Here is a 144179-nt window from a genome sequence, read left to right as displayed (position 1 = left end):
CTTTTATTGCTGCAAAGGGCGGGCCAACTCCATATTAAACCATATGGATTAAGAATGAGATGTCATTAAAGTTCATATCCATGTAAAGGCAGATGTCCCAAAACTTTTGACAAAATAGTGTATCTTCTGTGGAAGTCTCAGGACCAAAAAATGTTCGTCCAATCATTGCACTGGTCCGAATGCAATGATAGGATGTCCTACCTGCCTATCAACATATGTATTCCATTCCTCCACGCACCTGCTCGCGCAGATATCACACATCATCAGCTATGCAGAGATAGACAGACGTCAGTCACAGAGCAAACAAACAGCAGCCACCTTTCATAGTTCCTCCTGAACCAAAACAACAAGCTTGTATCCTAACTTGTATCTGCAGCATTCAGGTGGTACAAGTCAGAGCTCTGCAAGTTTTTACGTTCATTATTATTGTAATGTCAAGTGCTTTAAGACATAAGGACATATAATGCTGTCTCCTGTGACACTTTCCAGCAGAGTTTGGAAAAGATAAAATAACAGTACAGTACACAAGTTATTTTATCTATGGGTGGCTACGTTTCTTACAGATTTCTGCTCATTCGAAATCAGATACAGATAAAGTAGCACTGTAAGATTACATTTGTTTGAATGCATTAGTGAGAGAGCGATTGCGTGTGTGAATAAGTGCTACCTGTTTAAAATGTGCTTTCATCCGATCATATTCAGTAGCATATCTAGAAAGTACAAACAAATTCCTTGAACTATAACCTCCCTCTCATGTCCATCGCCGTCATCATAACCTTCACATTCTTTCTGATTTGAGAGATCAATCTGTATCAAACTAGCTAAATGTATTTAACGTGTGAATTCTTGCCAAAAATGCAGTTATATTATGGGCCATTAGCATGAATTGCACTCGTGATGGAGCGATAGAGGAACTCTCTCGGAGCGGGTGAAAACCATGACGCTCCGACTTTTAAAAAATCTGCTGCCCACTCCATTCAAAATCACTGAAAGAAGGGTGGGATCATATGCTTTCAAAGCTAGCTTGCTATTGCTAGCTACCCTACCTTTAAGGAAATTAAATTGCTTGCTAAAGTCATTTCATGTTGACTTTATCTGTGCATCTGTGCCATGAAATCTCAGAGATCGTTTGTGAAATAAAAGGAATGACAAAAGGTCATCAAATAAATGACATAAGTCTGGTAGCCCAAATTGGATTTTTAGTGCTACTTGCGCTGCTTCAAAGACATGTAAAGGGTAACACAATCATTCTGTTCCTACAAGACATATTATAAACTGACACAGCACCATGGGTATTTCTTATCCCTGTTGTAAAAGTGACATTTGTATTCACAAACTTACTTCCATAATCTTGCAATAACACAAGAGACACACGAGAATGGCCTAGAATGACAATTAAACGATTACTCCTTGTACACTAAACACATCCTGAATATATTTAGTGCTCACTAGCAGATGACAGCAGTCTGATGTTAACTAGCTTTAGAGTGAATGCTTCCATACGTTAATAGGACATGTTTGTAAAAAAAAACTATTTGCATACTTTTTGTTGTTAATTTCTCTTAGACCATGCAAAATATTCAGCCTTTTGCTTAATTGTGACGTGATATAATAAAACTAGTATGATTTACATCTAGAAATTGTTTAAATAAATTGCCCAATATTAAGACTTAAAATGTACTGCAAAGTAGGGATGACCTGTTTGTTTCAAGAATTTATAGTCTTTGGTTGGCAGGCCAGATCCTTTTTACAGTAAATAACCTAAAGTACCTGATAGGAGAAAATCCTATTATCTCTTATTGAAGCTTATTAATTCTTATCTGTGTTTATGGCAGAAATAAATCTGAGTGTGGAAGTGTATATACTCGCTCTTGTTTGAAGTCAATGTATGTGTGTGTGTGTGTGTGTGTGTGTGTGTGTGTGTGTGTGTGTGTGTGTGTGTGTGTGTGTGTTTGTGTGTGTGTCTGTGCATATGTTTATGTGCCAGCCTGTGACACCTGCAGATCACAAATTTGTTTTTCCTATTAACTGTGTATATAATCTCTTCCATGTGTCTGCCTGTCTTCAGACGTCTGCTCTTGTCTGGAATACCAAGGAGCTCAGGACAGATGTTCCGAGGGAAGGTCCCAGCTGATTAACAATTCCATTCCACCTATTATTTCAAAGGTCTGCATTGGGGTGTGATTTACAAAAATAGATTTGTTCAACACTACAAGTGCAATTAAAATTTTACTGAATATGCACTGGTAGTGTACTTTAAATCTAAAAAAGTATAAATATATTATTATTTAAATGTAACCCCTTTGAATTGTATGAATGAATGAATGAATGAATGAATGAATGAATGATTTTATTTGGTCACAGACCCACAAGTCATATCAACAAATAAAAAAAAACACAATTTACACAATGTATTTTGTGACCAAAAAGGCATAGGCTGAAGCCAAAGGCTTATTTTTTTGCCTATCCTAAATCAAAAAAATAAATAAAAAATCTTCCATTACCATAGAGATCCTTACACCTATACTCACATTTTCAATCGAGTCAATATACATCCTAGCACAGCGAGAGAACAAAACAAAAACCAAAAAACATAAAACACATATGGAAAGAGAAATACTACATGAAACATTCAACGTCTAGAAGATAGCTGAATAATAAAGTGCATAACTAAATTAATAAAAAAATAAATAAACAAAATTAAATAATAAAATTAAGTATACCTTAAATAAATATTAAATAAGCACTTCAACCACATTATATCTCATGAACAAAATATCTTTAAACATTTTTTTAAATTGTACCAATTGTGATGATTCCTTAATAAACCTCGGTAGACTGTTCCACAGTTTTACACCACATACAGAGACACAATAACTTTTCCGTTTAGTTCGTGTACAAGCAGGTCTGAATTCAAGTTTCTGTCTTAAACTGTACACATCTTCTTTTATATTAAACAGCTGTTGTATGTTTCTTGGAAGTAATTTGTTTTTCGCTTTAAATAATATTTGTGCGGTCTGAAAATCAATCAGCTCTTTGTGTTTCATTATTTTAGATCTACAGAAAAGTGTGTTTGTGTGCTCCCTATACCCTACTTTATGAATTATTCGTATTGCCCTCTTTTGTAATAGGTATAGTGAATGTATTGAACTTTTATAATTATTTCCCCATATCTCAGAGCAATAACTTAAATATGGCAAAACCAGTGCAAAATATAAAATTTTCATTGAATCATGATCTACTAAATGTTTTGCCTTGCTCAATACACCCACACTTCTTGATACTTTAGAGTGTACATGTCTTATGTGAGGCTTCCAGTTAAGTTTGTCGTCTATAATTACCCCTAAAAACTTGTTTTCTCCCACCCGTTCAATGACAACCCCCTGGACTTCTAGCTGTATATGTTCATTATCCCCACGGCACCCAAATAACATTAATTTTGTTTTACTTAAGTTCAAGGATAATTTGTTTTCATTAAACCAAGTTACTAATTTATTTATTTCAAGTTTCATCATAGATAATAGTATTTCTATGTTATCCCCCGAAGAAAATAGGCTAGTATCGTCAGCAAAAAGGACCGGTTTGAGCACTGTCGATACATCACATATATCATTAATATATAAAATAAATAATTTCGGGCCCCAACACTGACCCTTGAGGCACCCCGCAATTTATGTCCATATAAGAGGAAGAGTACTTATCCAGTTGCACAAACTGTTTCCTATTTCTCAAATAGTCCTCAACCCACTCCAGTGCCTTCCCCCATATTCCATAGTGCTCTAATTTCCAAAATAAAATTTAATGATCGACAGTATCAAAGGCTTTTTTTAAGATCTATAAATAATCCTGCCGCTATTTTCTTTTGCTCTATTGAATCTGTGACTTCTTCAATGGAATCCAGTAAGGCCATTGCCGTGGATCTATTTTTTCTAAATCCATATTGGTTTTCACTTAATATTTTATGTTTGTCAATTAATTTTTCTAATCTTAAATGAAACAGTTTTTCCAGAATTTTTGAAAATTGTGATAATAAAGAGAGTCTATAATTGGTGTACTGGTGTTTACTTCCAGATTTAAACAAAGGGATTACTTTCGCTATCTTCATTTTATTTGGAACTATGCCAGTTTGAAATGATAAATTAAATATATGAGTTAGTGGTTTTGCAATCTCTCTAATTATTTTCTTAACCAAAATCATGTCTATTTTGTTGCAGTCTGTTGATGTTTTATTCTTACATTTCATTGCTATATTGATCACCTCTGTCTCATTGACTGGGTACAGAAACATTGTGTGTGCATTTGTTTTTTTTTGCCATCACTGCATGAGTTCCCCTTGTCGTGGTGGCTGGAATCTTACTAGCTAAGGTAGGCCCAACATTTACAAAGAAGTGATTAAAGCCATTGGCTACCACTTCCATGTTGTATTCTTCCTTGTCATCTTTGATGAAATAATTTGGGTAGTCCATTTTCCTTCGCCCATTACTTATCACATCATTCAGAATATTCCACACTTCTTTCATATTATATTTATTTGACTCCAATACATTTCTGTAATGTTTTTTCTTACAATCTCTCATTATGGTTGTTAATTTATTTTTGTAGATTTTATATTTAGCTTCTGCTACTGAAGTTTTTTCCTTAAGAAATTTCTTATACAGCAGGTTTTTCTTCTTGCAAGCTCTCTGCAACCCTTTTGTTATCCATGGAGTGGTGGTGTGACTCTCATACCTATAATACTGTTTAACTGGACAGTGTTTATCATAGAGATGAGAAAATATATTTAAGAAGTCATTGTAGGCCATTTCTGCATTTTCTGTCTGATAGATAGCCTGCCAGTCTTGCACTTGTAGCTCTTCCTTAAATGCATTAATGGCCTCATCTGATCGAAATCTTTTATAACAATATGTTTTAATACGCTGTTTCATTTTTGGATTCACGTCATATACAGCAAAGATAGGCAAGTGATCACTAATATCATTAAACAACAGTCCCCCTACAATTCTATTATTTACATCATTCGTGAATATATTGTCTATGAGGGTGGCTGACTGTGTAGTGATTCTTGAAGGCTTAGTTATAATTGGAAAAAAATTCATGCTTTACATAGAATTGATAAATTCTTCCGTCCCTTTATGTTCATTTGGGTTTAATAAATTAATGTTAATGTCTCCACAAATAAATACTGCCTTATGGCTTTTTTTCGAATATGCTTCCTCAACCCAATCTCTGAAACAATCTACATTTGAGTCTGGCGCTCTGTATATACAGCTTATAAAAATAGTCTTGTTTTTTTGCATTCTCCAAACTTATTTCAATTGTTATACATTCCATTACATTATCAACAGCAGTAGTCAACAATTCAATCCTTTCATACTTCACATCTCTATGTACATACAACGCCACACCTCCCCCTCCTTTGTTTTGTCTATTCATATAGTTCAACTCATATCCTGGCAATTCAAAGTCTACTCCTTTATCGTCCTTAATCCATGTTTCTGTGATGGCAATAACAGTAAATGACTGTGAAAACTGATTTAAATATTCTTTGATTTGTTCAAAATGTGCATACAGGCTTCTACTATTGAAATGGATAATAGAAAGTCTGTCATTAATTGTAATACTTTTTTGAAAATTCTCATCCGTATAGTATTCACAGCTCATGTCAATAGTGGAATAGAAATTATTGAATTGAATTGAATTGTACATTCATTTTTTTTTTTTTTTTTTTTTAGTCAAGTCAAGTTTATTTATATAGCGCTTTTCACAATACAGATTGTATCAAAGCAGCTTCACATTATTAAATTAAAATAATACATCAATGTTTGTTTCTAGTGGAAAACGTCCACGTTTGGTAATGCTGATCAATAGTATTGTTGATTGATTAATTAAATTAAATATCCCCAAATATCCCCAACTGAGCAAGCCAAAGGCAACAGTGGCAAGGAATCGAAAAACTCCATCAGGTGACATAATGGAGAAAAAAAAACCTTGGGAGAACCCAGGCTCAGTCGGGGGCCAGTTCTCCTCTGGCGTTTATGAACTAGAGGTTGGATTTAACTGTAAGATTAAAAGTATTATATGAATGCCTGGCTGAAGAGATGCGTCTTTAATCTAGTTTTAAACTGGGAGAGCGAGTCTGAGCAACGAACAGTATCAGGAAGACTATTCCAGAGTTTTGGAGCTAAATGTGAAAATGCTCTCCCTCCTTTGGTGGACCTAGATATCCTAGGTATGACCAAAAGCCTCGAATTTAGTGATCTTAAAGAGCGCGATGGATTATAGGGCGATAGAAGATCCGTTAAATAGACTGGAGCTAAGCCATTTAGGGCTTTATAAATCAGCAGCAATACCTTGTAATTAATACGGAACTTTATAGGTAACCAATGTAGTGATGATAAAATTGGTGTTATATGATCATATTTTATTGATCTAGTTAGAACTCTAGTGGCGGCATTTTGGACTAACTGTAGCTTGTTTATTGAGGATGCAAGACAACCGGCTAATAAAGCATTACAGTAATCTAGTCTCGAGGTCATGAATGCATGAACTAACTTTTCTGCATCAGAAACTGATAGCATGTTACGTAGCTTAGCAATGTTTCTAAGGTGGAAAAAGGCTGTTCTTGTAACATATGAAATATGATTTTCAAAAGACAGGTTGCAGTCTAATATAACACCCAGGTCTTTTACCGTAGAGGATAAAGTAACAGGACATCCTACTATGTTAAAGTTGTATTGTGAGAGGTTTTGTGGACGGTTTTTTGAACCGATGATTAGTACCTCTGTCTTGTCTGGATTTAATAAAAGAAAATTGCGCATCATCCAATCTTTTATATCTTTAACGCACTCTGTCAATTTGGATAATTTAGCGTTTTCATCTGGCCGTGATGAAATATAGATTTGAGTGTCATCAGGATAACAATGGAAACTAATTCCATGTTTCCTTATAATATTTCCAAGTGGCAGCATATATATTGAGAATAACAGAGGGCCTAACACAGATCCCTGCGGCACTCCATAGTTTACTGGAGTTATGATCGATTTTTCTCCATTTAAATAGACAAAATGGTAGCGGTCAGATAAGTATGATCTGAACCAGCTTAATGCTTGTCCTTGAACACCAGTATAATTTTGTAGTCGATCTAAGAGTATTGTGTGATCTATAGTATCGAACGCAGCACTAAGATCAAGTAAAACTAGTATTGAGATACAGCCTTGGTCAGAAGCTAAAAGTAAATCATTTGTGATTTTAACGAGCGCAGTTTCAGTGCTATGATGCGGTCTGAATCCAAACTGAAACTTTTCATAGATGTCATTTTCTTGCAAGAAAGAGCCCAGTTGGGCGGACACAACTTTTTCTAGTATTTTAGACATAAAAGGTAGATTTGAAATGGGTCTATAATTTGCTAGATTATGTGGGTCTAATTGTGGTTTCTTAATGAGTGGTTTTATAACTGCCAGTTTAAATGTTCCTGGAACATGACCTAAAGATAAAGATGAGTTAATAATATTGAGGAGAGGCTCTTCCACTATAGGTAACACTTCTTTCAGTAGTTTAGTTGGTATAGGATCTAATAAACATGTTGTTGTTTTAGATGAAGTGATAGGTTTATTTAACTCTTTTTGTTCTATAGTTGTAAAGCACTGTAATTGTTCTTGCGGGGTGATAATTGAGGCTGAATTATAAGGCGCGATTGAGGATTGAACGTTTACAATTGTGGTTCTGATGTTTTCTATTTTCTCAGTGAAGAACTTCATGAAATCATTACTACTAAACTGTAACGAAATATTTTGTGCAGGTGACATCTGTTTATTTGTTAGTCTAGCCACGGTGTTAAATAAAAACCTAGGATTGTTTTGGTTGTTTTCTATTAGTTTGCGGAGGTGCTCAGCCCTGGCCTCTTTTAGGGCCTTTTTATAACGTGACATACTGTCTTTCCATGCGATTCTAAAGACCTCTAAATTAGTTTGTTTCCATTTACACTCTAAATTAGGGGTTTCTCTCTTTAGAACATGCGTAGTATTGTTGTACCATGGTGCTTTACTTTTCTCTCTGACCTTTTTTAATCTAATGGGTGCAACAATATCCAATTTTCCAGAGAGAATGGTGCTCATAGTGCTAGTTAATTCCTCTAGTTCATCTGTTTGTTTGGGTTCACTGAGCAGCTGAGACAGATCAGATAAGCAATTTGAAAAATGATCTATGGTGGATGGAAGGATTGTTCTGCCTGATCGATAACGCGGCGCAGCATGATATATTACAGGAGTACGTAATATGCAAGTTACCATGTAATGGTCAGTGACATCATCACTTTGTGGAATGATATCTATATCGGTTAGATCGGTTCCATGTGATATAATTAAATCGAGTGTATGATTAAAACGATGAGTTGGTCCGGTAACGTTTTGCTTGACCCCAAAGGAGTTTAATAAATCTGTAAACGCAGCCCCTAACGCATCATTTGGATTATCTACGTGTTAAAATCTCTATGTTAAAATCTCCAACAATTAATGCTTTATCGACATTGACTAATAGGTCTGAGAGAAAATCTGCAAACTCTTTTAGGAAATCGGCGTAAGGCCCAGGCGGTCTATATACGGTAGCCAAGGCTAGAGATAATAGGGATTTTTTTTCTAACGTCTAAGAGCGTAACATTTAGTACAAGTACTTCAAATGAAATAAACTTATAGCCCGTTTTCTGAGTAACATTGAGAATATCTCTATAGATTGTTGCAACACCGCCGCCACGACCAATCAGATGGGGCTCATGCTTATAGGAGTATCCTGCTGGAGTAGACTCATTTAGACCGAAATAATCATTTGGTTTAAGCCAGGTTTCAGTAAGGCAAAGTACATCGAAGCTATTATCTGTGACTATTTCATTTACAATAACTGCCTTAGGTGTGAGTGATCTAATGTTTAGAAGACCTAGCTTTAGAAATAGTTTTTGTTTACTAATAGCAACATTTTCTGTTTTAATAACAATTAGATTTTTCCTAGATCCTGCAGTAGGTTTATTATTTGATCTCACTAAACGAGGAATAGACACAGTTTCTATGCAATGTTCAACACTAGTATTTATATCAGTTAAATTGGTGCAGCAGAGACTATAATTTGGACTTTTGGTTACTATTCAAAAGGTATTTAACATTTTGGAGATGTTATCCGACAGAAGATCCGCTCCGAATCTGCTTGGGTGTAAGCCATCAGCACGGAAAAGCCTAGGACGCTCCCAAAACAGATTCCAATTATTTACAAAGAGCAGTTTCTGCTCATTGCACCATGACATTAACCATTCATTTAGCGCTAATAATCTACTAAACTTTTCATGTCCTAGTCGGTACGTGGGAAGCGGTCCTGACACTATGATCGTTGTTTCAGGCGATGTGCTGCGTACCATATCGATCAGATTCCTGAAGTCTTTCTTCAGAACCTCCGTCTGGCGCAGCCTGATGCCGTTCACTCGCGCGAGCAGCGATTTCAGAAACACGAGCAGCAGGAAAGCAGTGACTGTGCACCTTACTTTTACCTAACGTAGCGTGTACGTGCCGAACGATGGAATCGCCGATGATCACAGCATCGCGTTCTGTTTCGCGAAGAGGGGAGAAGCGGTTTTGGGTGGATATCTCGGTCTTCTTGGTCTAGACCTGACTCGCGTCTTCCGCTGCGGAACCATCCAGGCTTCGTGGTGGCGTGTTGGAGCCGGAGTGAACGAGACCATGGCTGATCGCGACCTCGGCGCTCGGGACCGATGCTGAGAAACGTACGGAGTAGACGAGGTCGGAGTCAGCGGGTTAGTAACGTTAATAACTGATTTGTGTGCATTGGCGCGTGATGTTTCAAGAGCTAAACGCCGGTCTATCAGCTCGGCTTGTCTCACTAAAAGGTCGTGGATCTGTTTCTCAACAGCTTCCAGCTCAGACTGCAGTGCGTGAAGCTCAAAAGTGTCCTCACCTGCACCAAAAGGTAGACTACTTACATCTGATATATTCACCATTTTAACAGATGGACAGTAACGTTAAGTTAGCAACGACGCTACCAGTGATGCTATCAATATTAATACTAATTTATGACTGAAGTCTTGGATATAATCCGTCTTTTTAGTGGTACGGGTGTAGAGTAGACGCACGATAGGCGAAAAAATGTTTGTTTGTAAGTGAGTGTGGAGAAGACGCGTTCAGCCGTGATCCACAGGAGTAACCTATAAGAGTATCCGATGTTGGATCACTAATAGGCTTGAGACGCTTCTGCTCAACAGTCCACGTTGTAACTATGAGGTTTGAGCAGCAGTGCTTCTCAGTGAGGAAAGGTAGAAAATGTTCGTTGTAAGTGAGTTTAAAGAGAAAATCAAGAATTATAAATCAAATCGATGGAGCTCCAAAGACAACAACGCGTTCAGACGCGACGCATGCGCATTCGTTACTTTAGTCCTAAAGTAAATTTATTTGTAACTACTTTTGATTTGTATACCACAAAGAAACTCCTGTATCTTTGGTGCAGTACTATGATTAAACACTAGAGGGCGGTTAACTCTGCGGTATGTTGAGTGAGTCGATTTATATCGAATTCAGACGAAGAAGCCAGCTGAACATGCACGCACGAGGTTAGCATGAGATCGCATAAACGATTACATTTTTGATATGTTTCTATGGGTATATTCTTTTATAAAGAATGTTACTAATCGTTCAGGTTGCCAATTCATCCTGTTACTGAGGGAAAAGGAAAAGTCAATACTTTTGAGTACTGGTTTTCTTTTACGAGAACTCTGGTGAGTTTTGCTTGTTTATGCATTACTTTGACATTCATCTTTCTCTATATATGTCCTAAAAACCAATCAGAGTTATATATGATGTTTAAGAATGTATTTTTGTATGTTTAGAAGGTCAAATTTGTATAGAGTTAATTAATTTGTGTATGACGCTAGTTTAACTGTTTTGGTTGAATGATTGCATCATCTATGAGTATGCTAATGCTAACAAATGAAAAAAAGATGTTTTACAACAAGATATGATGCATATTTAAACACTATTATGTGTTTAAGCATGCTTATGTGCACTTGTGTTGTCACATGTTGTATTAACATTTGTACTCACGGACATTTTGTGCAGCTGATCGGTGTAGAAATGATTGACATTCAGAAATGTTTAATGTGACTGCATTGTTTTGTGCAGATTGTTTTTTTGTTTTTTTATGCTGATTCTGTTTGAGTGATCCACCTTTGAACAGCGAGCCAGACCCTGATCTACGATTCAAAAGAATCATCGTGATTCTACACGGATTCGAACTGAGAGCTAAGCACATACACACTACCCGGGTAGAAAACACAAAAAGGCCTTTACACACATTGACATTTGAGTATCATACACACACACAAGGGATCCAGAAGGACTAATGAGACTTTGTTTTATTTGATTTGATTACTGGACTTCACATTCAACTTTGGACTCCATACGAACCATTTTTTTTTTTTTTTTTTGTTGGTTCATGATTTTGAGTGGAAACCAGACAATTGTGTATTCATGTAGGCTACATTGTGAAAAATTGTTCACTTAAAGTTTTTGAGTTTTTGTAATAAAATTGCCGGCTGTTACTTGCTTGAATTTAATTTGGCCCAAATCTTATACTTTAAAATCCTCCTAGAGCTGAACCTTAGTTAACCTCTGTTGGGTAAATTAAACTTAATACTTATTCTGTTGTCCCCGTTACATAAATAAAAGGCTGCATAAGTGTATTTAAAGAAAACACACTTTCATGTTTCGAAGCACAGTTAAATAAACTATACACAAGTTTAACTTTAAAGTGTATTTTAAATCATTATGTTTTAATAATCTTTTGGATTACAAAAATCATAACTCGCTGAGTTAGACATGCGAGCCAGAAATATTAGAAGGTTGTGATCTGTGTACACTAAAATGCAATCACCAGAGCTTAGATACACCTCAAAGTGTTGGATGGCCAGCAGTAACGCCAGAGCTTCTTTCTCTATAGTGCTATACTTTTCTGACATCTGGTAATTTTTTTAATAAGTAGATCACTGGATGTAAAATACCAACGTTATCTGCTTGCATCAGCACCGCACCGGCACCATAAAAACACGCATCCACCTGCAGACTGAAAGGTAGAGCAAAATTCAGGGCAGAAATTACTGGAGCATTACACAGTAAATCTTTAGCGGAACAAAAGGTGGATTCACATACTTTGTTCCACACAGATTTTCACTTGGTACGTACGAGGGCAGTGAGGGGTGCAACCACTGTGGCAAAGAATCCTCTGTAGTATTCAGCCATTCCCAGGAAACGCCGCAACTTGCGTTTATTAGTGGGTGAAATTTAGCAACGGCTTCAACTTTAGCCCTCACAGGCTTAACCTGACCCTGCCCGACTAGTTTACCGAGGTAAGTCACTACTGCCCTGGCAAATTCATACTTGCCGTGTTGAGTGTTAAAGATGCTTCAGCCAAGCGTTTTATGACTGAACTGAGGGTGTGTATCTAGATAGGCTTCACAGTTGTGTACCTCTGATAACACAATCTGCATTAATTGTTGTAATTGTGGCAGATGTGTTGCGCATCCCGAAAGCCATTACCGTATATTGCATGAATGCATCGGGCGTGACAAAAGCGGAGATTTCAGAAGTGCGCTGTGTCAATGGCACCTGCCAGTATCCCTTTAAGAGATCGAGTTTGGTCACATATCGTGAAGAACCTAGTGCAGAATCGAAAAGAGCCCTCAGACTTGGGCACAAGTATGCAAGGCAAGCTCCATGGACTCTGACTGGCTAAACCAGATATTCAACTTCGGCTTTCATTGCTTGACATTTGTGCAGGTTAACCCGATATGGATGCTGCTTAGTTGCCGTGCTTTGACCCACCTCAATGTCATGCAGTAACATATTTGTCTGGGAAGGAACATCACTAAACAATTCAGCAATATCATAACGCTGATTCTCAGACAGATAAGAGAGGTGAGATGACAAGGTGGCGAGAATAGCAGAGTTTGAAAGCCTCCCACAATAGGCTTGAGCATCCTTGCCAAATGAACCATCTGTCTCTGACATAACTGGAAGGCAAATCAATAACATTTACAGCAGACACAGTTTCAACAACAGAGTTAACATCAGGCACATCTCTGGAAACATTTGCTTTGGGCATATTTACGAGGCAGACTCTGCTGCTTATGTGTCGTCGATCAGGAGTTAGAACTGTGTAGTTAGTATCACTCAGTTTTTTCTCTATTTTAAATGGGCCAGAAAACCAAGCATGCATGGGATAATTGCATACAGGCAAAAGCACAAGCACAGAGTCACCTGGTTGAAAATTGCGAACAACACTTGTTTTGTCATGTCTGCACTTCATCTTAGATTGGGACTCAACAAGATGCTGTTTGGCAAACTCCCAAGCATTATGGAGTTGTTAACTAAATGGGCTCACATACAGTTACCTCCTGGAGAGTGTCCTTCACTTGGCTGGATGTTGTGAATGGGTTTTTCTTTACCATGGAGAGGTAAGTTGCTGAGTTCACCAATGCATACTTTTTCATGCTTTATTCTCAAGAGATGTAATTCCTAAACCCTTCCTCCAATTTGGATGTAAATACCCTCAAATTTATCCTGAGAGTGTGTACTTTCAGCCCATATCCATATGTTTTGGTAAATACCTGAAAAAATAAAATATTGTGCCTGTGTCCAAATATATATGAACCTAACTGTACTCTAAGATTGGTACACAGGGAGGATCTTTGGAAATAAACTGTTCACTTATCAATTTCAGGGGTCCTCAGAATGTGTGTCTGAACACAAGTTCGGCTGGACTGAACCCTAAGGGCTCTTGCACTGTGCTCCTTATGGCCATTAAAATTAATAACGGTAGTCCATCCACCCAGTCTTTACCTGTTTCAACACAATAAGTGTGGAGCGTGAGGTAAAGTTTGTTCCCTGATTTGTTAGAATTACTTTAGGTAACCTGAACACAGAGCATAACTTGCTCTTTAACTACGGCTTTTGTTTGGATGGAGCGCAATGGCACAGCTTCCGTGTAGCGAGTGGCTGCGCACATTATAGTAAGGATGTACTGGTGACCGGACTTGGCTTAGGCAATGGACCAACACTGTCAAGGATAAGTCTTGCAAAAGCCTCTCCTATGACAGGAATCTATTTCAAGCTTGGCCAAAAGAAATGTCTAGAAATTCGGTCATATGTTTTTGTAACACCAAGGTATCCTGAACATATATGTTTGTGAGCCAGCTTCATAATTTGATAATGATACCTGGTAGGAAAATCTGATAAACACTATCACTTTCAGAGTTTAACAGCTTCCACCAGCACCTCAACTCATCCTCGTCCCAAAAATAACCTACCGAAACATTTGACACCTGCATTTTATCTACAGCCACACTGATGCATTTGCTAAATCAGATTTTTGCACAGCGATTAACCGTTCCCTACCCACTTTTAAGGGAATTTCATTTGCGCTCGAATACTCATCACTCGGGAGTGGTTGTGGTTTAACAAGCAATTTACATTCTGCACTCTCTGGCGATGCAACTAGAAATGAAGTTGAAAGATCCACTACATCTTTACATTAATTTTTCTGTGCGCATGTTACAGTACATGCTGGAAAAGCATTGGGGAACTGTGACAAGGCATCTACTTGGTTGCTAACATTAGGCTTAGCAGATACAATCGGGTACGGAGATAAGGTCAGATTGCAACAGCACAGGAGTACAGCCCATTTCAATGCCACAAATTAGCACATCATTGCCTGTATACGACTTCAACGAAAACGGCAGAGCACTATCCAATATTAATGATTGCGTGGCTCCTGTATTTCGTAGAATTACTATAGACCAGTGGTCGCCAACCCGTCAATCGTGGTCTTTATATTTAAATAGATCTTTATCGCTGTCCCTGTAGCTCCCGAAAACCCCCCTGAAAAATAAGTACAAAAAACACATTATCAAGGCTCGAAATTTTTGGTCGTATATGCTCCCCAAATTTAATCTGTGCAACACAGTTAAAATTTATTTGGGAGCATCTGTGAGAGTACAAATAATTGTTGTGGTGCGACCTTTTTTCTAGAGATGCACCGGTCGACTGGCCATAAATTGTAAACGGCCGGTTTGTGCTCCAGACACACGATTTGCAACTGAACAGTTTTTAGTCAGAGTGAATTTGCATTTCCAGTCAGTCCGTCTGTTTTTGTTTTATGCAGGTGTGTCTTAGGTAATAATTTTACAAAGCTAAATTCAGACCATTCTGTATTTGATCTAAGTCTTGAAATTATGCAATGTAATCTAATTTAAATCAAGAACAATTGATATTTGCATATCAATAGCATATTTGTTTAGATTGTGATTCAAATGCAGTGGTTGACTCTAATTTCAAATGGCTAGAGATTTTTTAAGACCAGATGGACTGGTTGTAGCAAATTAACAACAACAAAAATTGCAAAGAAGAAGAATTGCAAAGAAGAAGAAGAAGAATTGCGAAGAAGAAGAATTGCGAAGAAGAAGAATTGCGAAAAATTGCGAAGAATTGCGAAGAATTGCGAAGAAGAAGGATTGTGAAGATGAATTGCGAAGAAGAAGAAGAACTGCGAAGAAGAAGAATTGCGAAGAAGAAGAATTGCGAAGAAGAAGAATTGCGAAGAAGAAGAATTGCGAAGAAGAAGAAGAATTGCGAAGAAGAAGAATTGTGAAGAAGAATTGCGAAGAATTGCGAAGAAGAAGAATTGCGAAGAATTGCGAAGAATTGCGAAGAATTGCGAAGAAGAAGAATTGCAAAGAAGAAGAAGAATTGCAAAGAAGAAGAAGAATTGCGAAGAAGAATTGAGAAGAAGAATTGCGAAGAATTGCGAAGAAGAATTGCAAAGAAGAAGAAGAAGAATTGCGAAGAAGAAGAATTGCGAAGAAGAAGAATTGCGAAGAAGAATTGCGAAGAAGAAGAATTGCGAAGAAGAAGAATTGCGAAGAAGAAGAATTGCGAAGAAGAAGAATTGCAAAGAAGAATTGCGAAGAATTGCGAAGAAGAAGAATTGCGAAGAATTGCGAAGAAGAAGAATTGCGAAGAAGAAGAATTGCGAAGAAGAAGAAGAATTGCGAAGAAGAAGAATTGTGAAGAAGAAGAATTGCAAAGAAGAATTGCGAAGAATTGCGAAGAAGAAGAATTGCGAAGAATTGCGAAGAAGAAGAATTGCGAAGAATTGCGAAGAAGAAGAATTGCGAAGAAGAAGAATTGCGAAGAAGAAGAATTGCGAAGAAGAAGAATTGCGAAGAAGAAGAATTGTGAAGAAGAAGAATTGCAAAGAAGAATTGCGAAGAATTGCGAAGAAGAAGAATTGCGAAGAATTGCGAAGAAGAAGAATTGCGAAGAATTGCGAAGAAGAAGAATTGCGAAGAAGAAGAAGAATTGCGAAGAAGAAGAATTGTGAAGAAGAAGAATTGCGAAGAAGAAGAATTGCGAAGAAGAAGAAGAATTGCGAAGAATTGCAAAGAATTGTGAAGAAGAAGAAGAAGAAGAAGAATTGCGAAGAAGAAGAAGAAGAAGAAGAAGAAGAAGAAGAATTGTGAAGAAGAAGAAGTGCGAAGAAGTGCGAAGAAGAAGAAGAAGAAGAAATGGCAGCTGGTATCAAAATTGGCCAATTCTTTTATATTTATTTCTGAAGCCGTGGGGAGGAGGTTGTCATTTTCTTTATGAATCTTTGTTTTCTCCTGTTTATTGGTCAGTAAGGGAGTAAGGGGAGGCTCTTGGATTTCATTTGGGTTTTTGTCTGTTCTGTAAATTAAATTGAATCCCCCTTTAGTTAGATTCACTTTTGTTTATTATGTTTGGCATTAACCCCTCCTGAAGATTCACGCTTCCTGTTATTTATTTCTTTGTGAATAAAAAGCTTCTTTTTATTGTGAATTTACTCTCGCTCTGTGATGTTTGTCTGTGAGCTGGGAAAGGAGAGGGGACATAGTCGTTAAAAATAGTACCTATTGATGTATCTGATTTTTATTTTAAAATAAAAAAATAAATCAAATAAATCAAAAATAAACTGCAAGGATAAAATGGTGTTTTCATCCCTCAAAAACACAGCCTTGGTTGTTCAGTGGGTCTGTTTTGGGATTCTTTGCTTCGTTCACATGTCTGAATTAAAACATTATTGACATCTGGTGTCTGAAGGGCAAAGAGAACAGAAATGAAACCAAAAATGAAATAAAATCAAAGTGAATTTAAGAACTGCAGATGTTCATACAGTTTTTCAAAGATGGAAATGAAGGTCAAACATGAAATTAAAGAGTAAGTTTGGATTGACTGATTTATTTATTCTTACAAAACCGGTAGATGCCCAAACTCTTATATAATCACTTCGTTGCAACAGCTTTATAGATAAAGAACAGTATAGACTAAAACTGCTTGCGTACATTAAGACAGGAATCATTATATATTGAAGGGAGATTTTACCCATAAGGTTGAATTGTGTTCTAAGAAGAGTATTTTCATATTTATTTTTAAGGTCAGGACATGCTGTGAAGCGTCGCATGATGGCCACGTTACCACTTCGGGTGTGCATTATTTTTTAATAATTCTTTTAGTAAGTCTTTTAATAAGTCTTCTCCACTCACCGGTCATCGTCTCATCCAAAGCTACCTGGTAAAAGGAAAGCACTTTGTTATTATCCATTGTCAGTCATCTATATTTCTGACTTCTCTATCACACATCTGTTCAATAAATACCTGTTTGGGTTTGAAGATGATATTGTCTCTGAGTCTGATATTCCTTTACACATATAGGGCCCTATTTTAACGATCTGAAACGCAAGTGTCAAAGCGCAAAGCGCAAGTAACTTTGTGGGCGGGTCTTGGCGCTGTTGCTATTTTCCCAGCGGGATAAATGACTCTTGCGCCAGGCGCAAATCTAAAATGGGTTGGTCTGAAGTAGCTTCATTATTCATAGGTGTGGTTTGGGCGTAACGTGAAATAAACCAATCAGAGCGTCATCTCACATTCCCTTTAAGAGCAGACGCGCTTTGTTCTAAAGCGGATTCCTATTATAACGGCGGATTTGCCAGACGCGCGCCAGGAGCGGTTCACAGCCAAGGAGAGCAACGCTCTCGTCAGGGACGTTGGGGATGGAGAAACACACCCAAATTAACTTCGGTTAAAAAGGCGTATGATAATTTGGGTAAATGTGTAAGCTAGATGTATGCTTTAATAATAAATTGTCTATCTATCTATCTATCTATCTATCTATCTATCTATCTATCTATCTATCTATCTATCATAATAATGTATGATTTGCAAAAATGAAAACTGCTGCTTCTGTGTAGATGAGAGAATCAAAGTGTATGCGCGTTGTGCACACGCTACATTGATTATGGCCAAGCATGCGCCCTTAAAATAGCATATGAATAACATGCGCAACGCGCCACTGACTTTAAACTATTTTTTCCTGGTTAGTGGCGCAATTGTTTTCTAAACCTGCAAAATAGCATGAAGGAACGTTTGCGCCGGAACACGCCTCCTTTTTTGCGCTGAACCGCCCAGGGAGCGCAAGTTCATTCCCTAGTTTAGCGACGTGCTTCTGTGGAGGGAAAAGCGCGCTTTACGCGGGTGCAAAATAGGAATGATACATGCGTCAGTGTACAAAGTCAATTGCGCTGGGTGCAAGATAGGGCCCATAGTGTGTCAACATGCTCCCTTGGATGTCCCTGGATAGTAACAGTGGATATATTCAGTAGCTGTTCTGTAGCCAATACTTAAAGGGTTAGTTCACCTATAAACTAAAATTCGGTCATTTACTCACCTTCAAGTTGTTCCAAACCTGGAACCTTCTTTCTTCTATTGAACACAAGCTCTACAAATAAACTATATATGAAAAACAAATGTTTTTCAAGTAGTTTCATCCTATGATGCAAGTCTATTGCATGATAAAATTACAGAAGAACATTGTGTGTCTCTGGTAGAAATTCAAAGATCAGTACTCTGACCTTTTATTCTTTTATTAAACACCCTTTTCTGAATTTTTTATTTATTTTTTTTGCATGTGATATTCAAATGACAATATTCTGACTTCATTTAAATAAGCATATTGTTCATAATTTTGATAAATTAGCATGTCAAACTGACGGAAGACAGCTGAGTTGTTTTTAAATGTGGTTGAGTGTATTGTGAGGATCTGGCGTGACGTGTGAAAGACATATCAGTGTTGTTTTGTGGATATGCTTCTTTGACTCGAGCACAGCTGTTTTGTTATGCAGAGAACTCACTTGTTCCCAGAAGACCTCCATTTCTTGTTACTCTGTCTAAAATGACAGAAACTTCGTCAAAGGACCAAGAGCCTTGTTGTTTGCCTTGGGGAGACATCTTAGTGAGGAGAAAGACTCTGTCAAGTCCATGGAAAGTAGAGAGAGTTCATTGGATATGCTCTGGCAATTACTGGGTGAGACCCACTGTCCTCATGATCCCAATGTTCTCATGAACTGCTGTTGGTTTTCAACTTGCAACTAAGTTCAATTCAGTTTGATTCAGCTCGACTGGTTTCCCGCTTAAAAGAATGATTCATTCAAGAATCAAACATCACTAATGTTGAGCTAGGCTGCATTTCCCAAAAACATTGTAAGCCTAAATTGGTCGTAGATACCAATTGTTCTACGATCAACTTAGGCTTACGATGCTTTTGGGAAACGCAGCCCTAGTCGGTCGCTCTGCCTTGGTTTGGGAAGGAGGATGGAGGAAAAGTGGAGAGGATGTAATTGCCAGCATTCTTTATTTTACATGCTAAAGATAATCAAAGACTTAGAGAAAACAATCCAATAGGAACATCAAAACAGCTTTACAAATGCACGAAAAGACAACAACCAACAAATAATTAAAGAAACTTAAAGAAAAGTAGCAGCAATATGATAAAAGCAGTTTGGTAAAAGGGGTTTTAGGTGCTCTTCTTTGCGCCATGCCCAAGCACACCCCTTGACCACCAAAATAATGAGCCACCTTTTGAAATGAAAACATCTCTGAGAGAACTACTTGTTAGAAAGATTACAATGGGACTCAAGAGGGCTATTGTCTTGGAAAAACACATAGCATACACAATTTTAACACTGTCAATATAAAGCAAAATTATAGCAGCAATGTTGAATTTCTAGGCGATTTGAGGCAACGTGGACCAGTGGTCAACCTGAACAATACGGTGCAGTCTACAATCATCACAGTATGTTGCCAGGGATTGGATTTCCATACATCCCTTAATAACACACTCTACCCATTATCACATAAAACAAGAGGTTTAATCCATCATCTAACTCTACTATTTTGGCATGTTAGTGCATTAGTGTTTGAGAAGCTACTTTTACACTGTAATTTGCCACACTTTAAGCTACTCATAATTTGAAGATGTTAACCCTAAGGCCTGCTGCCACATAATTCCTGTATGTTTGTTCCAGAGACTTTTATTTTGATGTTAGTTTCATTATGTTTCATCTGCCTTTTTGTTCCCTGTGTTTGATTCTTGTTGTCCTTGGTTGCCATAGTGTTTGATTTAAGTTCACCTTAAGTTGCTCATTATCTCTGTATGTACAGTCCTCAGTTTCTTTAGTTCTCTGTTGGTTTTTGTCTTTACGTGCATTTCTAAAACAGTTCTGCTATTATAATTTTCCTATTGGATTGTTTTCTCTATGTTTTAATCTTCATCATGTGAAATGAAGACTGCTTGCAAAATAGATCCTTTCCATTTTTCCTTCAGCCTCCTTCCCAAACCGGGGCAGAACGACCAGCCAGCTCAACATTAGTGATATTCGATTCTTGAACAAATCATTCTTTTAAGCAGGTAACCGGTCAAGCCGAATCAAGCTAAACTGAACTTTAGTTCCAAGTTGATGATGCAAGACACGCATCCGAAGTAGCATGTACACTCCTTGAGCAGCACCAAATGAGCCTATAAGCATGTCCCGAATCCCGGCGGATTTATTAAATCAAAGAATTGGCTCGAAATGAATGAATCAAAACTTACAGGCAGAGTTGAAAGTCAGCTTTTCGGTCATGTCCGACTCAAAAAGAACCAGCTGCATCAGAAAACTTAGCCAGCTGACTCGTTGCCTCACTGCTCTATCAGGCAGTGTCTCTGTAGGCAGCGTTTGCGCTCGAAGGCACCTCATGAAACTGATTTCAAACAGACTTCTGAGCAGTGTAACGGTTAATGGTCTACGGCAAAATATAGCGAGCTTTGGTGATAACTGAGTGAATATTTAATTATTACAGTTGCAATTTCTCACTAGAAATAACATAAAAAGTGGAAAACGGTCTAAACTGTATATTTACAAAAACACTGACCAACATCCGCAACTTTCAGATGCAATCTTTATTTTTTAGCTCATCTGTCACGGAATGGAACACACAGGATTGTGGGATATCAAAGGCAGCAAAGGATACATCTATGCTTCCTTCACAAATCGATCAGATGAAGGTCTCAGAAGACAGGAAGTGCATTATTTTTAACTTACTTCCTAATATTAAGGTTCTTTTTGAGTCGGACATGATCAAAAAGATGATTTTCAACTCTACCTGGTGGTTTAATTTGTTCTTTAATTCAGTAACCCTTCTGGACATGCTCATTGGCTCATTTGGTGCTGCACAAGGAGCATGCATGCTACTTTGGTTATGCATCTGCTTGAACTAAAATTTGATAATGTAAACTGGCTCGAACGCTTACTGGCTTAAAATAATTATTCATTTAAGAATTAAATATCACTACTCAACATGAACTCAGCAGAAATCTTCTCAACAACGGGTCACCCTCTAGACAGTTTTGTGGAGGATGAAGAGGACCTTTTTGTCCTTGGGGGGATCGTCCTTTGGAGGATTTTGTGGAGATTTTGGAGCCCTGCCATCAGGTCTACTGGAATGAGGTCATGATGTAGACATGTTTCTGGAATGGGTTGGGCGACCTCTTCAGTTGATGCCCGCGGTTATGACCAGATGTAAAAAGCGTTCACGTGCTCGTAGAGCCCGTAATTACGGTTTGCAAGATGGGAATTGTCTTAGAGCTCCTACTTATACCACCTGACCTCTGTAATGACTGACCGCTGCAGATTCATTTAGACATTGATAGTTTTGCCATAGAAATGCATAATTCCCAGTCCAAGCATGTGAACAGCTCCGAATAATACGTCACGTGCATTGTCATTTTGAGACTACGGTAATTACGACACGGCATGAAAGCAGCAAATTATGTCATTTGTAATTAAACCAGAGCTGGTAAATGTACACCAAATAAAACTTACATTTACATTTATTCAATTAGCAGATGATTTTAACCAAAGTGACTTACTAATGAGGATGAATCACTTACATATAAATTAGCTTTGAATATTTTAGAAATTAGCATAATTTCAGGGCAGCAGAGATTAGAAAATCACTGTGGCTTGTCTGTGTAATTGTTTGATCAAACGACCGGCAACGTGTTTTCAGGCATACCTTTTGACTTTTGACATCATCCAGAGAGAAATCTGTCTGCAAATGAGAAGTTCATGTGTTTAAACTCTTTGAGAATTCACATTCTCCCATCAATTTCCAGTTCAAAGTACGACCTGAGCAGACCTTTTTCCATGTCAAGAATCAGATGTCAATCTCCGAAAAAGATAAGATAAATAAATAATATACCTTCAAACAGAACAAACCTGGCAAGATGAATTAACCAAATCTGATCTCTGTGAAAACGGATGAAAGTCATACGAACCAGCTGGCCTTGAAGTGGGCTTAATAAATAATTAAATGTATATTAATCTGCTTTCATTCACATCATTGCTGGGCCATTTTGAAAAAGACACACTGAATCCACAGTGTCTGTTATTATGTTAAGAGAAATTAACATATTTTGTGTGCATTTCTAAAAAGACCTCAAAAAGTACCATCTCATCAGCTAGAAGTCATTCTGTAAATTTTCTTATGAAAAGTGTTTAAAAAAGATGAACAGTTAAAGAAATGACCTTGGAGAAAGTGAAAATAAACACAGATGAGAAAAGGTTGTTTGACGCCACAGGGAATGAAAAGGTATCAAGACAAGAAACAGAAGGCTTTCGATACACTAATAAAACATAGACATTATATGAGCACGGTGTAGCACCTGTGCCTGGTCTGCTTAATGTCATGAACTCAAATAATTACTATTTCATTCAGATCGTATCTTCTGTAATGAACCTGCTGAAATGACATTTAAAAACATAGATTGTTTTTACCTGAAGCATCAAATGGCATGTAAAAATGAATGCGGCTTCTCGGCTTCTCGTCTTATCTATATAAACATTACAATTTATGAGCATTTAAGATTGTATTATTAGTAAATAACAGCATATTACATTCACTACCACTCAATAGTTTGGGGTCAGCAAGATTTTTTTCAAAGAAATGAATACTTATTTTCCACAAGGATGCATTGAATTAATCAGAACTGAGGATAAAGACCTTTATATTGACATTACATTGCTTTTACACTTTTATTTCATCAAAGAATAAAAGTATTACACTGAAAGATCATGTGGCACTGAAGACTGGAGTAATGATGCTAAAAATTATTATGCTTTGATCACATGAATAAATTACAGTTTAAAATATATGCACATAGAACACGTGAATATTACTGTATATTTGATCATATAAATGCAGTTGTGGTTAGCAAAATACACACACACACACACACAAAAAAAAAAAAAAATCCCATTCAACCCCAAACATTTGAATGATATAGATCATCTTTGATAAGAAAATGCATCTTGGTTTGCTCAAGGCCACATTTGCTCTAATATATCTAATCACACAGATATAATTACTTACTTCTACATTTTTTTATGCATTTTCCCCAGATAAAAGGTAAAAGAACCAACAACATCAAATATGAGTCAAAACACTTTTAGTGTGTATAAGTGAGAATTACTTCAACCCTAGATGTGCCAGGCCTGTTAGCCAATCTTTCAAGTATACCCAGACAGATGCCTGATCAATACCTGTACATTTACTTGGCTAGGCTTTTATTTCTTGTAGAGCTGTAGCGCAGCGTATTTTCCTTTTTTTCTAGTTTGGATGAGATTTCCAGAACAGCGTTGATATAAGTGTGATTCGTATCACGTTTTTGCAGTTTGACAGAAGATGAAATGAACAGTACTGAACAGTATTGGATTTTGCACACGAAAATTCTTGACAATGTGACCGCTTCTTAAATCTTAAAAACCAGAAGGAGTGGATCACAGTTGTTTAAGCACAAGGTAACGTCAGCATTTAAATGAAAACAGCATAATGTTACCAAGAAAAATGACGAAACCCACAAACAGGTATAGGACTCGATCTACTCCGTCTTTCATCTTTTTTTGATCATTATTCTGAATCTGATCGGACATAATCTTTGACAAAAAGCAATTTATGTTATTTTTTTCATGAAACCTGCCCACATTCAGGGGTGCGTTTCCCGTACAGCTATATAGCTCGCTGCTTCACTACCATAGTACGATGCATCGTTGGAGAAATCAACTAGCTAGTCACGACTGTTTCCCGAAACCGTATGTTGCAAAGTATTGTTCAACCACGTTGGTTTATGACGTCTCGCACGTGGTGGACTAATAACTTATTTTAATTAATCAGTTTGAGATCGAATTAACGCTAGATTTTGTCATATAAGTTACAGACATGGCATCTGAAGACCATTTCTAATTTTGCTTTATTACCAGACTCAATATTTGGCTCGTTCTTACATAGTACAACACGTTCGCACATGCGCAGTCTTCAAAAACGGTGCTTTAAATCTCTTGACAAACTAAAAGACGTAAATTACATTTGTATGTATTCTAAATAAATAACACGGGTTGTACTTAATGTAAGCTTGCTTATTTTGCTAAAGATAAGGATTTATTAAGTCTACATCTCATGTAAACTAGAAACTATGCTTCTAACGACAGCTCGAGAGCTGTCGTTCCAACCACACAAGTTTGCGATGCTGTTTGCGAACGTTCGTTGGAACGATGGTTTCGGGAAACACCAAATCGTTGAACTATGCTGATAACGACGGAACTTGCGACCATAGTTGGCTAACGATGCTTTCGGGAAACGCACCCCAGGCTAGACTTTTTTGTAATGAAGGCACTGTTTCTTTCTTTTGATATATTGACAACTTAAAAGTAAAATGCAGATGACGAAAGAGTTCATTAATATTGTCACAAACTAGCTAAAAATATTCAAAATGATTAACATAACAGACTCTTTTCATTGGAAAAATGCAACACAATCTCATGGCAATTCGTAACTATTTGACATGTTGGCAAATTATAGGCTAATGTGTACAATCTCATTTTGATAACACCTCATTGAAGGTAATGTTTAGGTTTGTGTTTCGGTGAAGCCAGGCAAGGAAGAGGAAATGAGGATCTAAATGCTGCATTTTTACTTTACTTAACTAAATTAACAAACATTATATCAAGCGAAATAAAGGAAACCACGAAAAACCAAGCACAATAAGAAATTAAACACAATAAGAGCTAAACACAGGAAACAAAAAATACAAAGTAAGAGTCCCATAACAGAAACCATATGAGAACGTGACAGTGTGAGGTTCAGGGTGGACCTTCAAGCTTGCTATTTTTAGAAAAAATGTTTTCATACAGATCTCATCAAATGAATTCATTCAGAATCTCTACCCTGTTAAAAAGTTGTTTTTTTCCATGAGATCAGGTCGAAAAAAATTCTAAATTCAAACCATTTTTTTCATCAACCGTTTCATGGGTCTGCGACCCACTAGTTTATAACCCATGCTATAGTGTATAAACAGGTCACAGTGGTATTTTCTCATGACCTACATTAGGCGTCGGCACAGCATTGAAGATGATGATGCAACCAGTCATGCTTGGTGCTTGGGTCCCTCTCATAATTAAGTCTGATAGGAGGGGAATGAGAACATGAGATTTATTGCTGCGGCTTGTCAATGAAGGGTCAAGGAGTCACCGTTGAAATCCCATCTCTCTCATGATGCAGATCTACACTCTGAGTTCAATTCCCTCTACATGGTAGATTTCCCGCTAGGGCAATTACTGGGATGTCGTTCATTCATTCCACACTTGTTTTTGAATCAAAAATAGTTTATGATTTGTAGAAATCATCCTGTGTTTAGTTGTATTTAATTGCCATTTATCTGAATGACAAGTTGTATGATTTAGACTGGAAATTTGGAATTTCATTAACAAAAAAACATCAAATAAAGGAGATGATCTGTGTCCATGAGGTTGGAAAAGCCTTTGATCAGAGCTGGATTATAGACCAGATGAGCAGGAACTGCCAGAGGCCTCCAAAGCCTCAGGCTGCAAAGACTGTTAAAGGAAGCTGAACACCAAAGTGTCACGTTAGGTAACTAATGAAGTGCTCGAAGACAAGGAGTGGACAGAAACAATCTTTAATAAAAACAAAGCGGACAATGTATGAGAATCACTAGAATAACACAACCACATTAACTCATACGACATGGAACAATGAACCGCAGAAACTACAGGTTTAAATACACATCCTGCATCCCAGTTCAGAGGCTGCATCCTTCGAAGGTCACATTCAACTGCAGATTGCGTCACGATGAAGGCTGTCCCAATTCGGAGGCTCCTTCAAACGCGGCCTCGAAATGTGGCCTTTGTTTCCCGTGAAATGAAGGATCCTTCGCAGCCTTGCCTACCCCAGAATTCATTACGCGCCAGTGACAACAGGATTGTTTGAGAGAATTCCTGAATTGCACTTTTTAAACATAAGTATTGGGTTTCAACTTATTTCAATATGTAATGACACAAATGTAAAAATAAAAAACTTTAAAGTGGTTCAAATGTTAACATCTTACCAAGATGCGATTATATATAGTTTATATTCTTTACCGATCGGTTACATCAAGCCGCAGCCGATGTCGAATACACCTTGTGTATTTAAGTTCATCCTTGTGCTCCATTCAGTTGTCGGTATTGTCATTCCTACACGCTGTTATTTTGCCTCCTTTTGAACTTTGAACCTTTTGAACTCATCACTGCTCAGCCCATTAATTTCTCCTCATGTGTTTATTTATTCGAAATGCCAGAGGAAGACGTTATATGAACATATCATTACAGAGCCACGTTATTTAATTTTTTTTTGCACCTGTGTTGTTATAGATTACCTGCACCTGATTATCATTGGCTCTGCTTGTTTGCTACCCTGAGCTAATTTGCGCTGCTCATTATGACTTTAGTTTGCACATTGTCAGTAGATCATCCACATAACTTTCCACTCCATACTGCACTTTTATAGGATTGCAGTACCACGCTAATTTGCCCTGTTCAGTAAATCTGGCCCTATAACTGTAAAAGATGAATGTATGCTATAGCCATTCGGTGTGGCTCTTTATTCTAAAATAAAACACTTTGAAGTAAAAACAGAACGTCCAAAATCTTAGTTCAAACAGTGACGGCTCGAGGGAAGCACAGCCTACCCAAAATTTTGAGGTGGAAAATGGGAGAGGGCTGATTTGATGTTAATAAAATTCCCAGTTCATTCATTTCATTTCATGTCTCAGAATGTGAACTTCTTGTCTGTAATTTCACCATTGTAACACCATAAAATATTACTGAAGTCGTAATCACAGCTGCTCCTCCCCGAACGCAGAGATGTAAATTACGTGATATTAGTTTGAACTGCTACCGCTGATAATATAGCAACCACCTTAACTACAGAGGGCAGAGATATTGAATATTTGATCACCAACAAATTTACCAAGCTACCGTTCTAACAGCAGCTACAAATTAAAAATGAATTAAGACTCCATGCCTAAGTCATGGCTTCAGCAATCAGCTTCGCTAAATGACCGAATGTGCTCTTTTAACTCTTTTTACATTTTATGTCATAAAGTGACCAACAAAGCCATTTTAAAACAGTTAAAACAAAATCATCAGGAGAGGATCCCCAGATCGCTACAATTAGGTTGCGTTGGTGCCTTCTCCATTTTAAAATCCACAAGCTGCCACCGAGTTCAAATATTTAAATGAGGTTTCATGTAAGGTATTTTTAGTCAACAAATGTTGTCTTACCAAAACATGTGTCCTATTTATTTATTTCGGCATGAGATGAACATTGTGATCAACTCCTCTATTGCGATGTCTATCAGAGTGAAACAGATTCTCAAATTATTAAAAATGTAGGGCGGGATTTGATTGTGTCCATCAGAATTGATAGCAACATTGTTATTTGCTATTTCTATGATCAGAGAAGAGATGTTATTGCAGGGGAATGGAGAAGTTAATGTTTGCAAGGACACATAGACTTAAAAAAATATTGATGTGCATGGATAAATCATTTATAATAAACACTGCAGTGTTCCATAAATTCCATAAATCCCATGATGACTTTAACATACTATATGATAAGGGTTTAACACAAGGATTGTTGGCAGCGGTTAAAGGACTTTTCCAGGACCCTCAAAGGACTGTGATCCAGTCCTGCATGTGAAACTGATCAAATGGGCATAGTGTCCTTGTCATGTAGGGGAGGAGAAGGTCAGATCATGCAGGAAAGAAAGACTATAGGTCCAGATATTCAAAGCTACAGGGTGATCTCATAGCTATTCATATACAGTATTTTTACGGTTTGTTTTAACAGACCAGTGGTGCGTTACTCATACAACGACTTAACTCACTGCTTCACCACCACAATAGCTTGTCCCGCTAATCACGTCTGTTTCCCGAAACCATAACATGGTCACACCTCTGTCATTTGAACCACGTTGGTTTAACAGTAGAACTGTCATTAATAGCGTCACGTACAGGTTGTGGAGTAATAACTTCTGCTGATTAATAGATTCGAGATCACAATTAATGTCATATTATTACAGCTAAATTACGCAAACAACAGAAAGCTGTTCATTTTTTTTAATCAAGTTAACATGCAGTATGTAATTGGTGTACACTTTCCTCTCGTAAGCCTGTGGTTTGTTCAGACAGCAGCGTCTTCTCAACATTATTTAGTTAGCCATCTTGAAGGACGTCTCAGTTCTCTAACTGCACCACAAGGAGGCGAGGAACTAGGAGTGAGACTTCCAGAGGAGCGATTAGCGAGGAGGCACAGGTATGCGTAAACTTTCTTGTCGAAAAACGTGACGCACGTAAAAAATTCCTCCCCCTTCACGTCTGTCACAATAATTTTAATTCTGTCTTGACAACTCTCAGAAAGTGTGGCATGGTAATGATGAGTATGACAATGTTAATGTGTTTGGTCTTGGTGGAACAGATGCCACGCTGCTGCTGCTGCAGAGCAAGTACGTAATTTTAACTGCCAATACACACACGGCATGTTGCTAAAGATATGCTCTGCTGCAAAAACACACATGAATCACCCCCGTAGCAGATCTAGACAGGTGGAGCTGGGGAGAGTGTGGGGTTTCTGAAAGCATGCTGCAAACTGCCACAGCAAACAATAGGCAAGAATCTGAATGTTGAGCAGCGAGCTCATTGGCTACTGATACAGCAGGAACCAATCAGCTGTGCCCTAAAGATAATGACGTGATTGTAGGCAGATTGAGTTAAGAACTTATGAGTCTGCGCCATCTAGAGTTTCATGACAGAACTTTGTATTTATGTTTGTACCTTTGCAGTTTAAATAAACCATAAATCTCACATATTTCCACAGGGCATATTGCTTTATTATTATTTATTATGAATTTCTTAAATAACCAAATTCAACAACATTAGGGCAAATCCCTTCAGCACAGCTGGTGATGCTTTGAAGCGACGCTTGAGTGATAAAGAATATTCCAATATACAAATAAGCTTTCCTTCTATTCCCCCATGCTCATTTTCTTTCCTTGCATTCTTTCCATGCATCCTAGTGAGGGTGGAGTTAGGAAGAAAGGAAAGGAAGAGAGTAAAGGAAAAAAGGACAAATAAGAGATGAGAAGCACCCTAAGTGTGACAGCCAGGGCCACTTTCTCTCTGTTTCTCTCTCTCTTAGGAGACTTCGCTCTAATTGGACGTATGAAGGCTCAACTGCTGATTCGTCACCTGAAGAATGCCATCCTTTGAAATAACCCACGGATGCTGGAGAGGGTGTGGGAGAATAGATTTGGCATTGTTGTGTTTCTCCACCACAGAGGATAGGGAACGGGTGCCATTTATTTTCGATTGTAAATACTTTTTCTACTGTGTAGTTAACCTAGGAAGTCCGCTGTTATTTATTTTCAAGTAGGTTATCTAGTGGTTGTGGGTTTAGTTGGCACCATCTTTTGTAAATTATTTTGGTTTTGCCCAATCCTGAAGAGATTGCCTTTAATCTGAGTGGTGTCAAGAAAAAATAATAAAGATACAAGCACACGATAACGGCTGGTAAAGACTTATTTGTTCATGTTTCCTCCCTGACCCTAGGTCGTGACATTGTTATTATTGTATGCATCAGTGTGTATCAAAATCTGAAGAAGAAAGCATGTCTAAGCGATGACATTCATGGACCTGGCAACCGATGCACTGGCAGCACAGTCTCAGCAGAGGAACAGTGTGTGTGAGATTTATGGCAGTGGTGACTGATGAGGTACAACAGCCATCAGATTTTTCTTGTTCACCACTCACGACAGCAGTGCTCTTGTGTCACGCCCCTCCTCTTATCCAACCTCTCCTGCCGTAAGTCAGGACTGTGCAGTGATAGGACGACACGGCTGCTGATGATTCAAGGGAGAGGCAGAGGTTATACTTCCTAACCAATAAGAATCATTTTTATCAGATTCAACAGATCAACAGCTAGCGACTGAGCATTGGAGATGCTACAAATTTTCCATTCATCTGAATGTATCAGCATGAGCATAAACAACTTTCCTTGCCACATCGTCACATTTAACTTGCTCACTGGTGCGACAATCTTTTAAATCTACTTTAGATGTTCATTTTATTTATTTTTTGTATTTGTGAGAGGTACTATACAGACAAAATCAAATTGGAATGGATGTGTTCTATTTGTTTACCTGTTTGATTTACCTTTTTTGAGAAAATGTGTGTGCATGTATATAGGGTTAGCAATCATTCATTTAATTTCTGTTTATGCGTATATCATGTGCAAATATTAGATGGAAATTTGCATAAACGCTAATGACCCCTGACCCATATTTAAGGTTAAAAAATAATAATAATATAAATCCATCAACTATGCTATACATAATCTATGATTGATGTCTGTCCATAGCAGCAGAGGCGTGAGTGCAGCAGTGAACGGGTTAAACGCACAGCACAGCCAGTACAATAATCTGAACTATTCCAGCGCCGTTCTGGGAGTTTATCGGAACAATTTCACTGCGCTGCACTGCGTTTAAACTGTAATGTAAGCCATTCAAACGCTCGTTTCTGTTTTGGAATAGTTTGCGTGTAATTTCTGTAGATCCGTCACGATTTTTCGTGATCAAAAACAGGATGGAATAAAGGTTTGCATACAAAAATAAAGAGAAATTATTTCTTTTATATTCTTGGACATTCCTTAAATTGACTTGGAGAACAAAAGCGTTTTGGTGGTTTTACAGTCACTTTGCATTTTAGTTAGCTGCCTTTTCGCCTGTTTTTTGGAGAGCGCGTGAAAACAACACCCTCTTGATTATTTCACAACGGGAATATTTCGCCCTTAAACGCTTTTGAGATGAGCAACGGGTGTTTTGAGCCGCGTTGGACATGTGCACTGCTGGCGATCCCTCAGAAGCCTGTTGGAGAGGAGCGTAACTTTGCTGCGTCTAGGAGATTCACCGGTGATCCATCATCTATCCAGCGCTGTGCAGGAACCACCGGGCGCGCAGGTGGACGAGGATCCCGTCGTTTCCAGACCTTAAGCGAGCCTTGTTTGGAGTAATGCCGGGCTCTTGGATTTGGGGTGCGCTGGGCAGGTTGGTGTGGCTCTCCTTACTTGCGCCGAGCGCATTGATAATGATCCTTGTTCCTCCAGCATCTATGGCGCATCCACAACCATGTCAGATTCTGAAGAGGATCGGACACACTGTGAGAGTCGGAGCTTTGCACCTGCATCCTCGAGTATTCAGGCAGGATCATCTCAGCGGGAGAGATGCGGACTGGGATGCAGACAGGGAAACGCGGGAAGAGTGGGACATGGTCATCCAAAGTGTGCACGAACAAACCTGGAGGGGTATTAGGACTAAAAGCTCAGCGAATAACCCCCAAAAGGCCTCAAAAAGTAAAACCGCACTCAAACAAGTGGGTACGGATGCTGTGTTTCTACCTCGAGACTCTGTTCTACTCGCTACAGAGACTCTCAATCGACTGGTGGGGCTTTTACCCTACAACCTCACCCTTGAGATAGTCATGGCTGTGGAAGCAGGACTTGGAGAACTCCCTGCTTTCTCCTTTTCCTCGTCGTCTACATCTGCCAGTGGTGATCCTGTGTCGTTCCTGCAAAGTGTTTGCCACACTGTCATCGTGCAAGGAGTTTCTGCCATCATCGCGTTTCCACAAAACAGGGACGAACTGGTGAAGTTGGAATTTATTTCCTTAACGCTACAGATTCCAGTCATCAGCGTCGTCCAGAAGGTATTCAGACGCCAGAGTCAGGTGTGTTTATGTTCATAATAAATGTTTATACTGTCTATTCAGGAAATGCTACTGCAAATGTATTCACCACCATTAAAAAAAAAAAAAAAAAAAAAAAATCATGTAGAAATGTAAATAAATGCTGCAATGTTGGTGAACTGCATTAGTGGAATTAGAGGAAACATGTTGATATGTTTGGAATTGAGGAATGGGATTGTTGGATTCGTTGGAAGCATTAATGAATACACTTTTAGTAGGGTTTGGGGTTTATGCAACACGGACAGTAGCCTATAAATGCGTGATGACACTCATTGATTACACTCTGCTTCTCAAAAAATGTATTTTCCCTTGGATTACTTAATACATATCAGATACAAAAATAACGTGTACAATAGCCTAATTATTACAAATAGTAATGATTCAATTAATAAGGAACTGAAAATATTGAATAATTTTAAACCATAATCACCATCATCAGACAGAAAATGTATATTACAATTTTAAATAACACAGCTGTAAAATATTTTCTTTTTTAAATTAGCATATTCCTCCTGTCATTTTAATTAAATATATAATTTTAAGTAAATACATTTTCATATGTCTGTTTTCATATGTTCTCAAATTTAATATTTTAGACTTATATTTGTAAGTTGCAGTCTGATGACAGAGGTGGTGTTTGGTGGTGTGAGTGAAATTGTAATGTAACTTTTAAAAACTAAACAATAAATGTAATTTGTCAAAACAAATGCCAGGGTAAATTTTTATGCATCTTTCACATTTAGTGCATAAATATCTCCAGTGCTATTTATAAGTGCAGCTGATTTTTTAAGGGTTATTATCAAATGTTCACTATACATTTGCCTATATCTGGATCTCTAACTAGCACTGATGGTGTTTGAGGTCAGTTGGGGTTGGATATATTTTATTAAATTAATATGTTAACCAAGTGAATCACAAAACAGCAATTTAGATACCTGTGGCACATGGTGTTTGTAAAAATGCATTTTGCTAAATGCCCTGAGGGCTGAGCTGTTTTATATCTGATCTTTTGAAGTTAGCACCATCTTCTGGTCAGGTCTTTGTTTACATGGAGATTTATCCTGTCAGATTTCTCTTTGTTTGGAGAAATTTTCGTTGAAGGAGCAAAAACAGACAATATGTGTCTAAAATGTAACTTAATATTAACTTATATATCAATATCACATTTGCAATATGCTTTTTAGGGGGAAACAGCACTCTTGCTCGTGTGATAGCTTATTGCTTAACTATATTGTTATAAATATAATAATCAGGGACTCATACCGGGGCATTTTTTTCCGCATAACTTCATTTTTGAGGGAATGTTTGTTTATTTTGATGGCATTTTTGCCACGAGCTTCCAATAATTTCAGTCCCTGTTGAGTGTCAATCAAGATCCTAGAATAAGGAAATAATAGACTAATCCCATTTTGAGAAAGTAAACGATGTAAGATTAACACCGTTTAAAAGGTTTGTAGCCCACTTACAATTTACAGTTAAATTCCTTCCTGAAGGTTTACTGATTTAAAATGTATTGATTTCTTCATAAAAAGTATGTTGTGTTTATAAACCTGTTATAAACAAGCAAACACGCCTATATCAGACCATGATAACAACTATATTATTTTACACCATTTGATTGATTTATCATTTGTCATTCTGAATACCTTTCAGAATAATTTGAAGGATTCAAGGTTGAAAAGACAAGCTATTCTCCACTGGCCCGAAGAACTGGGGTTTATCAGATCAGCCATTTTTAACAATTCATCTTCAAAACTGCTTGAAACGCACATAATTGTATCACCCTCCAGTGCTTTTTTATGACACAGTGCTAATATCTGGCTGTATCCCAGCTTGCAAATCACGGGCTCCTTCAAGATAAAACATATTCCGGATGATGTAGCCACTCAAAACCTCTTAGGGCCCTATCATACACCCGGTGCAATGCAGCGTCAGGTGCGATGCAAGCGTTTTGCTAGTTTCAGCCCGACGCAATTATCATTTTCACGTCCTGCATCACGTTGTTTAAATAGCAAATGCATTTGCGCCCATTTGTGCGCCCATGGGCTGCTGGTCTGAAAACCTGGTGTTCAGGCGCATTGTTGGTGCGTTGCTATTTTGAGGCAACTGAAATAGACTGCGCCATTGACCAACTGAAACCTGGTCTAAAGTCAATGTATTTTTATTAGTCGCAGTATTTTTATTTATTTTTTTGTTATTTAAAGGGCGTATTAGTAATATGAGCCTATAGGCGGGTCCACAACGCACGTACACTCTGCTTATTACACACACAGGGACGCGCAGCAGCACACAAACATGCCACATATTAACAATAAAAGGAATACAATGTAAAGATTAATATTGTGTACATAAAGATATGGTGGAATTGTCCCGTAGATGGTCTGCTCACGCGTTTTAACCTCGCGCACGAGTAGATCTGTTTACTCGCTAGAGAAGCGGTCAGTTTTTCCGCTTGCAAATTCCGCCATGTAAATAACGAATCCGCCATGGCGCGAGCGCAACTGGCTTTTAAAGGGAATGGGAAATTACCCAAATTAATTCACTTTTTTTTGCACGTTACGCCCAAAACACACCCATTTACTCAAGAGAATAGGGACAACCATTTTAGACCATGCGCTGGGTGCGCCGACCATTTTTCCCGTCGTTAAACTAGCAAAAGTGGACTTGCGCTGTGCGCTTTAGACCATGTGCTTAGATCGTTAAAATAGGGCCCTAAGTGTCTCTTCTTAACTTGTTAGTGGTACTTATTGCTCTCCCACTGGTTAAGTCATTGAGATCTCATGACAACTCCTACAGAAAATAAGTCTGACTTCGTTAAGACATCTTGAAATAAATCCCTGGACAGCTTTTCCTTAATCAATTCTGATTAGCCTGTTTTCTGCCATCTCATAATTGCAGCCCCAGGGGAAATTAAATGGCTCCACTAAGCATTTCATCTGCCAGGGTTTTTTAAGGTCTTGATTTCCTTTGCAGGACAATGTCATGTTATTAATGGCTATTATATAATTAAAACAATGAGATTCCAGATTTCATGTAATAAATGTTGCTGAATCTCCACTGTACTTAGTGGGAAAACGTTTAGAAGTTCTCTTCACATCTGATATACACCGATCAGGCATAACATTATGACCACTGACAGGTGAAGTGAATAACACTGATGATCTCTTCATCACGGTACCTGTTGGTGGGTGGGATATATTAGGCAGCAAGTGAACATTTTGGGCCCTATTTTAACGATCTGAAACGCAAGTGTCAAAGCGCAAAGCGCAAGTAACTTTGTGGGCGGGTCTTGGCGCTGTTGCTATTTTCCCAGCGGGATAAATGACTCTTGCGCCAGGCGCAAATCTAAAATGGGTTGGTCTGAAGTAGCTTCATTATTCATAGGTGTGGTTTGGGCGTAACGTGAAATAAACCAATCAGAGCGTCATCTCACATTCCCTTTAAGAGCAGACGCGCTTTGTTCTAAAGCGGATTCCTATTATAACGGCGGATTTGCCAGACGCGCGCCAGGAGCGGTTCACAGCCAAGGAGACCAACGCTCTCGTCAGGGACGTTGGGGATGGAGAAACCCACCCAAATTAACTTCGGTTAAAAAGGTGTATGATAATTTGGGTAAATGTGTAAGCTAGATGTATGCTTTTATAATAAATTGTCTATCTATCTATCTATCTATCTATCTATCTATCTATCTATCTATCATAATAATGTATGATTTGCAAAAATGAAAACTGCTGCTTCTGTGTAGATGAGAGAATCAAAGTGTATGCGCGTTGTGCACACGCTACATTGATTATGGCCAAGCATGGGCCCTTAAAATAGCATATGAATAACATGCGCAACGCGCCACTGACTTTAAACTATTTTTTCCTGGTTAGTGGCGCAATTGTTTTCTAAACCTGCAAAATAGCATGAAGGAACGTTTGCGCCGGAACACGCCTCCTTTTTTGCGCTGAACCGCCCAGGGAGCGCAAGTTCATTCCCTAGTTTAGCGACGTGCTTCTGTGGAGGGAAAAGCGCGCTTTGCGCGGGTGCAAAATAGGAATGATACATGCGTCAGTGTACAAAGTCAATTGCGCTGGGTGCAAGATAGGGCCCTTTGTCCTCAAAGTTGATGTGTTGGAAGCAGGAAAAATGGGTGAGCGTAAGGATTTGAGCGAGTTTGACAAGGGCCAGTGGTCAGTATCTATCAAAACTGGTCCAAGGAAGTGGTGAACTGATGACAGGGTAATGGGCGGTCAAGGTTCATTGATTCATGTGGGGAGCGAAGGCTGGCCCATGTGGTCCGATCCAACAGACGGGCTACTGTAGCTCAAATTGCTCAAGGCATTAATGCTGGTTCTGATAGAAATGTGTAAGAATACACAGTGCATCACAGTTTGTTGCATATGGGGCTGCATAGCCGCAGACCAGTTAGGGTGCCCATGCTGCTATAATCGCCCTGCCACAAAGCAAAACTGGTACAGGAATGTTGAGGAGCACAACAACAAGTTTGAGGTCCTCCAAATTCCCCAGAACTCAATCCAATTGAGCATCTGTGGGATGTGCTGAACAAACAAGTCCGATCCATGGAGCCCCACCTCACAACTTACAGTACTTAAAAGATTTGCTGCTAACATCTTGGTGCCAGATACCATAGCACACCTTCAGGGGTCTAGTGGAGTCCATGCCTCTAACGGGTCAGGGCTGTTTTGGCAGCAAAAAGGGGACCAACTCAATGTTAGCAAGGTGGTCATAATGGTATGCCTGATCGGTGTTACTATACATCCATATTTTGATGGGTATGATTGATTTCCATGGGAATGACCTGAAAGAGTCAATAAAGCACATTTTTGACCACTGGTCATGCCAATGGACATTAAGTAACAGGAAAACCCAACAATTAAATAAATTTTGGTCCCATGAAATGAGCAACATTTCTGAAATCAAAATCAAATATTTTAGGCTGTATACATTTCCCCCCGTTTTACAGACAAGGCTTAAGCCTAGTCCCAGACTAAAATGCATGTTTAAGCAGTTTTAACTGAGATATTTTAAAATATGTAAAAATAATAATAATAAATATATATATATATATATATATATATATATATATATATATATATATATATATATATATATACAGTGAGGAAAATATGTATTTGAACACCCTGCTATTTTGCAAGTTCTCCCACTTGGAAATCATGGAGGGGTCTGAAATTGTCATCGTAGGTGCATGTCCACTGTGAGAGACATAATCTAAAAAAAAAAATCCAGAAATCACAATATATGATTTTTTTAACTATTTATTTGTATGATACAGCTGCAAATAAATATTTGAACACCTGTCTATCAGCTAGAATTCTGACCCTCAAAGACCTGTTAGTCTGCCTTTAAAATGTCCACCTCCACTCCATTTATTATCCTAAATTAGATGCACCTGTTTGAGGTCGTTAGCTGCATAAAGACACCTGTCCACCCCATACAATCAGTAAGAATCCAACTACTAACATGGCCAAGACCAAAGAGCTGTCCAAAGACACTAGAGACAAAATTGTACACCTCCACAAGGCTGGAAAGGGCTACGGGGAAATTGCCAAGCAGCTTGGTGAAAAAAGGTCCACTGTTGGAGCAATCATTAGAAAATGGAAGAAGCTAAACATGACTGTCAATCTCCCTCGGACTGGGGCTCCATGCAAGATCTCACCTCGTGGGGTCTCAATGATCCTAAGAAAGGTGAGAAATCAGCCCAGAACTACACGGGAGGAGCTGGTCAATGACCTGAAAAGAGCTGGGACCACCGTTTCCAAGGTTACTGTTGGTAATACACTAAGACGTCATGGTTTGAAATCATGCATGGCACGGAAGGTTCCCCTGCTTAAACCAGCACGTCAAGGCCCGTCTTAAGTTTGCCAATGACCATTTGGATGATCCAGAGGAGTCATGGGAAAAGTCATGTGGTCAGATGAGACCAAAATAGAACTTTTTGGTCATAATTCCACTAAACGTGTTTGGAGGAAGAAGAATGATGAGTACCATCCCAAGAACACCATCCCTACTGTGAAGCATGGGGGTGGTAGCATCATGCTTTGGGGTGTTTTTCTGCACATGGGACAGGGCGACTGCACTGTATTAAGGAGAGGATGACCGGGGCCATGTATTGCGAGATTTTGGGGAACAACCTCCTTCCCTCAGTTAGAGCATTGAAGATGGGTCGAGGCTGGGTCTTCCAACATGACAATGACCCGAAGCACACAGCCAGGATAACCAAGGAGTGGCTCTGTAAGAAGCATATCAAGGTTCTGGCGTGGCCTAGCCAGTCTCCAGACCTAAACCCAATAGAGAATCTTTGGAGGGAGCTCAAACTCCGTGTTTCTCAGCGACAGCCCAGAAACCTGACTGATCTAGAGAAGATCTGTGTGGAGGAGTGGGCCAAAATCCCTCCTGCAGTGTGTGCAAACCTGGTGAAAAACTACAGGAAAAGTTTGACCTCTGTAATTGCAAACAAAGGCTACTGTACCAAATATTAACATTGATTTTCTCAGGTGTTCAAATACTTATTTGCAGCTGTATCATACAAATAAATAGTTAAAAAATCATACATTGTGATTTCTGGATTTTTTTTTTTTAGATTATGTCTCTCACAGTGGACATGCACCTACGATGACAATTTCAGACCCCTCCATGATTTCTAAGTGGGAGAACTTGCAAAATAGCAGGGTGTTCAAATACTTATTTTCCTCACTGTATATATATATATATATATATATATATATATATATATATATATGAAGAGTTCAGATGCAAAAGCCTCTAAGTGCCATCTGAAATTTTCTTCTAGAATGATCATTTTTATCAAGCTTGTATATTTAAGTTAAGTAATGTCACTTAAATGACAATTAATAGGTAATTTGCACTGCCATTTAAAGGCAGGGTAGGTAGGACTTTATAAAAATAAAAGATCCAAATTTGTTAAAACTTTCTATATATATCAATACATAATTAAAATGTAAGTACTCTGAAAAAAAGAGTATAAAAATCAAGTGACTCTAGACCGTTTAATCTGTATTAAACACAGCTCATTATTTCGATTCGGGACGAATCAAAGGATTGGCTTAGGCGACTGTCACTCTCTCTCGCAACCATGGCAACCACCCTTTTGCCACGGGATCTGCCCACTTGCGCGCGCACGTTTGATTTGAGGAATTCGAGAGGCACAGAACCTAGGAATAGCAAAACAATGGCAGAGAAAGAGCCATCAAAATTCACATTACCGGCATGCAGTTAGTGAAGGCAAACAAGGCAAAAAAAGAAGACAGTACAAGAAAAGGTAATGAACAAAAAGTCTTTGGATAAACAAAGAAATAAAACGCGTGTCAATATCGGCGTAGCTTTCCAACGACCACCCCGTCCTCGGCCTCTACTTCCTCGGACCCTAGTTGCACGCCACGGCCTCTTGCACGACCTCCTCTGCTTCGCCCTAAAATTATTTTTATTTTACAAAAGGACATTTTACAAACCTACATTTTGCGCATGTGCTCCTGCATGCACTTTTCCAGTCACAACACAGCAATCAAAGGAGGACGCGCTGAAAACTGAAATGCTGTTCTCTTTCTTCATAACTCGTGAGAAGGTTTGAGTTGCAAAGGAATTTGTGACTGTTTCACCTGTTCAACCACATCAAAGTTTCGTAATTAGTAAGTCCGTGCTTTTTCTCTTTTTGTTCTTATGTGCTGAAGGGCTGCTGTGCCTTGGTGAAACGGTGTTTGTACGTGAAGAGCTCTTTTCCAAAACGCCATAAACCTAAAAAGCTGCCTCAAAGAACCAGCAAAAGTAATGATTATGAATGTGTAAAATATTGCAATAAGACATTTTAATTGTTTATTAATTTCTGTGTCGGCTGCAAAGATGAAGTTGACGATATTTGACTCGCGATCTTCGCAGTAGGCTAGTGAACGCATGCACCGGAGAAATGCACATTTATTAGGCTACATAGTTTTATTTTGTTTTGGATGGTTTTGTTTAGAACCAGATTTCTGTAAATATATTCCACATTTTTTAGGCCTGTGAGGCGAGGCTACGGTTCGGTTCACGATGATATAATCTCCAGTTCAAGCACCTTATGTTGTGATTGATAGCCTATATTTACTTTATGTATTTAATCCAGGAATGAAAATATTAATGAATTAATGGAAAAAAAAATATTAAAATTAAGATACAATTAATCCAAAACGAAATTCGTTTTAAAGAAAGGCTTTGTGCTTTCTGTTTTGAGATCTCTGTTAAAGTTTGAAAGTCTTAGTGCAGCTTTCAGAGCGCTCGCGTCCATAATGGAGAACTGTCAAGTAATATTGTTTTTTCCTCATAAATGCAAACACGAAAAATAAAAGACAAAAACTTTTTTAAAAAGACAAACCATAAATTTAGAAAAAAAAGAAAAAAAAGATGGATTTATAGCGTTTTGGGGAAAAAAATTAATGGATTTATACCGTTTTGAAAATGTTTTTTTTTTTTTACTTTGAATTGATCATCAACAATATTGATGTTTGATTTAATAATCACTGTTGCAAGAAGTGCCTAGTTAAGTTTTGTAAGTGGAAAAAGTAGGGGCTGCCACAGATTCTGTTTAGTTAGCTCCTTTATTGTTTTTTTCTATAGCCTAGAATAATATAGGTCAAATGCAGCAAGTCAAAAGACCAACTGGACCTTCTTTGCCAGTTTGCTCACATTTCTTTGAAGGATGGCAAAAATATCGCCTGAATATCGATATCTAGATATTGGAAAAAAATATCGAGATATTCATTTTTGTCAATATCTCCCACCCCTACATGCAGAACACCATATATGTTATGAATCTTACACGAAATTCATCTTCATCACAATGTAACTGATGGTAATGTAAAAAAGTGTATCAATGCAACCTGTTTTTAGCTTATATAACTAGCTCGTTAGCGAATCAAAAAATATATATTTTAAATTTACCAATATCAATATGCTAGCTTGATAGTGAGTACTAAAATACATCTTATTTGTTTATATTCATAAGCAATTAGCATTAGATTTTTTTATTACATGTGATTCTGACATGATGTCACTACATGCACTGTGCTCCTTCCTCTCTGCTTGTCTCAGGTAAATAATGCTCTTCAGCTCAGCGGTTGGAGTCGCGCGTTCATGTGTTTTGGGGGCGTGGCTTTGGAAGGAGCCCAGAAGGGAGGGGGTGGAGTGAATGGAAATAATGAACTGTCTTTAAAACAGTCGTGAGAGGTCTACAGACACTCGATTTTTATACTTTCTTTTTCAGAGTACTTACATTTTAATTATGTATTGATATGTACATAAAGTTTAAACAAATTTGAAAAATAAGTTTTTTAGACCATTCCTACCTACCCTGCCTTTAAGTGAAATTATTGAACTTAAATATACAAGCTTGATAAAAATGATCATTCTAGAAGAAAATTTCAGATGGCACTTAGAGGCTTTTGCATCTGAACTCTTCATATATATATATATAAGGCATGTTTATGAAAGCTACTTAAATATCCTAATTGAACCTAATCCTGGCTTAATCTAAGCCTTTTTGTGAAACCTGGCCTTTGTCTTTAAAGCAGCATGATGCAGTTAAATATGGCATGGAGATGCTAAACAAAAATTAAACAAAAATCAGACCCGGATAAGGACTTATCAAGTTTCAAATGCTTTAAACTAGTTTTGAAGTTCTTGCCCCTCTAGATACAATTCTATTTCAATGCATCACAAATTGAAAAAGAGCAGAGACCGCTTAAAGTAATTGTTTTCAGGGACAGAGAATTGCACAATTGGACATCATGTTGAAAATCAAAATATTTGTTTGCCCCAGAGGAGAATCTGCTTCAGAAACTCAATCTGCAAACAGACGGAGACAGTCCATCAAATCATGCATTACGATAAATATCTGTTGGACCTAAAACTCATGCCTTCCCTTTGTTTGGCAGACAGGAAAAGATGTGCAAAACCCAAATATTATTGGTCAGGAAATGAGCAAAAGTTAAGAAAATGCATTAAAACATCTTAGACAGAATGTTTTTGGCTAGAATATAGATATTTGTGTGTGTGTAGTGATGAATCACAATAAAACACGAGTTGCATGGTGATGTTCCAGTGGTGTCTTCAAAAATCTGGTGAGAAATACACTGCCTTGACCAAAAACAAAAAAAGTCGCTTTTTAGATTTAAATCGGCAAATGCTTAAGAGTCTATGACTGGATCATTATTGGAGTGATTATTATGTTTGCCATTATTAAAACTGTTGCCAAACATATAACATGCTAGAAACATAATAATCATAGCAATAATGATCCAATCATTGACTCTTAAACATCCGCTTATTTAAATCCAAACAGCAACTTTGTTTTGGCTGGGAAGTGTATAATAATAAATGCTTCTCTATCACAGTGAAGCATGGAGGAAGAGTGTCATTGTGTGGAGAGCCTTTTTAGCTGCTGGTATGGGTGAGCAAATTCACTTTGTAAATTCATTTAATGCTTTAGAGTACAGGAGATTATTGCAAAATGGCTTGCTTCTCACAAATGAAAAGTTTTTATCTAAAGAGGAATGATCAGATGTTATTTTTCAACAAGACAAATTGCAAAGGCAACCAAGAAGCGGCTTGAGAACATGTTTTGGCCTGGTCAGAGTACAGATTTGAACCATATAGTGAATATTTGGTCTCACGTTAAACTCAAACTAACTGGGAGACATTTTTCAGTTACTCATGAACTGTTTGATATGAATGCTTGTTGTGAGATATAAACTCGCAATTGCAAGAAATAAAGTCAGAATTGTGAGATAAAAAGTCACAAGTATTTTTTTTATTTTTTATACTGTGGCGGAAACAAGCTTCCATTGTTTGAAGCCATCAACATCGAGTGGAACAGCACGGACTCTTCTTCCAGTAAAAAGCTGTCTGCAGTTTGGAGAAATATATTCTGTGCTGCTACTTTTTATCTACAGTCTGCTAATCTCCTGGCCAGTGATTTGTGATTAAAATGGTTAAGACCATTAAAAGACCACTAAATATTTTGACAGTTTTGGCTTGGCCCATTTTTTTAATGGGGAATTGCCTGAATGAGTAGTAGACCAATCTGTTTAAAATATATATAATTACACAAGTATAATTATCAGGCTAGGTTTTAGATTCATCTGACTCCTAAATACAACCCGTCTGCATGTTAAAAGTCCCACATGTCTTTCTTGCCTTGACATATTTTCTATTGAAACTGGGTGGTTTGGGTGGGACTTGGGAATTGAATTTATGATTTGATGCAGCACAGTCATGAACCATTGTTGTGTCCCAAATGATACACTATATACACAATGTACTTAAACTACGCACTATGTACTCTACTGTCTAGTATGACATGTAGATGGCATGTTTGTCATCCAGCATCTGAGTCTGATGGCTGCAACAGTTGTCCAAATGTGTCCGACATTCCATCCTTTGTTTTTCCAGTTAAATAAGTGCACTTCTTAATGTTGGAATGTTGAGTGCATACACACTACCCAAACTATTTATACTACAAAACGGCATAAATATTCCAATTGTTATGCACCTCATGATTTCATTCTTGCTTGTCAGCGGCAGATGTTAGGTGCAGGGGCATTCTCAATTAGTGTAGTGCAAGATAAGTCATCAATATTTCTGGTTGATTTTCCCAAAAGTAAGGGATTGTAAATTTAAAAATGAATGTCTGCTAAAGGTTAGTTTCAACAACTTTTAGAATCCCAGTATCACATAGATGACCTCAAAGCTAACATGTATAAATTACTTAAAATAACGACCACAAAACTCCATATAACAGCTAAAGCATACCACACAATTATCATGCTAGTTTTAGCACTGCTGCTAAATATAAAAACAAATAAAGTCTAGATGAATTAGTCAACGTCACTTATTGACCAATTGATGATGGATTGTTGACCAATGTGATCCATCCTTACACAAATTTCTTTGTAATGATATCCTTGTTTGTTTCTTCCCAACAGAACCCACTCCATTTCCAGATGGCCATGCAAAATCCTCAAACCCCTCAAGCAGATCTCATCTTCTCCCTGCTGTCCATGAATAACTGGTATGATGTCAGTCTGGTGATGTGTCAACAGATGAACATTTCAGACTTTGTCTTCTTGCTCCATAACAGCTCCAAATTTCATCTGGGCACAGTTCTCAAAATATCCACCAACAGCAGCTCCAAAAGTGACTTTCAAACATCCCTTCAAGGTCAACTGGAGTCCATCAAAGACTCAACATCTACTATAGTGACCTTTGGATGTGACATCAGGGATATACGGAGAATCTTTACCACCATTGCAAAGTTTGGACTGATCCTTCCTGATTACCGCTGGATTATAGGAGACTCTCAAAACGTGGAGGAATTACGGACAGAGGGGCTACCCTTGGGTCTTCTTGCACATGGTCGTATGGGTGAGCCCTCACTGGATCATTATGTCCAGGATGCTTTGGAGCTGGTGGCGCGGGCAGTGGGATCAGCTGCCACTGTGTCTCCAGAGCTGGCATTGATTCCTGGCATCACAAACTGTATGGCAAGACTTGAGACTAAAAATCTCACATCAGGAACCTTTCTGTCCAGGTATTTTATTTGGCACACTGTCTGATGTTGTAATTGTAATATTTGTGTTATTTAAATAGCATGACTGGCATGCTCCGAATGCGAGGGCTGCACTCTTAACAAAAAAAGTAATTTTTTGCCTCTATGGTTCCATGCAGAACCTTTAACTGCCATGGGATCTTTCCATTGCACTAAAGGTTACCTATAGTGGAAAAAGGCTCTTTAGATTATTAAATTCTTCTTTTAAGAACTGAACAAAATAGATATTTTCTTTGGGTAACCAAGAACTGTTCTTTGGGGAACCAAAAGTTGCTCTTGTAGGCATCACTGTAAAAAAACCCTTTTGGAAGAAAAAAAAAATTAAAAGTGTACATTCTTTCGGCCAAATTCTTAGAGAACATCACATTTTTATGCTTATAAGAGTGTCACATCATTAGCTTAGCAACATGCTAATACCAAACTCCATTGGAAGTAAAGTTTCCTGCACTTAAGGAGTGCTATATGTACGAGACATATAATTGCTGAGGAAGTAGTAATCCATAATTCCAAATCAGTCACTTGTGAGGTTCCATTTCATTTTGAATGCTGTCTTAGAAGGCAGCAGAGAAAGCAGGAACATAGATACCCTCTCACTTTCCACCAACCTTTCAGAAAGGTTAGTTTTTACATGATGTAAAATTTGACCATTTTTGACAGACCAAATGAACCATGTCAGAATTCTGATAATCTGTGACTAGTGACTATACAGCACGTCTGCATATTCTATAAGGATTATCCTCTTCATCCACAGCCGAGGAGAGCTTTTTAAGACAGCATATCAAGAGTGTTTTCTCCAACACTGCACTGTCAGGAAACAACTTCACCAACTTCTAACCAAACTGCCTCAGGGCTTAAATTTCACATGCTCAGCACTCCTATCATTACTGATTTAACAGGGTTACCGTTAGGTACACCGTTGCAGAAAAAAAAGAAAAAAAACCAACTCTAAATCGAAGAGAGAAAAATACAAGACACAACAATACCTTTTCCCTAAATTGGAAGGTCAGTCAAGAAGGCTAAATAGTACAGTTTACTAATCTTACTGAATTTACTGAAGTTGCTAATCATTTGAGATGGTCAATCTACAGATAAATGATAATTTTAAAAATTCTATTTTGAAGAAAAGTAGTAAGCCATGCTGTAATGCTATATGTTAAGAAAACGCAGCTAACTACATAGGAGCCATTTAAGGGGAAGTATCTTATTTATTTATTTATTCCAGATGATATAGTCCATTTTATATTTTGCAATTAGAGCAGTATTTATATGGCCCAAAATAAGGATCTCATTAAAACAAAAATGTGACAAAAACACCAATGCATCAGGAAAGTGAAGTGAATGAAAGTCAGTAATGCCATTTTATATTTACTGCCCAAACTATAGATAATATAGGGTGGGACTTAAATTGTATCTATTAGGATTTAATTTGATTATAAAATATTGGGCTTCATTATTAGAAAGCAGCTATTTACTCTAAGGCCAGGTTTCACACTGGACTCGTTTGCTGCGGTCTGAGCTCGAGCGCGATTGTTCCCAGCGCCCCCCACAGCGTTGGTCTGGTTTCACACTCAACTTGATTCTATGGAACCCTGGTGCATTTGCGTGCATCTTACGTCATCGCAGACGTGCACGGCGCATGATAGAAAACAGAACGTGAGTCAATATATTGTGTTTTTTTATTAATTTGGTGCTATTATGTACAGCTGAGTGAACAACACAGGTTTACAGTGTGTTTGACACATAAGGTGGTTTCCTGCTGCTTGCAAACAAACTCTTTTGAGGAGACAGTGGATTTGCATTAATTTGTTGTCCTGATTCCACACGCTATGCGCGAATAGACTGAAGGCTCACTCTTGCTCGTATCCAGAGTAAATCATCAACACTATCATCCCTTACATGCGTTTTATTTAACTAAATACATCATAATCAGCCAAAACGCATGCGCAGGCACCCGAGTCCGTGTTGCTTTCACATTTATGCGAACCGTGACACGGTTCGAGTGCAACCGAACTCAGACCACCTCCTCCAGGTAGTCTCGGGATCGGTTCCACATGACAGTGTTCACATTAGCAATTTTTCATGCGATCTGTGCCCCGTTCCCAACTAAACTGCCAGTGTGAAAGCACCCTGAGCCAAGACTAGGCCTTGGTTCATTTAGGATATTTCAGTAGCTTTTATAAACATGCCTTAGAAAAATACATTACTGGTGTGCATCTTGAGACAAAACAATGGCACTGACATATTTTAAGATAGTTTTTAAGATCAGTGCAAGTTTGCTTAGGTCTTGTGTTTTGTGGTATTTTAAGTGTTTTTGTGGTGTTGTGGTAATTGTTCTGGATAATTACACTAAGTATCTTTCTTGGATGTATCATGCAAAATAAAGGCAACTACAGTACATACCTGTATGTACACACCAACACACCACACCACACCAACGCATGACAATGTTCTGCTTGTTGTAAGCACACACTGCTATTTCGTCTGCTGCTTTAAATCCTCGAGCTATTTAAAGTTAAGAGGCTTTCGCACCGGAGGATCCTTTTCATAGTTCCTAGAACTGCTGGTGGAAGTACCAGGATTTTTGGCGTGTTCGCACCACAGGAACTAGGAACGATTTTAGTTCTAGAAACTCCTTTTGGAGGAACTAATTTACCTCCTACTTCAGAGTCGGTCTAAACCAGCACTATAGGAACTACCAGTGACGTTAGTGTACACTGATTGGCCGAACACCTGCGAAACACCAACACACGTCATTTTTAAAAAAGCTGTGTAAACACAGATTATATAGCTGTATATTTTTACTCCAGAAACTAACTCTTTTTTATATATATGTATATATATATAGTTTAGGACCCAAGGACCAGATGTTTGAAAGAAGACCCGGAGTCAGAATTATAAAAAATTGAAGAAAAGTTTTACTGAAGTTAGTTTGCAGTTTCATCAGCAGAAGACTCACACAGGAGTTCGTAGGCCGCCCCACTTACAGTTACAAAGATCACAGCAGTTATACCCTACACCAAGGTCTAAGCTATGTCCTTGCTTCAGGTTGCAGTTTCTGATTGGCTAAGAAAAAGATAAACATAGTAATTTTCCACACATAAACAGATACACTGAAGCATATCTCCATTGATTAGGCAGCTGACACTCAGACCTTCCAGGTCAGATTTGAGTCGCTGGGCGCCAGCATGTCCAGAACAACAACTCAGTCAATCTCCAATAATGCCAGTGGTTCCTTAACCTGTAACCAAGAAGATTAACACACACACCAACACACAGCTTTTCCAAGGTTGGATTTGGCCAGGCTCTAACTATAAACAGGAGAGTCCTCTCAAAACATCAAGATAATGCGTTCTTTCTCTCAAGGAGAGCTACACTTTAGTCTAACTGGAAAGTAAGGCTTTAACAAAGAAATGGTCCCTTAAACTATTGGCTTCAGTGACCCCTATATGTTTTAACATGTTGAAGACCTTTCTGAAACACAAAACAAGTCCCTATTTCATTTCTGGAAGCCGGGATAAATAAGCAAGCACTGTTACTGCATTCAGATATCAAATACAGACATTAAGGAATACATGAAAAGAACATTTCAGTAATCACACTGGTAACTTCTATAACAAAGTAAAATCTCCAGAGAAGTCATTCAACTCATTTGATATTTAGAAGGAAAAATATTGATTAATACCTTGATTATAATATACATTGAAGCAGCAGTGGATTCCAATCCACCCCCTTCAATATATATATATATATATATATATATATATATATATATATATATATATATATATATATATATATATATATATATATATTAGTGGTGTAACGATTCCCTCATGTCACGATTCGATACATATCACGATACAATATTATTGTGATACTCCAAGACATATGATAAAAGGTTAACAAAAGATTTACTGTTGATTAAAATGCTAAATTTGATATTACATTGTGTGTGTAAATGAATAGGATGGACTTGGTGTTGAAACCCAATGCACAATAGAGACAGCAGAATAACAATATTCATGATTCTGAAGCTGAAAATACAGAATTATTTTAGACTAATATTCTTGCACTCTTTCACTGACTAGATATATTTAAAATAATGTATAATGTCGGCCACTTTTTACTGGTAACATCAGACATTTGGCCTATCAGGACCCACAAATATTCCCCCATTGTATTATTATAAATTATATTCAATATTATATATAGTAGTTTAATGTAGTACTGACACTAAAACTTCCTAACTATCCACAATATATATTATCACCATCCACGATACATATTGTTGCATTATTGTATTGCGATATATTGTGACACGATATATTGTTACACCCCTAATAAATATATATATATATATATATATATATATACAGTACTGTGCAAAAGTCTTAGGCATGTTAATTTTTTCTGTTTCTTCATGTAATCACAGACGGACTCGATGATGGTGAGATCAGATCATACCAGATCATATATATATAATTTACTCCAGAAACTAACTCTACGAACATGGAAAACAGTGATAGATGGGCCTCTTAACCTTTAAGCTAAGGAGAAAATTCAACACAACTTTGAGGGGACCAAGCAAAACATGATTATGTATTTCAGCTCAGCTAGCAACGCTGGACACACGGCAAACGCTAATCCTTTTCATATACTGTCTACTTACTATGTATAACAGTTATATCTAATAACGTATTAAGCCGCGTTTCCACCGCAGGAACTTTCCCCAGGATCTAGGAACTTTGGGGTGGTACTCTGTGTGTTTACACCGCAAGAACCAAGGTCTAAATGAAGTTCCGGGTAAATATTTACCCATCCGAAAGTCCCTGCTCGCGAGGTAGTACTTTTTCAAAGTGCAGGAGCTTTCAGGGGTGGGACTTGGGCACTGAACATGCTGATTGGTTGAGTTCATGACACATTTTGATTGGTTGACTCCACGCAGCATTTTATTCAACCACCATCTGTTGCGGTGCGTGCAGTAACAGTATTATTCGAAGTAACAGTAACTATTCGAATCAATAATGGAGTTTAAAAAATACAACCGATGGACCGACGACGAGGTTCAGGCTTTATTAATCTTAAATTCAGAGGATGAAATTCAGTGGGAACTGTAAAGTCGCTCACAGTCCTACGTCACCGGACTATTTGCGTAATCTTCACGGTACTTGACGCGGCTAGCAACCAGGTCTAGGGGGAAAAAAGTAAAAAAGTTCCTGGTAAAAAAGTTCCTGGGACAGATTGTTCCGGGTAATATCGGTGGAAACGCAGCTTTAGACAGTACTGTTAGACAGATCGTAAACTAATGAACACGGAGAATGGGAGCGCTGTCAAAATAAAGGTCTGCCGTGCCGTCAAAATAAAAGTTACAACAACAAGCTTGACTTAAGTCACTTAAGAGTTCCTGCTGATGGTACTACAAATGCAACCAGGTTCCTAAGGGAACCATTAGTTCTCGGGGAACCACCCTGCTGGCTACTTCTAAGAACTAAGTTCCTAGAACTACCCGATGCTACCCGAAAGCCCCTTTAGATGGATTCTGATTTTGCTGTCAAAGCTTTTATCGTTCCTCAACTGGGAAAAATTATTCTGGAAATGAACAATATAATTTATCTGTGTTGTTATAGTTGTGGTGTGGACTCTGCTATTCTCATATAGAATGATTATTAAAACTATACAGATATAGTTATAGTCCTTGGTGTGAACAGGCCTTTGGATCAGAGGTGTTTTGTTATAAAATTAGGTGTAAATTGGTTTGACGCTGTATTTCCTTTAGAATTAGACTGGATTGGATAAAATCTATTTTCTCTTGATTCTCAGATACATGGCCAACACGTTGTTTGATGGCCTGAGCGGCTACATCAGTGTTCAAGAGGAATCTACCATCATCTCTGAAAGCCATCACTTCATATGGAATCTTCAGCATGACCCAATAGGCAAGCCCATGTGGACGCGTCTCGGCAACTGGAAGCAAGGCAAAGTGGTAATGGATTACGGTGTTTGGCCTAATAAGAGACAGTCTCTGCCAGGGGGAGACTGGCGGCATTCATCACGTCTGCACTTGCGAGTCGTCACCCTGGTAGAACACCCGTTTGTCTTCACCCGAGATGTTGATGAAGAAGGTTTGTGCCCGGCTGGCCAGCTGTGCCTTGACCCCCAAACAAACGACACAGCCTTGCTGGAAAGTCTTTTTCAGGGTTTGCAAAGTGCCAATGACACCGTGCCCATGGAGTTTAAAAAATGTTGCTATGGCTATTGCATTGATCTTTTAGAGAAGCTGGCAGAGGACATGGGGTTTAAGTTTGACCTCTACATAGTGGGAGATGGGAAATACGGAGCTTACAAGAGCGGTCGCTGGTCAGGGCTGGTCGGGGACCTCATGAGCGGGGCTGCGCATCTGGCTGTCACTTCCTTCAGCATCAACTCAGCACGCAGTCAGGTCATTGACTTCACCAGCCCGTTCTTCTCCACCAGCCTGGGAATCCTTGTCAGGACTATGGATACTGCTGCACCCATTGGTGCCTTCATGTGGCCTCTGCACTGGAGTATGTGGCTCGGAATATTTGTGTCTTTACATCTGACGGCCGTGTTCCTGACCTTGTACGAGTGGAAAAGCCCTTTCGGGATGACCCCAAGGGGGAGGAACAGGGAGCGTGTCTTTTCTTTCTCCTCTGCGCTAAACGTTTGCTACTCAATCTTATTCGGCAGGACTGCCGCCATTAAGCCGCCAAAGTGTTGGACTGGCAGATTCCTCATGAACCTCTGGGCCATTTTCTGTTTGTTCTGCCTATCAACGTACACAGCTAATCTCGCTGCTGTAATGGTTGGTGAGAAAACCTACGAGCAACTCTCAGGTATACATGATCCCAAGGTAAGAGTAACTTGCGCATTTCAAATGGTTAAGAGGTTAAAAATATACTTGCTGGTTGCTGAATATGGTCCTCTTGCTTTTCAAGCTCCACCATCCATCACAAGGTTTCCGCTTTGGAACTGTTCGGGAGAGCAGCGCTGAGGACTATGTGAAAAAAAGCTTTCCAGAGATGCATGAATACATGAGACGATACAATGTCCCTACAACCCCTGATGGAATAGATCATCTTAAGTAAGTCGTAATCGTTATTGCAAAGTGGCATCGACCACTGAAGCAGCACTAATTCACTGGATGCCCTCTACCATGTCCTTCTTTAGATGGCTTTCCCTTCTTGCTATGTTGTACAAATCCATGTGGTTTCCCCGGACAAGACTAGGAATGAATAGACTTGTTTGACTGATGTTTGAACTGTGAGAAAACGCATATTCCTACTCGTATTCCTGGCTGACTGCAAAGCATACATTCTACATGGCATGCAGAACACATACTGTATGTCTACTTGTTAAATTATCTAACTCATTGCAAAGCATACATTTTAAGGTGCAAAACACAAATTCCTTCTCATTCAATGATCTGACTCACATGCATTACTGGACTTATAATATATACGATCAAACACTAAATAATTATATGTAATAGTGAATATATAAATGAAAATCTGATTATATAGGTACAAATCTTAATATTTGTTTATAAGCCTGAATATATACATTTAAATCCGAATGTATAAGTCTGAATATATAGTTACAAATCTGAATATATATATAATCTGAATATATAGTTATAAGTCTGAATATATAAGTATAAATATGAACATATAGTTATAACTCTGAATATACAAATGTAAATCCTGAATATATAGTTGTAAGTTTAAGATATAGTTTAAGTCAGATATAAGTCAGAATGTATAATTTATAAATCCTAAATATATAAATGCATATGTCTACTTATGGCCTGAATTTTAGCACAGGATTGTAAATATTGCTCATACTTTTACTCATTCCAACAAGTTCCAAGCTTATAATGTGCTAAATTTCTTATTAGCATGCAGGTTAAATGAGTAAAGTAATTCATCCAGATGAACAGATTGAATCAAGAATTGAAAAATATTGCTGTCAGACTGTAACTCCACAAACAGCATGAATGAATGCACCTGAGTGCAAATGCGTCTTCCCTCTCTTTCATGCGCAATAAGCTGTGTGAAAAGCATGTTCTCGCATATTTGGGTGCTTAAGAAAAAGGATCTACCACCCACAGATTTTGCTATCCTAGGTATTAATCTCTCTGTTTGTCTGTCTGGCTATCTATCTATCTGTCTGTCTGTCTGTCTGTCTGTCTTTCTATCTTTCTATCTATCTATCCGTCCGTCCATCATCTATCTATCTATCTATCTATCTATCTATCTATCTATCTATCTATCTCTCCGTCTGTCTGTCCGTCCATCCATCCATCCATCCATCCATCCATCCATCCATCCATCCATCCATCCATCCATCCATCCATCCGTTATAGCTATATATTCAAAGAAAACTTGTTTTATTTGTTGATGCTTTCTCTATACATACACAATCTTATTTTGTTGTTATTGTTTTTTAGAAGTTCTGGCCAACAATTTGTACAACTGGGATTTTTAATATAAGTATTTAATTGTAGGAATGACCAAAGCAAACAAGTCAATGGCAAGAGTTTTCAGACGTCACGTAAGTGTTCGACAGGCCACACTTAACTAAATTTTAAAGAAGTTTTCCTCCTTTCATATCCTCTGTTGCAAGTCTGAAACTTCTCTTTTGAGTTTCCACAACCTTCAGGATATGATTTGATGCAGCCCTCAAATCAGACCACATACTCCAAAATATTGCCACAGTGTATAATTCCTTCAAGCAGGGCAGAATGAATAGATTTCAGGAGAAGTAGATGAAATTTGCAACATTTCCCTAAGAAGGTTAGCAAGGTCTCTCCTTTTCAATCAATCCAACACGTGTTTTTGCAAGATAACATTTTGAATTCCTTAGGATAAACAAGGATGCAACTGCTAGTAGTAAAGTCAGGTTATGGACTTTCTATGTTCCCTTCTATGAGTATGAATAGGTAGTTGGTTCAAGTAGTTTTAATTCATTGTGAGGACTTCAGGACTAATGGACTGATCCAACGATCAAAAGTTCATATTGTGACTACATGACATTGTACATCCAAAAAAACAAAAAAAACACTGACTGCAGCAAATATTGTCTGTGTGTCACTGTGTAATAGCAAACTGTTTGATACTATTCCAGGGATGATCCCCAAAAGCTGGATGCTTTTATAATGGACAAAGCTCTTTTAGACTATGAAGTGTCTATTGATGCAGACTGCAAAATGCTGACAGTGGGAAAGCCATTTGCAATTGAAGGCAAGTAAATGAACATTTCTTACTCGCTTGGTATTTGTTTATGGGTTACAGAGTGAATGAACTATAGTGCACATGCTGCTCTAATAGCTAAAATAATAATAATAATAAAAATAAACATTGTCCTTCTGTTCACAGGCTATGGCATTGGGCTCAAACAGAACTCTCCTCTGACTTCAAATATCTCTGAGTTGGTCAGTCAGTACAAATCTGATGGATTTATGGACACGCTACATGATAAGTGGTACAAGGTGGTACCCTGTGGTAAAAGAAGCTTTGCAGTCACAGAGGTAAGTCATGATACAAACTGAAAATCAGAAATGCGTTCAGTTTGATGTTCACTCGATAAAGCTGTTAAAATATTGATACTTTGCAGTCACGTGATATCTGGCGGGCAACAAACGCGGTTAGTGCATCCAATCGCACAACAACTATCTGACATGTCGTGTACACCTCAAAACACCAACTTTTGTATATTTAAACTGGCAACGTCCTGGCAAGATCCTTGATTAGTTTACTGGTTTTCGTTGCTAGAGAATGACGTTCTTGCCCGCCAGCCAGTACAACTGACGTCACGTGCAAAGTATCAATATGATTGATATAGTTAGGCTATGCACAATTCATGGCTAGAACTTATGGAAGGGCATGTCTTTTTTAGGACTGCAACTAAAAAACCTAAATCAACTAAATCATTTTTCTGACATTTGTGTATGAGTGCGTGTGCGTGTGTTAGTGTTTGAGAGAAGTGTCTGGCTACTTAAATTGTGCAGATGATCTCCTTTTGTGTTTTGCTAAATAATAAGGGGTTCTTTGTGAGGGTGACTAAATGCTTAAGTTTATTCATGGGTGAACTATTCCTCTTTTCTAACCTTGACTTTCCGTTGTCATTCCCAGACTTTACAGATGGGGATAAAGCACTTCTCAGGGTTATTTGTCATGCTATGCATTGGAGTGGCCCTGTCTCTCCTCACCACACTGGGTGAACACATCGTCCATCGCTGGCTGATACCCAGAATACCGGAGTCGTCACATTATAAGTACTGGCTCCACACCAGTCAAGTATGTGCATTTGTAGAGTTATAGGCTGGTTTTATTAAACATAATTACATGTAAATTTGGTAACATGTTGTAGTAGTAAGGGAATGATTTTCCTCATTTATTCACTTTGAAATTCTCAGCACTTCTTCCCTGAATAATACTTAATTTAATTGTTTTTCAGAGATTACATCGAGCAATTAACCCGACTTTCAAAGAAGACAAATTACAGACTGTTGCAAAACCGGAGAAAAGGTAAATTGTTTTAAATACTGTCTAGCATTCAAGCAACATTGAATTCAAGTCCTGAAGTAGTGTCATTCTCGGATAATTGTGCTTCTTTCAATTTAAGTGTACATATTCTATTCAGCTTTATTTATGTTAACAAACAAGGTTTTAAAAGGTTTAATTTAACTCTGCAATTGATATGACAATCTTTCTTCCAGGACACAAAGAGAAATTTTGAAGAATGTCCTTGTTCGTCTTTTTCTTGTAATTACAATAAATAGGAGCTTTCGCACTTCTAAAAATGACATAAAGCACCATTAAGTATCATACAATTAGTCACATGACTTGTGTGCTACAATATTAGTATAAGTCTTTTGAAGGCATTATTTGTTGTTCTGATTTTTATTAGACCAATTTTGTGAAACAGATCAGGCAGTTCATTAAAAGATTTGACCCACAAGAACAATTCATTCATGATTTCTGCATTTCTCATGAACACGACAAGGAAAGCCAGGTTAGATTTGAAGATTTTCATTGACAGTTTCTCACCCAAAGATATAATATGCCTTCAGAACACTTAAAATAGCACACAAGTAAAAAAATAAATTAGTTTTGTTTCATATGCATGGAAAAGTGCAACCCTTCTTTCAAAAATTCTCTTTTTGTGTTGTACAGAAGAAAGTCATATGGATTTGGAATGACATAAGTTTGAGTAAATGATCACAACTATTACTTTGCATAACATGCTTCCTAAAATGTGTATTTATATACTGATATTGTGATATCATTCTTGTCCTGACTAAGCTGCAATGTTGGAAACAACCAACAAATGCCATGGAACTCTTTGGGAACTTCCAACAGCAACAGGCAAAAACTGTCCAATCAAGAGGGACAACAAAATGACCTGGAATGTTCGCATTGTAAAGAACTGCTGTCCCCACAGGAGAAGAGACAGCTTCCATTACAGGCCACATCTAACGGAAGAACCGACTTGCTGGGCCTTGCCCAGAACCCAATAGTACAGGAATTGACAGATCTGGAAACACAAATCCAGCTTATCAAAAAGCAACTGCAGCTTGCCATGAAGAAGAAAAAAGATCTGGAGCAGTATCAGAAGACAGAGATTTCGACCGAGTCCTAGACTTGTGGGAAATATGGCTGGAGTTTTATAGGTTACATTGTTCAAAGGCTTGGACCTACTGGGTGATTATTTCAATTGCAGCTCCTAAGGGGAGCAAGACTTTCTCAACACATTCTCTGAAGTCTTTTTTTATTTAGTTTTTTTATTTTTATTTTTATTCCTCATTGAACCGAACCTGAAAAAGGGACAGAGGGAGTCAAATTGGATATAAGCAGTGTGTATTTCTGTATTCCCAGAAGTTAAATTCTGAGGATACCTTGTTTTTATGTGGGGACGAGAAAAAAACTGCCTAAAGGGAAGACATTCATGTGTCAAAATGACATTTATTTTAGGTGTCAAACTGTGATGTATGATAGCGTCTCCTGCATATTGATTCTAAGAAGAAAGCCACGCCGTTGTCTCTGGAGTTGTAACAAGAAAGAGTTAACCTTGAACACACGCTGTTAACCTTGAATGGTTATGTTTCTATAAATTAAAATGTCTTTGAGATATGTTTGTGTGAGATTTATTGCTTTCAAATCTTCAAAAATTAGTTTCAAGTGTCTTTTTCAATATAATGAATTAATTTGGATGAGATCTGGTGTGACCATGATAGGAATCATAAGGGAATTAATGGTTCTGGTTTCCAATTCTGATTCCAACTAACATTTCCAGTTCATTTTTTTTTTTTAAGTGAAGGACGAGAGAGGACCAGGCCTGGGACATTTATGTTGTTGTTTTGTTTTTGTTTAGCGAAGGGCGATGGGGTGTATGTGATGAGCAGGGCGGGGCCGAGAGCCATGGGAGCGGAGCAAAGCCAGTAGAGCGATTGTTAATGTGTCACACCGGTCTCGAGTCCCACGGAGGAGCTCCAGGATAAAAAGAGAAGAGATGACAATGAAGGACGAGAGAGGACTAGGTCTGGGATATTTATGTTGTTGTTTAGGTGGCAGTTGTCCATGAGGGGCTGCCGCTTTTGTTTTGTTTTTGTTTTTGTTTTGTAATTAAAGTTACGTTGAACATTCAGCCATCCCGCCACCTTCTTCCCTGAACTTTGCTACACTGGTGCCGAAACACGGGAGGAAGGAGGAATGCGCTGTCAAAGAGCCCTTGTCGCTGTGGGAAATCTGTGGTGCCATCGAGGAGTGACTTGCCGAGAGGGACGGATGAAATCATTGCTTTCTGCTTGAGCATGAGAGGGACGGCTGCCATCGGAAGGAGCCAGAGGAGTCGCCACAGTTTGATGGGGTCTGCTCCTGTCCACCGTATGGGGAAGATCAGGCAGAATGGAGCGGGACTCGCTGCCGGATACCAAAATGGAAGGAGCGGTCGCCTCCAGTCAGAAGACGGTGGAGTTAAGGGCCGTCCACAGTGCCACCACCATTGCAGAGGATTTCACCCAGCTGGTGGAGGACTGGATTGAAGTACGTTTTGTGAACAGGACCAAGATTTGTTTTCTTCTTTTTCTTTCCTCTGTCTCTCTGTATCCTTCTTTCTCCTTTTCTCTCTCTTCGTCTATACTTACCCCCAGGTACTGCGGCCACCATGAAGGCCATGAAGCGCAGTCTGCAAAGGGCGATGGGGTATATGTGACGAGCAGGGAGCCGTGGGAGCAAAGCGAGGCCAGAAGAGCGTGGAGCGACACCTGCGAGTCACACCGGTCTTGAAATCCACGGAGGAGCTCCAGAAGGATAAAAGGAGGAGTGATGACAGTGAAGGATGAGAGAGGACAAGGCCTGGGACATTTATGTTGCTGCTTTGTTTCTGTTTATGCAGCAGTTATCCATGAGGGGCTGCCGCCTTACTTTCGTTTTGTGATTTCTTTATTTTGTCATTAAAGTTATGTTGACCGTTCGCCGGTTCCCGCCTCCTCCTCCCCTGAACTTTACAGTAATATTTACCACTAAACAACAAAACTTTGAATCCCCCCCCGCAAAAATTTATACAGGGACATACCAAAACAGCTAAGAAAATTATATATATATTTGTTTGGAAAGAATTACAAAGATATTTCTAATGTTCTTGGACTCTATAAGCCTTCACTTCTAAATGGAAAAGACTTCGAGGTTACTGGCGCACCTCATCTGGAAAGTTTCAAAACATTCCAGAAAAGCTTTAACAGAACTACAAGCATCTCAAGCACCAGCTAAGGTATTCATAATTCAACAATAAGAAAGAGTGTGCAAAAACCGCAGTGTTGGCAGAGTGAATCTATGGAGATGTCTGTGTCTGTCTAGCCAGTTATTAGTTTTACAAATATTCATTTACTTTTTCACAGGGTTAATTATAGGGAGCCTATGTTAACTATTTTAATTTAAATGTTTTCATTTGTGCAACATTTCATTTTGAAAATGACCAACCATTTTGTTCTCCAAATATAAATCAAAAGAGAATTTCAAATATCAAAAACCTTTTCGTGCCACTGTATGTATGATAATTCATACAAATCTTATTCTGTAAAACTTTATGGTGCTTCAAAGACCGTAAGAACACAAGCAGGCAAGATATGATTTTCAGCAGATGTTAATTATCACATAGACTGAAGGCAAAGATGGCTCCTCTGTGGCATAGTTAAACCACCCTATTCCTAACCCGTCTACAGCTCACTGCTGCTTCAGAGTCCTCGCGCATGAACTGTCTGCATCTAAACCCCTCGAGATATTTATTAGAGATTTAAGTCAACTTTTCATTCTCTTTGTATAATAATGACTTGAGGCTAAAGATACTGAAATCAGGCTCTAAGTAACATGAATGTGTTTCTCTGACAGAAAAAAAAAACAAAAAAAACACTGCTACAGTACTTTAGAATAATTTCAAACGATAGTTCACCTCAAAATGAAAAGTTTGTCAATTCCTTGTTTAAACCTCTGTTAATGCCTTTGCTTGGCATTGTCAGATTGGATAACTTTTGTTTTAGATCACAGATCTACTGACATTGTGATTCATTGGTCCGTTAATGACTGCAAGTCATTCAAACCCTGAAGCAGAAAACAATTCTCTCAAACTCAACGCACAGCTGGCATGAGGATTTGGTGCTGGTGGGCAATGATTTGTTTACTCCAAACGTATTGCTATGTATTCAACTTTTTGTTTTTTATTCGCCCATATAACTGGAGAATAAAACTTTTTTACAGACTGTTCTGCTGAAATGTATTTTATTTGGCATATAGATCTATTGTGAAGAGGGCAGGTGAAACCTGCATTCACTGGGAAGTCAACTTTCAAAGAGTTCAAGATCCGATGAGTTGTTTCTCATCAATAGATTGAGTAAACCATGTGCTCAATGTTGTTCATTAAAGTGTGGTGTTCATTAAAAGCACATCATTAATGTTACTTGATGAAGATGTGGTCATGTTTTAGTAGCTGTTCAACTGGATAATTCCAGTTTAAAAGAAAAACTTTCTGGAAAATTTACATTTGACGGCTGTTCAGAGCACTGGTGTATCAAGAAGAGAGTTATTCAAGCAAAAGCTTAATACCTTCTATAATGCTGGAACATTTTTCATAATAATCCTATTATTGCTTGGAGGAAAAACGACAGACAAAGGTGGTGGTGGTGATAGATATGAAAAGAGCAGTTGCTGGATTTAAGACTGCAATGCTGAAAGTTATTTATCCAGAAAAGCATAAAGTAAACGCTATAAAGTTTATAAAACAATTCATTAATTTCATTTTCATCATAACTAATATGAAAATTACATTTAATCTTGTTTGCTAAGTAGCATTTTGTTTCTTTCCGATAACATATAGCAGGTATGCAGATTCCAAAGTTCCTGGGTTCCACAGTTTTCTAAGAAACTTTTTGAAAACTTTGTATCTCATGACAGTAATTTTTTCAGGAGTGTGGAATGGATTTTCCAACCTCACACATTTATTTTAGGCACATGGGTCTTGCACAGAGAACCACACAGTACAAGACCAATTTTTATTGAAGCTTTATGAAGCTTCTTAAGGTACTAGGCAGATTGGTTTGCAATAAAAGATATAATTTGAATATAGCATTTAAATTAACTTGGGTTTATTAAAGCTACATAATGTACAGTTTTGTTCGAAATTAACACAATTTAAAGCTGCAGTCCGTAGCTTTTGGGGGTTAAAAATTATCCAAAATAAATTTGTGAGCAAATACATAACCAGCCAGTGTTCAAAACTATCTGCTTGCCTTAGCTCGATTCAAAATGGTAAGCTTGTAATAATGTTTTTAATTCCAGTGGTACTGGTGGATTTCCACGGGAAATTTGAGCATGTCTTTGTGTCATTACGTCACATCTGTATATAGAAGGTGTCTATATACACATCATATAAAGAAGGTGTCTCGGCTAGTAGGCTATATTGCGTGTGAGGATGTTGGAGGTGGAGATTTATAGCCTTTTCTCACAGCACTTGATATAATTAAACTTATCAATTCGATGGCGGATCCAGAAAGGTTCAAACGACAATCACCAGGAGATTCACCTGCTGTAAAACGCGAAAGACTTCGGAGAAAAAAAAAGAGACTGCAACCGGGCACATGTGAAAACAAGGATAAATATCGGAAGGGCATTAAATGTACTCACGCAATGCTGATGTTGTTAACATTAACAATTTGAGAACAAAGTATAATTTGCTTGGTTTGACGTGATATAATAAGCGATCGTTAGATTTAATCGGCGCGATTTACTGCAATGCTTTTTTCCCCTTAGTTGGTCAGAACAAAACTGGATGATACTTACTTGTTCAGACTATATTTTCTGGTGAAAATTCTTATGTTGGTCATACTTCCAAAAAGTAGAATCTGTGATTGCGAATGACAGCATCCACACCGGCGCGGCGACTGACAGCCACATTCTCATCAAAACAATGGATTCATCCGCGCTGTGCCATGCCGAGGCACAACGCACGTAAAGTTGATAATTCCGCGAATAACTGCAATTGCAGATTTCGAACAGAGATGGCGACAAAAAGGAAATTTAAATAAATTTAAATAATGAGCAAAAGGGGAAAGCAAAACTGTCTGTGATAAAAACAAATCAACATTGTCTTGCCTTTTCAGAAATTAGCTTGCATATCAGATTTGATGTTTCACAAAACAATGTCAATCTCTACTTTGGTCTATTTGCCTATAAAATGGCCAAGTTATAGGTTAATTGTGTCAGTCAGACATAATGATTGCTAATTGCAATCATTATGTCTAATGTCAGCATTTTCAAACTTTCGTAATGTTATTTTAAAACACTTGTTTTTAACAAATCAAAACACTTACCTGCTCATACGAGATATTTATTTTAAGATATCCGTTTTATTTATTGAGTCTTGATGTCGTTGGTGAGATTAGCATGTAACCATGATCAAGCCCTCAGATTCAGAGTCGAACTACTCACGTAATGACCAAAACAATGTTCGTCCGCGCAGGAGTCGAACTACTCACGTAATGACCAAAACAATGTTCATCCGCAAGAAACTTGTAGTTTAATGCTTCAACCGCTAGAGGGCCAAAATTATTGTAGCTGATCTGCAAAACAAGTACAGTATATGTATATCAGTTCATATTTTATGCTTTTTTTTTGTCTTCTTGAGATGTATGTATGTACTAGAAAATAATACATCATTCTTGAGGAGCGTTGTGCTTTGTAACTTTGCAGACATCATGCTCAAACAGCAGCAGAAGTATTAAATATATATACATATATTTGTACAAAAAAATGCGTAAAAGGATGAAAACACTTGGATGAAAAAAAGTGTTTTTAACTAAAGTGGTAGTAATACGATTAAAAGCATTCTTGTCATCACAAAAATATGGCACAAACTATATTAACATTCTTGAAAATAAAGCCAACTCAAGTTATTGGACTCAGCTACAGACTATTTATTTGACAGACTACTCAGGAAAATATATTTAGCATTTCAAATGAAATGCCAACTTTAAAGAAAAAACAAAACACAAGTCGAGAATAACAGGTTATTCAAACAGTGTTGTGTATTACATGCTGAGTACATGGCCATTCAAAGATGCCCGAGGAGAATCCGATACAACGACGTGTAACAATTCAACATGTTTTCTTTCAAACTCACACCAAAAAAATAGGTATACCAAAAACATTCCTGGAAAATCAGCAGGCAAAGTTGATCAAAATGATTTATACAGATAACAAAAAGAATACAAAATGATCTTTGTCCAAAAATGTACAGGAAAAAAAAAATCTAAATAAAATCATTCTTTGTACAAATACCACATAACAACATCGATATTTGAATTACATTATATATATAGACTGTATATATTTACTTTGTGATGTAAATCATGACAAAGAAGGCAGAAATCTGGACATGAATTGAGCAGTGTTGACATTATGAGGGAAAGCTACAGCACTCTCTTATACAAAATGTACAAAACAGCTGCTTCTAGGTACAACTAGTTACAACATAATACTGTCTTTTTTCTTTCTTTCTTTCTTTTTTTTTTTTTTTTACAGTATGCCACAGTACAAAAAACTTTTTGTGCCTAGAAGTGTTGAGGTGAAGCGAAAGTGACTCTGTGCTGCCCCCTTAGTCATGTGACTTCAGTCATGGACGCCGAATGGTTCTGAAAGACAAACAAAATTGGATTCAGAGTCGTGCTGTGCCGCTGCAGACGGTAATACACATTTGGCTTGTCACTTAAATGCTTATTACCCATCAGGCGCATTTAACTGAAACACCAGAGAGACACGTGTAATTTCTCAATGCCAATTCCTTCAATTATTGTACTTGTCCAGATCGTGACTGAACACATGATTTTCCTTGTTTCCCAAACACAGTGACTTGCATAGCCAGCTCTAACGTGCTCTAGGGTGTTAAGCGGGAGTCCAAAGCAAAGGAGGATTACTCTGACCCACATCTGTTGCTCAGGCGCTCCAGGTTTTTCACTGGCTGGCTGTCAATAGAATCGTCTGACAAGACATTCCCTGCTGAAAACAGTGTCGGAATGAAGCAGCATTGGAACTCCCTGCTGTATAATGTGACAAAATGCATCTTTTTGGAGAATAAATGGACAAACTGCAAAATCAAAGCCATTTGGGGTTTTTATTTAGGAGCCAAATAATGGAACTACTGCAGGGGGGGCCTAAAATTTCAGTCGGGTTTACAAAACGAAAGGCAAATTCCAGCCAGATTGAAACTTATGTTGGGAATACTGCTGGAGGTGAATACTGGAAATACATATTTCATGATTACAAATTTACAAAATAAATGTATCACTAATTATTGTGTAATATCCTGACGCTATCAGATCCCTCTCAATTTATACATCATTATTTAGTCTCGGAACCAAGGATATTATAGTTAACTTAAACTAAAACCAAACTAACTAACTGATAAAAATATATTTTTTTAAATATGTGTATTAGAAAATTGTGTAAGAAATTTCATAAAAACATGCAGGTTATTGGGTTCTATAGAGTTTTGAAAAGTTTAAATTTCACACATGGCTCATGGCGTAAGACACTGAAAAAACAGCTTGGCATGACAGAATGGCTAAAAATGTCAGTCTGCATATTTATATATACCAACAATTACAACAACAAAAAATATAATATAGAATAAATAATATATAAATAAAGCAATTGCAGACAAAACAGAACTTGTCATGTGTGAACAACTAACTCAACCAAAGCATCTCGATAGCAAAATGCATTGCGGTGGACTGAAAGTCAGTGATAATGGATATGGAGTTACTAGTATGCCATAATGATGTAGTCATTAATAATAATAATTTAGCTTAATTTGCTGGCTTTTCTCAGCAAATATTCATATACGCGACATGTTAGCGAAGTGAAAATAACTAAACCACATTGTGCCTGCAACGTAAGTTACCCTACATTAAATGATTGTTTATATAACTGTAACATCACATTCATGCCGTTGTACTGAATATCAACATGATCTCATTCTAACGATGCCGACAACACTCTTGGTTTTGTGATATTCCTTAAAGAAATTACTTATTAATGCAAGTTATTCTAAAAAGTAATTCAGGGGACCTGTTACCAAAACTTAAATAAATGAATGGTTGCAAGTTAAAAATTCTAATTTATTGTTTTAATTAATCCTTTTAAGTTTATCGAGTTCTGTTGACATAATAATGGTGATCATTACATCAACTTAATATAGTCTGTAATTTAAACTCAAATTTATTTATTTTTACGCCTTTTTTTTATTAGGTTGTAGTAACGTAATGAAATTGTATTGATAACTTTGGAAATTAGGCAGTGGATTTCTAGTTCCCAGCATGCTTTGCATAGGACTGGATAAGGATAATAGATGTTGGAATGAAGTGTTCATTTACTTGTTTTTAGTGAAGGGAAAGACCTGTTAGATTTTAATTCTGTAATGTAGAAGTTTGTGTGGTTAACATTGTTGCTGAAGAGTAGATACATGAAGGTAAACACTACATTGACTCTATAAGCAAAGACTGCACAAATGCCAGTGATAAGTAATATCTAACTTGTTCATTAAATATACACGTTAAATAAGTGATGTTAGCATGTGCTATGATAGCTGTTGATTTGAACTGAAATAGATGCAGTTTTCTGCTGGTTCCAGGGCTACAACTCTGGTAGTTGAAACGACTTAATTTTTTTGAGTAATCAACTTAAAAATCTGTTTATGCTACAAATTATTAAGTTCCTCTAACTCAATGTAGCTTGTTGGTTGAACATAAATTCACTCAAAGTTTTGAGTCATAACTCAAAAACATTGATGCAAACTGTTGCGTTAATTTTTTTTGTTGAGCCAACACATTATTTTTAGAGAGTGTGTAAAATAGCAAGTGCTGAGCTGAGACCTGTGCGCTGAGAGTCTCCAGAGGGCTTTCCACACGAGGGAATGTCATCAAGGGAAGACCGCGGTAATCCTCCTGCTTCTGTTTGGTAGGAGTGGAGAGGGTCCCTTTGAAGTTGTTCACTACACAGATTCCCTACAATAAGAAAGGAACTTTTTAAAGATTGGGATGGTTATCATACCGACTAAAGCAAAGTAATGAAAAAACTTTATTTCTCAATATAAATTAGCAAAAAACAACAACAAAAAACAAATTATCATCCAAAAAATATAATTTGTGGAAATAAACAATAAAGTGGAATGTAAGGATTTTGAAAACTACAGTGGAAGGGAAGATTTTCAGTAATACTTCAGTCAAAAAATATGGCGAACAGAAAAGCTAAGTTAGCATTGGTCGGTAATGTGGTGGAGCTTAACAATTATTATTAATAATACTAAATATGAAAGAAGCTGCATTATTGCACTGTTTAAAAAATACAGTAAAATCTGTAATATTGCGAAATACAATTTAAAATAATTGGTTTCTACTTTAATATATTTTGAAATACATTTTATTCCTGTTATGCCAAACTGAATTCTCAGCAGCCGAGAATCATGTGACAGCTATTACGGTCTTCAGTGTCACATGATCCTTAAGAAATCATTCTAATATGATGATTTGCTGCTTAAAAAAACCATTTCTGATTATTATTATTAGTTGAAAACAGTTGTGCTGCTTCTTATACAGTGTATACAGTATGTATTCAGGATTCTTTGATGAACAAAAAGTTTAAAGGAAATGTTCAAAAAATATTCATCCAAATACTTGCATATCAAAATATTTTATCATGAAAATAAGCATCATGACAACCAAAATAATATTTTTTTTTTCCCAATAAGCTTTTATGATGCATCGTGTTATTTACTAAAGATATCACTTTCATATACAAGTAAACCGCTACAGAGCACAATATTGTATTTTGTATATCAATACAGGGGAGAATTAAAAAACTATCAGAGACAATAAAATACATATTTAAAAATGAGAAAATATAGATTTTTTTTAAATTATTTGAGTTAAACAATGATAGCAAACTATTTCACCCACCAGAAAAAGAGCTACGGAGCTTCCTAATATGAAGCCAGCAATAACGTCAGAGCAGTGATTGCGGTATTCTGATACCCGGTTCAGGCCGCTGAGGAAAGCAGCGCACATGATTCCCAGACAAAGCACAGGCTTGGCCAAACGACTGCTTTTCGTCTTGATGGTGCTTGTGATGTACATCTGAAACAGGCAAACGCACACACGCACACACACACACACACACACACGTTAAGGAGTCGATTAATTCACTGGATTTGTTGTGCAGCAGCAGGTGACTGTGAGGAGATTCAGCTTAAGTAAATACACAGCGCTTGCTCCACCTCAGGGAAATTATTGCCAATTATAAGGAACAGAATCTGAGTAAATAACCTCTTATACCCATGAAAGAGAGATAAAGAAAAAAACACAAACCCTGGCAATTCAACATCACTAATCAAACAATGAAACGCATTAAAGGCAGGAATCAGTGAGAGAGTGAGAAATAAAATAAATTGACAAAATGTGTAGTTATACTAATTGCCTTTGTAAGGTAATGTAGGTGATATCTTAGTAAATACATTATGTAAATGTTTTATTTATTTTTTCAATAAAAATCAATCATTTACTTAAGTAGTTTAGGTATTTTACATTTGTACTTTGTTGTTTTTGTATTTGTATTGCATTTGCATTTTACTTACTAAATGTTTACTTAAATAATTCTGTTATTTATTAAATAATTCTATATTAAAACATCAAGCACCATACTACATTTGTATCTTCTATTATTGTTTTACTTCTAATTTGTTCCTTTGTTCTTTATTTTTTATGACCTTACATAATTGAGAAATATTTGAAGGATGCATGCCATTGTTTAATTTATGTTGAGAACATTTATACAGTAATGTGAGTATTAATAGTTTATTTACATATTAGTTTATACATCTACATTTCTATTGAGAATTTCTCTATTATAGATATCAACTTTGAACAAGAATAAACAGTCACACTTTATATTAGGCATCTTTAACTACTATAGACTTTTTTTTATAAAATAATGATTAAGTTCAATGTACTTATTGTGTTTATGTTGTGCTGTTAGATGTAATCACAGAAATCAATTACAGCTGTAATTACATTCAAATAATATTAAATATAAGTACAATGTAAATTCATGTATGTACACTAAGTGCATTGTATCAAATGGTTAATTTAAATGTCATAACATAGTAGTATATAATAAAGTGGGACCTAATAAATTATTTATTAGTCTTTACATTTAAAAAGCATTTAAAATGTTTCAAGTTTCCAGTGACAGGCATTTCAAGACTAATCGCTTGCCACTTTATTTCACTGGACATGGTTTTGTAAAGCAAATTTCTTTTCAAAGTTAACAACTCATGAAATATGGGCCAGTTGAAATCAAGTCAACACATAAAAGTCAAATGAAACTACGCAACCACAGTCTATTTAGGATGCACACTAGTGTCTTACAGTAACATAGACGGCAGAGTAGACACTGAGTGAAGCATCTTTGGATGGGAAAGACCTCCTGGCTCTTTCCACGACCACCTGGTTCCCAGTGCAGATGTTTCCATTGGCGATGAACTGGTGGCTGAAGCGACAATCCAACCCAGTGTAATTTGGCTTGCAGACGCTCAGGAAATATGGCGCCAGATTGCCAGTCACGATCTGGCCGGCGTTGACAAAGATGTCGGTGGCGAACAGGCCAAACGCGAAGACACCTGCGGTAAAAAAAAAGAAAGAAAATAAAAAAAAGAGGCAAAAATATATTCAGCTTGTTACTCCCAATCAAAGCTCTGAAAATATAAGCAAATCAGACAAGGGTTTGGAGGACGCCCATGAATACCAATGCAGTCTTGATGGAACAATGTTATTTTTATCTTCATCCAGAAGTAATTACAAATGCCCACTAGAGCAAAAGCTACATTTGCATACACCATTTGGCACAAACAAAACTACTCTACTAAGCTTAACATCTTATGCATGTAATTATGATGTCCTCTAGTTATGTGAACTCTCTCAGTCTGACTTTTTCCAGATGATTTTGTGACCTTGCAAGGAATAAAATGTTAACCAACATGTTGTCATGTCTGTCTAGATTTTGGTTCTTGTTTCATGTTTTCAATTTATGTTTATCATGTCATGTCTTTTACTGGGATTCATGTGATTCCCTGTTTCCCTCATGTGAGCTTGTCTAGGGTTGGGTATCGTTTGAATTTTAACAATTCCAATTCTGATTCTGCTTATCAATTCCGATTCTGATCGATTCCTAATTTTGATTACTTAGATATCATTCACATTAGTTCAAAGTCTTTTCATTGTAGCTGAATACCATGAACAAACTTCCACGGCTAAAGAACACTTAAACAAGGAACTTTTGCCTATGGTTTTAAAATACCATAGCAAAAACAACCAGCCTAACTAGATTTCAAGCATTATTAAATACAAGTAAACATCAAATTAAGAACAAATTAACAAATTAGCAATCCCACAAATAAATACAACTGAACAGATATATACGATTGAAATGAACTGCTATTGTCTAAACTAAAAGTTTTTCAGGTATTCAGGTACAGAAACTGTAATAACAAGTAAAATAATACTGAACTTTATAAATAAAATATATATTACAAATATAGTCACAAAAGTTATTCAGTCAAGAAGAGTGAGTGAATTCTCTCTTTGTCTTTTGTTGATTGATTAACATGGAGAAGGCAGCAGTAATATTAGGCTGCTGTCACTTTAATAAGAGCTGCATGGATGCACTGTTACACGCATTTTCTTTGTCAACTGTTTATGTTCACTTAAGACATAACCGACTGTGTTTACGGGGATATTTTGACAGATTTTTGTGTGTATTTGTCCGTTTAAGTACAAAAAGACTTGGAAGTGAACTCAGTTCAGTATCGTTCACTATAGAGCAGGGGTGTCAAACTCAGTTCCTGGAGGGCCACTGTCCTGCAGAGTTTAGCTCCAATCAGCTCCAAAAACACCTGCCTGGAAGTTTCTAGTAACTAGATTCTAGTTTCTACCTTGATTAGCTGGATCAGGTGTGTTTAATTAGGGTTGGAGCTAAACTCTGCAGGGTTGTGGCCCTCCAGGAACTGAGTTTGACACCCCTGCTATAGAGGGTATGCGTTGACGTCACTTTCCCACCGGAACACACCTGGACTGAGTGGCAAAAGAGCTGCTGCGTGACTGGATTTAATAGGGGAAACTGTGAAAACGTCAGTAAAACGAACAATGACCAGTTTAAACTAAAGGTTGGACTCGATATAGTGTTCCTTACAGCTTACCAAAGATCCAGTGATCCATGAATATTGACATGCAGCCAGGAATTGTTTTTCCTGACATTTAAATGTGCCTGATTTTGACACTGGGGAAATACATAATACAAAATTGCCTGTGAACGCTTTTTACAAATACAATATAGGTAGGTCTAAATCCGGATGATCACTTATATCTATGTCTATCATCATATCGTCCAGCCCTAAAACTTGTAGTTTGTTGTCAGTGTTTATTTAAAAACATCCAATTATGCATAATATACAACGATAAATATTTAATTGATGAGTTGTCAATACAATATATAACAATACAATATATAGGGTATGATTTTACCCTTAACCCCCTGAGGTCGGCTATCGCGCCGGCGCGATAGGCTCGTTTTTTTCCTTATCAGTGCAAAAAAGAATCAAAATACTAATATTAATTTTTATCTTATATGCTTGTGTTATACATCAATCGATCCTGTTAAATGTGTATTTTTTTGTGTATACTCATAATAAAAACAAAGTGTTGTGCTTTTTGCTAAATAAAGAAAAATAAACACGAAGCGAGTTCTGCCTTCTCTCTGTCAGTTAAGTCCATTCTGAAACACGTCCGAAAATGAACCATAACTCAGCGAATACTCAGTCAAACAGGCATACAGACACACAGGCATGAAGCTTGAATTCTCTTCTTTTAAATGAAGTAATTTTTATAAAAAACGAATATTCTCAGTTTATGCAATCTGTATGAAAAGAGCGAGATGTCAGTTGTTCTCATCTCAGCTAATTATTTTTAATGTGACCCCGCCCACGGAGAGCGCGCTCTATTCAAACGCAAATGACTGAGGCAATCCACACAAACCTGTGAACGCCCCCACATCAGCTTGAGAAAACACATCAAGCTTATTCAGATCATTGTACTTGTTTACACAGTCTCGCAGCGCTGTGAGGAATAATACTATAATGGAAAATGTACCTCAGAAGTTCTGGTATTTCGAGGACAACGGATCCTGAGCTATGGAATACTGTAGTAAGGTTTTTTTTTCATTCTCAAGTGAATCGCGTTTCTCTGTGTGAATGAATGAACGGCAGAGATGCGCGCTGTTTACCACAACTGGCAAAAGACGGTTTAAATTTGAATCGCGTTTCTGTGTGTGAATGAATGTTTCGCTTTTAGCAAACTGTATTGCTATACGGAGTAAAAATCGACTGAAATATGTTGAAATAAAATGTATTTGTATAAGCAACGTATTAAACTGCAAATTAACATTTATATTTCTTATAATAAAAACGAAAGACCTATGTTACAGACATATGAAAGACAACATTTCGTTGATTAGTTTTGGATAGATTATACATTTATACTGTAAAATATCTCAAATAAGCTTTTGTTTGCCAATTTTTGCTCATATGTTAAATATAGTATGTTTTGTCAAAAATAAAGTAATCAAATAATATGTTATAGTGTTTATTCCAATGTAGGCTAGGCTATATTCAAGTAATGAATCCTTAACTTTGAAATATGTATGATAAAATGTATACTTTAGTTTTTACAAAGAAAGATTACACTTGAATTGTTGTTGTAATTGTAACCTTTTTAATAATAAAAAAAATTATATTTACAAGGTAGATGTAAACAAACTATTAAAAGGTAAATATAAGCCTTTTCTTTAAATAATTTTTAATGTGTTTTATTAGTGACAAATTTGGGGAGAGGATAAATATTCCAAAACTGAAAATACAGTATGAGAATTAACTGCACAATTACTAGACATGTTTTCCTTGGATATTATAGGCCAATTTGCAAGCACAATTTGTGGAAAAATAAAAAAAAATTGAGATGCTTCCAACTGTTGCTCTTGCATTCTTTCTTGTGACACACCTGAATGAATGGCTCATTAAGTAGGCCCCATTGTCTCCTCAGGTGCGAACCACGAAATATGCATGATGGTGTTGGATCGTTGACGCCCACTCCGCATATTGCCTTTCCAAACAGAAAGTGTTTTGCAAAATATTTGCACATATTTAGTATGTGTTTTGTGGCCTTATTTCAGAAACTTTAGTTTTTAGTTTTTTCAATAACCATGCATAAACATTATTCTCTCAAAAATGCAAACATGTACATTCATGTTGCTCACATATTATGGTATCCCTGTTTGTGCTAAATAGTGTGTAATTACACCTTTGCCATTAATATGTTTATAAGCAACTGAAAAAAGCACAAATGTCAGGGCATGTCAGAACATCTCAAGGACCCCAAAAACACCTTAGACCCCAGAGGGTTAAATTCAGCAAATTGACAACATGATAACTGCAAGTCCACCTTTTGCTGCCTGGAGCCCAGTTGTTTCTGTGAATTGCAGCGATCCATTTGCTTCCGCAGTCTGTAAAAATATACCTCAGATTTCTTGTCAAATCTAGTTGTACAGTCAATCGCAAAGCTCTTTCCCGTTTTAGATGTTTTGTGGGTTTTTTGCGGCATTCACGCTGAAAACAAATGCTGCAGCTCAGGCTTTTTGCCACGCAGTGGGCGTAACCGCAGTCACTCTGGCCGAAGGTGATGTCACACGCTACAGGGTTCCAGCCACTGGGCTATAATAATATTCATAGATCTACTATGTGACATGGTTGTGTATATGACTTGGCAAAATAGTGGACAGCCTATACACTGGTGAAAATCAGGCCGACTCCCTCACACAATGCGAGTCGCGACCATACAAGCATCAACGATTTCCACACAATTTCTCCCGAGAGAAATTTTTTTTTTGTCCGTGTATGCCCAGCTTAAAGCTCCAATATGTAACAATTTTGTAATAAAATTTCCGAAAATAACCTGCACAGTGTGATATATTTCCTCCAGTTGTGTACTTACAATATCTCAAAAGTCTCCAAAGATTTTTTTATTTCAGAGAAATTCCGATTTTAAATAACTGACCGCCCCGGAAAAGAAATGTCGCCTCTCAGCGACGCAATGTCCGCACTATCCTTTTTTTCCCGGTGTGGACCATGTGATATTCCACCACACCGGAATATCACATGGTCAAATGCGGAAGTGGTGGTTATAGCATTATAGTCATAGACTGTATGGTTATAGCTGTTATGGAACACGATTACTCTATTGAAGTACCAACAAAACGAAAGCGTCCATATTCGGATACACGCAGACTGTGTGACAAACGGAGGAATAAAACCCGGATAAATATCGGCCAGGCGTTTTCGAGATGGAGAGAGCTGCGTGACAATCTTGGACTTGACAGAGACTCTGCTCTCGCGAGTGTATTGATAGACAGGTAAGCAAATCAAATTTTTTTTTTATTGTACAAGTAACGTAATAGTTACAGTAAAGATGATTTTAATAGATATGAATTAATGACAAATAGCTGTAAGTTGTAACGGGATAATATAGCATAACGTTTCACGTTCCTTGCAGTTCATTAATTATGATGACAAAATAATACAATCAGACATACAAGTAATACAAAACGAATAAATTACCTCATCCGTGATCATGATTCATTAATTCCATTTAGATACATCGCTAGATGGTGAAAATGCATTAAAAATGACATCTCCCATCGTCACCTCCTTCATAGCGTCATCAAGCTTCGCCTTTATTGTTGGAAACTGCGCCCTCTTGTGGTCAAAAATTTTTACATATTGGAGCTTTAAGTCAAGTGAAGTCAAGTCAAGTCTGTGTTTATTTTGATTTTGTTTTCATTCAATTAAAGGGATAGTTCACCCAAATATGACAGTTACCCCAGACGAATACAATCAGAGTTATATTAAAAACTGTCCTGGCTCTTCCAAGCTTTATAATGGCAGTGAATATTTTTGTTGTGTTTTCACTTCAGAACGCCTTTATTTATTTTTGGGTGAACTATCTTTAACTGCACTTGGGTTTGTTAAACTCACCGACAGTGGACTTTACCGTGGCACTTGTTTCACTGTGAAATTGTGTGTCTTGGAGTGAACTAGATACATGGAGTGACAATACATGGTGCCTCAAAGTATGAAGGGTTCCTATATGACCAAAAAGTTGAGCTACTGAAAACAAGACCACCGCTGGAGTGAAAAAGAAGAAAAGAGTGCTGGGATTCTGTCCAGCCACAATTGCTCAATATTGTAAAAAGGCTGCAATATGATGGTCCATATCACTGCAGTCCCAAGCCTCCGAGGACACCATTACCAGAATCTCCACTACATTATGCATCACATCCATTAAATCAAGTTCTCCCCATGCTTTTACTTTCATTTTACATCAAGCACTTGGTTGGGAACATGGAAATGTGTACTAAAATAAATATGACTGCATAAAAGAGTGGACGTTTTCATAGAAAGTTTTGTTGATTGTGTCTCTCATTATGTCTGTAGAAAACATTTAAAATTGATGTGTTTTGGAGGTGGAGTTGTTCCCAATCAATAAAACAGCCACAGCACTGCGGTTTTACTTTAAAATCTCCAGGTAAATCATACCACCTAACAAAGTCAAAGATTTATTGAATGTGTCTTGCACTTTTATTTCTGAGAGCTCACTAAAGTATTACTAGTGGTGTTTGCCTAGGATTTTTTTAGTATCATAAGCCAAGTTGACTAATCAGCCATTAAGAAATAATCTGCATTTGCCAAAATGTCAAATACATATCCTGTGACAGCTACAGTGAGGAAAATAAGTATTTGAACACCCTGCTATTTTGCAAGTTCTCCCACTTGGAAATCATGGAGGGGTCTGAAATTGTCATCGTAGGTGCATGTCCACTGTGAGAGACATAATCTAAAAAAAAAAAAAATCCAGAAATCACAATATATGATTTTTTAACTATTTATTTGTATGATACAGCTGCAAAAAAGTATTTGAACACCTGTCTATCAGCTAGAATTCTGACCCTCAAAGACCTGTTAGTCTGCCTTTAAAATGTCCACCTCCACTCCATTTATTATCCTAAATTAGATGCACCTGTTTGAGGTCGTTAGCTGCATAAAGACACCTGTCCACACCATACAATCAGTAAGAATCCAACTACTAACATGGCCAAGACCAAAGAGCTGTCCAAAGACACTAGAGACAAAATTGTACACCTCCACAAGGCTGGAAAGGGCTACGGGGAAATTGCCAAGCAGCTTGGTGACAAAAGGTCCACTGTTGGAGCAATCATTAGAAAATGGAAGAAGCTAAACATGACTGTCACTCTCCCTCGGACTGGGGCTCCATGCAAGATCTCACCTCGTGGGGTCTCAATGATCCTAAGAAAGGTGAGAAATCAGCCCAGAACTACACGGGAGGAGCTGGTCAATGACCTGAAAAGAGCTGGGACCACCGTTTCCAAGGTTGCTGTTGGTAATACACTAAGACGTCATGGTTTGAAATAATGCATGGCACGGAAGGTTCCCCTGCTTAAACCAGCACATGTCAAGGCCCGTCTTAAGTTTGCCAATGACCATTTGGATGATCCAGAAGAGTCATGGGAGAAAGTCATGTGGTCAGATGAGACCAAAATAGAACTTTTTGGTCATAATTCCACTAAACGTGTTTGGAGGAAGAAGAATGATGAGTACCATCCCAAGAACACCATCCCTACTGTGAAGCATGGGGGTGGTAGCATTATGCTTTGGGGGTGTTTTTCTGCACATGGGACAGGGCGACTGCACTGTATTAAGGAGAGGATGCTTTGGGGGTGTATACCGGGGCCATGTATTGCGAGATTTTGGGGAACAACCTCCTTCCCTCAGTTAGAGCATTGAAGATGGGTCGAGGCTGGGTCTTCCAACATGACAATGACCCGAAGCACACAGCCAGGATAACCAAGGAGTGGCTCTGTAAGAAGCATATCAAGGTTCTGGCGTGGCCTAGCCAGTCTCCAGACCTAAACCCAATAGAGAATCTTTGGAGGGAGCTCAAACTCCGTGTTTCTCAGCGACAGCCCAGAAACCTGACTGATCTAGAGAAGATCTGTGTGGAGGAGTGGGCCAAAATCCCTCCTGCAGTGTGTGCAAACCTGGTGAAAAACTACAGGAAACGTTTGACCTCTGTAATTGCAAACAAAGGCTACTGTACCAAATATTAACATTGATTTTCTCAGGTGTTCAAATACTTATTTGCAGCTGTATCATACAAATAAATAGTTAAAAAATCATACATTGTGATTTCTGGATTTTTTTTTTTTGATTATGTCTCTCACAGTGGACATGCACCTACGATGACAATTTCAGACCCCTCCATGATTTCTAAGTGGGAGAACTTGCAAAATAGCAGGGTGTTCAAATACTTATTTTCCTCACTGTATAATGTAATGCACAAATAAGCGCACAACCATTCGCATTTGTACTCTGCGATGCATTGAAAATGTATAACTTTTTAGGCTTATTTTGTGGCATTTTTATAAGCTGTAAAGACCGGTTACTCTCACAGTGTGGATGAATCGTGTTTGTGTCGAAGACTCAGGATCTACTGAAGAGAATTTATGTGATGCAGAAACTTACAAAGTAAAATTTTTGCTCCATTAATGCATCTCTTACTTACTGTATGCAATCTCACTGTTCTGTATGCAATCTCAAGCGTCTGTCAAATATCATATTTCATATGTTACAAGAACAGCCTTTTTCCACCTTAGAAACATTGCTAAGCTATGTAACATGCTATCTGTTTCTGATGCAGAAAAGTTAGTTCATGCATTCATGACCTCGAGACTAGATTACTGTAATGCTTTATTAGCCGGTTGTCCTGCATCCTCAATAAACAAGCTACAGTTAGTCCAAAATGCAGCTGCTAGAGTTCTTACTAGGTCAAGGAAATATGATCATATAACACCAATTCTATCATCTCTACACTGGTTACCTATTAAGTTCCGTATCAATTACAAAGTATTACTACTGACCTATAAAGCCCTAAATGGTTTAGCTCCTGGGTATTTAACGGAAATTCTATCGCCCTACAATCCATTACGCTCTTTAAGATCACTAAATTCGAGGCTTCTGGTCATTCCTAGGATATCTAAGTCCACTAAAGGAGGGAGGGCATTTTCACATTTAGCTCCTAAACTCTGGAATGGCCTTCCTGATATTGTTCGAGGCTCAGACTTGCTGTCCCAGTTTAAAACTAGATTAAAGACGCATCTCTTTAGCCAAGCGTTCGCATAATACTACCTTTTATACTACAGTTGAATCAGATTGAATGCATTAATATTATGAACAGCAGCTATGCTAATTATTTCCCATCTGCTTTTCTGTCGTTATCTCGGGACGCTAGTCCCAAGGTAAATAGAGTTCGTCAGTTCCAGTTTGTATCCAGCCTCACATGGAACCTTCAGATGCCCCAACACCCGTGAAGAGACGACTCGACGCCTGTGAAGAGACGACTCGACGCTGGCGATATGTTATGCCCTAAATTAATACATGATTAACTAACTGTATTTTTCTATGTACATTTCTGAAATGCACTTTCTGTAAAGCTGCTTTGAGACAATATGTATTGTGAAAAGCGCTATACAAATAAATCTGAATTGAATTGAATTTGAATTGTCAAAGGAAATCAACGCGTGTTGTCATGAATAATTAAGCGAGGCATCTTCTCATAAGATAAGCACAAGCAGTCTCATTTTTAATTATGAGACACAATGTTGAGTCTAGTGGTGTCACAATATTGGAATTTCCAACTTCGATCAGATACCTTGAAAAACATTGATATTTGATACCATAATATACTGCCATACAGATATGTTTATTATTATCTCATAATTATAGAGCTTACACATAGCACAGGGGGGTTTTATTTGAAATTCTGAACTAAATTTGCAGAAAAAAAGACAAGTAAAAAGTTAGTAATACAATAAGAACAAATTAACAAATTGCAAATGATAGCACAAATAAATACAATAGAATAAAGAGAAATGAAAACAGTTTTTCAGGGGGGTCTAACTGTATTCAGGTAAGAAATACTATTAAAGTAATAAAATGTAAAATAACACTGGGTAGTCTTCATTGTAAATTTAAATACAGATTCATGTTTCCAGTTAAAGCTACAAAAGTGATTCAGTCAAGACTAGTGAGTGATTTTCTCTATCGCAGCAGATTTATTAGGCTGCTGTCACTTTAAGAGCTTATGCATGGATCCAATATACCGTTACACAACAAGCGTTATTTTTCTCAACTATTTAAGTTCCAAAACTGACTGTGTTTAACTGAATACTCGCCAAGACGGTCATACACCCATCATTTTGTGTGTATTTGACCATTTAAGCGCAGTAAGCCACTCAATTTGAGAGGCGGCTTCAGTGGTGCGCACGCTTTTGGTGTGAGCGCGAAACCTGTGGTAATGCAAGGTATGTGTCAATTCGCCGTCAGAGAGAGAGAGAGAGAGAGAGCAAGACAGAGCAGCTGGTCTCGGTGTATCGATACTGCAGAAAAGGAGTATTGTAACCATTATAGATATTTCAGTAACAATACATGTTGAAATATTGACATTTTTGACAACACTAGTTGAGTCATCGATCCTGTGATGTTGACACAAAGACAAATTTGAACCCGGAAGATGAAAATAACGCAAAAAAGCTTAAAATTTACTAGTTTTCTCATATTATTAAAACTAAAGGAAGGCATGATGTTCAACACACATAACTGTTAAAATTACAGAAAAATTAAGTTTAGGGTTTTATCACCCTTTCAAATTGTAATCATAAATATGTTTACACAGTGTTCCCAAAGTCTATTTTAAATGATATTTGTTTAACAGCATATTTTTACTAAGTACTATCAATGCCAACACCAATAAAAAATTTTTTTTCAAATGTTAAGAATAAAATTACTTCAACATATTTGAATAATTTTTAACATTCAATAAGCAAACTGCAGACTAATGTTTTTGTTTATCATTAACTTGCTTATCATTTATAATACATGATCAATATATATATATTTTTTTAAATGTCAAGAAATTTACAGCAATCATACCTTAAACCCATTATAATAAACGTTGCATTTTGTTTTGCCTTTATTTATGAGAAATCACTGTCATTGCATTAGCAAAAATCCCAACTATGCATTATCTCACCATGGTGCCACCAGTTGTGACAACTGGAAAATCCATACTGGACCCACACAATACTGAGCTGAAATGTTTAACACTAATGAAAACAGAAGACTCACCAATGAACCGAATGATTCTGCGGATGAGAGGGTTTAGGTAGCAGCACTCTCCAGTCACAATGGTTTTCTCCTGGGCTATTAGGGCTTCTCTAGTGGACTTCATGATATACATGGAGATCTCCCCAACAAATATCTACAGACAGAAAAAAAAAACTGATTTAAGCAGTTAATGCATAATGCGAGATTCATGTCTATTATATTTTTGGGGATTTTGCTCATTACTTGAATTGGAGGAACTATATTCTTAAGTCATTATGTTATTCAAGTTGTCTTGCACACTTTGGTGTAAATGGTCACTTTCCCAATGTCGGGCTGAACAGTTCCCAGAACAGTAAGGAACGGTTCCAGATTTATCCACTTGAGCTTGATTAAGCACGGCACGATTACAAACCATTCCCGGTCCAGAATTTTCATCACGGTTGGCTAACCATGCTGAACTGTGCTGTTTGAATGCGTGCGTAGTGACGCATGGGATCTGTGTTGTACTTTTACTTCTGAGAGCTCACTAAAGAATTACTCGTGGTGTTTGCTTAGATTTTTATTCTATATAATGTATAATTAGTATTAACAGGCCAAGTTGATTAATCAGCCATTAAGAAATAATCTGCAGTGGCTTAAGTGTCAAAATAGATTTGTCAGTGGATAAGATAAGTACACGCACTAAATGAAAACCACCCCAAAAATGAACACACAGTTTGAACGTGTGTAGTGATGTCACATCGCCACTCCGGATTAGTCACTTTTCTGTTGCCTGGCTGCCAGTTTCTCTATAGTTGGCCAAGCTTCCTATTTCAGAAAAGTAAACAAGTTTAAAACGGAAATATCTGATCATCCTCCATAACGCAGTCACTATTTAAATCTCATACCATCTGTAAACTTTTTCGCTACAAAGGGAACATTTGGATTACATTCCAAAGATCTCTGTTATCAGCTCCACAGTGGAAAATCAAACCATATCCGCATCGCCTAGGTTAAGCAAACAAGAATGGTTTAAAAGCAGCTATTGACATCAATGTTTCAAAATTTAAATCTAAAGACAGTTTAGTCATCATTTAGTTTTTGCTAATGTACTTTTAAAGGGGTCATGAATTTAGAAATTGAATTTCCCTTGATCGTTTGGCATGTAGGAGGTCATTGTACTATAGAAACATCCTCTAAGTTTCAAAACTCAGTCCAAAAACAGCTTTTATTGAAACCAGGCTTCGAAGACGACTAGTTTCGGATTTCGTCACATTATGACGTAATAGTGCAACGAAAAACCACCTCTGGGGAATCAGATCAACGCCTACACCTACATCACATCTTTGGCCCCACCCACTGACACGTTAGTGAGATGAGAGAAGAAGAGATACAGGATCACTGGACAAAAATGTCATTACCTTCCAAAGGATCCTAATGCTTGGGAAGTGCTTATTTATGTGAACGTCTCAGTACTAGCATTATTTGTTTGTTTGGTACATTTCACTGTGGATTATATGGTAAATCAGTCGCAATTTTGGCGCAGGCTTTCCGAACAGACTTTCACAGTAAAGATATGGACCTGACAGTAATGCCACAACATGTATGTGGCAAGCAGGGCGGGGCCGAGAGCCTTGGGAACAGAGCGAGGCCGGTGGCGCGAGTGCTAATGAGTGTCTCCTGCGTGCTACGTGGCCTTAAGTCTCATGGGAGGAGATCCGGAAGGATAAAAGGAGGAGTGATGACAGTGCAAGACGAGAGAGGACCAGGCCTGGACTTTATGATGGTGTTTATATGAGAGGCAGACGTCTGTGAGGTCCTGTTTTCACATGTGAAAACATGTGAACTTGTTTAACTTGTGTTTTCACATGTGAAAACAGGAGCGGTTCAAAACTTTGTATATCAGGACGGGTCGCTGAACTGCCACAAAGGCATACAATGTATAAATGTGGGCAGTCACATCGTGATATCATAACCGTGATGATTTCTTGGAAGTTTCAAGGTAATGTTCTGGGACATTGTGAATGTTAGAATGACATATTTAGAAATTCTTTGTTGAAAGAGTTTGTACTAAGAGTTTCTATCTCCATTTTACGAGCAAAATCAGGTTTTAGAAGTCCTTTGTGCCGTGAAATTGAGTGAACCTCTAATGATCAGTTCACTTCGCCCTTGTATTATTTTTATTAAGCCAACTGTGACTAAACATGGTGTTTCGCACTAATGGTAATAATAATGACGATGTACAAACCAAATTCATACTTTGTCACCTGGCACAGATTTCATTTGTTGAAAAGTAGCAATATTCAAGGCATAAACATCAAATATTATAAACACATTTAAGCAATTAATATTGTCATAATTGACTCACCCTCACGTTGTTCCAAACCCGTATGCTGTTCTTTTATTTGTGGCACACAATAGTAGCATTTCAAAGAATCTTTACACAGCTCTTTTTTCTCTCCATACTTTCCTTCCATCAAATCTCTAAAATCTCATCCTTAATTATGCATAATCAAAATAGCAGATTGTGTTGGCTACAACATACAGAACATCATTCAGAACCAAATGCCTGTAACGAATGGACTTAATCCAAGTGCTCTAGACATCATAAAACCTTCCCCCTCTCCTCTGTTGTCATCAGCCCTCAAACCAGTTCTCTTCAAAGACCGTTATCACCTCTGCTCTCCTGAACGATCTCAGCAAGAGACTGTCTGCAACCCTCAAAGACAGCATAGCCGACCAGACGGCACAAGCCATTTGGTCAAAGACTATAGAGATAAACTTCCAATACACAAGGAAATTTACTCCACTCTTACCCACAAACTTTCCCAAAGGTTTATAGTATTTCTCCTGTGTTTTATGCATGTGTCTATGTTTTATTAGCCTAGTTATGATTCTTTAGTTATGTTAGAGTAACTTCAAATGTTGATATCCAAAGATGGTTCTCTCTCTTCTTCACTTTTCTTCACTTTCTTGATTCTGTATACAATCTTTGCTTAGTTTAGTTGTGGGTGCAGCCTACCGTAGTTTCATTTATTAAACCAATATATCCACGCTTTATTGTCTCTGTGTTTGCCACTCACAAAAATATCGAAGTCACTTGAACATCTTGGTAACACTTTACAATAAGGTTCCTTTATTAAACATTAGTTAATGTATTAACTAGCATGAACTAACAATGAGCAATACATTTACTACTGTTTTTGTTAATCTTTGTTAAATGTTAGTTAATGAAAATAAAGCTGTTCATTGTTTGTTCATGTTAGTTCACAGTGCATTACCTAATGTTAACAAGATTTTAATAAAGTATTAGTAAATGTTGAAATTAACATTAACAAAGATGAACAAATGCTGTATAAGTGCAGTTCATTATTAGTTAATGTTAACTAATGTAGTTAACTAATGAACCTTATTGTAAAGTGTTACCAACATCTTGATCTAGTGATACCTATGCTATTACCCTGCTACTACTTTATTTACTTTAGTTGGAAAAGGTTATTCTTTACTGGCCAGGAAGATCATTTATTTCCTAGAATTAATAATTGATTATGCTTTCTGTTCATTGGATGAACTGATTAAATAATTGTACTATTAATTCTGCTACAGTCAATTCTAAAAATAATTCAAATATTTATAATTAATTATAATCCGTTAAAATTAATTATATATATATATATAATTATATATATATATGTGTGTGTGTGTGTGTCAGGTTATCCCTGTATATTTTTCTGTTGATATGAAAAATCGGGTACATTTAGCAATATAGCGGGTGAATTATGTATATGATGTTATGATGAACTATATGTCTTTCTCCACTGAAGTTCTGAGTTCTTCAAAGCGTTTCTGATGATTGTTAGAAGGCAGCAGTCTGACTCTGAGATGATGAACGGAAACATAGTAAACATAACATACACTCAAAAAAATGAAACCTTGACTTTAATTATTTTTTTCTTGTCAACAGGTTCCACTTAATTTAATTATGAAAGTTGAAAACAAATAATTAAGTTTATCTAACTTAATGTGGTTGTTTTAGGGATAAATAATATTTTGGACTCAAGCCAACTATTATCAATCATTTTTGCTCAACAAGAGACATTTGAGTTTAACTAACTAAAGTCAGTTAAGTTATATGTACTAACAAAATTTGTGAATCCAACTTATTTAATATTCCATTCATTTAAGTGACACATAATTAAATTGATAGACTATAGATAGCTATCAGCTAGCAGTAACACATATTAGCATCTTAAATGGTAAGATTTACATGTTCCTTTAACCAAAGCATTTGAAAGTATTTGAATCAGTCCACAGCCAAACAAAATGCTCCACTCTTCTCCACAATGGTAACCCACTGAAATTTAAATGGATCTAATAATTCCAATGTAATTGAACATTAAACACAATTACACACAATCAAGTCTTCCCCTTTTCTCATTTTCTCAAAAACACATAAAATAACACTTAATTTTAACATTTATTCTCTCTTAATTCAAACATATGCAAAGCATGCTGGGAACTAACAAGCACTGCCAAGTTTCAGTTAATGCAACACAAATCATTCAAGTAATGACAAAACAAACGGATTAAGTAAACTTACATTTTTCATATAAAAGCAGATTGAACACAATCAAATTAAGTTAGGGCAAAATGGCAGTTGGCGTCGCACTATACTGCCACCATCTGGATGTAAGAATTATTTACTTAACATAAATGGTTTGTGTTTAGACAACGCATTAGGATTTTGTACTGTTAAGTTGAGACATAATTACGTGGACCTTAATAGAAAAAAAAACATTTCAAGTCAACAAACACAATTATTATAAGTAAACTAAATATAAATATATTATGTAAAGTGCACAACCTTCCTAGTTCATTTTTTTGAGTGTAGTCAAGCAACGAGGTCCAAGTCCGACGTTGTAGAGAGCGATACATTAAAATGCATTACCATTCTGATACATCAACTTGTATACAAGCCTGTATAATTAACTTTTCCTCTTCTTCTGAATCAGTTTCTGGTTCAAACATACATGGCTGAATTAAACCAATATTTCCACTTGCCATATGCAGCATTTACCCAAAGACTATAGATATAGAAAGGGACTTTGTTTTACCTCAGATTTTCTGTTCCTCACAACAAAAATGTGTTTTATTTATTCATCTATGCTGGGAACGTCAATGATAAAATTGCATGTACATTTTCTTCACCCAAAGGTTTCAAAGGAATTATACAAGTTTCATATCCATTGACATACATCATTAGAAAATCAATATAAATAGTGTAGACTCTTTTCGAAACTTAAAAACATCTCAATTTGACAGTTTAATAAAGTAGATTTGCTAAATTGGATGCATGTTTCCCACAGCATCAGTCACGTTGCACATGTGTACGTCTCTATACAAACGGCAAAACATAAAACATAATAGCAAAGTTAAAAGACGGAATTTACTAAGAAAAACCTGTTGATGGAATAAATTTGCATAGAAAGGAAGTGTGTTTGAGCTGAAAAGAATGATAATGACAAAAGTGGAGCCTTTTGGGGAATTTTCACCTAAAAGATACAGCATTTCACAGGCCACTTTGAAGTCGGATATTACTCAGCCACTGACCAATTCTCAAGTTACCAAATGCAAGAGGTTTTCTATTTTCTGCCATAGAGGAGAAATAAAGTTTGTGTCACAAGGAGGGAAAAAATTCAAGACCAGATGCAGCTGCTGCAGTTCTTTTTATCTCCAGAGTAAAACTCTGGCTTGTTTAAAGCTGTTTTCTGTGCTGGGAATGATGGAATTGGACTGCAGTGTTCATCTCTTAGAATAGTACAGTACAGATGAAACTCCAGTCCGTTGCTTGAGATATAGGCAGGGTTATAAAGATTAATAACTACACTAGGAATTTCCAAAACTGTTTGAAAAAGGTACAAGAAACCTACAGGTTGGATTTAGATTTATACATGTTCAGCCTGAATGTCATCAAAGCTATCATGAGCCATATGCCATATAATAAATCAATTGTTATATAAACTTAAGCAAAAATAAATATATATTTTTTACTTACAGTATGCATATCTACGGAAAATTGTTTCCGCCACAGAATAAATAAAAAAAGCTAATTTAAAAAAACAACTTTTTATCTCACAATTCTGACTTTTTTTCCCCCCTCGCAATTCCCAGCTTATATCTCGCAGTGCTGATTTTTCTCGCAATTCGATTGCAGGGTTATTTCTCTATATTATTGACTTTACATATCATAATTGTGAAAAAAAAATATGAACTGTGAGCTGTAAACTCAGAATAAACTCAGTAACTTTATTTCTTGCAATTTCACGCTGACTTTTTCCTCAGAATTGTGAGGTATAATCTTTTTTCTCACATTATTCCCACCATAAACAAGCTTCCATAAATATTCCCAATTCATATTACCACAATTAAAAAACAACACAAATAATAATAATAATAAAATGTTTATAAAGTATGGTAGTAGTATTTGTTGTACTGCTTTAATTTATGTACTAAGGAGATCATGAGGCTTGTGGAGAGGTGTGTTACTTATTTAGACCATCAGATTTTTGCCTGGACAACAATAAAACGAGCAATAAACCTCATATGAATATCACAGACTTGGCAGTGGGTTTTTGAGCCAGTAACCGCCCACCCAAAACACCCGAGCTTCAGGTTCTGGAAACACACTTCACATTTTCTTCTGCAGTGATAATAACCTCAGAATGGAAAATAAATCATAACAGTCTAAAAATAAAAGCTTAATTTCCTTCATTTTGTTTGGAGACTGATTGACCAAACCAAAGTCAGAATCATGACAAGGATCTACACTAAATATATTCATTTCAACCTACAGCACGTCAAGAATAACGACTTAAATTACAGCCGTGGACTGTAGTTATTCTTGATAAAATGTACAATTAAATTATTATACACATCCTCATGGTCTGTCTAATCTGTATAACTCCTAACAGCTTCATAGCACATTTGGCCCAAACAAAGGCTGTGAAACTGAGATCATAATTTTCAGCAAAAATTAAATATATTCACTCTAATTTTCTTTAGTGGGTTGATGTTTTATGGCCCATGTGCCTATTAAAAGGATATGGGAGACTGCACAGAAACCCCACTCTGGAGATTACATTTAATTTCCCATTTATGTTTTACACTATAACACAAAAAAAGCATGTATGTAGTATTTTGTGTGTGTTGGTATTGCAGTGCCCTCTGGTGTTCATGTCCAACACATACAAGAAAACATACACTTTATTGAAGAAAAAAAAAAACACTTTACAATAACGTTTAATTTGTTAATATTAGTTAACTTGATCTTTACCTCATTACCTTGTAAAATGACTTACTTAAACTAAAAACCAAAATGTACGGGGAAAAAAAATTCAAAAAAAGTAGACCTCAGTAATTAGCTAGTCAGTTAACTAGTTTGGAGCCATGTCTACTCACAATGGCAGTGGGCGCCGCTGCCACCACACAGTAGAGGATGAGAGGAGGGATGAAGCTGCTCTCCTCCGGCCCGGGGTACGGCTTCATCAGGTCAGCATCATTACAGAAGAAGCCCTGCACATGGATCCCAAACGTGTCTGTGCATTCAAAGTAGTACGCCAGCAGCACCGTCCCGGCCATGATGACCAACTGGAAAGACAACAAAAAGAAACAAACTTAACAGAAGTATCTGTCAAGATCTTTCACCATTTCACCGACACTTCTCAAAGATGCGTCTCATCTCCGCTCGGAAAACCTCTTGTAAGCAGCTGTGTCCATCTGTTTTTCTGTTTGAATTAGCTCTACTTGGAAGTCATATTTGTATCCTCTTTCATTTCCAGCAGGGTTACATAAAGGGCCTTTCATGAAATATTTGAGACAGCATTGCAGAGAGTCCAGCTGAAGGCACAGTTTAGCCATGTTGCCACCAAAATTACCCGGAACAATTTGTTCAAGGAACTTTTTTCCCCCAGATCTGTTGCTTTCTGCGTTCCCACCACAGTCTAAAGATTAGGCAAATTAGTCCGGTGACGTAGGACTGCACACACCGCAAAATATTTTTTAAAATGGTGGATGAAATTAAATGCTGCGTGGAGTCAACCAATCAGCATGTTCAGCGTCAAGCCCCACCCCCGAGAGTTCCTGAACTTTGAAAAAGTACTACCTCGCAAGCAGGGACTTTCTGAGGGGGACATTTTTAAACGGAACCTAATTTAGACCCCGCTTCCTGCGGTCGAAACACACGGAGTACCACCCCAAAGTTCATAGTTCCTGAGTAAAGTTCCTGTGGTGGAAACACGGCTTTGAATGACTTCCATAGTATGAAAAAAATGGTTACACCTTTTTTTACGGTGAAGAGTAATATTTAACTACATACAGCCTACTTACTATATAATTACAAATAGGGTTAGAGTTTAGTTTAGGGTTAGGTACTTGTAATTATGCATAATTTACTGTTAATACTATAGTAAGTACATGTAGTATTGTGTAACTACGTTACCTTAAAATAAAGTTACCAAAAAAATACTATGGAAGTCAATTGGCATTCTTCAAAATATCTTCTTTTGTGCTCAACAGAACAAAGAAATTCAGGTTTAGAACAACCTGGATGAGTAAATGTTGACAATTTTTATTTTTGGGTGAACTATCCCTTTAAGGTAGTCTGGCTATCACCAGACCAAGCTCAATCTTTAAGACTGAACATTGGTCTGGGGAGTCTGCTCTGTATTTTTTACTGCACAAGAGGCGTGATCAACGGACATAGATCAAATGACTCTGTACGCAATTGGATAGTCCTTCAACCAATCAGACCAACGATCCGGGTGACGTACTTTGCAGAGCGACGTGAAAACTCCAGGCAGGAAATGTGTAACCAAACGTGTTGATCAGCGGTTTGCAGAAGCAGTGATGGAATCCAGCAATTTTTGCAGGTTATGCAAAAAAAAAAAAAAAAAACATGAAAGTTAGTGGTATTTACACCCACTCAAGCGCTAAAAAGAAGCCATTGAGCATCGTCGAGAGGTTAAAAGAAATTGGACAGAGCCATAATGGTTTTGGAATTGGATTGGATTAAACCCACCAATAGCGGCAGGTGGATAAGCCAGTTTGTGATTGGTTCCCACAAATTTGTAAAGGAAGCAGCAGAGATGAATGTACAGGTTTCCAGCCTGAGCTGCAGGGTGAAATCAAATCGCCGGTAGATCAGGCTGTAGCTCTACCAGTCTACCTTTAAGGTATTGTAAAACACTTTTGCTGTTATTGAAGTTTAAGGGTGGATTAAGGTGAAAGGGAAGTCTCAAAAGTGTAATTATAGATGTAATTTTTTCACAGTTTAGAAAAAAAAGTAATTCCTGGGATTTAAGAATCGATATCGGTTCATCAAAATGAGAATCAATTAAAATCGAAAAATCATTATTTTCAACCCAACCTTAATTTTTAAAACTGGCTCGTTTGGAGCGTTTGTTTTCGAAACCTGACACTTTTTCTTCTTTAGTTTGTTTAATTTTATTTCCTTCAAGTCCCTGTTTCAGAACAAAGATCAACAAGTCTGAAAACGGTCTAAGATGAACAATGGGATTTAAGTACACAATTCTTTACTGCAATTAGTGTACAAATTCTGTTTCAACATTACTCTTACTCATATGCTGCCTCATAGTCCTCCCCAGCAAGTGCATGACATCGTTTTAACCACTAGGCAACGACATCAACCTCTAAATCAAATCATAGGCCACACCACCACATCAGAAGTCATATGAGGACAGAAGAAGAGCATATCAAAGCAGGTTGAATATTGTCTTACTGCACTTCTCAATACTCTGCTGCAGGGTTGAGTTTGTGTTGTTTCAGACTCAATGTACTGAGTCAGCACCTCATTAGTATTTCATGAGCGACGTAGTATGATTCCTCATGCTTGCCTTAAGCGATAACATAAGGGCATCATACAGTGCCGAAAGGGAAGCATGTCTAACCCAATTACAGTCGCTATTCACTGACATGGCACTTTTCTTTTAGTAGGTGAATTCAGAAAATCAGCCTCAAACTATACAGGTGGAACATAAGGGTTATTCAGGGTAAGTAAAAAATTAATACTTCACTGGAATAGACAGCCTTACAAAAAAGCACTTGAGGTAATATTAGGTAGCAATCCTATGCTACATTGCTTTGATACATACCATGGTACTGAATGATTACCGCAGTCATCTAGCGACATTTAGTGTGGCTTTAGCTACATTACTTTGAAAGGATTTCGGAACAGTGCTGCAATGTGAGTTGGAGGGAAGTAGTATTAGCTTGTTAGTTAGATACAGGATTCAATGTTATCTAGCTTGCCAGTGTTGTTAGCAAGTTATTTTAACAGCTAGCGCTAGCAAACATTTTTGTTACATAGCCAGCTGGCCAGTGTAATTATTCAAGGCTTTTCCACCATTGTGGCATGCACACCAATTTGAGTGTTTGTTTACCATCTCCATTTCTTGAGCTTCGTGCTTTGCTCTTGACTTCCATTCGGCCTGAACGGGTACAAATCAGTGTTTAAGTCAGGTAATGAAGTGTAGTCCTTTACAGTTGAGCAGCAATGTTGTAAATTGGTGCATTTTAAAATGATCTCATGTGAAGAAAGAAACTATTTTATGGAGTGGCAATTTTGTATGCATGATTTATATGTAACTGTAAAAGTGTACATGAGGTTCCACCCCTAAGAATAATCATCAATGGGGTGTACAAATGAGATCACAACATTATACAAATTAGCCAAAAATTCACAAAACATCAAATAGTTACGGATTGCCATGAGTGTTGTGCATTTTCAAAGTATTCAACTTATATGCAGTTACTGGCTGTATATTGGCTACTTTACAATGGCTTTAAATGTGGCTAATCCAGATCAAAACAATCCATTTTTATATCAGTTTGATTGCAGGGATCCAGACTGTGACCTTTTTTTCTTCCTGGTGCGAGTAAATTTTGCTGGTGGTTGCACTGGTGCCGCCACTTTACAGTATCAGCAGAACCTTCTGAGTTTCAATGTGAAAAAGTGCTTTCTACACTTAGTCGAAGGGGGATGTTGTAGCTTTGAATACAAGTTTTGCTTTTCTGAATATATTGAAATTAAAAGTAAGATTGACAATTTAAAATGTTATCTATTCTCAGAGAAGAGTTTTTTTTTTTTTTTCTGTGCGGTTTATGGAAGTACAGGAATAAACACAATGTTGTTTTGAACAATTTTATATTTAAGAATTGTATAGCCTACAATTTTTGTGAAGACTTTCAAAGAAATTAATAAAATGAGATTACATCAAATCAGTCACAAGTGAATTAAAAGAACTCATGTATGATAAGTTGGGGTTACTCATTTTTTTTCAATGCAACAAGTTTCCTCAATTTGAGTAGACAGAACTCAAAAAAACGTGTTAGTTTTAAGTAGATTGAAATTAAGTAATTGCAATTTAATTAGATTAAGTTAGTCCAACTTAAAATAACTAGTTGTAGTTGTAGTCGCAACACATTTTATTTTGTTTCAACTTTTACTTGCCATATTTTTTAAAATATCAAAATCCACAATTTTTTCAATTGTATTTACTTAATCATTTTAAGGCAGCGGGTTTCCTCTGAAAAAAACTGATCAACTGATCACTTTTTACAGTGTAACTGATAAGAGCTGCCATTTTTGTTGCATAAGAAAAACATCAAACGGTAAAGGAAACAAAAGCGCACTTGCACTTGTCCACAGCGTGGACAGTTTATCAGCTTGGAGCAATAATAGAGAGTGCAGCTCGAGCTCAGAACAGGTTTACTCGCGGGCCGTGACACCGTGTTGGAGATCCCGTGAGAAAGCGCTTCAATTCTCAGCAGTATTAATAACATTGCAGCGAGATCTAGTGGGAAGCATTCAAATTCAGTGCAGAATTATCTGTTATAAACCATATCAGATCAAACAGAGCTGATGTGGAAACCAGGAGAAAAATTGTGCCATGAACAAACAAGTTATAGAAGGCTTTTCAATCCATAAATCACCAACAATCACCATGGATTAATGTAGTAACGCTAACTGTAACCATGGTATTGTGGCAGAAATAGTTAATGTTTTTACATGATTACTGTAGTTTCAGGGTTCATACAACCTTTTGAAAGTGAAATTCAAGGACTTCAAAGTGCTTGATGCTTTTTCCAGCACTTTCAAAGCTCTAAATATTATCCAATTTAAATGTTATTTTTAATGTGATGACCAAAAATAAGCAATAACAAATTAAATTGTAGAACTTAGTGGCACCGGTTGTACTGCTCTCAAATGTTAGTCTGGAGCCCTGTACTGTATTTTATTATTTATTTATTTTTAACTGTCTTTTGTTTTTAACCCACTGATCCAGCATGATGCATTGTTATATTACATTTTAATGCTTTCTATTTAATAATTAGCTAGACACATTATTTGTTCCAAATATATGTTGAACTATTGCCCTGTGAATGCACAGAATGTCAAACTACAGTGTACATGTGGGTAATAAAGTATTTCCAAGAACATGAAAGTGTTTTTCTTATAAACCCTAAGGACTGAACACAGTACACTTAATAGCGCTTTACAACAAAGAGCTCTGAGCAAATCCCATGAAGATGAAAATCCAGAAAAACACTGCACTACAAACACCAAGATCTCTCCCTAGAGCTTATTAAACAGGCTTTTATATGACGGAAGGAAAGGCCGCCCTACAAATAAGTAATATCCGTCACTCTCATGGACTGAGCTTTAACATATCCGACATGGTCTAATTTTAGGGCCCGAGCAACTGAGGACCCTATTGAAACTGCTCAGTTTATTGTCCAGTATATTTCTTTTCATTCCATTTGTGTATTATGTCAATTTGATATTGTCATGATAAAGCCAATATTAACATATTTAGTAATTAAAAAATGACAATTCATATGAAAGACTAAGCAATAACCTTGCAAAAATAATAATAAAAAAAATAAAATAATAATAATAATAATAATAATAATAATAATTATAATTACTTATGGGAATAAAATACCTGAAAAGAATATACTTAAATGCAAAATAAATGTAATGTTTTCAGACAACTGCATGCAATTAAATTAAAATGTATTATAGTTTACATTTATATTAAATGAATAGCTGAACTTTAGACTGCTTTTTTGACCCATTAAGTAGGACATTTGTACATCTGTATATGTATTTTCATAATTATCACTTCTGTTATCTTTGAAATATGGTTAAAGTTACTGTACTGACAAGCATTTATGGTAAACTAAAATATAACATTATGCCTATTGAACTTTGGATGTCATGTACCGGTATTTCAATTTATTTGCAATTAAACATTTATAAAGATGAAGTTTCAATTTAGTCATTTTTAAATATAGTATCTTTTACCTTTTAATGTAATATCAAATAACACACAAGCTAAAAAAGTACTTTACATGTGCTTTAGTATGTTAGTCAACACAAAAGAAAAGTACGACAAAAGATTAAAACATGATTAAAAATGTATTTTAAAATTAAACTTTAAACTACAATATGCATTTAAAAGTGCATTTTTAAAAATAAAATAAAACAGTCATGAAAGTGGCCTTGTATTTCATTAATATTATATTATCTGCTAATACAGTTTTTTAAATGTACTTTTAAGATATAAAGTACACATTCAACACAACTAAGTGCACTTCTTTTTCAAGAGTAATGAAACAAAAACAAAGCTTTGTTCGTTTATACAGTTAATATACATTGTTAATAAAGATTTGCACAATACCAATTGTAAAATTTAGTACAATTTTGGCCAACAACTAAATGTTCTTTCTCATGTCTTTGATACAATAGAGTCATTAGTATCTCATGCCAACACACTCATCACATCTTTAATGCGTAAAGGGGGGATGATTAAGACCAAATCTGTTAAGACCAAAACTGCAATAATCAGCATGATACGAAACAAGCCCGACGCCACACACTGCCTCAGCTCTCCTACAGAGGGCAGTGCGCGACTACAAACATGAGGACAAGACCGACAGAATGTGTGTATAGAGAGAGAGATGCTTGCTTACTACATACTGATCTGAAATCACTGTATGTCTACTAAGCAGTAGGCATTACAAACAGTACTATGCTACAATTTTGACAAAACCTTGTCTGTGAGTGACATCTGGTCATTATCTTACATTTTTATTTAATCCAATAAAGAAAGACATATTAAAATGTGTAATTACTTACAGCTCACTGGCCATAGTTTATGGAGGACATTGCATTATGGGATACAGTACAGTTTTATGGAGCATGTACATTTATTCTGCACATTTTGTAGCAGGTCATCCGGGTATTGCATGCATATTTGCATATTTTGCATAGTATACATCCTGCGGAAATCGTAAAAGTAGCATGTAATTATTGGCATATGGAAAAGAAAAAAAGAGAACAAATGAGACAAACAGATGGAATTCCTTAATATTTAGAATCCAACTTGCATCTCTTGTGTTAGGGCTGCATGATTAATAAAAATAAAACCAGAATTGAGATACAGCTGCCTTTTGAAAGGATGCCTTTTGATTAAATAAATATATGTGCTGCGTGTTTCAGAGTGAAGCGCGATACTGTGTTCATTTACCCGTGAGCAGCTCATGATGGTGTTTCCAGTGTACTTTTATTTAGTAATTTTTAGATTTTTATTCAGTAATGATAATAAATATTTTTTTATTAATACATTATTATATATAAATCACAACATTTGACAAATTGTGCAGCCCTATAAACAATTACAGCAAAAAAATGGTTTGTTTTTATCGCAATGTTACCAAGAATAAATCTTTTCCCCAAATAAGCCCTACTTTGTGACATCAGCCCTTAAAACTGCCACCACACAGCATCTGAATGTCACCCTCGACAATAGCCAAATCAAAATGGATGCCAAGCTGCTTTAAAGGAATTGTTCATCTAAAAAGAAAATTATTTGGGGGGAAAAAAAATATTCACAGATAACCACCACAGACCATAAAATCCTCAGTTAAGCTTCATAGGTTTAGGTTTTGTCCTGCACTGTATTTTTTGTGCTGATGGTGCAAATCGTGGGGGTTGTTAAGGACTGATGATATTACTTTTCTAAGCAGTCGGACTTGTGATTTGCCATGTGGATAATATAACAGTCCAACTGATAAAAAAAATCCCCTTTACTTTACAGTAAATGAAGGACCAGAGCTATACTGTAGCTCACTCAAAAATGAAAATTCAGTCATCATTTACTTACTTGTTGTTCTAGGGATGCACGATATATCGGCCTCCATATCGGTATCGGACGATATATGTTCATTTTTCGACATCGTTATCGACTCGATAAGAAAATTAGCCAATATATTAAAGTCAATAAATAATGGATTATTTCCTTCGGCTGAGACACTTCTGATTCGCACTGTTCGACATGATGCTTTTGAATTGCTTGAAATGTGATTGGAATCCACAAAAAAGGAATCCATCCATTTAATAATTGTAAAAAATATAATCATTTACACTGTTATTACTGAATACGTTTTATGTCCAACAACACTGAGGTGCAAACAGTATCTTCCACTATTTATAAGTATAAATATCATCTAACTACTATCTATACAGTCTATTGGAAAGAAAATGCTGCTATTTACATACTGTAAATATAATCGATCGCTATTTTCACTCAGTAAACAGCCGCTGCCATTTATTTATTCTGAGGACCACAAAAGATATTTAGAAGATATTGGGATCAAACAACACTGAATCCCATTGATTTTTATTGTATAGACGGGATGGGGGGTGGGAACTATGTTCTTTTGGGTTAGGAACAACATAAGGGTGGGTAAATAATGATAGAATTTACAATTTTGAGTGAATCTCTTTAATAGACAAACAAAAAAAATCACTGAGACTGGATAGGCTTTCGACTGGACCAGCAATAAGCAACCTAACAACTACCCAGACGACCCTAGCAACCGTCTCGCAACACACTAACAAGCACTCAGAACAGCCAAGCACAGTGGACAAGCACCACTCACATATCCTCAGAAAGATGCCAAAAATCCAGTCCACACCAAGCCGACGGTCAGCCATAGGGCCGTTTTTGAGTTTTTTGTGCTAGTTGACAGTCACCTTTAGTCATTTTGGTGTTCAAGCGCAGCTTTTTGACCGAGACCCAGCCGACGGGAGGCGACAACACAGTCAGCTTTCGTCGCCACTAGTTCTTTGACATCCGCTTGGTGTATCCCGGGTTTTATAGATACGAAAGCACATCCCATCAGCTTCACTTCCAGCCAGAGCAGATCAAATCTAAAACCAAACACTACTGCTGTTCCAGACAACCAGAATCAATCATAACAGGCTGTATGCATCATAAACACGACCAGTCAGCCAACTTACAACACCAGCGGTTCAGTGGGACACGGCCCTAAAACACACATGATGGACGACTTCAGAGAACCATGATTCATCATTCTTTTCACCGCTGCATCAAAACAATTACATGAGGAGATGATTCACTCTATTTTCGTAATGTGTGCTGTAAAAATAGTTTACAGTGTGGCAGTGTGCTTGACACTGCGTGATCAAACAAGGCCTATTTTTGAAGATTAGGCAGATATTATAATAACTGATCATCTTTTTTTTCCTATGAATTTTAAGATTGAATCAATTTAAAATGCAAAATTGCAAAAATACTGTTTTCTTACTAATGACACAATGGAGGCAGAAGTTCAACTTTGACATCAACTTACTCATATTTTCTGTTAATTGGGTAGTTCATTGAAATAGCTCTTGCTGGTTACAAATTAAAGCAAACAAAAATAAAAAAATAATTTGCATAATGATCATTTTTGCTAAAATAAACATCAAAAGAAGCTCACAAACAATTAAATATTCAAAGAGACATGACCTACTAACTAACTAATGTGACCAGACTTCAGAAGATAAGAAAGATCACATGCTTAGAGGAATAATTCACAAGGAAATGTAAATTATGTTATTGTTTATTTATATTGTTTCAAACTTTAATGCGGTTTCTATAAAACACACAAAAAGAAAAGAATATTCACACTCTTCTTTTCCACATATAATGACAGTTCAATGTGACCAACAAACTTTTTGTGAATACTTTTGAGCAGTGATAGTAAAGACATTTGTTATTAGCACTTTGTGATAAGTTACGACATGCAATAACCATAATGAGTCATAAGTAATTATTCATTGAATTTTTCAAAATCATTTTTGAATCTGAATGAGATTTCAGAGGTTTAGTGGAGGAGCAGACTAGTTGGGTGTAAAAAAAAAAAAAAAAAAAAAAAAAAAAAATTTGATTACCTTACCTTCATCTTATGAAAAAAAAAAAAAAGTTGGAGATTCATCCAAAATTCTCCTTTTGTATAAATAACAGCATCAAAGTTCAGAATTACATGAAATAGAGTATCAAAAATGTCATTTTCCATTTCTGGGTTAAAGATTCTGGGCTTAATGTGTGCTTGTGGAAAAAGAGAGAGCCGTTTACTCAGCTCATTTATTTTAATGGTTTAATTACGTCTCCTCAAAAATGTTCACCAGTAGGCCTGTCCTAAACTCTCGTACAAATAATTAGACAGGCAGCACTTAAAGCATTTGCTGTTTTTAGTATTCAGATTTGTTGTCAAGGCCGCCAACATTTTCTAGAGCAGGTGTCAATCATGTCTATACGCCTGGATTTGAGCAGCTTCACTACGTTCTTCCATGAACATAACAAATAAACTGAGACAGTTTGACAGTATATCTCTGACTCTCTGTGGGATTTAAAAGAACAGAAATCCTCTTATCATTCTTGCATCTTCTGACGCAATGCATTTGAAATCATACGCAATTGAGTATCAACTGACAGCACAATACATGCAGTTCATGTTGAAACCAGTCTACAATAGTGTGGATAAAGCAGACTATTTGTTGATGTTGGAAGGTTCACTGTAATAAATGCTTTTTAGGGGTTCAAGCACGTAGCGCTGAAACCCTATTGTAATCGATTGAATTTCCAAGGATCAGCATTCACCCCTAAAAGTGATCGACCAGACCATACCGTTAATCGTAGAGACTTGAAACTTTGAGGGATGACAGTACCCACCGTATCTACAACAACCCCAATCGGCCTGAAGGGAGCGCTACAGCGACAGCAAAAAACTGTTGCTGTAGGCTCAAGTGTCTTATATCGTTGGAATCCTTGGCCCAACAACAAAACACACGTCTTGGATTCGAACGTGACTCTCGTGAAATTTTCGGGTATATTTTGGAATCCTAATCGGAACCAATCCAGTGCATAAAGATTATCTGGAATCTGATTGTCAATAATTATCAAAAAAGTCGAAATTCCAATTGGCACCCGTGACGGGACGCCAAAATGTTCAAAGTAGCCTTAGATGCCTGTGATAAATTCGAAAGAAATTGGCCACTGGGGGCGCCTTTTCGTGTGCATAAATGATTGTAAATCGTGTGATTTTTCGCACATGCCCTCGACATTCATAACACATGGTAGAACTCCTCATTCTGAGCAACTTTGCCTCTAGGACCGCCGCTGTCAATCAAATCGTTTGCTAAATATCGGAGATTATTTCAAAAACGTACTTTCACAAACTAGTCCTTTCGCGGACTTTTTGGCTCAACCTCGATAACTATCAAAAAGTTTTAAAACATATTTCCTTATTAAATTGTCTGTTTTGGCTGTAAATTGTCTTTTCCATCTAGGCAGTTACATCCTAGCTAAATAAAACAATACCTTTTACGCATGTGCTTAAAGGCCTTAAAACACTTAAACCCCGGTAATTGCTGCTTGCAGCTATATTTCTGAGAAGTTTTTTTAACAAGAAAATACCATTTCAGTTTTTCTACTTTAAAACTTCGTTTAATTTAATGTGTTACTGGCAATTTTTTGGTAATTGTTTGTGAGATTTACTAGCAATTTCTGAGTGACAATTGTTTCTACACCATTGTTTTTCAGTGTACAGTGTGTTCATTGGGGGGAATCATTTAAGTCAGGATGCAGTTTCCTACTGACTTCAACAGTTTGCAGGATAGTCCATATTCTACCTTGAGCCCTATAATAGCCGCTTCTCCACCGCCGGGCCGAACGGTTCCAAGAACGGTAAGGAAAGGTTCCATTTATATTTCCACTTGAGCTTGATTAAGCTCGGCATGTTTACAAAGCGTTCGCGGCCCAGAGTTCCCATCACGGTTGGCTAACTGCTGGTAGAATGCGTGTAGTGACATCGGCACTCAGGATTGGTCACTTGTCTGTTGCCTGGCTACCAATTTCTTTTTAGCTGGCAGAGCGCGCTATTTGAGCAAAGTAAACAAGTTAAGAACAATACCTGACCATTCTCCTTAACAGGGTTGTTATTTACATCTCATACAGTCTGTAAGCGCTTGACTCGCCAAGGCAACGACTGACGCATTTGTATTACATTGGAAAGAGCTCTGTCATCAGCCCCACAGTGGAAAACGAAACCGATTAAGCAATGAAATGGTTTGGCTTGACAGTGGAAAAGTGGCTAATGTTAACCATTCAAACATTGTTTAGGTTCTCAGTTTAGTTTCAGTCAGATTAATTTTCAGATAAAAAAAAATCAGCTTTAAAAAATGTCAACTATTCTTGCAGACAGACAGAGAGAAACAAAACTACAGTTCAAAGCTGTAGTGGAAGGCTGGAGAGCACAGCACTTTGTGGCTGGACTTTTAGGATGAATAATTAATTGTGTCTGATTTTATAGGAGAATAGGTGGTTTCTTAACAGGGAGCAGACCTCGAGAAGTGCCGTCTCTAAGGCAGGGTCCAAAATTTGTGAGCCAAAATTAGTTTGAATATTTTGCATTGTTATATAATACATAAATTCACAAAAATACACAAAAGATCAAATTATCGTCTATTTTTCCACATGTAGTTGCAGCACATGACTTTGATTTTGTGAACAAAAGTTTTATTATTTTTTTTCCCCCTAAGAAATAAGGTTTCTTTTCAGAAATGTCTTCATGGTATCAGGACTTTTGTATCATGTGGAGATTTTTACTTCATGCCCTCAAAAAAATATGAAAATTAATATAAGCAAAAAAGAATTTGTACGTCATGTCATTGACCTATTGGCTGAAAAAATTAAAAAACCCAAACAAGATGTGATTAACAGTCTTGATGGTTTGAGTATTGATTTTCTAAAAGTTTTTGTAATTTCACTAGTCTCATACTCTCAGCAGCCAATAATTCACTGCACAAAACCATTTATTTTACTCGTAAAATACGCACAAACAAATCGTTATTTGCCTTTTATTTCCTACTGAACATAGAACTTTACAAAATGGTGAGCAAATTTAATTTCAATTATCTACTTGCAGTGTTACTTGTACATTGTACTCCCACAATGCCCAAGTGAATTATATTGATCGCACTGGTCAATCAATCAATACATTTTTGATCATTTTCACAAAACTGTCATGGCCCCCAGAATATTTTGTTGTATGAATAGACCTTATGTAGCCCTGGCCCTTTTCAGCGCTGCGCTCGTTGTCTTCTGTCTTACGGTTTGTATTTCCACAGTATGATGGATTTATGAATGAACCACTAGTTTTAAAATCTTCCGTCTCCTGGCATTTGTTATGACATCCGCATCAAACACTACAATGCTCATGATAACTTTCATTAACTCTACAATAAGTAAATCCACTTGACCAGATAATTACTTTTCAACAGTGATGCCATAGAAATATACAGAGCTACCGCAATAACAGAAGTTCAAACACAAAATGCTAAAGATGCTTGTTTCTCTGGCACAAAAGGTCTATACCTGAACATGCAATATATTAAAAGAAAGAAAAGAGCTGCTGGTTTTAAATAACAAAACCCATTTTATTTTTATTAACACTTGAAGGAGGGTAAGTTTAATCAAAAAAAGCAACATTTTGAACATAATGCTGAGAAAATTGTGTTTTTATCTCTTGTTTCTGCTTCTTCTCCATATGTATTTTGACCCGGAGATTGTGTACTCATCCAGAAGATGTGTAATAGCGCCCCCTACCGTATAACAGTAAAACATGGATTGATGGAAAATTCAGTCACTAGCTAGTTTCCATCCGACATTTCGAATTTAACTTAAGTGCAAAATTGGAATATCGCTTATAACATTTGCGAATAAAGCACCGTTTTCATCTAGTGAGTCGTAGAGAAAAATAAATCACTTCATGGCGCTAAATATCACTAAGAAAAATGGAAGTTGCTGCAGCAGAAGCCACTGTATATAACAATTTCATATATCATAAATTACTTGCACCTCAGAGCATGCAGACGAAACGCAATAAAGTTATCTTGCTTTTGTTCGGGAACGCAGTCGTGTTAGACAGTTCTGGGAGGGAATTACACCGAACCACTTTGACGACAGACTTTGCTCGGGCATTTCAAAACAACCAGAACAACAAATTCAGATGCTGTGCAACGGGACCGGTCCACTGGCTAGTCCAGTTATGCCATCCCATCGCAAAGTCACGTCTTTTTTTATGCGCATCGAGGAATTTATTCGTAAATGCGTTTCCATCATCGTTTATGCCTAAGTTTTCTTATCGGATAAAAAGTTTATCCAACTCAATTGAGCCCACAAGTTTTTAATGCGCATTTTTAGAATATAGTCGTATAGGCGGGGAAGCGTTGTGTCATAAATGACGGAAAATTCCGTCAATGGCAGGGGAAAGAGTTGGTCAACTTCGGTTCTGAGTTTCGTCGAACACTGCTCAAATGTAGCATTCGTATTGAAGGCGTGTGATGCATCATGGTTAAACACAGATTTTTTTGATAAATTCATAAAACTGCCTCTGAAGCCAACACAGTAACTATGCATGCGTTATATAATTCTAGCCTGGATGCCTGAATATTACTTTGATGAGAGCTAACACTGAAAATAGGTCAACAGATGGTTGTGGTGTGGTCCAGGTATACGGTCGTCATTACTGGTGATGATAGATGTGGAGTTTGCCTCAAATAAGTCAGTCTAACAGAAATTTATAACCAAGAAAACCCCACCAAATTATTTGTACTAGACACAAGATCTTATAGCGGCAGCCAATTAGTCATTGCTCGTTTGCCTTCTTTTTTGTTGATCAGTGAAAAACAGGTCCAATCACTGACCACATAAACAGGAACAACATGATCAGAAGATGGCCAGTGTCCAGTTCCTGCACAGTCAGTAGCTGGAAGAGAAAGGTAGCTGGCATATGTCACCATATTGGATACGCTTCTCAGATCGAGAGCCTTTTCGCAGGAATAATCTCTCTACAGAAACTGAACGCATGACTGTATTTCTCAGCGCCTTCACATCTTCACTAAGCAAGCATTAGACTGCATGATCGTTTCTGTGTGGCCTAGTTTCCGTCTCTGATGTGTCTTGAAAGCTTCAAGCAGATCCAGAGGCAGAGGAACAGAAACACACACACACACACACACACTCACACATGTCCATTTAGTGAAAAGCGCTGTGGAATTGAGGGTTCGCCCCGTAAAAGGAATTTCTGTGTGTTTCTGTGTTTTCAAGTGCATTTCATCTGTGTTTGCATGAAAGTCCCAACTGTAGTCTGTTTGAGAACCTACTAGTATAGATGCGCATTTTTATTTCTCTCGAACACCGTTTGGCAAGTGGTCTGGCACTCTGCTGCCAATGTGAAATCCCTCTTTTTTACGCAGTCACAAAAGGAAAGAATCACCGGCACTAAAAGGGGAAATTAGCTGTCATTCAAATGCACACTCAGTTGGCAACTAAAAATCAAAAACAGTTACAAGTATGCAATAGCAGACTCTAGTCACTATCACGTGTTTAATTTACTAATTAGTGGTGTTTGCTAAGTAAAGCATCAGCAGTGCTCGCAAAATCGCCTGCCCGACGTCCCAGGGCTATTGTGTTTTCAAGTCGGGCTACCAAAATGCATAACCGGCCTGCCCGACGGGCTATCTGAAATAGTGTTCGCTTCAGTCTTGTTATAATCAGATTCAGGCGTCTTCATCTTCAGTCCGCAGCGGCGCCAAGCAGAGCACATGTCAGAAACAGCGGACAGGGTGTGTGTGTGTTGTGTTCTGAGTCTCATTGGTCTGTCAATGTCAGAATATTTGAGATGACCAATCAAATCAAAGTAGGCGGGCTTTATAAACAGAATCTGCTGAGCGCGAATTTGATCAGAGCGACTCGCTTCAGTTTACGGTCAAGTGCGAGATAAGAAGTAAGTAGCTAAACTAAACATTTTATATTTGACAGCTTTTTTAGGTCATAAATGTGAAACTAATGACAAAAATAATCAGACAAACGAATATACTTTTGTCGAATTTCGCCATTTTGAACTGAAAATAGGCCTATGTAACGTGACTAATAATTAGTTTACTGTCATTGTGAGGGGACATTAACAGAGCATTAACAAAGCCGTTTTCATGTTAGGCACAAGATTAATAATGAATGTGTACATGTTGAGAATTAATATACAATTTGTAGCCTTCAGTAAATTAAAAAAGTTCAGCTTTAGGAGGGGAAGAGACAGGGCAAGATGAGGAGACTGAGAGAAGAAGAAAGAGTGATGGATAAGAAGTGAGAGCAGGTATTGACACAATCTACTGCCCACTGACATGGTTTTAAAGCTATTTCTTATCCTTTTTTGGCCTTCAAACGTCTTGAAATGGATATCAGAGAAATAAACAATTTGAACCCCCTAATAACCTTAAATGTAGGACCTCTTTGATTATAAAGCCCTGTCTACGGCCCTGTATTAGGAATAAGATCAATAATGAATGTGTACATACTGTGAATGAATTTAATAAACTTAGTTAGGCTACCTAGCTGTCTTAGTAGCTTTCAGTAAATGAACGCATCTGAGAAAATGATTCATAAATCAATCTATCAGTTGATCCTACAGTATATGTTTACTTCACTGACAGACAAAAATGAAAAGCCTATATCAGTCAAAGCTCAGCTTTAGGAGGGGAAGAGACAGAGCAAGAGAATAACAAAGAGAAAAAGAGTGTGATGGAGATGAGGAGATAAAAATAATCAGCTGCCCACTTATATGGTTTTAAAGCTATTGTTATCCAATTTTTTTGGCCTTCAAAACATCTTAAAATGCACATATGTAGATCAGAGAAATAAAAAATTTCTCGGGGGTGCCCCGTGTTTTGTATTTTGAAGTTTTTGATTCATTGTTTTGACTCCTAACCAATTTTCTACATTAAAAATTGTCTTTTTATCTGGGCTAGTAAAATTCATTTTGGGGCTACCAAAATCTGAAAAGTGCCTGCCCGAAGGGCTACCAGTGATTTTGAAATTTTGCGAGCCCTGATCAGATGTGCGCTACGATTGTGCTCTTAGCAATGGATGATTACTTGAAAAGTTACAATTGCTCACCATTTCTCTGTCACATATTGGAATGCGATATTCTGACATTAATCAACATGAAGCTCACCATGCGAACGTAAACATTGAGTATTTTTGATCAACATTAAAGTTGCGATGTCTTTTCTTCTCTATTGTGATGTATATCTGAGTGAAACGGCTTTTGGAACAAATGTAGGGCAGGGCTTGATTTTGTCTGTGGGGAATTGATTGGATGGTTGTAGTTTGCTATTGGTGGATCTCATGCGATTGACAGGTTATTGCCCCGCCCTCATCATCTGAGAAGAGAAGAGCTGCAAGAGGGAAGGGAAGTTATTGTGATTCAAGATTATGAGACATGAATTTAAAAAAATAAGTACACATGAATACTGCAATATTCCATTAAAAATAAGAATTCATGGTGACAAAGAAAAAAAGAGTTCAAAAGATAAATTCTAAGAAGATTGAGAACATTTTCCTAAGCGCAATTCCTGCGTTAAACAGTAGATGTTGATGCCCCATCCACATTCAAATTTGCAGCGGATACTGCAAAAAGATGTTGATATAAACTAATAGCACAACAAACATGATGCATTGATGCAGCATATAAACCAACAGCACAGTGAGAAGATCCAGTCACCTCTGTCTACACGTAAAAAGATATTAATAGGCCAACCCACACTGGTTTACAGCCCGACGCGCGACTTCGAGTGCGAGAGTCACAGAGATCACAAGGTGTTGTTACAGAGACAGGTATTTTATTTATTTTACTCTCTCTCTAAATGTGTACATGGATTTATTTATTTTTATTTGTTGATTATTGTGGCACATTTTTGTAAATGAATTCAAGAGTAACTCTTGCAAGTGTAATAATACAAATTATAATAAATAATATTAATATTAATAATAGTGTTGTCACGTACTGGAATTTCTAACTTTGAAATGATATTGAAAAAAGAAAAATATTGATATTTTGATACCATTATTGATACCACGGGGAAAACTGCCATATACAGTATACTGCGATGCCGATCTTTTTTTTATTTTTTTTTTACCATCTCATTTTTTTTTATAATTTGGGTAATGAAGTTGAAACAGTTTACACACAGCACAGGGAGGCTTTATCTGAAACTTTGAACTAAATTTACAAAAAAAGACAAGTTAACAATCAGTAATAAAATAAGAAAAAAATAAACAAATAAACAAATTGCAAACGATAGCACAAATAAATACAATGGAATAAAAGAGACAAATGAAATAAGCACAGCTTTAAGTTTGTCAGGTGGGTCTGACAGTTGTGTCAAAAATGACACCAAGGGTTTTACACTTTAAGGGTTTTTTTTTTTTTTTTTTTTTTCTGGAAGCAACCCCAGATGATCATTAACGTCCTTCACACATCCCTTTTTACTAAATAGAATAAACTCTTAACTTCATTCAGCTGAAGAAAACTGTTTGCCAACCTATACTTCACCTCAGCCAGACATTCATAAAGAGACTGGAGAGAAAATTGCTCTCCATGTTTCACTGGAGGATACATTTGAGAATCATTAGCATACAAATGAATAATGAATGCCATGTTTATCAAAAATCGTTCCTAATGGAAACATATTAAGGGAGAATAAGACTGGTCCCAAAATTGAGCCCTGAGGAACCCCACACATTAGGGGCATCAGAAGAAAAATGGCTCCCTATACTAACTGAGAAAATGCAAATTGTTTCAAAGTAGCTTTACAGAAAATCATGATGTCAATGTTTATAACATCTCAATATCTTCATGCCCTAAAGTCACATTTAGCAGATAAGAGCTGAGCGATGATATAGTTTACATTTTGCAATGATGTAAGCGATAAAACAATTGAGATATACTTATAGCTGGGTGATAATATAGTTAAAATAGATTATAGTTGAGATTTGCTATATAGTATATATCGCTTTACGGGAGTGTACTGTATGTATGCAAATAAAGTTGGATATACGGTTATAAAGTTTTATATATATCCCTATTTATATACAGAGCTGTGAGATAGATTTGCTATATAGTATTGTTTTTATGAGAGTATACAGTATGTACTCAGGTAAGTAGGATGTACAGTATATACAGTATACGGTTGACGTTAACTCACTGTCAGTTGAGAAAGAGGTATCCTTTTGACAAGCATTCTTCCTGATCCAGCCAAGCAACTGCCATTGAGATGAATGTGAGTGTGTATAGGTAGTATAACTCCAGGTGTTTTAAACCCAACTGCACAGCACTCCATGAGTAACCCGAGGCATCATGATTCAAAGATCCAATGGTGATGATTGTTCATTGCTCAACCCTTGCAGAGCTTAAAAAAAAATAGATATTTGACCACTAGGCTACAAATCCACCACATGGTTTATGATCCCATACTAGCATATAATTCTGCTCTAGAACAAAGCTGGATGTCCTAAATACTTTTCCACAGTATCAGCAACACACAGCTCTGGATATCTGGCATCCAATGTTCTCATGTTCAGGCAAATGGCACAGCGGTTCATCTCACAAACCCAACAGTGCTGTCTGGGAGACACGCACAACTCGCCTCGCGGAGGGAGAAGAGCGCTTTGAAGTGCCGACACACAGTTCCCAGTGATTAAACTGGATTTGACAGAAATTCAAATTAAATATCCAGCCAGTTTCAGAAAAGAAAGGACGTCTTAAAGCCGTATCAGAGAGTAAGGAACAGCACAATAAATGGAGAACAGAATATGATAGCAAGTGGGAAAAAAATATGCAGTTAAATGTTACCGTTTTGGCTGTAAAAGAAACTTACCTCTACAAATATGAAGCATGGTATGATGGAGTAACTACGGTGTGTATTATCTGAAGCCATTTTGCATCAATTCAGTTTAAGTTCCACAATTGGCAATCTAAAAGAGAAAGGAAGTAAAAAAAAATGTTATTAATAGAGCATTTAAGAAAAATCATGAATTTACTACCATTCTGTGAAATGCACAAACAAAAAACAGGAGAAAGAATCTTTAAAATACAAAAATTTTATACTACTGTTCAAAAGTTTGGTATGAAACCAAAACTTTATACATGTATATATTTATTAAGCAAATAACACATTAAATTGATCAAAGAGACAGCAAAGACATTTATAATGTTACAAAAGTGTTCAACTAATCATTTTGTTTTGAACTTCTATTCATTAAAGAATCCTGAAATAATCTCAGTTTACACAAAAATTTGCATCAAATCATCATATTAGAATGATTTCTGAAGGATCATGTGACACTGAAGACTGGAGTAATGGTGCTGAAAATTCAGCTTTGATCACGGGAATAAATTACAATATATTAAGTAAATAATATATTCAAATAGAAAACAATTATTTAAAATTGTAAGGAAATTCCTGAGAAAACCCGTGTCTTAGAAATGCTAATTCTCCTCTGGGTTTATGGCTACAAAACTTCACAGCATTGACTAGTTAAATTGTGGTATTCTGACCAAAACTGTGCGACTGAGAGGTTGTAAACTGCTAATATTCCACTGCAATTGAGTTCAGCTAAATCATAAATGTCTTAAAATGAATTGTGGAATACACAAACAGTATATGCCACAACCAAAACAAATAGGAGTTCACAACAAACACCCCGAGGACCTGAAAAAAGCAGCCAGAAAAAGTCTGAGGATTTCAGGCTCTTGAAGGGCATCCAGTCAGTGGAAAGGAAACAGGACGACAGATAAAAGACTTTAACTGTGCAACATTCTCATTAGAGCAACACAAGGTTTTGTGATTTTTGTGAAAACACACTTTTTCTGATTTTCTTTTCATACATATAGCCTACACACACACACACAAAACAAAGACGACAACAACAAAAAAAACACAAAGAAACATTTTTACACAGGAAATGTATTATGCAAATGTGCTGTCTCCTAGGGCAGCAATCAAAGCAGAAATGTGTATTATTTTATGTCAAAATGTTTTCTCCTATCCCAGCTTAATATGCAGTAAGACATATTAAGTTTATTCTCAGAAAAGTCTAAACACTGGCATTCCGGCACTATCTGAAGGTTGCTCTGGTTGAACGTTTGAACCAGCCTGATGCAACAACACTGGCTGAACACATGGCGTAGGTTTGGGGTGGAAATATTTGGACCCGTTTACACCCGGTCCCCTCATGCATTTCCTCTGATGGGATATCTATCCGGTCGTGAAAAGACCAGGTGTGAATGCCCTCCGAAACGCTCAAACCACTTCAGGAGGTGGTCTGAAACACATTCCAGACGAAACTGGACAAGTGGAAATGCATCTGGTTGTTGAAACCACATATGTGAATTTTACTCCTCCCAAAATGTTAAAAAATAAACGTGTGAGAGAGAGCAAGTTGTAGGGTTTATGAGGTCATAGCCAGATATGAAAGCGCTACTGAAACACGCTATCACTGCAGATGAGGAGATGAGCATCTCTTCAGCAAGCCAAAGCACAAACTGCCGCGAATAAAAACTGGAAGTAAGATGCGAACGCTCAACATACAATTATCTTCATTAAAAGTAATTAAACTAAATGATCTTACCAGTGCTGATGCCACTCTATCTCATTTTACGGTCTTTGATCTTGAAATTAGCTGATGATAGATAAAATGAAGCTCATTTCTGTTGCTTTGGTTGACGTGAACTCAGTTAAATTTGCATACAGCATTGGAACTTAAGATCGGATTTATATCCGTTTTGCAAATGGATCCATTTTAACAAATCAGATCAGTAAAAAAAGCATTAAGTGACGGATGTAAATGGGCCCTTTGACTAACCGATGGAAGACTAGGAGACAAAGACTCTGGTGACGCTAGAGGCAAAGAAATCAACAGTCTCCACCAACCTGAGGTAAACTTCCATCCTTTTTGAAAGGACAGGAGGTAGTTGGTGGGTCAAGCAAGAGACAATGACCAGCGAGTTTCGGAACGGATCCAAACTCTTTCCATAGCAAATTTAAAGCCACATATCAGAACTGCCAATTGTTTTCCATGGAGACTCTGTAATTGAGTGCCTATCTGTGCTTTCTAGAGCAAATACACATCACACACATTCACAGTGAACTATTGCATCATAATTCAGTGTATTACAAATGTTTGTGCTGCTCCTGTACTTTCGTGAGCTTCATGTGAAGTTGTTCAGTCTGCCACCTCTCTTCTGAATAAACAATGGCCTAAAATGGTATTTAGACACCACCGTTGACACTCCATTTCCAAAAAACTGCCCCCGAAACAGCCCGAGATATACGTCACAATAGGGAAGAAAAGACTATCGCAACTTCCCTTTCATGACAACTTTAAGCCACATTTCAAAATGTCTGAATTTCATTGCTTTAGATATCAAAACATCAAAACAAGCGCCTGTTATTTTAGGTGGAAAATAACAATCCTGATCAAACACACCTGAGCAAGCTAATATATATATATATATATATATATATATATATATATATATATATATATATATATATATATATATATATATATATATATATATATATATATATATATATATATATATATATATATATATACTAGAAAATCACAGGTAGGTGAATTTGATCAGGGTTTGAGCAGTGGTCCAGGACCAGATCTGAGGAACCCTGGTGTGGGATTTACTAAATTTTCACTCATTAGCCACTACTTAATTTGATAAATATTTACAAAGAAAGGACAAATAATAACATATTGGATTAAATCTGAAATTTTCTTACAGCATACCTATGGACACCCCTGTTTACCCATCTATCCACACATGAAAGGTTTTTCCAAGTCCTGAATTTTCTTCACCCCATAATGGTCACTCAAAGAAACAACCAACCAACATTCCTGGAAATAAATATGCTCTTGTCATGGAGCAGTTACATATTTCTCCATCTGCTGTTCTTGGAAAAACCGATGCCCTGGTCACACTTTAGCCTGTGCTGAATTGCTGCATCAATGCAATACTAAACATCCTTTCATTCGGGCCCAGACAATGATTCATGATACTAATACTTCCATCAAACTGACTGTGCTGTAGGTCCAACACTTCCGTCAACGTGAGGGTCTTGCCAACACTTGCCACTTGGTCTTGTTTGCCTCAAATCTAGCAGATTTGGAATAGTGCATTTCCCTTCCTTACTGCTAGCGTCGCTTATTCACCTTGACATTGTCAAATGTTTGACATCTCAGTGGACATTGTCAAATTGTTCACAGCTTTCAAGACACCTGGGAACAAGAGTGTACCAAATATATTTTGGTAATACAAACAATCGCTTCTTCTGAAACAACCCACATATCCACATAAATAAACTAATGAACCTCATCTACTAACACAATATTTTGTTACATAGTTATACATTCAAAAGAACTTTTAAATGAACAATGTTCTCCCTTATGATTTCTGTGGCGAAATAACACAGTATTGTTTTACTTTGAGCAATTCCAATGTTACAGTTACAGTGTACCTGCAGTGATAGCGTTACATGTACTCAAAAGAAAATACTAATTACTAGGGATGCACAATATATCGGCCTCCATATCGGTATCGACCGGTATAAGTTCATTTTTAATGTTATCGTTATCGGCCCAATAAGAAAGTTTGGCCAATATATTAAAGCTGATAAATAATGGATTATTTTCCTTCAGCTGAGACACTGCAGATGCACACTGTTCACCATGATGGATTTGATTTGCTTGAAATATGATTGGAATCACTTCAAAAAGGAAAATACAGTTAAGTGCAACATGTTCTGTCAAATAGGCTGCATAAAATTATAATGAGAACATTAGAATTGTGTGCTTGGGACATGGCTTTTAATGGTGAGAGTTTTGTTTTTGTAATCAGGCTCTCAAAAATTTTATCGGCCAATATATCGGTTGTCGGCTTTCAAATATAAAGAATTATCGGTTATCTGTATCAGCCAAAATTTTCATATCAGTGCATCCCTACTAATTACCAATATACTGAAGCTTTTCTGCATATAATCCTGCACAACAGCAGGTAGGCTATAAAAAATAAAAATGGACTATTGGTAAACAAAAAAAAAGGACATTAATATGTTGGAAACAAATAGCCTCACTTTTACGAACATAACAGTACTAAAAGTGGAACTTGATTATTGAAAACCCAAAACAATCTCAAGTCAATTTGTAAATATTTTACAAATTAGTGAATTTGTTGCAGATTTTCTTGCAGAGATTTTACCTAAAACTCAAAAAAAAATGTGAACAAAGTCAGACCGTATGATTCGCATTTCAGAGCGTATTCTTCATTCTACAGCAAGACTCACTGACAGCAAGAAAGTCCTACAAATCATACATTCAAACAATATGTCGCCCGAGCAAGTAAGTACTGTAGGATTTTTGACTGGTGCTACATGAATACATTTCACAATACCTGGATTCTGAGAGCTTGTCAAAGAGGCCTTCTGAAATGTAAGGTAGGAGCAGAACAGCATCCCAAGGATTTCTATGAATCAGGACAGCAACTGCTCTGGAAGTCCTATCAAAACACTGTTGACTAGACTTGAAAGAAGATCTATGATGGCCACTTAAAATCCAAAACACACCTTCAGGAGAAGCTAAGCCCTAATAGTCCATCTTCACAAAGTGCAAGCACATTGTCAGAAGCAAGGCTTGAAGTCTTACATTGCCAACTAGTTAGATGTTGTCTCTTGATATATCTCTGATTGATGGAAAACAGCTGCATTCATCAAACTGTTCCTTAAAGGGATAGTTCACCCAAAAATGAAAATTAGCCCATGATTTACTCACCCTGAAGCCACCCAAGGTGTACATTCTTCTTTCAGACGAAAACAATCGGAGTTATATTAAAAAATGTCCTGGCTCTTCCAAGCTTTATAATGGGAGTGAATGGGTGTATGTCTTTGGAAGTCCATCAAAGCACATCTATCCAAAGCCGATAACCGATAAATTGGCTGATAAATCTAAATCCAAATTTTATATAATTTTTGAAAGCCTGAATACAAAAACAAAACTCACCATTAAAATCCATGTCCTAAGCGGAGCAGACCAGGATGAGGTTGCTTTTAAACAGAGAAACGACAAAAGTAAGTGTTTTATCTAATTTTATAACATATTGATAGAGAAATTTAAATGCTCTGCGTGCTTAAACGAGCCGAAACCTTTCTCAAAGGAGACATCTTTCACTCAATACGGAGCTGACGACGAGGAGATTTGCTTGTAACATTAACAGGAACAACACCGAAAGTAAGGGTTTTTTAACCTAATTTACAACATGTATTTCATGGCATTATATTATTTTATAACGATATTTATGTGATGTGCATGCCTAAACCTTTCTCACAGACTAACGTTATGCCCTGCATCTTCTTTGACTCGTGACGCAGTGCAGACACACACGGAGTTTGCTTTTAACGGTGAAAACACAGAGTAAGTGTTTTAACTCATTTACAATACGTATTTTATAATGTTATTTTGTTTTATGACAATATTTGTGATGTGCAAATATAATGTATTTATCCTCAAACTATCTTTTACTTTCGTTTGCCAGCACACCTATCTTAACTGAAACCTGATTTTTTTTTTTCTTAGAATGTGTAAGTTAATTCTTTAAGATTAATATTAAATGTTTATGAAAATGTATTTATCAGATTCAATTTTGGTTGATGTTTGGATTCTTTAATGTTTAAATGTATTGATTTTGCTATTTGTGTTTGCTAGGACCATTTCTATGCTGCACCAAATGGCTAAGGCTAACCAGGCTTGGTCTTTAAAGGCTGTAAGTTACAGACTAGAACCTGGTGAGGGTCAGATTTTACAGATAACATATGAGATAACGTGCATAAACATAAAAAAATAATCATAGCTTTGTTGCTATTTGGTATAACTAGATTTTTTTGTGTTTCATAACACTCATTTTGAATTTATCCAGTCAAATTACTTTACAAAAGTATTTTTTTTTCCCCTTTTCCTTTTACTTAAATAAAATTAGTTTTCAAACCAATTGTTTTCATGATTTGACAGGTAGATGTTTTCTTGCTTTTTAATTTTAGACTCAACTGATTGGGAAATCTCTGCCCATCACCTGCCTCCAACATCACAAAGCCACAAGAAGGGAACGAAGATTCTTCCGTCAGCTGACTATTTAGTGAGATTTCTTAAGGTGCGTGTCTAAATTTATTCCTAAAGGGTTAGTTCACCTACAAATGGAAATTATGTCATTACTTACCCTCATCTCGTTCCAAACATGTAAGACTTTCTTTCATCTTCACAACACAAATGAGGATATGTTTAATGAAGTCTGAGAGCTTCCTGTCCCTCCGTTGACAGTCCACGCAAATACCACGTTCAAGCCCCAGAAAGGTGTAAAGGTACATCATTAAAGTACTCCATGCGACTCCAGTGGTTTAACATACATTTTATTAAACTACGCAAGTGCTGTGTTTGCAGCAACAAAACATTTATGACGTAATTTATAAAATATTAATTTCCAACATGCGTTGTTAAGTGAGCGTGCATCGAAGATTAATAATTTGTAAATAAAGTTGAGTTTTTTTGTTGTTGTTTTTTCGTGCAAACAAAGTAGGCTACTCTTGTTGCTTCATAAAAAAAATTTTGTCAGGACAGAAATCTCTTAGATTTTATCAAAAATATCTTAAGTGTTTCGAAGATGAGCAAAACTCTTACTGGTTTGGAACAACATAAGGGTGAATAATTAATGACGGAATTTACATTTTTGGATGAATTAAGTCTTTAATTTACTTGGAAATCAGTAAATTCAAGTCTTAATCTAACCAAAATAGTTTATTGTTTTAGTCACGAAAGTCTAAGATGATTGAACTTTTTCCACCATAAACTTGCTGTATTTATAAAACACAAATAGTATTAATTGTAAATGGTCTGGTTTTGTGTTGTCTAGGGAACCAGCACTCCAGGATTTTGAGAAAGTTGGATCTGCACAGCCTTTCCTGCTCTGTGAAACACCTATGCACTGAACTTTACTGTTAGGAACTGGACACAACTGATCCACTCATATCCTGCAACTGTTTTTCATCTGTTGAATGTTGTTGCTGTACTGTTGCAAAGTCGAAGGTATTGACTCAACTTCACTGACACAGGACTTACATTCACTGACATGTACAGGACTTGAAGTATTAGATAGACCATTTGATGAGCAGCTTTCACATAATTCTGATGACAGAAATGGCTATATTTTGCCTTCATTTATTTTAAAAGTTAACCTATGATGTATGATGTAAAGGGACTTGTTCGTTAATAAAAACTAGTTTGTTAAAACAACTGTTTGCATTTTGCCTTTATTTTTAACTTTACAATGAACAGAATTCTACTATGATCCCAGACTAAGGTTACATTTGAACTTTCTGGATTGTTTTGATGTGCATTCAATGTTATCAATAGGTTAAATGCTTTGCTTTTATTTCTGAAAAGATTCCTTTAGTCAAAAAGCAAATCTCATAAATACAAACTCATTTTGAGTCAAATTTAACACTCCTGAAATGTATAAATTGATTCCCAATAGTATTACAAATCAATAGAGATCAATTCTACAAGAGTTGCATTTTATGTTAAACTTTACATCCTATGTAGTGTTAATATGGCAACAACTCGGTAGTGTTGAAAGAAAAACACACATTTGGTGTTCATTTTTGACACTACGCACTGGTGTTGGGTAAATTCAACACTAACCAGTGTTGACTAGTGTTAAAAGTTAACTATTTAGAGAGTTGCTGCAACTCTATCATAGTGTTAAATATTTAACACTTTGAAAAGTGTAGTTTTAACTCGATCTAGTGTGGACCAATGTAGACACTTTTAAAGTGTTGAATTTAACTCTATAGGTGTTGAATTAGCACTGCTGATTTTGCTGTGTGAAAACATAGAATTTGTTTAAAAAAAAAAAAAAAGAAAAAAGAAAAGTAAAATAGGGCTTTTGTCAGCATTTATGACATGTTTGCATGAACAAATTTATACGTAACAGAATTTTAGGAACATAGGTTTAAAAACCAAATGGATTGTGACCCAATGCTGTGTTTAGGAAAAAAAATACTAACTATTAAAATACTAATCGAAAACAGTAAGCCAAAAGACTGGTGTGTTCAAAAACATAGTATTCGAAAAACAGTAGACAAAAACTTCCACTGAGATTGTGAAGTGTGCATTTGATGGACACTGTACTATCCCATGAGGCCACGGGAGGGGATTTGTGAATGGCAGTGAAGTGACGCAACTGATGCTGGTACTGCAGGTCACAGGATAAGGAGAACATGGTGGATGTAGTACATATGTTAGTCTCAAGTCTAGAACCACTTTTGTCAATAGCTATTTATATGCTGCAGGTTAGTTTTTGAATAACTAATTTCATACATTTTATAGATATTTATTCATTACAGGGAACTACACTAACCTTTTCCACTGGTGGCACTTGCGCTACTAACTTTTTCAGTTACTGGCGCAAAACATGATTTGGTCGCACAAATTGTTTATAGTAAGCCGCTCTGGATAATAATGAACAATAATGAAACTGTATTGCATACAGAAGTGCTTTTTATTTTACTTGCCATCTTTTAAACCACATGCCTTCTTGTTTTTGTTTTCTTTAACATTGGTTGGGATAGATTTACTGCAATAGAAAATACAGTGCACAATAAAGTGCAAAATGGATTTCAACATGCTATGGTTGGCACAGATGGGCAGACTCCTGAACTCTTATGCACCGATGTGAAAATTGTGGCCGATACCGATAATAACTGATATTAATATTGCTGTTATGGCCGATACCGATATCTCTGTATAGAAAACAAATTTACTGATAATCAAATAAAGAGATATTTTTTTACTTTAGAAATGACTTATATTGGGCACCTTTACCAGTGTTTGCAAAATATGTCACACATAGGACACACATGCATTATATTGCATTGCATTGCTGGTCAACTTGTCTAAAATTAAGAAACCCCTAGAAAACAGTAAAAAAAAAAAAAAAAAACAGGAACATTGTGTACAATTAAGATAGGCTACTTAATTTATTATTCCAATATCCAAATATGATACTAAATACCACAGGGAAAAGGGCTTCTATTTGTGACGTGCTGTCTTTGCATTTGAACATTGTAGGCTACATTTTAAACAGGACACGCATTAGCTGAATAAATTATGTTTGTAAAAGCCAATACAAACATATTTATAGAAAACAGTTGACAATGAATAGACAGGAGTCCAATAATAGCATAACGAATCACTTATTCTAAAAATAATATCAAGTAGGCTATAAGTTAGACGAATCCGACATATAACGAGGGCTATGTTAACAGTAAAACGCCCGTCATTTAACGATTTTTAAAAACACAGATGGATAATACAAAATGCTTTCTGACATTTTGACAGAAAAAAAACAAAAACAAGCAAGAACAAAATTTAAACTATAGCCCGTCAATTTTCATTGTGTGCTCTGTGTGCGCGCGTCCGTGTTTTGAGAGAGAGAGAGCTCAGCACTGATACAATGGTACGTCTAAGTAACGGTCGCGGGGCTGAAGCCAACTTGATGTGTTGAATGCTCAGAGCAAGTTATAAAACGTATTCTTAAAATACACATTTCTGTTTTAAAAAATGCTCATAGTAAATCATAGCATATTGCCTAAAACATAGGTGCAAAAATAATCAGTGATACATTTGCGACCCATTAAAAATTAGGGTCGCAATGGCATTTCAAAAGGTCGCATATGCGACCATTTTGGTCGCAGTGTAGTTCCCTGCATTAGACCCACAAAATCTGTGGTCATTTGGTCCTCTTCACTTGCACACATTACTACTGTATGTGTATGAAGGATTTGCACTTGCCTGTGCCAAACTTGTTGCAATGATGCTATTGTAGGGTATTGTGGGTGGATGTTAGAGCATTGCTAGGTTGTTGTTTACCGGCCCAAGTCGAAAGAGTCCACCCACAAGTCTCTATCGCTTGGGGTCCTTCCTTCAGACCAAGTATATGAGTTTTTCTGCTTTATCATCCATAATTCCAACTGCTTAGCATTAGAATTAGCATCAGAACCCCTCTCTTCAACAAGCCACACAATTTGAGCCATCACTCATGTATAGCAGGCCGTTTCTAGGCATAGGCGAACAAGGCAGTCGCTAATGGCATCACGAGCTGGAGGGGGGTGCCTATAAGTTCCTCAACACATTAAAGTGGACCTATTATGCAAAATTCCCTTTTACATGGTGTTTGAACATAAATGTGTGTCTGTAGTGCAGGGTTTCTCAAACTTGGTCCTGGAGGGCCACTGTCCTGCACAGTTTAGCTCCAACCCTGATCAAACACACCTGAGCAAGCTAATCAGTGTCTTCAGGATCACTAGAAACTCACAGCTAGGTGTGTTTGATCAGGGTTGGAGCTAAAGGGTTGATCACTGCAGGACAGTGGCCCTCCAGGACCGAGTTTGAGAAACCCTGCTGTAGTGCGTGTAGCCGTGTACACAACCATCCTATAATGATAAAAATCCACTCACTCCTCTTTTTTTAATCCACATAAATCATAAGCAGTGTCTCAGAACAAGCCGTTTGCAGATTATAGTTTTTGTGATGTCACACATGCTTAGGCCACGCCCACCACTGCTGACACTCCACCCTATTAGCACAGACCCCGCCCTCAGTGAGCTGAACACAGTCCATGTTTATCTCCTCGCCAGAGCATTTAACAGCAGTATTCACCGAAGAAATATATTCTTATTAAAGCTACTAAAGTTATTCAGTCAAGAGCAGTGAGTGATTTTCTGTTTTTCTTTTGTTGTTTGATTCATATTAACAGCATATATAGCAGTAGGTACTGTATATTACGCTGCTTTCACTTTAATACACAGATCTAATATACACATGCGATTTCTTTACTTGCTGTTTACATTCACAAACATAGCCGCCTGTGTTTATGTGAACTTTGTGTGTTTTTGACATATCCTTGTGTGTATTTGACAGTTTATGTGCAATAAGATGTGAAAGAGAACTTTTCGTTTAATACTCAAGGGACGCTCCATCTGACATCCAGCTCTCTGTGCGGACTAAAACGCATGCAAATAATAAACTTTCATGATGATGATGATGAAGAACTGCAATGTCACGTGAGCGTGATCGCGATAGAGATGATAATCAAAACCAAACATATGTTTTATTTTTTGGCACAGTATGCGAGGCAAGAGCAGTACAGGCTCCGCCCTCTTCTGGAAAGCGGGTTGGCGAGCAGCAGCTCATTTGCATTTAAAGATACATGCAACAGCATGTTTTCCCTTCCACTCAAAAATGGGCATTTACAACAGGGTATAATAAACTGTGGGGTATTTTGAGCTGAAACTTCACAGACACATTCTGGGGTCACCTGAGACTTATATCGCATATTGTAAAAAGGGGTATTATATGCCCCTTTTAACATAACACACCATTTTACAAACACACACACAAAAAAAAAAAAAAAAATCACCCCCTGTTAAACATTTAAATAGTTGAGTATTAGTATTATGCTAATACTCAACTATTTAAATGTTTAACAGGGGGTGATTTTTTTTTTTTTTTTTTGTGTGTGTGTTTGTAAAATGGTGGGGAATAGTATAATAGTATATGATTAATAGTATTATTACTATTGCCTAATAATAGTATTATTACTCTGCCACTAATAGTATATGATTTTTAAATGTTGTCAAAAAGACTGTGACCAGACTTACAAATATTTAGTGTATATTGAAATTATACATTCACATGTGGGGGAAAAAAATCAAAATGTCAGTAATATACAAACATCTTTCTTATATGAAATATTTTAAATAATCATATTATCCTAATCAAGTGCATCAATTGTCATCTTAGCGGTATTATATCCCATAAATTTAACTCCAAAAAAAATTTAAATATACTGGGGATGCCATTAAAGCCTTGGTTTCGTTCACAGAATTATAAGTTTACTAAACTCATATCTGTATAATGAAAAAGGCATTTATGTTAAATTTGAGTAATTTTAAAGTAATTTATTGTCTTAAGTAATGTTAAGTAATATTAACAAACAATTTAATATATGCTGAGACATGAGCTAATTTAACCCTTTCATGCATGAATTATGATAACCTCAGTCAGGATTTTTGTGTTTTTATTGCTCTTAGGGCATGAAAAACAAGAATTGATTTTTATTTTATTTTTTTACAAATTTTTCAAAGATATCTTCAGATGTCCACTTGAGTGGACAGCATGCGGTTATGGTTTAAACTTAAGATATACTATATTAAATATAAGACAATAATCAAACAGATAAAGTAGGCTATGTGAATTTAACAAAATAATCAATGCAATTATATCAAATCATGTGAAAACTATAAAATATATACAAAAAATATAAATGCAAAATATTGCAAAGGCTTCATACAACTTCATACAAGTTGCACTTCGCATATCTTTGATATCAGAACATGAGGACGTGATTCCATCAGAATTTTCTACAGCCTGTCAAGGTACAACTGTGGAAACCACTCAGATGCTCTCTCCAGTGCACCAGAGTATGGAGATTTACCCTTATTAGCTGATAATTCTGATTATGTTCAAGATGGACATGCACATTTCTATCATAGCCCTCCTCTGATAAAACCTAGCGATACGTTTTTTTCAATCCATCTGAAATTATCAGTGTTGGGGGTAAGCATTACAAGTAACATGCATAACGCATTCAGATTACTTTTTTGATGTTACAAGTAAAGTAATGTGTTACAAGTAACATGCATTACCTAATCAGATTACTTTTTGATCTAACAAGTAATTAACTACAAGTAATGTGCACTACCTAATCAGATTACTTTTTGATGTTATGAGTAAAGAAACGCATTACAATAACGCACATTACATAATCAGATTACTTTTTGATGTTATGAGTAAGGAAACGCATTACAAGTAACATGCATTACATAATCAGATTACTTTTTGATGTAACGAGTAAAAAAAACACATTACAAGTAACATGCATTACGTAATCAGATTACTTTGTGATGTTATGAGTAAAGAAACGCATTACAATAACGCACATTACATAATCAGATTACTTTTTGATGTTATGAGTAAGGAAACGCATTACAAGTAACAACATCAAAAAGTAATCTGATTACGTAATGCATGTTACTTGTAATGCGTTTTTTTACTCATAACATCAAAAAGTAATTGATTACGTAATGCATGTTACTTGTAATGCGTTTTTTTACTCATAACATCAAAAAGTAATTGATTACGTAATGCATGAGTAAAAAAACGCATTACAAGTAACATGCATTACGTAATCACATGACTTTTTTCAATGTCAATGAAAATTACATTCTAATAATACAAGTACATTTATTTACAGTAAAAAAAGTCACTGCAGATTAAGTTTTTAAGTTTTAAATTTCAAAAACAATATTCACATTATAATTATGAATTGTAGCTGAAATATAGCAATTGATGCATGACGTCCACTACAGTGGACGTGATTAATCAGAGTTTTCTCTCAATCTAAAGTCAAAACTTGGAAAATTTTACTGTGATATGACTCATTAGATATTGCTTGATGCTGCAATATTTTTTTTACCTACAAGAGTCTCCTAGGATAGAAGGAATGGGTGGATATTCCGGAGCAACTTGGCATGTCTGACTGACCCTTGGCCATCTTGGTTTGGAGGGGGAAAAATCGAAACACAAAGGCTTGCCACTTGCCACAAATCTGAGAGCTTCCTGTCCCTCCATTGACAGTCCACGCAAATACCACGTTCAAGCCCCAGAAAGGTGTAAAGGTACATCATTAAAGTACTCCATGCGACTCCAGTGGTTTAACATACATTTTATTAAACTACGCAAGTGCTGTGTTTGCAGCAACAAAACATTTATGACGTAATTTATAAAATATTAATTTCCAACATGCGTTGTTAAGTGAGCGTGCATCGAAGATTAATAATTTGTAAATAAAGTTGAGTTTTTTTGTTGTTGTTTTTTCGTGCAAACAAAGTACTCTTGTTGCTTCATAAAAAAAAAATTTGTCAGGACAGAAATCTCTTAGATTTTATCAAAAATATCTTAAGTGTTTCGAAGATGAGCAAAACTCTTACTGGTTTGGAACAACATAAAGGTGAATAATTAATGACGGAATTTAAATTTTTGGATGAATTAAGTCTTTAATTTACTTGGAAATCAGTAAATTCAAGTCTTAATCTAACCAAAATAGTTTATTGTTTTAGTCACGAAAGTCTAAGATGATTGAACTTTTTCCACCATAAACTTGCTGTATTTATAAAACACAAATAGTATTAATTGTAAATGGTCTGGTTTTGTGTTGTCTAGGGAACCAGCACTCCAGGATTTTGAGAAAGTTGGATCTGCACAGCCTTTCCTGCTCTGTGAAACACCTATGCACTGAACTTTACTGTTAGGAACTGGACACAACTGATCCACTCATATCCTGCAACTGTTTTTCATCTGTTGAATGTTGTTGCTGTACTGTTGCAAAGTCGAAGGTATTGACTCAACTTCACTGACACAGGGCTTTCATTCACTGACATGTACAGGACTTGAAGTTTTAGATAGACCATTTGATGAGCAGCTTTCACATAATTCTGATGACAGAAATGGCTATATTTTGCCTTCATTTATTTTAAAAGTTAACCTATGATGTATGATGTAAAGGGACTTGTTCGTTAATAAAAACTAGTTTGTTAAAACAACTGTTTGCATTTTGCCTTTATTTTTAACTTTACAATGAACAGAATTCTACTATGATCCCAGACTAAGGTTACATTTGAACTTTCTGGATTGTTTTGATGTGCATTCAATGTTATCAATAGGTTAAATGCTTTGCTTTTATTTCTGAAAAGATTCCTTTAGTCAAAAAGCAAATCTCATAAATACAAACTCATTTTGAGTCAAATTTAACACTCCTGAAATGTATAAATTGATTCCCAATAGTATTACAAATCAATAGAGATCAATTCTACAAGAGTTGCATTTTATGTTAAACTTTACATCCTATGTAGTGTTAATATGGCAACAACTCGGTAGTGTTGAAAGAAAAACACACATTTGGTGTTCATTTTTGACACTACGCACTGGTGTTGGGTAAATTCAACACTAACCAGTGTTGACTAGTGTTAAAAGTTAACTATTTAGAGAGTTGCTGCAACTCTATCATAGTGTTAAATATTTAACACTTTGAAAAGTGTAGTTTTAACTCGATCTAGTGTGGACCAATGTAGACACTTTTAAAGTGTTGAATTTAACTCTATAGGTGTTGAATTAGCACTGCTGATTTTGCTGTGTGAAAACATAGAATTTGTTTTAAAAAAAAAAAAAAAAAAAGAAAAGTAAAATAGGGCTTTTGTCAGCATTTATGACATGTTTGCATGAACAAATTTATACGTAACAGAATTTTAGGAACATAGGTTTAAAAACCAAATGGATTGTGACCCAATGCTGTGTTTAGGAAAAAAAATACTAACTATTAAAATACTAATCGAAAACAGTAAGCCAAAAGACTGGTGTGTTCAAAAACATAGTATTCGAAAAACAGTAGACAAAAACTTCCACTGAGATTGTGAAGTGTGCATTTGATGGACACTGTACTATCCCATGAGGCCACGGGAGGGGATTTGTGAATGGCAGTGAAGTGACGCAACTGATGCTGGTACTGCAGGTCACAGGATAAGGAGAACATGGTGGATGTAGTACATATGTTAGTCTCAAGTCTAGAACCACTTTTGTCAATAGCTATTTATATGCTGCAGGTTAGTTTTTGAATAACTAATTTCATACATTTTATAGATATTTATTCATTACAGGGAACTACACTAACCTTTTCCACTGGTGGCACTTGCGCTACTAACTTTTTCAGTTACTGGCGCAAAACATGATTTGGTCGCACAAATTGTTTATAGTAAGCCGCTCTGGATAATAATGAACAATAATGAAACTGTATTGCATACAGAAGTGCTTTTTATTTTACTTGCCATCTTTTAAACCACATGCCTTCTTGTTTTTGTTTTCTTTAACATTGGTTGGGATAGATTTACTGCAATAGAAAATACAGTGCACAATAAAGTGCAAAATGGATTTCAACATGCTATGGTTGGCACAGATGGGCAGACTCCTGAACTCTTATGCACCGATGTGAAAATTGTGGCCGATACCGATAATAACTGATATTAATATTGCTGTTATGGCCGATACCGATATCTCTGTATAGAAAACAAATTTACTGATAATCAAATAAAGAGATATTTTTTTACTTTAGAAATGACTTATATTGGGCACCTTTACCAGTGTTTGCAAAATATGTCACACATAGGACACACATGCATTATATTGCATTGCATTGCTGGTCAACTTGTCTAAAATTAAGAAACCCCTAGAAAACAGTAAAAAAAAAAAAAAAAAACAGGAACATTGTGTACAATTAAGATAGGCTACTTAATTTATTATTCCAATATCCAAATATGATACTAAATACCACAGGGAAAAGGGCTTCTATTTGTGACGTGCTGTCTTTGCATTTGAACATTGTAGGCTACATTTTAAACAGGACACGCATTAGCTGAATAAATTATGTTTGTAAAAGCCAATACAAACATATTTATAGAAAACAGTTGACAATGAATAGACAGGAGTCCAATAATAGCATAACGAATCACTTATTCTAAAAATAATATCAAGTAGGCTATAAGTTAGACGAATCCGACATATAACGAGGGCTATGTTAACAGTAAAACGCCCGTCATTTAACGATTTTTAAAAACACAGATGGATAATACAAAATGCTTTCTGACATTTTGACAGAAAAAAAACAAAAACAAGCAAGAACAAAATTTAAACTATAGCCCGTCAATTTTCATTGTGTGCTCTGTGTGCGCGCGTCCGTGTTTTGAGAGAGAGAGAGCTCAGCACTGATACAATGGTACGTCTAAGTAACGGTCGCGGGGCTGAAGCCAACTTGATGTGTTGAATGCTCAGAGCAAGTTATAAAACGTATTCTTAAAATACACATTTCTGTTTTAAAAAATGCTCATAGTAAATCATAGCATATTGCCTAAAACATAGGTGCAAAAATAATCAGTGATACATTTGCGACCCATTAAAAATTAGGGTCGCAATGGCATTTCAAAAGGTCGCATATGCGACCATTTTGGTCGCAGTGTAGTTCCCTGCATTAGACCCACAAAATCTGTGGTCATTTGGTCCTCTTCACTTGCACACATTACTACTGTATGTGTATGAAGGATTTGCACTTGCCTGTGCCAAACTTGTTGCAATGATGCTATTGTAGGGTATTGTGGGTGGATGTTAGAGCATTGCTAGGTTGTTGTTTACCGGCCCAAGTCGAAAGAGTCCACCCACAAGTCTCTATCGCTTGGGGTCCTTCCTTCAGACCAAGTATATGAGTTTTTCTGCTTTATCATCCATAATTCCAACTGCTTAGCATTAGAATTAGCATCAGAACCCCTCTCTTCAACAAGCCACACAATTTGAGCCATCACTCATGTATAGCAGGCCGTTTCTAGGCATAGGCGAACAAGGCAGTCGCTAATGGCATCACGAGCTGGAGGGGGGTGCCTATAAGTTCCTCAACACATTAAAGTGGACCTATTATGCAAAATTCCCTTTTACATGGTGTTTGAACATAAATGTGTGTCTGTAGTGCAGGGTTTCTCAAACTTGGTCCTGGAGGGCCACTGTCCTGCACAGTTTAGCTCCAACCCTGATCAAACACACCTGAGCAAGCTAATCAGTGTCTTCAGGATCACTAGAAACTCACAGCTAGGTGTGTTTGATCAGGGTTGGAGCTAAAGGGTTGATCACTGCAGGACAGTGGCCCTCCAGGACCGAGTTTGAGAAACCCTGCTGTAGTGCGTGTAGCCGTGTACACAACCATCCTATAATGATAAAAATCCACTCACTCCTCTTTTTTTAATCCACATAAATCATAAGCAGTGTCTCAGAACAAGCCGTTTGCAGATTATAGTTTTTGTGATGTCACACATGCTTAGGCCACGCCCACCACTGCTGACACTCCACCCTATTAGCACAGACCCCGCCCTCAGTGAGCTGAACACAGTCCATGTTTATCTCCTCGCCAGAGCATTTAACAGCAGTATTCACCGAAGAAATATATTCTTATTAAAGCTACTAAAGTTATTCAGTCAAGAGCAGTGAGTGATTTTCTGTTTTTCTTTTGTTGTTTGATTCATATTAACAGCATATATAGCAGTAGGTACTGTATATTACGCTGCTTTCACTTTAATACACAGATCTAATATACACATGCGATTTCTTTACTTGCTGTTTACATTCACAAACATAGCCGCCTGTGTTTATGTGAACTTTGTGTGTTTTTGACATATCCTTGTGTGTATTTGACAGTTTATGTGCAATAAGATGTGAAAGAGAACTTTTCGTTTAATACTCAAGGGACGCTCCATCTGACATCCAGCTCTCTGTGCGGACTAAAACGCATGCAAATAATAAACTTTCATGATGATGATGATGAAGAACTGCAATGTCACGTGAGCGTGATCGCGATAGAGATGATAATCAAAACCAAACATATGTTTTATTTTTTGGCACAGTATGCGAGGCAAGAGCAGTACAGGCTCCGCCCTCTTCTGGAAAGCGGGTTGGCGAGCAGCAGCTCATTTGCATTTAAAGATACATGCAACAGCATGTTTTCCCTTCCACTCAAAAATGGGCATTTACAACAGGGTATAATAAACTGTGGGGTATTTTGAGCTGAAACTTCACAGACACATTCTGGGGTCACCTGAGACTTATATCGCATATTGTAAAAAGGGGTATTATATGCCCCTTTTAACATAACACACCATTTTACAAACACACACACAAAAAAAAAAAAAAAAATCACCCCCTGTTAAACATTTAAATAGTTGAGTATTAGTATTATGCTAATACTCAACTATTTAAATGTTTAACAGGGGGTGATTTTTTTTTTTTTTTTTTGTGTGTGTGTTTGTAAAATGGTGGGGAATAGTATAATAGTATATGATTAATAGTATTATTACTATTGCCTAATAATAGTATTATTACTCTGCCACTAATAGTATATGATTTTTAAATGTTGTCAAAAAGACTGTGACCAGACTTACAAATATTTAGTGTATATTGAAATTATACATTCACATGTGGGGGAAAAAAATCAAAATGTCAGTAATATACAAACATCTTTCTTATATGAAATATTTTAAATAATCATATTATCCTAATCAAGTGCATCAATTGTCATCTTAGCGGTATTATATCCCATAAATTTAACTCCAAAAAAAATTTAAATATACTGGGGATGCCATTAAAGCCTTGGTTTCGTTCACAGAATTATAAGTTTACTAAACTCATATCTGTATAATGAAAAAGGCATTTATGTTAAATTTGAGTAATTTTAAAGTAATTTATTGTCTTAAGTAATGTTAAGTAATATTAACAAACAATTTAATATATGCTGAGACATGAGCTAATTTAACCCTTTCATGCATGAATTATGATAACCTCAGTCAGGATTTTTGTGTTTTTATTGCTCTTAGGGCATGAAAAACAAGAATTGATTTTTATTTTATTTTTTTACAAATTTTTCAAAGATATCTTCAGATGTCCACTTGAGTGGACAGCATGCGGTTATGGTTTAAACTTAAGATATACTATATTAAATATAAGACAATAATCAAACAGATAAAGTAGGCTATGTGAATTTAACAAAATAATCAATGCAATTATATCAAATCATGTGAAAACTATAAAATATATACAAAAAATATAAATGCAAAATATTGCAAAGGCTTCATACAACTTCATACAAGTTGCACTTCGCATATCTTTGATATCAGAACATGAGGACGTGATTCCATCAGAATTTTCTACAGCCTGTCAAGGTACAACTGTGGAAACCACTCAGATGCTCTCTCCAGTGCACCAGAGTATGGAGATTTACCCTTATTAGCTGATAATTCTGATTATGTTCAAGATGGACATGCACATTTCTATCATAGCCCTCCTCTGATAAAACCTAGCGATACGTTTTTTTCAATCCATCTGAAATTATCAGTGTTGGGGGTAAGCATTACAAGTAACATGCATAACGCATTCAGATTACTTTTTTGATGTTACAAGTAAAGTAATGTGTTACAAGTAACATGCATTACCTAATCAGATTACTTTTTGATCTAACAAGTAATTAACTACAAGTAATGTGCACTACCTAATCAGATTACTTTTTGATGTTATGAGTAAAGAAACGCATTACAATAACGCACATTACATAATCAGATTACTTTTTGATGTTATGAGTAAGGAAACGCATTACAAGTAACATGCATTACATAATCAGATTACTTTTTGATGTAACGAGTAAAAAAAACACATTACAAGTAACATGCATTACGTAATCAGATTACTTTGTGATGTTATGAGTAAAGAAACGCATTACAATAACGCACATTACATAATCAGATTACTTTTTGATGTTATGAGTAAGGAAACGCATTACAAGTAACAACATCAAAAAGTAATCTGATTACGTAATGCATGTTACTTGTAATGCGTTTTTTTACTCATAACATCAAAAAGTAATTGATTACGTAATGCATGTTACTTGTAATGCGTTTTTTTACTCATAACATCAAAAAGTAATTGATTACGTAATGCATGAGTAAAAAAACGCATTACAAGTAACATGCATTACGTAATCACATGACTTTTTTCAATGTCAATGAAAATTACATTCTAATAATACAAGTACATTTATTTACAGTAAAAAAAGTCACTGCAGATTAAGTTTTTAAGTTTTAAATTTCAAAAACAATATTCACATTATAATTATGAATTGTAGCTGAAATATAGCAATTGATGCATGACGTCCACTACAGTGGACGTGATTAATCAGAGTTTTCTCTCAATCTAAAGTCAAAACTTGGAAAATTTTACTGTGATATGACTCATTAGATATTGCTTGATGCTGCAATATTTTTTTTACCTACAAGAGTCTCCTAGGATAGAAGGAATGGGTGGATATTCCGGAGCAACTTGGCATGTCTGACTGACCCTTGGCCATCTTGGTTTGGAGGGGGAAAAATCGAAACACAAAGGCTTGCCACTTGGTTGCAATTTATAAGATGATGCACCAGGGTCCAACGAAGGGGCTGATGTGCAACTTTGCCATAAAATCCTGTGCAAATTCAAGAAAATGCTTTTTTAATAGCTGTCCACTGTAGTGACCACTATGCGTGAAAGGGTTAAGTGTTTTAATAAAGCATGTTTTATTGGAAAAATATTAGGCTACTGTTGCATTATTGAAAGTGAAAAAAACTTTCTATATTTTATATTTATTTGGGAATATAGATGTATGCAAACTGTAAGATGAGAATAAAAAGTGAGAATAAAAAAAGATTCTGTTGGTACTTAAATTTCATAAAATATTTTTTTCTTTAAGGTCCTAAAAAGTCTTAAATATATCTTAAGTGGAATAACAATCTTCTTTATTATTTTAAGAGGTCTTAATCAGGAATTGCAATACAGACTAATTTGAATATTAAACTTTAAAAGGATGCCAAGAAAGTGCTTATGATCTGCTGTTGATGACAATGTTTACTTTATGGCGTTAATATTGTAATATATAGCAGATGATTGCAAGAGTGCGCTGCATTTCATTTTTATAAAAAAAATATTTTTTTTTTTTTTTTTTGTAAAGCATAGACATTTCAAATTTATTTCGGGTTTGTTTATAATTAAAAGTCATTCATTATGCATAATTTTTTTTTTTCTCCTGGTTATTATTGGTATTTTGGTGGCTCAATAAACCATATCAGGCATTTAATTCAAAGTAAACTGTAGCTTCTGTTTGGGCTGAGACTAAGAACATTATTTAACACATTATTCAATACAAAGATTTTACTAGTATCGGCAAGATAGTGTGTGTATAAATATTTTAAATCCTAAATTTTAAATTTTTTGTATTCTAATACATTTTCATTATGCCCCTTAAAATATTTTAATGTGCTCGCCCTGTATTATTATCACCAATGCAATAACTGAACATATGAACAATATTAATAGTAATGCTTGCCTTAGCAAACACCCCTACTTATACTTAAAACAGGCTACTTTGATCTCCTTTGATTATGTGCTCAAAAAAAGGGATAAAAATAGCTAGCTTGTTTTATTTTATCCTTTAGGAAAAGCAAAATGAGATGCCGCATGCATAAATACCATATAAGACAAACTAGCTGTTTGCAAGACATCTGCATGAATGTGTAGGAAATCCTCCAGAACTATGTTGATGTCAGATATTGTCCTCTGGCTGTGTCCATCCCAGCCAACACAGCATCTGTCCAGCTCATGTATACTGTATCTGAGCCTGTGATCCAAGCACTGTCCCGAGGGACAAACTGTGACATTTCTCCAGCAGCACATCGTCTCTCTGACTGCCATCAGTGTAATGTGATACCAGTCAGAAGCCACTAATGGACTGGGGGTTCATGAGGCCCAGCTCAGATAAATGAAGAAGCATCAACTGGTAGACACAGACTGCAAAACATAGAAAGCTGCCTCCTGTCCACAGCTGAACTGAGCGCTCTTCAAAGGCACAAACTCTTTAGAAAAACTCAATTAGTGCTCCTCATGTGCGTTAGATGCTATTGATTTCAACAAAGATACAAGTGTTAGCATGTTGCAAAGCTAACGTCTCGATACTCTAAGCTTTAAGTCGGCATTAAATGGAAATTACTCCATTTTCTAAATGCATCTTAGGCCACATTTACATTATATGGTTCAAGTGACCCAATTCTGATTTTTCCTCCCATATGGCACAGATGGGATATGACCCACGAACGTGTGAGCAGGAAAAAAAGCACATGGATTCCGATATTCTCAGAATGGTTTCAGGACTCATTCCTATGAGGAAATAAATATGATATAAATCAGATATGTGCATTTTTGTCTGCCATGTAAGCAGACAGATCAGATATCCTTGTCAATGCAAGTCGGATAATACGTCATTGAAAAGCGATAGCGGCAAATGACGTCAACTCTTTAGTGTTGTCAAAAGTACTGTACCTACTTTGGTACAAGTCAGTACTGAAATTTAAAAAATGTGACGATACCAGGATTTCCCTCTAGCATTTTGAGTGCTGTTGAACGAATTCATAAACCCCTCTGATTGGCCATCGTCCTCACGTGCTCAACATGTCTCTGATTGGGCATCGTCTTCACGCACTCAACATCTCTGTCTCTGATTGGCCATCGTGTTCACACCCTCAACATCTGTTTCTGACTGGCCATCGTCTTCACGCGCTCATCATATGACTCTGATTGGCCATCGTCTTCATGCGCTCAACATCTCTGTCTCTGATTGGCCATCGTGTTCACACACTCAACATCTGTCTCTGACTGGCCATCGTCTTCACGCACTCAACATATGACTCTGATTGGCCATCGTCTTCACGCGCTCAACATCTCTGTCTCTGATTGGCCATCGTCTTCACGCGCTCAACATCTCTGTCTCTGATTGGCCATCGTGTTCACACCCTCAACATCTGTTTCTGATTGGCCATCGTCTTCACGCGCTCAACATCTCTGTCTCTGATTGGCCATCGTCTTCATGCGCTCAACATCTCTGTCTCTGATTGGCCATCGTGTTCACACACTCAACATCTGTCTCTGACTGGCCATCGTCTTCACGCACTCAACATATGACTCTGATTGGCCATCGTCTTCACGCACTCAACATATGACTCTGATTGGCCATCGTCTTCACGCGCTCAACATCTGTCTCTGATTGGCCATCGTGTTCACACGCTCAACATCTGTCTCTGACTGGCCATCGTCTTCACGCGCTCATCATATGTATCTGACTGGCCATCGTCTTCACGCACTCAACATATGACTCTGATTGGCCATCGTCTTCACGCGCTCATCATATGACTCTGATTGGCCATCGTTTTCACGCGCTCAACATCTCTGTCTCTGATTGGCCATCGTGTTCACACCCTCAACATCGGTTTCTGACTGGCCATTGTCTTCACACACTCAACATATGACTCTGATTGGCCATCGTCTTCACGCGCTCAACATCTCTGTCTCTGATTGGCCATCGTGTTCACACACTCAACATCTGTCTCTGACTGGCCATCGTCTTCACGCGCTCATCATATGTATCTGACTGGCCATCGTCCTCACGCACTCAATATATGTCTCTGATTGGCCATCGTCTTCACGCGCTCAACATCTCTGTCTCTGATTGGCCATCGTGTTCACACGCTCAACATCTCTGTCTCTGATTGGCCATCGTGTTCACACGCTCAACATCTTTGTCTCTGATTGGCCATCGTCTTCACGCGCTCAGCATCTCTGTCTCTGATTGGCCATCGTCTTCACGCGCTCAACATCCGTCTCTGATTGGCCATCATCTTCATGCGCTCAACATCTGTCTCTGATTGGCCATCGTCTTCACGCACTCAACATACGTCTCTGATTGGCCATCATCTTCACGCGCTCAACATCTCTGTCTCTGATTGGCTACAATGACTACCATGGGTTGTTTTACTGGTATAAGGCGTCCAACACGTATACGCAGTGTGTTATAAGAATTGCAGGTACCAAATACAATGCTTTATAAAACAACAACAAAGATTGTTAAATCTTAATTTTACACTTAGTTACAATAATACACAAGAGAGAAGAACAGAGGTAACCTATAAAATCAAATAGTTTTTAAAGTCTTTATAGCTACTGGAAAAAAGCTATTTCGTAGTTCTTGTTTTAACCAGACTGTAACGCCTTCCAGAAGGTAAAAGTCTGAAAAGTGTATTGTGTACATGCAGATATCAGATATGGGCAGGGCCGCATTAATGCATAGTGACGCCGGAAAAAAATTATAACCACATTTTATAATGAGTTGACGGTCTCTTTAAAATGACGCTTTATCGCTTTGCTTTGAATGCATGTGTCCAGAGAAGTGTCAAGACGCACTCCGTCTAGCAACTCACAGGTATCGCACACCGGACACGTCACGTTCAGTTCAAGATAACAGTCCACATCTAATCACAAAACATGCAATAGTTCATTTCAAGAAGTGGCGTCGATAAGTTCTGTGTTTGGAAATTGAGACAGAACAAACGGAAAGAAAAAGCACAATCTATATTATTATCTCTCTATAAGAAGCATAACTTAATTCATTAAGCCACAGAAAGACAATTTTTGCTAAAAGATGCACAATACACAATCTTCATTGGTCCGGATGTTTTGTTAATGGCATTTATTCCTGCAAAATAAAGGCTGATAACTTGCGATTTGTGATTAAGAATATTGAGTGAATGTAGATAATAGTTCTATGGATAAAGGGCCCCTTAAGAGCCCAAAGGCCTCTGATCTGGCCCTGGATATGGGTCACTTTTGAAAGAAGATGACTACAGCTGGTCATAAAAAAAAAATAAAAAAAATCAGAGTCAACAAATGGATTTGGGCATCAAGACCTGCAGTGTAAATGCGGCCTTAATGATCTTATTGTGAACGATTCATCCATCATATTGTTTTTTTTTACTTTTTTTTACCCCCTAATGTTTAATCAAAATGTCATAACTGTAACTTCTGGTGAAACGACAGACTTCTCTCTGGTGACTTATGGTGGACTTCTCCATCATTTCGTCCACATAAACTCCGCCCCTTTCTCACAGCAATCTGCATCCAACCAATCAACAACCAAGCCCCCTCCATCCAACCAATCAACAACCAAGCCCCCTCCCTACTTTTTTTTTTCTTCCGATAATCCGTTTCACTTGGATGTTGCATGTTCACATAGAATACAAATAATTGTATTCAATTGTATCATTGAACTATTTTATCAATATTTTTCAGAATGGAATAAATTCTAATGAACATTTCTTGTTCATACGCAAACCCACCCCGCAGATGATTTCATTGGTCAACTCAATCAAGTCAACCGACAAAAAAAATTCAGACTTAAAAAAATAAAATAAAAACTGGATGGTTTTAACATTAAAAAAAAAAAAAAAAAAAGAGAAAAGCTGTAAATACTGGTATTGTAACTTCACAGTTCTACAATATTGCACGTTGTACTTCCATTAAAAGTAATACGAGTGCACCATCTGTATATCTAAAGTATTTGACTCAGTTCACTTTATAGTAACTAAAAGGGGTTTGAGCTGGTTCTTGTAAAGAATCAGCCAAAAGTGTGAACACCCAAAGTTTTTCATTAAAAAAAAATATAATAATAATAATAATAATAATAATATAATATAAATATAAATATAAATATAAATATAAATATAAATATATATATATATATATATATATATATATATATATATATATATATATATTAGCTTCCCAACAAAATCACTGCAATTATTATATTGTGGATAATTCTATCCAACTCTATTCCAGTATTTTCATATTGAAATATAGCTACAGAAAAACAAAATATCGCAATGTCAGTTTTTTTTTAAAATGGCATGCAGCCCTACTAGGTATATGGAAATTTGGTCAAGAGCCTAGGACCCTAGAAAGCAGAACGATAATGCTAATGCTGTAAGCAACACCCTAGTGACCATTATGAACCACACAGAACACCAAATAACCACCCACAACTCCCTAGAAAGCTTTGAATGGGAAACGCCACTCACATTTTCAGGAGAAAACATAACAAACTAGTGTTAGCATGTACAGCAGCGCTCTGACATGCTGTATATTAACTGTGACAATAAATTATGTTTTTAACTCTGAAGGGTTAAGTATTCATCTAATCCGTTTTAAAAACGCCAGCACAGAAATGAGCAAATGAAGCGCAGTCAAGCAGAGTTCAGTTTAAATGTGTTCTCTGGAACTAAAACATAAATCCAAAGCGTCTCGCGTGGATAATTCTCTCTTCAAACACTTCAAGAGCTCTGCGCTATATCCTTTTTCCAATCCACCAGCAATTAACAGACGGAGAAAATCCATTACTTGCATACAGGAAAGTCCGCAGTTGTTCTACGGGGAAACCGTGATTCTCCTTCGCATTTCAACTGCTGGGTAATTAAAATCTTGACTGAGGCATTTCCGATTAGAGAATTAACCACAGCACTTGGACAGAGTTTCAGAAAGAAACTTCAGAAGAATGGAAAGGGTCACAGCGGATCTCAGTATTCTTCATCTTCCCGTTCTCTCCATTCCAGCCGACTTCACATCTGACGGATATCTGACCTGGCACAGTTCTTAGCAGTTTCAATTAAATAGTGCTTTTACAACTAAACAATCAAGTAGATGTCTATATATTCATGTTGCTCATACCCTGCCAGGACACTTTCCAAATGAAAATCTACAAATAAGCCCTTGTCAAACACAATGTGCTCAAACACAGCACGCGTCTCAGTCTCACAGATGTTCCCACTGAAGTTAGCATTCATCATGTGTGGCGCTTCACATTTGCTAAACCATCAGATCTTCAGGAAAGAGGTTTAGGCAGTCCCAATATTTTCTTTTCTTTTTGACTGAACAAATGACATGATATTTGCTGCATTTTTGTGCTGTTTTGCAGTGTCCACGCAATAGTCTATATACAGTCCGAAGAAACAAAGTATATATGTATTCTGTACACACAATATCGGTCGAAAGTGTGGCGTCAGTAAGGTTTTTTTTTTTTTTTTGTCCTTTTATTCAGCAAAGATGCATTATATTGATTAAACGTGACAGAAATATAATGCTGTTCTTTTGAACTTTCTAATCATCAAAGAATCCTGGAAAAATTGTCCACAGAAATATGAAGCAGCACAACTTATCTCGAGCATCAAATCATCATATTAGAATGATTTCTGAAGGATCATGTGACACTGAAGACTGGAGTAATGATGCTGAAAATTCAGCTTTGATCACAGGAATAAATTATAGTTTCAAACATTAAAATAGAAAACAGTACGACCCCAGACCTTTGAACTGTAGTGTATTATGAATTTTGTGACTTTTTCCATTTTTAAATTCCCAGGTTTTTTCTACGGCTCTGGAAAACACTCTAACGTCACATCGTATGAACTTATAAATTAGATACAATTACTTGGACAATATTAATAAGTTCTGTAGTTGTTTGAAGGTGGTGACTACGTTCAATCACATCATAAATAAAATTTCTGAAACATCAAACAAGAAAACATTCTTCCATTGTTCAACAAACGGTTTGTCCCGACTCAAACTACCACCATCGGATGAGCCAAAATTGAACATGTCAGGATGCTCAAACAAACAGAGCAATGTTTGGAATCACACACAGCAGCTTTAACTGCCTCTCGGGGAAAAAAGCAGATACATACCAATATAAATCATATTTGTAAGTTCTCTTATCACAGAAAATTGTGACATTTCTTCACAACTGCCATGAATAATCCAGGAGCAGGAACTATCTCCTCTTTGATAGCGCAGGCAGTCTGAATCCGTCTATCAGCCATGTGTTCTCCGCACATGTACAGATGTTACTAAATGAATCCCTCTGTAGGCTTTTCCTTGTCCTAGACAGGCTATGCTCATCAACATCCTTGTTTGTCCAGAAATTCCTATCAACCAATCAGATTTTAGGGTTAGGGTTGGCGATGTGGCTTCAACAACATTATCATTTCCCTGTGATTTGAGAGAATTGAAGGAATGACAGAAGATGTCCTACTTAGCAAAAATCACAGACAACGGTAGACTTTTTGCTCCAAAAAGCTCAAAAACATATTTAATATATGAGCGGTAAATAAATAAATATTAAGTATAATTAAATACGTCTGTACGCACTGTGATTCTGATTCTGCTTATCGATTCCCAGTTTCAATTCCAATTTTAGATAACCAAACATATTTGTTTCCTAGTCTTTTTGCAAAGCAACACTGCAGCTGAATACCATGAACAAAAATCAGCAGCCTAAAGAACAACCAACCAATAAACTAGACTATTATACATTTCAAACAATATTAAAAGGCAAGTAAACAGTCAGTATACAATAAGAACAAATAGGCTAAGCAAATTAGAAATATCACAAATAAATACAACTGAACAAAGTTCAGAAATTGAAATCAAATGTAAAATAACACTGCATAGTTTAATTTTTATAAATAAAATAGATGAATGCTTTTTAAAGTTACAAAGTTATTCAGTCAAGATCAAGGAGTGATTTTTTTCTTTTTCTTTTGTATTTTGATTAACTTTAATGACACAGGTGGCAATAGGTTTATTAGGCTGCTGTCACTTTAACGGTGTGTTCACACTTTTAGTTCGGTTCTCTTGGTCCGGATCAAAAAATAAAAATTATACATTTAGTCCTGGTTTGTGACAACACCGGTCACACCAGAAGCTCAACTTCCAAAGGGATAAACTGAAAATGCTCGCTGTGATCCGTGCCAGTGGACACGCACCGTTATGAATGACCATGCGCATTTTACTTTCGCTTTTAAATTAGCGGCAATTCGGGCACAGCACTTGCTTGAATGGTGGGTTCATTATTATTCGTGATGAAAAACAACAAATCAGAACAATGATAAACTCGCTTAAATAGGAGCTTTTACATTTCGCTTCGAAACCAAATCTTCCGCCATCGTCTTGTCAGTCGAGAGTGAGGTGAAATGGGTGAAGTGAGGTGAACTCTGAATCCTGCTGCTGATCTGTGCTGCAACTCTTGTTCGGCTCATGCTGAATTGAGCAGATGTGTTCAGTTTTTAATTGTATGTACTCTAACTAAACAATTTTTATTACTATATATATATATATATTTATTTATTTATTTATTATTATTTTTTTTTTTTAAACAACGGTGGGTGGAGGGTGATGCTGCGGTGGGCAAGTGATGTACCAGTGTTGCGGCTGAACACCAGGAACACTGACTACCGCAGCAAGCGATGGGCAACATCGTTACGCTTCAGCATTCTGCCTTTTTTAGGGTTGCATCTGGTGACATCATGTCCTGTTTTTGGTTCATTTAGATGTCTTTGGTCTGTGTTACGTTCATATTTCAGTCGAACCGCACCAGAGTTGGAAGAGAACTGAGACCAGGGTTACGGGAAGATGTTTTAGGTTGGGACATTGTGGGGTTCACCACTTTTGAATAAGAAACAATATCAAGTCTATAAAACTCATCAAAACTCTGCAACAAGTGTATCAGTGAGAACACTCGTTTAAACAGCATACACACATTTTTAGCCTTATTTATACTGCTTTCAATCGTAATGCAATGGGACATAAATTAAGTCTTTAAATAAAAGGGTTATTGAGGGTTGAGGGTTATTGTATCGGTTTAGACTGTCACATACAATCAAAGAGCCAGCACAGCGACAGGGAATAGAAATGAACACAAAAACCTGCCTATAGTGCCTACCTTACACAACACCCAAGGTGGACTTGCGCTCAGGAGTACAGCTGACAAATTCTTTCTATGCACACTGCAACAGTCACAATATGATGTCAGACTTTGCGTGTATGTTTTAAAAAACATAATTTAACATATAAATAACACTTTTTTTAATAGCCCACTTAATGTGTTTATTACAAATAAATTGCTAAATGTTAAAAATGCTGCTGCACCCCCAACACCCCGACTTCCCGCGACCCTGACCGAGACCTATCGTTTCAGGGGTCTCTGTCCGCTTTTGTTTGGTGCGCACCAGGGTTCAACGTCGGATGGCAGCATTTATACTAATTCAAAAGAACCGCACTAACAGAGCAAACACACAAGAGCTTGTTTTAACCAAACCAAACCTGCCAAGTGTGAACTCACCCTTAGACCTCATGCAGGATCCAATACACTGTTACACATGCGTTTTCTGTTTACGTTCCCTTAAGACAAAGCCGACTGGGTTTACGAGGATATTTTGACCATTTTGTGTGTATCCGATTCCAGAATTGGAATTGATTTTCGATTCCCAACCCTAATGGTCAGTTATGTTGGACATTTAAAGGAGTTTGTAACTTTTTTGAATGCTTGAACGCTTGTGCTCAGGCTGTGGGCACTCAGTAATCAATTCTGAAGTCAGTACTGACACCAGTCTTTTCTTATGTGTTCATTATATACATTGTGTAGGCTATAATGATGAATGAAACTGCTGGTTTACACGTTAGACCAACATAAGAAAATTTAGTTTGACAAATGTAAAAGTTAAGTTAAACATACTAGAGTAAACTAATTTGACCTAAACCAATAGGATAATAATTTAATTTCTTTCTAAACTTTTGATACATCTCTCTGTCCACCCATCAGATGAAATCCTGAAGGCACCCATGTACAGCAAGTACAAATAGTAGTAAAATCTTACCATGTCACAAAAAAGTCAAACAAATTTAGTTGAATAACCAACACTGAAAAAAGATTTTTGCTGCTTGTTCAAATTGCTGTTAAAATGAGCTAAAGCAACACAATTGTAATACATTTTGTCCTAACTTTATTTAATTGTGTTCAATCCACTTAAATATATGTCAAATTTAAGTTTACTTAATCCGTTTGTGTTGGGATTACATGAATGATTTTTGTTGCATTAACTGAAATTGGGTGGTGCTTGTTAGTTCCCAGCTTGCTTTGAATATGGCTGAATCAAGAGAGAGTAAATGTTGAAATGAAGTGTTATTTTATGTGTTTTTGAGCAAGATGAGAAAAAGGGAAGACTTGATGATGTGTATTAATGTTCAATTATGTTGGAATTATTAGAACCATTTAAATTACACTTACCACTGTGGAGAAGATTGGAGCATTTGCGTATGCTGTGGACTGATACTACTAGTTTCTTAACTGTTTTGCTGAAGGAGTATTTATTGATTAGCATTTAAGATGCTAATGTGCTATTTCTAGCTAATAGTTTGTTAACTAGCTAATATAGTCTTATATATTTAGTTGTGTGACACTAAAATATATAAAATCAAATGCCTAAAATCCTGAATCATGTCAGGGAGCTTTGTGAAATCATAAATTACTTAATTGGGTCACTTAAAATAACTTAATTCCATGATGTTGAAGTTACATTAACAAATTATGTTTGTTTAATTCATTCATGTGGGACCCATGCACAAGATTAATTTTGTAAAAAAAAAAAAAAATCAGTGAACTGAGACTTCATTCAGATGCCCAAACTGAATTCAAAAACACCAATATTTTACCAATCCAATAAACACACCTTATTTGTATCAATTTAATAATCCAGTATTAGGTAGCGAGAGTCAAGCTGACTCCACACAAAATACATGTAATCACTTTTAATTTCATGCATTTTCAAGTTCCATACCCCTAATTTGGGACCACAGCAACCAGAGACCATCCTTTAAACATGCAATGCAATGTGTTGCCCACTAAGTGTGTGAGTAAGCGAGGTGAGTATGTGAGGGTTCCCCCATCATGTGACCACTTCATGTCTTCAGAATATACTACAGTCCTGCATTCTGTTCTTTGCATGCAGTAAGATCCCAAAAATTCTGCAGGAGACCCTGAATCAATACACAAATCACTAAATTATGCTGTTCTGTCCAAAACATGTATCTGATTGAGTGCATTTTCCGATGAGCTGAACCCAAAGGCTTATGTGGAGCCATCTGTGGCCAGCATTACTGACACCCCAGATGACAAACCAGATAAACCATGTCAAATGCATCTAAACATCAAATACAAAGCGCGTTATAAGTCTTCATATCACTTATTTCGTTTGCCAAAGCACAAAATCTTTGAAACTTCCCTAGTAGGGCATTTTAAACGCGAATTCTACATAGCTGATGCATCATGCCATGAGGACAAGTGTCAATCATCATGAAGATGAAGCTCAAGAACGTATGAGAAGATCACTTGTTTCCAGCATGTAGCTTTCACTAGGTGTCCGAACAACCCAAGTTCTACATGATTTACTATTACACACCATTGCCGCATTTTTATTCGTATTTATTTTGGATATCCAAATAAAAGGAGGTTTAAGAAATCTCGCCGTTTCCTTGCCAACAAATGTAAAACGGACACAAAATATCAGTGGACGCACGAGACAATAGCAGGTCGCAACAACTACCACATGCTTCATCATTTCACCCCTCCGACCTCCTCAAACAACTTACCGTGCGATGGGTGTATATTATTCCCCAATTAATCCATCAGTGTTCTTTTGCCATAGATTCGGAAAACGGATATTCCATTATCTGTGTGTTTCTGCCGCGTTTCTGCGAAGCTGGGTTTGGTGTTTGATTGGAGATCAGTGATTAGAGGCGATCGTGAATGCTCAAGGAGTTCACACACACACACACACACACACACACACACACATATATACATACACACACACACACAGAGAGAGAGAGAGAGAGAGAGAGAGAGAGAGAGAGAGAGAGAGAGAGAGACGCTGAGAATAGTGGGAGGCGGGGCCGCCCGGGAGCCCGAATGTGCCAGTCCTGCCTCATGAATATTTATGACGCAAAGCGACGCTCGTCCAGTAGGGTTATCAGCGTGATGTAAATAATACTCAGAAGCTTAGCAGTAGCAGTTGTAGAAAAGGGAAATTCTGGGTGGGAATTCGATTCATTTAAAATTGAATCGGTTCGTTCGGACGGTTTTAGTGAACTGGCTCAAATAATCGATTCCGAGTCATTTTTGAGAACTGTTAAAGGTGTACTGTGTATTTTATTTAGGAGGATCTGTTGACAGAAATGCAATAGCCTATCATATACATAACTATGTTTTCAGTGGTGTATAAAGACATTACATACTGAACCGTTATGTTTTTATTACCTTAGAATGAGCAGTTTCTATCTACATACACAGCGTGTATGTTAATTCGCCATTTTGCGCCGTCATGTTTCTACAGTGGCCCTAAATGGACAAACGTGTTTCGTCACTATGTTGTTCTTCGTGCAAAGAAACTAGCTAAAGTCAGCGAATAAAACACTGACACAATGATGAACAAGTAACAATATTCGCAATAATATTTAGTTTTACTGAATAATTAAGTAAACATAATTTCTTACTTTATCTTTGTAAAGAAACCTCATTGCTTAACTGGCTGCTCTCTGCTGTCTCAGACGACGACATCACTTCCTGTCGGCCACCATAACTTCTGTTAGTTGCAATTCGCAACCTCACCACTAGATATCGCTAAAAATCACACACTGCACCTTTAAAGGGATAGTTCACCCAAAAATGAAAATTCTGTTGTTAATTAAGTTCGTATCGTTCCACACCCATAAGACCTCCGTTCATCTCCAGAACACAAATGAAGATATTTTGATGAAATCCGAATAGCAATATCAGCATCATACATTTCTTATCCCTGCACATATATATATATATATATATATATATATATATATTTATTTTTTATTTTTTATTTATTTTTTATGTGCCTCGTAGCCAAATTTTTAATCAAAATCTCTTCTCATCTCTTCTCTGATGATGTGATTACTGGCGCGAGGGCAAGGCAATCTCTCACTCACATAAGACTGACCAATAGCAAACCACAACGATTCAACCATCCAATTCAAAAGATTAAGCCCCGCCCCTATATTTCACTGGATATACAGTGTGTCACTAGAGAGAAGAAAAGACTATTGCAACTTTTGTTTCATGTCGACTTTCAGGCGCAATTACATTTTCTGTTGTTCAGCAAATTTTTCATTATTTCAAAATTTCATTAGGAATTCACACAAACAGGATTTACACGTGCGGAGAATGATTTACCCACATAGATTTTACAACAGGTTCAACTGGTCGTGCCGCCTTGACCATCAAAAAACTGCTTGGTGAAGTTACTTCTGTCTTTTGCTACACTAATAACAACAGACAATGGACATTTTTTGCTCGTGAAATTTAACCAAAATTTAGAAAAAAATGATTTCTCGCTTTGTTATTATCCACTATTAGCCTGTTAAAAAATGTCCCCATTACCAAATTCCTTACTGTCTTATCATCTAAAAATGTTCTGACAATCACTAATCAAATTGTTGCCCCAAGATAGACGTTTTTTTGCTGTTTACAATTGTTTTCACTATACTGTATTGTTTATTGCATTATTTTTCAAGCATCACTAGACTCTTAAAACTCTTAAGCAGAGTTTGTAATATTAATAACTGGAAGTTATTAATAATTATACTACACATCCCCCACAATGTTAACAATATTGTCCCAAACTCCAATTTTTACTCCTAAACTTCGCAAATGTTTTTAACTGAATCATTAAAAAGAATCGGTTCAAAAGAACGATTCATTTGCGAAGTGGACAATGGACAAAACTCAAGTGTGAACAGGAAGACAAACAAGCTGGGCCCCCTAATGGTTCCCAAACATAAGCCCACTGTGATTTGACCCGCAGTTGACTACGTTTGCGTCTGTTCTTGAATTATTAATTAGAAAAGGTTGTGAGAGCATCACGCGTGTTTATGAGGTGAAGAGGCTGCAGAACAGTGCGCGGGATCCACTCGTGTTTAAACTGCTTTCGTCTTGAAAACGCAAACCTCAACGCCAAATTATGGCCATCTGAAGCATGTTTACGTATAAGAACACGTCCTGTTAACGCCCTCCAGTCAGAATGATGTTTCAATGCTATTAGATGATAATTTGTCATGGCAGGCGCTACACACGCATCTGTCTGCGGGAAGGATGTGCCGTCGAGCGTTTAATGTATGCAGTTTGGACAAAGAGACTGGAGGAATGCAGAGAGCGCATGTTGCTTTGTGGAGTGTGTGTGTGTGTGTGTGTTTCCCCCCTCAGGCCAGCAGCTCAGTGCGTCTGCGAGGGGAAGACCCTCCTTTGTGTTTAATCATTAACTATCAGGCCAAATCCTCATCCCAGACTGCAACCCATTGCTGCATTATAAATGTAAAATCTCATCTGACATTTTTTGAAGGCTATATTTGAAATAACTAATTTCACACACACACACACACACACACACACACACACACACACACACACACACACACACACACACATATATATATATATATATATATATATATATATATGATCCTTCAGGAATCATTCTATGCTGATTTGATGCTCAAGAAACAGTTCTGATTATTATCAATGTTGAAAATAGTTTTTACTGCTTAATATTTTTGTTGAAGGAATGCCATTCAAACATTTGTGGTAAGATTGTAAAAAATATATTCTTTATAAAACTAAAACTTTATTCATCAAGAATGCATTAAATTGAGTGACAATTTGTCAAAGGTGACAGTAAAGACATTTATAATGTTACAAAATGTTTAGTTAATGCTGTGGTAAATGTAATAAATGCAAATAAATGCTGTTCATTGAACTTTCCATTCATCAAAGAATCCTGAAAAAGTATCACCATTTTCACACACACACAAAAAAAAAGGTTAACCAGCAAAAACTGGTTTCAACATTGATAATAATAAGAAATGTTTCTTGATCATCAAATCCGCATATTAGAATGATTTCTGAAGGATCATGTGACACTGAAGACTGGAGTAATGATGCTGAAAATTCAGCTTTGATCACAGGAATAAATTACATTTTAACACATATTCACATAGAAAATAGTTATTTAAAAGCGTAATAAGAATTCACAGTATTATAGTTTTTATTGTATTTTTGATTAAATAAATGCAGCCTTGGTGTGTAAGAAGAGACTTCTTTCAAAAAGAGAATAATTTGATTTCAAACTTTTGACCGGTAGTGTGTAGATATGTGAGTTGTGGATATGTCTTCTGGTTACATTATAATATTTTAGTTAGATACTTTTGATTACATTATTTACATATTTGGTTAAATTTGATTACATCAGTGGAAACTAAATCAAAGAGCATCTTGCACTTGAGTAATATCTAGATTTGGTGACTGGAGGTTGCTTGTTCTGACGTTCATACCCAGTTTAATGTGTTTCCATGACATTATGGGAGCATGACAGTTTAGGATTATTATATGGCTCTTGTGTTTGCAGCATATGAGTGCATCTGGGCCTCATGTTCTGTCTGTAAAACAACAATTAAGAACAATCATCAGCTCTAAAGACTCCCATGAAATATCAGTCTAAACCATTACAGTTCCCGCATAGAGCAGACAGTTGGCATCCCAGATTGTGGGCTTGTGTACTTCATGCTGAATCGAGGAGGTGTTGTGAAAGACCACTCATCAGACCATATTACTTTTCTATTTGTGCTTCAGCTTTTGCATTGTTCACACCAGGAAAGATAACTAACGATGATGATAGATATAGTCCTAAAAATCGTTCTAAATATAAAAGAATAGCAGAGTTCACACCACAGTTATCACAACAACAACAGAGAGGAACGATATCATTGGAATCACTTTCAGAACGATTTTTTTCCAGCTGATAAACGATAAAAACGGATGTACGTAGCCTGCTGCTGAAAACTCGTGAAGAAAAAACATGTATGTTTGAGCATTCTGTCCTTTTTAGGATGTTTTTGGTTAGTTTAGATGTCTTTGGACCGTGTTGCGTTCATATTTCAGGTATTCATATTCATAACTGTGTTTCATTGACGTCAGAGTTCGGTTCGTTTGGATGATGTGAACGCACCCATGAACCGTACCCGAGTCCACATAAAAACAGTGGTGGTACGGTACGGTTCATGTGAACTCCAGTACGGTTCGCTGCTGATATGAATGCAATCGTACTAAATCACAGAAGCGAACCGCTATTGATGACGTATGATTGGATAAAACTGTGTTTGAGTGCGTCTCACTCACTTTACAGACGAGCGTGACTGACGCACTGCTAGCAGAGAGAAGTTCTCATTTCTGCTCGCCTTCAGCACAAATCGGATCG

The 144179-nt window shown here is 36.8% G+C and overlaps 2 protein-coding genes and 1 long non-coding RNA gene across 3 annotated transcripts; 2 read left to right on the top strand and 1 right to left on the bottom strand.

Moving 5' to 3' along the window:
* Positions 1 to 31833: 31833 nt before the first annotated feature.
* grin3a (glutamate receptor, ionotropic, N-methyl-D-aspartate 3A) lies at positions 31834 to 57339 on the top strand (the record flags this gene model as incomplete). The annotated part of the gene is made up of 9 exons (XM_084104940.1): positions 31834 to 32547; positions 44565 to 45169; positions 51008 to 52058; positions 52144 to 52289; positions 54332 to 54447; positions 54583 to 54734; positions 55339 to 55503; positions 55664 to 55734; positions 56512 to 57339. 9 exons carry the CDS (start codon positions 31834 to 31836, stop codon positions 56846 to 56848), a joined length of 3357 nt encoding a protein of 1118 aa, XP_083961066.1. The 3' UTR covers positions 56849 to 57339.
* Positions 57340 to 62657: 5318 nt separating this feature from the next.
* plppr1 (phospholipid phosphatase related 1) lies at positions 62658 to 139723 on the bottom strand. The gene is made up of 8 exons (XM_084103762.1): positions 139492 to 139723; positions 106221 to 106317; positions 86531 to 86719; positions 79115 to 79247; positions 68178 to 68428; positions 66711 to 66887; positions 65628 to 65759; positions 62658 to 63389 (listed from the first exon to the last, which is right to left on the bottom strand). Exons 2-8 carry the CDS (start codon positions 106278 to 106280, stop codon positions 63357 to 63359), a joined length of 975 nt encoding a protein of 324 aa, XP_083959888.1. The 5' UTR covers positions 106281 to 106317; positions 139492 to 139723; the 3' UTR covers positions 62658 to 63356.
* LOC311075996 lies at positions 112140 to 113683 on the top strand. Its single transcript, XR_014604604.1, has 3 exons — positions 112140 to 112196; positions 112449 to 112558; positions 113315 to 113683. It is a non-coding gene; the product is annotated as an uncharacterized lncRNA (long non-coding RNA).
* Positions 139724 to 144179: the final 4456 nt, after the last annotated feature.

This window comes from Abramis brama (genome assembly GCF_963993115.1).
Source record: "Abramis brama genome assembly, chromosome: 25".
Lineage (NCBI taxonomy): Eukaryota > Metazoa > Chordata > Actinopteri > Cypriniformes > Leuciscidae > Abramis > Abramis brama.
This window is presented reverse-complemented; position numbering and strand designations above follow the sequence as displayed.

Bases quoted from the DNA above. Each gene is read 5' to 3' on its own strand.
- plppr1 (XM_084103762.1), bottom strand. From the start codon at position 106,280: ATGGCTTCAGATAATACACACCGTAGTTACTCCATCATACCATGCTTC. The intron at 79,248-86,530 runs GTGAGTAGACAT...TTCTGTCTGTAG, and splicing joins CAGCGGCGCCCACTGCCATT to ATATTTGTTGGGGAGATCTC. The intron at 68,429-79,114 runs GTGAGTCTTCTG...TTTTTACCGCAG, and splicing joins CAGAATCATTCGGTTCATTG to GTGTCTTCGCGTTTGGCCTG.